Source organism: Palaemon carinicauda, chromosome 19 (genome assembly GCF_036898095.1).
Source record: "Palaemon carinicauda isolate YSFRI2023 chromosome 19, ASM3689809v2, whole genome shotgun sequence".
NCBI classification, from domain to species: Eukaryota; Metazoa; Arthropoda; class Malacostraca; order Decapoda; family Palaemonidae; genus Palaemon; species Palaemon carinicauda.
Window position 1 is genome coordinate 129877696 of NC_090743.1, and position 144179 is coordinate 130021874.

The 144179-nt window shown below is 42.5% G+C and overlaps 3 protein-coding genes across 4 annotated transcripts in view; 1 reads left to right on the forward strand and 2 right to left on the reverse strand.

Moving 5' to 3' along the window:
* Nucleotides 1–6170: 6170 nt before the first annotated feature.
* LOC137658874 (gem-associated protein 8-like) lies at nucleotides 6171–58800 on the reverse strand. 2 transcript variants are annotated; one of them, XM_068393999.1, is made up of 4 exons: nucleotides 58719–58800; nucleotides 51371–51544; nucleotides 18051–18452; nucleotides 6171–6418 (listed from the first exon to the last, which is right to left on the reverse strand). In XM_068393999.1, the coding sequence occupies exons 2-4, from the start codon at nucleotides 51542–51544 to the stop codon at nucleotides 6251–6253; spliced, it is 744 nt and encodes a 247-aa protein (XP_068250100.1). In that variant the 5' UTR covers nucleotides 58719–58800; the 3' UTR covers nucleotides 6171–6250. The 2 variants fall into 2 exon arrangements, with proteins under 2 accessions (XP_068250100.1, XP_068250099.1); XM_068393998.1 differs by having other exon boundaries at nucleotides 58638–58785.
* Nucleotides 58801–64257: 5457 nt separating this feature from the next.
* LOC137658875 (uncharacterized) lies at nucleotides 64258–91451 on the forward strand. Its single transcript, XM_068394000.1, has 32 exons — nucleotides 64258–64393; nucleotides 70782–70894; nucleotides 71122–71329; nucleotides 71476–71576; nucleotides 71690–71803; nucleotides 72073–72199; nucleotides 72282–72397; nucleotides 72528–72742; nucleotides 73159–73270; nucleotides 75212–75436; nucleotides 75766–75867; nucleotides 76598–76675; nucleotides 76780–76899; nucleotides 77004–77135; nucleotides 79400–79568; nucleotides 79660–79828; nucleotides 80580–80830; nucleotides 80946–82562; nucleotides 83632–83865; nucleotides 84048–84364; nucleotides 84475–84558; nucleotides 84679–84885; nucleotides 84978–85131; nucleotides 85219–85379; nucleotides 85659–85766; nucleotides 85848–85985; nucleotides 86102–86257; nucleotides 86349–86441; nucleotides 86541–86694; nucleotides 88237–88451; nucleotides 89163–89322; nucleotides 91096–91451. Exons 2-32 carry the CDS (start codon nucleotides 70790–70792, stop codon nucleotides 91335–91337), a joined length of 6384 nt encoding a protein of 2127 aa, XP_068250101.1. The 5' UTR covers nucleotides 64258–64393; nucleotides 70782–70789; the 3' UTR covers nucleotides 91338–91451.
* Nucleotides 91452–96296: 4845 nt separating this feature from the next.
* Nucleotides 96297–144179, reverse strand: part of LOC137658876 (cytosolic iron-sulfur assembly component 3-like) — a 97825-nt gene continuing 49942 nt past the window's right edge. The window contains exons 7-10 of the mRNA XM_068394001.1: nucleotides 133643–133754; nucleotides 128971–129175; nucleotides 112946–113103; nucleotides 96297–96640 (exon numbers count right to left, since the gene is read on the reverse strand). Of these exons, the coding sequence (XP_068250102.1) occupies nucleotides 96399–96640; nucleotides 112946–113103; nucleotides 128971–129175; nucleotides 133643–133754 (717 nt within the window). The 3' untranslated portion in view covers nucleotides 96297–96398. The remainder of the gene's footprint in view (nucleotides 96641–112945; nucleotides 113104–128970; nucleotides 129176–133642; nucleotides 133755–144179) is intronic.

Consider the following 144179-nt stretch of genomic DNA (forward strand, 5'->3'; position numbering starts at 1 on the left):
CTTTTCTTGCCAAGAACGAGCGACTCGCTAAAAGATGGGGTCCCTGGAGAATCTGCCCTCTGAAGGAAGATGTCTCTCTATGTCCAGTAGAGTGTCTAAAGGTCTATCTTTGTAGAACTTCAGACTTCAGGGGAGGACAGCTCTTCAAAGGAGAAACCTCAGGATCATACTTATCCCTAAAACAACTGAGGGCGAAGCTCACCTACTTCATTCGCAGAGCGTATCCTGACAGTACACCCGCAGGTCATGATCCGAGAAAAATTGCTTCATCACTGAACTTCTTTCAGTATATGGACTTTGAGCGTCTTCGCTTATATACTGGATGGAAATCATCCAGAGTGTTCTACAAACACTACGCTAAGCAAGTCCATGAACTGAAGCATTATGTGGTGGCGGCAGGTAATGTTTTAAAACCTGTTGTCTAGTGCTGCGATGAACAGTTAATTGATTGGGACTATCAATTAGGGTGAAAAGGTGTTGACACTTCCAGTGCGATACCTTTTAAGTGAGTGTCACCATAGTCTGTTCAAAGTCTCAGGTGTGGAATTATACAGATAACACTTGTGCTGTGTGTACATAGTACACAATGTTGATAGTATACAACATTTACAGAAATTATATTGGGAAAATTTAAAAAAATTTTCAGTTTTAGAGTGGCACTCATCATTTCTTCCCTTTCAGGGAGAAAAATATCTAATGTATACATTGCACGTATAATTCCTTTAACACGTTACAGTACATTCGTTACACTTTTTATTCCATTTAGTCATTTATTCTAAATAAATGTCTATTAGAGTGTAATTGCGACCCATTCGCCCTGCAATTAGCACATTAAATATGCCAAAGTTCTCTTATTTATTTAAGTAACCTCATATCATTGTATGCTTACAAGCAATGGATATAGTTGACACTTATATTGTTCCGACAATATATACAAACCATGAGACCGTGGATACTTAGGTTTGTTCATACAATATATGCTAACCTTGAGGCCCCTTTTCTACTGTCTAGTATGACTCTTCCCTGCAGGGGGCAGAAAGCACTAACATTGTCTATGATTAGTGGTAATGACGGATAACGGTAACATTATTTGTCTCAATGGTCTAGATGACCATAAAAAAATTGTCCCAAGGTTAAGGCACCTTTGAAAATCCACAGATACAGTACTTTCTAGTAATGCTCTGGTAAACTTACATCAGGAAAACATGGCTTGAGCCCAAACAACCGATTTTGAGCTAAGTGAAAAATCTATTTTTGGGTGAGCTAGCCATGTCGCCCTGATGGACCCGCCCTCCTTTTTTATAGAAAAGGCCTTGGCAGGATCCCTCCTGAAACTACTATATCTGTAGCACCATGCTCAATGCTACTAGGAATAAGCGCCACCTACATACTCAATAGTAGTATGGGAGGAAGGGTAACCTTGATAACGGCTCCCCTTCTAATTTGCCACTCTTCCCCCTCGTGGCAAAAACGCTATTCGGGGTGAAGATTACTGTGTCTCGTATCAAGATATATGTCCCCTGATTTTGCGATATCCTTAAGAGAAATTTTAAGGTTATTCGCACCAGGAGTTAGAATTCTGGAGACCTAAAGCTAAATTCTCTGGGAATATCACTGTAGTTCAAATATCCCTTGGAAGCTACTTATAGGAACCTTCCATCAGGACGACATAGCTATCTCACCCAAAAATAGATTTTTCGCTACGCTCAAAATCCGTTTTCTGACCTGGGAAGCCCTAGAAATCGACATGCTAGTCTAAGGCAGGGAAATCCTCAGGTTGATTCATCCAACCTATTCTCGTCAGAGGAAGTATTATCTCTCCCAGGAGGCTTCCTTACCTCAACCCTATTTTCCTCTCTTGACTCCAGGTGTCACAGCAGACCGTCTGCAAGTACAGAATGTTACCTTTGATGTGACTGAGGCCATGAATATGAATATGGAAAGGCCAAATCATGAATTGACCACTGGTCCAGTGTGGTGGGCCTCTTTGGCTGACATAGAGGACTTGTGAGAGCCTGACGAAAGTGCCATTCAAGAACATGACAAACTTATAACAGAGTTTGTATTTTTCCTAACATACAAACCCGAATTCTTTACTATAGGAGATATTCTAGCGCGAGCTGGAAAATACGGCAGAAAAACCTTAACAAGGTCGTTAACGACCGGACAGGTAATTACCCACCTGTCAGTGGTGGGGGACCGCCGGTCGGTAGCTGCTGTTTACCTTCAATCGGATTCTAGTTAGGACTATCGTAGGGGGCGGTGACGGAGGGAAGATTTGTGTAAAGAATTCGGGTTTGTATGTTAGGAAAAATATAAACTCTATTATAAGTTTGTCATTTGTTCCTACACTAAATTCAAACCCTCATTCTTTACTATAGGAGACTTAGTCTTGAGGCCAGGGTGGCCAAGGAGTTCCCTATCTTTAGGGAAGATAGTCCTCAGACTAGACTCTTTTGAAGCAACAATCTTCTGTTATCTTCTTTCTTTGTAGATCCCCAGAATCTCAGTATGACTGAAGGTTAGCAACTTCATGGAAACAAATGTTTCAGGATGAAGTGGGTCAGGAACATTCGACTCGGACCCCTTCAAACTTAGGATTCCCCCGACCTTGCCAAGGGGAAACCTTGTGACCACGAGTATAACCTAAACTCTGTGAGAGGAATCAGATGAGTATCGTACCTTATTTCCATTGGCAAGTCCAGCTGAAACTGGATACAGGCTAGGATCCCCAGAATCCTCAACCAATGGTTACTGTCCCCTGAAAGGGCGTAAGGTAGTAACAGCATCTGTTGACCTGTCACAATAGGCCCTATAAAAAGGGTGTCTAGGGACCTATGTGTCATGTTGCTCAAATAGTGAGCAGTGAATGTAGATTGGCATTTCCAGACCCCAACACTTAAGACTTGGGAGACTGAGAAAAAACTCTTAAACGCCAGAGAGTGCCATTGCGCAGAAGATTGGTGGCGCGCAGGTGAGCGCATGGCACGAGATGGAGCTATACTCTTGTTGGGGCGTATGCGCATGTTGGCGCATACGCTCTTGATGCCCTATGTTAGGGTAAGAAGGAAGCGCTCTTAAGTTTGTCACGAGAGTGCTTAGACTAACAGCGAGACATCTCGTGAAGAGACAGAAGGTGAGGAAGAGCAAGGACAATTATGTCTCCTCCAATGTCGCCTGTGATTCCGGAGAGAACCACTGGGCAATGGAGTGCAATCTCTCCTTTTCCTCTTCTCTATCTCTCCCTCCTAGCCTCTGAAGAGGGGAGGACCATGAAGTGGAGGGGGAGGAGGAGAAGGTAATGTGGAAACCTCTTCTACATACTTGGCAGGGGAACCCATCCTCCGCAGGGTAGCAGAACACCCATGACCTCCGTAACGGGGCATAGGGAAAGAGGATCCACATCCAGCGGTGACATAAAGGCGTCGTGAACACTTCCTCAAATAGAGGACATCATCTACAAAGAAAAAGAAAAAGTAAAAAAAAAAAAAAGAAAGGCTAGTCTGCCAGCAAAAAAGCAGGAGCAGAGGTGTTACCACTGCAACGGCTAGAATTCGATTGAAGGTAAACAGCAGCTACCGACCGGCGATCCCCCACCACTGACAGGTGGGTAATTACCTGTCCGGTCGTTAACGACCTTGTTAAGGTTTTTCTGCCGTATTTTCCAGCTCACGCTAGAATATCTCCTATAGTAAAGAATGAGGGTTTGTATTTAGTGTAAGAACAAATTGTCTTGACAGGGCCAAAGTGGTCAAATTTGTTACCAATCGGTCCACCAACCAGTGGATGACCTGGATATTGAAGAGGCATGAAGCTGTAGGCTCCAAGTTTAATGAGCATATCATCCAGCGAAAGATCCGAATCTCCACAGTGCATCAGTGAAGGGTCCTAATCTGTTCCCTACAGAGAAGGTAGTGGTGAATAGCTAGAAAGGGGAGTTAGGATTCGCTTTTGCAACGAGCAGTGTCCTTTTGGAACTGTTTTCAGCCACTCGAGATCGCGGACCCTTCCTAGACAGGCAAACAAGCCTGCAACTGGGCGAGACCCTCATCCAGCTTGAGGCAGCACCACTTTCAGAACAGACTGGGTCAAGGGTGCAACAGACACAGGAGAGGATAGCGAGCCCAGTGCCTGTGCTGGGGATGGCGATATCACTAGACAGAACAAGAGGACAGTGAACTTTCTTTGGTCTGGGTACTGCCTCCTACTATTCATCAACCACCAACAATTTCATCGTCCTATCACCAGGGATAGGCAAAGGTCTTAGCCATTCAGGCCATGCTGTAGAAGGACGCTCTCCGATCACAGCTACCAAGGCTTAATTCTGTCAACTTTCTTTTAGAGGAGGCTTCTGGAGACCAGTCATAAACCTTTTGACCTTGAATGAGTTTATGCAAACTAAGATTGTGACTCCAAGCACAGTCAGGTAGGTGATCAAGCCATTAGACTTCATGATGACAATCGACCTAAATTATTATTATTATTACTTGCTAAGCTTCAACCCTAGGCCAGACTATTCAGTGTAACTAGAGAGAAGGATCCAATATTGTACTGTCTGGTGCCCTAGCCAACCTCCTTCCAGAAGCCAATGGGACACAACTCCCGAGTGCTTTGCTTTGGTCTCTACAGCTCCAGAACTTTTCACCAGAGTTTTTTCTATGCTTTCTGCATGAGTGCACGCCAACGGTATTCGTCTTCAGCGTTCCCCTAGACAATTGACTGATCTTGACAGACAGTACTTCCTTCCTTCTCCACTGAGACAAGCTTCCGTTCTGTCGAGATCTGAGGATCATGGTGAATCAAGAGAGGTCAATCCTTATTCCCAAACAAAGACTACTCTATCCAGGTATGGACATCAACACAGCTGTAGGTAAAGACTTCCCATCTCAGGACATTGGTACATTTTTGAGAGGTGGCTCTTCTTTTCCTTCAATAGCCCTATCTGGCAACATCTCATTGGCAGAAGTTGCCTGGACACCAGATATTCCAAACAATCTTCTCTACCCGAGGTCTGTTCAACGAGAGATGAAGAGAACGGTCTAAGGTAGCGACTCCTCTATCATTAGTTCTGATAGGGGAGGATTCCAGACTCAATCTGCTATGGTGGATAAATGAGACAACCCATTTAAAGAGCTCACCCTTGCTAGCATCGAGACAATGGACCGACCAGGAATGTCAATGCTATATCAATGTATTGCAACGTAGAGTTGCTCTCCTCACGCTCTAGCACTTTTCCAATCACTGACAGCCCACTTTATTCCAGGGAAAAAGAACATCCTGGCGGACAAACTGAGCAGTTGGATGCAGATTGTTGGGTCACAATGGTCTTTGCATCCTCTGATAGCAAAGTATATCCTGATTTTCTGTAGTTTACTGAAAGACTATTTGCACCCTAAATAGCTTCCAATATACTGCTCACTGGTGCCAGACCCAGAAGCAATGTTAGACAACACATTCCAGCACCACTGGAATGACCTCGATGTCGATGCTTTTCTGCTGTTCTGCCTGAAGATTGTCTGGAACAGAATCTGGTCTATTCTGAACTTTAATATAACTAGTAGCCCGGAAATAGCCCCAAGTAGAATGGTACCCAAACCCTCTAACAAGTCCAATTGATTCCAAGGGAATTGCCTCCCCTCCCTTACCTGTTAGCTAACCACACATCCAGATCTGCCACAGCTTGGTGAAATCACTTTGGCTTCACATGAGGAGGTTATCTAGTATCTTTGAGAACCCTGACTCTACTTAACTTATAAAGGTCCGAGTTATTGGTAGAACGTAATGAGTACCGAGCCAGTTGGAATAAGGATTTCGTCCCACCTACGTAAAGGGCATGGATTTGTATGTTTGCCGGAACAAATGACAAATTTGAAGATGGCTTATATATTTCATAATTATACTAACCTGAGTCCTTTACTCATACATTCCTTCCATAACCTAGACTCTAAATAGGCCCTGGCTGCAATAAAAGTGAGAGATCAGTGCACAAGAAGGGCTTGTTTCCCCACTCCCTGGCCACTTGTTTACATCTTGTTATACAGCAAAGTTTAACTGTTGTCTTCTCTAGCTTCAATTATATTGTATTCTATGTAAAGGACTCATGTTTGTATAGTTAGAAAAATTACAACTCCTCAAATATGTTATTTTAGGGAATCATTGAAATTCAAAACTGTAAATAAATAAATGGATATTTAGTAGTTTGGTACATAATACACAAGGTAAAACTGTAAGAAGAATCATACTTCAAAGACTATTGAAACATTACATGAATTGGTATATTTGGCCAATATTGTGGTCGATGAAGAGTGGAGATTCTATCAAAAGATAGCTGGATAGCAGTTTCCATGGCATGAATTCTAGGCGAGGCAAGACCGTATAACTGTTTCATCTCTCTGTTTCGAGTAACATCAGGGTGCTCCTGTAAAGTTAAGAAACCATATAAATATAACTAGAGAAAAATACTATTATAAAATGTTGAAAATAAAAGAAAAGGTTCAAATATATACTAGCATAGCATTTAAAAAAAAAAAAAAAACAGGCATTTGTGGTGGGTACATAAAAGGGACAAATTGAAACTAAACATAGTACCACTGCTCGTATTTATGTAGTCATCTATAACTTCTTTCGAGGAATAAATTTGTTGAGGCATACAGCATCTGAACCAATTCATCATATGCTTCCATGGATTTGGAATTTGAACTATTATGGACCAGCTTAAGGGCTGAAAGGCTATTCAGCAGAAGATCCAACTTGGTGGAAATCAAGCAATTGTACCAAGTATGAAAGGGTGGTCAAAAAGATGAAAGAAAATCAATATACAGCAGAAAAGCTGAAGACCCTTTGCTAAATAAAACCTTGTGCCATGTTCCCTGACAAACCTGTTTTGGACTTTAAAGATCTATTTCTTTATAGATATGTTACTGCCAGAAATTTGAATATATGTGGCATTGTAACGAACAAGTTATTGTGCATAAATTGCACTATTATAATGTTTACCAGTCAGATGCAAGTACCGGTGCTTGATTGCTTATTATTCCTCTTAACTCGCTGACACTAATGAAGAAAATCATGACCAAGAACATAGTACATTTTTGAGAAACAAGGGAACACATGCAAACCCCTTCCTTGACCTCCTCGCAAGATATGGAAAAAGTTTTATAGGGTGCCTCGCAAAAGGAGTTCCACTGGACTAGTTACATGCCATAACTCCCTCATATGAAGTGGCCATTGCGCCCTTCAACTGGTGCCATGAGTTGGCATTGCTTATCTCTGGCACTGCCGTTCAATTAGTTCGTTCTGCATATTGCCCAAGATTTTTCATAATTCTGATCATCCTTTACATTTATATCTTCCTGAACAGTTCCATCCTCTTTGTACAACTAGGCATGTAGTTAATTCAAATAATCATGCCTTCACCATGAGACTTAATACTACATAATATTCTATAAGTTTTATTCCAGCTGTGACCAAGTGGTGGAATGATCTTTCTTATCGGGTAGTTAAATCAGTAAAAGTTCATATTTGCAGCAAATTTTTTAATGTTGAACAGGCTGACATGAGTCTTTATATAGTTTATATATGAAGTCTGTTTGGATGTTATTGTTTTTTAAATATTTTAATTGTTTATTATTTCTCATATCGTTTATTTATTTCCTTTCCTCACTAGGCTATCTTTCCCTGTTGGAGCCCTTGGGCTTATAGCATCTTGGTCTTCCAACTAGGGTTGTAGCTTAGCTAGCAATAATAATAAGGAACATGGCAAGAGTGGGAAGCCTAACCTTGGGTAGTGAATATTCTTCAGGAGGGATACTTCCCTTCAACAAAGGACATTTGGCCTCCCTTCACTTGCACTCCAATTCATTTTGACTCTGCCATGCCAGCAGAGATAACTACGATGATAGAGAAAATGCATTAGATGATGTCAGTGACACAGCATCATCTACAATCTTCATCAGACTTACATTATTATTATTATTATTATTATTACTATCCAAGCTACAACCCTAGTTGGAAAAGCAAGATGCTATAAGCCCAGGGGCTCCAACAGGGAAAAATAGCTCAGTGAGGAAAGGAAATAAGGAAATAAATAAATGAAGAGAACACATTAACAATAAATCATTCTAAAATAAGAAACAACGTCAAAACAGACATGTCATATAATAAACTATCAACAACATCAAAAACAAATATGTCATAAATAAACTATAAAAAGACTATGTCTGCCTGGTCAACAAAAAAGCATTTGCTCCAACTTTGAACTTTTGAAGTTCTACTGATTCAACCACCCGATTAGGAAGATCATTCCACAACTTGGTCACAGCTGGAATAAAACTTCTAGAGTACTGCGTAGTATTGAGCCTCGTGATGGAGAAGGCCTGGCTATTAGAATTAACTGCCTGCCTAGTATTACGAACAGGATAGAATTGTCCAGGGAGATCTGAATGTAAAGGATGGTCAGAGTTGTGAAAAATCTTATGCAACATACATAATGAACTAATTGAACGAAGGTGCCAGAGATTAATATCTAGATCAGGAATAAGAAATTTAATAGACCGTAAGTTTCTGTCCAACAAATTAAGATGAGAATCAGCAGCTGAAGACCAGACAGGAGAACAATACTCAAAACAAGGTAGAATGAAAGAATTAAAACACTTCTTCAGAATAGATTGATCGCCGAAAATCTTGAAAGACTTTCTCAATAAGCCTATTTTTTGTGAAATTGAAGAAGACACAGACCTTATATGTTTCTCAAAAGTAAATTTACTGTCGAGAATCACACCTAAAATTTTGAAAGAGTCATACATATTTAAAGAAACATTATCAATACTGAGATCCGGATGTTGAGGAACCACCGTCCTTGACCTACTTACAATCATACTTTGAGTTTTGTTAGGATTCAACTTCATACCCCATAATTTGCACCATGCACTAATTCTAGCTAAATCTCTATTAAGGGATTCACCAACCCTAGATCTACATTCAGGGGATGGAATTGATGCAAAGAGAGTAGCATCATCTGCATATGCAACAAGCTTGTTTTCTAGGCCAAACCACATGTCATGTGTATATAGTATGAAAAGTAATGGGCCAAGAACACTACCCTGTGGAACACCAGATATCACATTCCTATAATCACTATGGTGCCCATCAACAACAACTCTTTGAGATCTATTACTTAAAAAATCAATAATAATGCTAAGAAACGACCCACCCACTCCCAACTGTTTCAGTTTGAAAACAAGGGCCTCATGATTAACACGGTCAAAGGCAGCACTAAAATCAAGGCCAATCATACGAACTTCCCGACCACTATCAAGGGATTTCTGTACAGCATTGGAGATTGTAAGAAGGGCATCACATGCTCCAAGGCCTTTACGAAAACCAAATTGCAAACTAGGGAGTAGATGATTACCTTCAGCAAACCTATTAAGACGTTTTGCCAGAAGACGTTCAAAAACTTTAGATAATATGGGAGTTATGGAAATTGGGCGGTAATCAGTGGGACTTGAGCTACCACAAACACATTTACATAGAGGAGTAACATTACCAATTCTCCAACTAGTGCTAAAAGCTCCTCTTCTTGCTAACTTGCGCAAAATAACAGATAACTTTGGAGCTAAGAAATCTGCTGTCTTTATAAAAAACAAAGGAAAAATACCATTTGGGTCTACACCTCCATAAGCATCAAGGTCCATCAACAGAGATTTAATCTCATGAGATCGAAAAGCTAAACTAGTTAGTTTAGCCTCAGGAAAACAGGAATGAGGAAGTTCAACAGTTTCAAGTTGAGCAATTGTTCCTTAGTGTACAAGACCAAGCTACTTGGCAACAGCAAGTTCTCATTGGATACCTTATGTCCCTAGATTAGCTTATTCCACACAGATTGCTTTGGTTACATTGTTAAGCTGCCATGGATTCTCCCTCCCTTCAAGTCACACTGATTCAAGTAGTGCGAGACAATCTTACTTGGTGGCTGGATAACAGGACTCACAATTTCAAAATAATTAAGTTTTGTCATTATTTTGGAAATATCCTTAGGATAAACTCAAGTGTGACAATGTGCGAGTCCTGAATGGGGATAATTCTGACTTTCTGTATATCCCCCTTAAGAAAAGCAAGAATGGTTGACTTGCTAAGAAAATATACGAGAAAACATGATATCTGTTCCACTATCAAAATACTGAAGTTTGATCTGCAATGATACAAATTTAGTCATTGGTAAGAGTGTGCCCAAGACCAGTGTCTCTGGAGGCAAGGGATCTAAGAGAATCAAACCAACCATTCTTTTACATATACTGCAAAATTGTTCACATAATTCATAATTGGATGTGCAAGTTGATTTAAAAGGAATTAGTGTTTTACCAGCCACTGAGGGGGGGGGGGGGGGGGGGGAGCCTCAGCTTGGTGCCAGTCACAAGCCCAGGTAAATGGGAAGGGTTGGCGGCAGGAAAGGCATCCGGCCATGAAAAATTAGCCAAAACCAATATGGCCAGTGGAGATTGTGAGATTAGAATTAATGCTAGGGCATTCCCCGTGGGTGATGCGTTGGGACCTCGCCTGATCACTCCGAAAAATCGGCAAGGGCTACCCAGTCATGGGCAGGCTGGGTTAAAGTGGCAAGCTCAGAGGATAATATCTGAGGAGAGGATGAGAGTAACTACTCTGAATGTGGGGACAATGACTGGAAATGGGCGAGAGCTGGTTGACCTCATGGAGAGAAGGAAGATTGGAGAGCTGTGTATGCAGGAGACCAGGTGGAAGGGAAATAAGGCAAGAGAACTAGGCAAAGGTTGTAAATTTTACAGTGGAGCAAATATGGAAGGGAGAAATGGTGTAGGAAAATTATTATCAAAAGATTTGAAGGAACTTTGATTGGAGTGAATAGGAAAAATTAATGTATCGAGGATGACCTTCGATCAAAAGGATTAACTGGTGATGAAGTGTGGGACAGAGGTAGATGGAGAATGTTGGCCAGAACCGGTGATGAAGTGTGGGACAGAGGTAGATGGAGAACGCTGGCCAGAAACATCGACCCCACATAGAAGTGGGAAGATGCAGACAAAGAAGAAGAAGAAGAATGTTTTACCAGTAAATCAATAAAGTTCAAACAAGCTCCTTTGGTACATTTAGGCTTGATAAAACTCTAGTGAATTACAAGTAATGCTAAGAAGTTTTCAGTTGCATCCATCATTACTTGGAAAACGGTACTCAAATCCAGAGAAAATGAAAATTTTGTTTGAAATTTGTATTTTTCTTAACTATACAAACCTGTATTTATTTATAGGGGATATTACTTTCGGCGAAGCTGAAAGACGAGCCATTAGATTTTTAGCGAGAGTTAACCATCCTGCTGTTGGTTAACGGGGGAGGGGGGGTTGTATATATGTGTGTGTGTTAGTAGCTACTCCGCTCACTCACACATCTGGGTCGAGAACCCACTTTGCTTGGAGGTTGGTCTTCAAGGGGGACTGGTGCTGGTGGGCCAATCTGTATAAATAACTACAAGTTTGTATCATTAGGAAAAAAAAGAAAATTAAATAGCTTTCAGAAGACCTGCTTCTGAAATGAATCTATAAATGCCGCTAGCATTTTACGACACATCATGTCCAATAATCTTAGCAAGGATAAACCTGCCATCCTCACCTCGTCTCAAACAGATATCTATTTCTATCCGTGCTACAAGTGGGGGCATTCAGTCAACAAATGCCTCACTGTCAAGGGTATCAAATATTCGTCCCAATATGGTTGGTGTTGGTCAGTTAGCAGAAACTCGTGTGTCATTCGAGTGTGACCAATGTGGAGACGACAGAGTTGTGTCTCACTTTCAGGGCGTAACGTTATACTTCCAAGGGGATATAACATTCGTTATTTCTATCACCTTATTTTCAACTAAACTATCCTGATGCTGTTGCCAATTATACAATAATACCTGCACTGCAGAGTAGTTTCGTTTGAATGCTAGGGACATTATAACACTCCTGACATCATGCTCTGAGTCGACGTGTCCGAGGAAGACCGGAATTCACTGCAAGGTCAATGACCTTGCGAATTCAAGCAGAGGAGTTCTTCGTGATCTTACTCTTGACCTTCCCTGCGTTGACGAAGAGTGCTGGCACATGGGGGTGAGCTGCAGATGTACTTTTGAGGTAGTACCTTAAACTCTTTACTGGGCATAGTAACAGTTAATCTGGGTCATCAGTTACAGAATGGAGACTATCCGGAACAAATCGAATCTACGATCCGCTAACCCCTTGATTTTGAGTCTTTTGCAATAAACTCGGAGATGAAGCTGAGGCTTACCTCTCCTCATCAATGTCATAAGAGAGATCATAAAGTTCACTAACTCTTTTGGCCGAAGCCAAAACAATTAGGAATACCATCTTTCGAGAGAGGTGACGATCTATTGCCTGGCTTATTGGTTTGTATGGGGGGATCCTTCAAAGACTCAAGGACCCGAACCACGTTACACGTAGGAGGTCTCTTTTCCGACTGGGGGAAAGGTGAGACTCAAAGCTGAGCAGTAACCTTTTACTGCCAAAACCGAGAGACGCATTTCATCCTTTAGGTGCACAAGGAACACCGCTATTGCTGGGATAGTGTCATCGAGTGGAGATCCCTCCTGGCCAGAGCCTCTAACGAGTGGTCGAGAGGCAGTGCTGTCCGGAGGGAGTTGTTGGAGCCGCCAATCTGAGAGAATGCCTTCTGACGAGCAATCGTCAGACCCTTAGACCAGGGCAAGGCTTCTAGGTGCCGTAGACATGGTCCAAGACCATCTCTTTGCCCTCTTGAACAGCCCCTGCTGGGTCAGATAACCCATTGATGGTCCTATGCAGGCCAAGATCTGCCAGAAGGCGTCCTCCGACTTCTGCTCTGCCTCTGATAGCTTCAAACTAGCAGCTCTAAGATGATGGTCATTATCACTATCATCAAAGTTATCCACCTAAAAGACAGTATCTCAGGGTGAATCGAGGTCGTCTCTTGCACGACGGGTGTAGCTTACTGACACCCCTGCAAGGTTTGGAGATGGTCGTTTAGGACCTTCCGGGGAAGGTCTTGATACCCTTGTCGAAGAATTGGTTAGTCTTGGCGTCATTAAACTCCTTCCGAGGGGGGGGAAGGAATTCCTCCAAGAGTGAAGGTCCTTGACGATAATCCGTTCATGTATTTCCTGCTGATGGAGAGATGTTCTCTCATACGGGTTTGGAGACTGGTCACTGTTTGGGTGGAACCACCTCGATAGGTGAGGGTCAGAAAGCGCTCACCAAAGACTCTTCTTTAGGAGGGAGAGACTCTTGACTTGAGAGACAAGAGTGAGAGCCTACTCGTGGAGGAGTGGGGACGACAATGTTGAGACACCACTTCGAAGTGCGTACCGGTGTCACCTTGTTCTGGGAAGAGTCCAGCTGTTCAGCTACTCCTCGTTTCCTCTTCAGGGAAGAGATGGAAGGTACCAGGGGCTTTTGGAGGGACCGTGGATTTACGCCTATGGTCAGCTGGAGGAGAGGATGACTTTTCAAGCGGAATCCTAGGAGTATTGGGTGGTTGAAGAGGTGGAACACCTCCCACAAAAGCCTGGAGGACTGCTCTAACCGGGGAGTTGAATCATGGTTCTTTGACCAATACAGCACTGGCTGAAAGGTCCCCTGAGAGGATTGAAGCTAAGGGTTTCTGAAAACGTGGGACATTCCTACCGGATCTATTGAAGACTGGACAGACCAATGCAGCGCTGACTTGAAGGTCCCCTGAGAGGATTGAAGCTAAGGGTTTCTGAAAATGAGAGACATTCCTACCAGATCAACTGAAGACTGCACAGAAGAAGAAGCGGACAGCTGTGGGTTTGAAGGTTCCATCTTACAGGGAAACGCAACAGGGTGCAGTGGCTTGCCTATTTGGCGATCTCCTTGGTTCCCTAAAGGTAGGTTCTTCCCGAAAAGGAGATCGTAGGGGGTTGTCCTTCCGGAGAGATGTTCATGGCGAGCGGTGACGTGGGTAGATCTGTGGGACACAGACTTACGCTCTACAGACGAATGGCAATCTGACTCTGATGGTCGGCGCTTGCGGGCTGGAGAACGAGAGGAAGAACCTCTACGAGGTGCTGGTGACCAGCGGGTCAGTGAGTGCCGATGCCCGACAAGCGACGAGAAGCATGAGAATGAGAAGGCCTAGAAGACTGTCTCCGATCCAAAGGAGATGGCTTGAAGTCTGGCGAAAGACGATATTCTGGTGAACGACGGCTGGTTGGCGAACGTCTAAGAACTGGCGAATGGCGAGTCATAAGAGAACTAGGCGAGGCTGGAGAGCGGCGAGCAGCTGGTGATTGTTGTATAGCTGGCAAACCCCGAGAGGCTGGTGAACAGAGATCAACAGGAGAATGCCGGGTAACAACCTAACGCTTAGCAGGAGGAGATCGGCAAGTTGTTAGGGAACGACAAGCTGTCGGAGAATGAAGAACAGCTGGCGATAGACGGGAGGTTGCTGATCGGTGAGAAGCCAAGGAACAATGGACAGCTGGCAGTTGACAAAGCACAGGTGAGTGATGAGAAGCTAGAGGACTGCAAACAATCGGCGAACCACGAGCTGTGGGAGCTCGATGATCAGTCTTAGAATCTGGAGATTTTATGGCAGCTGGTGAACCATGAACACCTGTCAGGTGGAGAGAGGTCGGAGAGTGACGGTGGACAGGCGAACGCTGCAAGTTGGTGAACGTCGAATCCGATAAGGCAGGCGAGGGTCGGGAGCAAGAAGGCTGTCAGCGAGACTGTCGAGATTCATCATGAAGACTATCTCTATGAGAGAGCTGCGCCCAAGGTGTGGGCAAGGATCGTCCGATGGGCAAAGGAATAAAAAATAAGTCTCTTTGCCGGAGATGAAGGAGAGCGTCTAAAGTGATGAGGAGGATCATGCACTCTGCAAGCTCAATGAAGACGGTGAAGATCTTCCGAAGGGAAGGGCTGCTAAGCACGAAGATTTGTGGAAGACCTACGGATTGGGGTCTCTCACTCTAGGACGAGAGAGATGCCCATCTGCAGGAGAGACCTGCCTCAGACTTTGCTCCGCCCCCAAAAGTACAAGTCGGCATAGCAAGGGGGAAGCGCAGTCTTTGGCAACGGCGACAGTGGCGGTGGAAGAGGCAAGGCGGGAATCGTCAGCTGACGACACCTCAGGATTACGTACTCCCACACTTAGCAACGATAAGGGATCCACCTCCGAGGAAGTCAGTGTCCGCTTCCTCCTTGCACCGAGCTGAAGGAGCTCGAAAAGCACCTTCTTCGATGGGAGGGAGCCGGTCAAACCACGTAACGGCCACGCTTGAAACACATCAGAAAGGGAATAAGTCTCACTTGGGGGGGGAGGGGGCGGGGCTTCGCTAGGGGAAGCAGCACTGTCCCTCGAGAACCGAGGTTGACCTAGAGTTAAATGGGCTACGTTCCTATTCGACAGTTCCTTGAGGGAAACCGGCCGAACAGGAACTTTGGGGGAAGGTTGGGGGGGGTGGAAGAAGCAGCCTTGGTTTTCTTCGACTTCGAGGAAGACCTTGTAGGCGGAGAATCCCTTAGGGACTTCTTACGGTGTCACCCAAACTTCTCCCACTGGGAGGCAGATCACTCCCGGCATTCAGGGTAGGTTTTGTCCTGGTCACAATGCCGCCACGGCATGCAGGACACAACAGATGCGGGTCCGTATCAACTGACTACATGAAAGTCCCGCAAAAACGGCTTGCAGGTTCTGGCCAGGTCCTCACGTAGGTGGCCAAGAAGAGAGCACACACACTGGAAAGAAAAAGCAGTAGTTAGTAAATGGCTAGTCAACAATTGGTGAGGAGGAAAAGCGGTAACGTCCGTTCTCCACCGGAGCCAAAAGCAAAGTGGGTTCTTAACCCAGGTGTATGAGTGAGCAGGGTAGCTACTACTCCACCCACCCCACTAACTAGCAATTGGGTGGTTAACCCTCCCTAAAAATCCAATGGCTTGTCTTTCAGCTTCACTTAAAATAATATCCCCTACAATAACATTGGTTTGTATTTAGTGACAGAACAATTATAATTTACAAGAAGGCAAAACCTCTAAAGGAAAGACCTTCCATTTTCCTAGTAACTGACAAAAGAACCATACTGTTCTAAAGGTGCAATAATATATGACAAATGCAAGTGCAAAATAATTGAACATGATGCAATTCCCACCAGTGGAGTTTTATTTTTAATATAATTTACAATATTTCCTTTCCTCAATGGACTATTTTTTCCAGTTGGAGTCCTTGGGCTTAAACCCTCTGCTTTTCCAACTAGGGTTGTAGCTTAGCTAGTAAAAATAATAATACAAGGAGAGAGACTGCAAATAGTAGCCAGTTTAGGAACAGACAAGCGCATGCCAACAAAAGTGTGTGCAAACAGTAAGGCAAAAGCAAACAGGTGAGTGAGGGCAAACAGTTGAGAGATCAAGATCCAAGGGTGTACAGGTGAGCCCTCATAACATATAACTACGTGCTTACTGGAGACGGCAATCATGTACAGGTGAGTGCGTACCCGAACAAATTAGTGTAGTAACGTCCAGACGAGTACACATACGAACAGTAGAGGTGCAGGCAGGCATTCACAATGTCTCTCATAGTGTCCTGAAGATCTCTCGTTCTATGATGACGTGAGGGTACGCCTTCTTGTAGATGGAGGTTGATCCCCTGGGGTAACTGGAGGTACCATTGTCATGCCTCTGTGAAGGGGGGTGGGAAGGATGAAGGCACCTCCCCTTCGCCTTCTGAAAGTGGGCAGTACCAGGAGATTCCATCAAAGAAGAAGAGGTCGAAGGAATCAGGCTGCGAGGAGGTGGTCAGAGGTGTTTCCTTCCCTTACTAAAAGACATTGAGGATGTGTTAGTTGGTGGCAATGGCGCAACCTAAGGTGAGGGCTGTTGATCAACTGCACCTTCAGGAGTCCAGGGCTGGATGGAGGGGGTCACGTCAGTGGTTTCCTCTGCAGTAGTGGAAGAAGATGTAACAGTAGAAGACGACTTTGTTGCGAGGGATTCCAAAAGCTACTCTGCCGACAGGATACCTTCAAGACCCTAGGGAGGCCACAGTGTCCTTAAGCCATTTTCCCTTGCAGCTTCGTTGTCTGAAAATACATTGTAGGGCTCACCCCGAGGAGAAGGATAGGAACAATCTGCTTCTCTGGAGGAAAGCAGGCATGGCTGCTTCAGTCAGAGCTTGCCCTAAGGGTAGGCTGGATTAGTCATCCTTCTTTACAATCCCACCGGCGAAGCGGGATCGAGACGGAGAGGGTTCAGAAGCTCAAATACCAGAGAAAGAAAATGATTTTTTCAACTTCGAGTTAAACCCCGAAGGTAGAGAATCTCGACTCGACTTATTCCTCCTCTTGCTGTACTCTAGTTAAAGTTTTTAACAGTTTATATAAGAAATACTTATTTTAATGTTACTGTTCTTAAAATATTTTATTTTTCCTTGTTTCCTTTCCTCACTGGGCTATTTTCCCTGTTGGGGCCCCTAGGCTTATATCAAACTGCTTTTCCAACTATGGCTGTAGCTTAGCAAGTAATAATAATACTACTAGGACAGCCATTCCCTACACTACTCACACGGTGATGATTCCACAAAGTCATGACCTCTGCAGGTCAGGCACAAAGAATGCAGATCCACATGGATCCTGCTCCCGAAAGTGTCAGAATTGTGACCCGCAGCCCCTTGGCTGGACTGCAAAGCCACATGTGGTTTCTCCATAACAGCAATCAAACAGACAATATGAAAAGAGAAAGAAAAAGAATGAATACAGCCAAGTTTGATCACACTGAGTACATCCATTTTGGGGCTGCAGTCACGTGGCTACTCAATGGGCTGGCAGGGGACGGGGCTTCCCCTCTACCTATCAATAACTACCGACACCTCGTTATAAATTTTAACAGTTGAGTTTACAGCCTCACTGAAATCAGACTATTTTAAGACAAGTTTTTATATTAGTGTTATAACAAAGTTTATCTACAGAAGGGAGGGAGCCTCCTAATACTGTACAGTACAAGATATATTTAGATATTTAACTATACCTGAGCAATGGTATCCTGCATAGACACTGGAGTTAGAAACATTCCAGTCCCTCCATTTTTAATAGATGCTTTACGGACTCTCCACTCCATCCGATGCTTCTGGCTTTTCTCCAAGAATTCCAGCATGTCTTCACCAACATCAAGATCTTCACCTTCATCTTCTGTGTCATTGATTTTCATGCCAGTTTTCATCTGGGAGTAAAGACATTCCGTATCACTAGCACCTTCCTGATTATTCTGCTGCTTAGCTAACTCTCTCATTCTGCGGTTGCGCTTCTTTCTCTTTCTTTTCTTTTTGTTTCGTTTGGCCCTTGCAATTTCAGATGGTGTTCTACTTGGAAGAGATGATTTGTTTCCATTTAGTGTTCTTGATTCCACTGACGTGCCCTTCAATGCTGCTAGCTACAAAAATTTAAAGAAATTCTATCAAACACAAGAAGTTACAAGTATTGTACAATTTATATATCTTGAGGAATAGAATAAATAATTACAAAATATAACATAAGCCAAACCTAACATTTGAAGTATAAGAGGTAGTGGTTTTCACAAAGAATTTTCAAAGGTTCACTTATATGTCAAATATGGGAGATAGATTCTCTCAATGAAAAACACTGGTAATTCCTGAATATGACATTCGGAGATCATTTGTATTTTTCCTAATGATACAAACCTTAGCTATTTATTAGGGGTTATTAAATTTAGGGAAGCTGAACTGACGAGCTATTAAGATTTAGCGAGGAATAACTACCCATTCCGCTAGTTAGCGGGGCAAGGGGGGTAGCTTGCTACCGCTCCTGCTCACACACCGGTGATTTAGCTCACTTTGCTTGGAGATAGGACTTTAAGGGAGATAGGGCTGGTGAGTAAGTTTGCATAAATAGTTAAAGGTTTGTATCGTTAGGAAAAATAAAAATTATCTACGAATTTGTAATCTGCTCCGTAACTGGAATAAAAACCTACGCTGTTTATTGGGGGTGACTCACCCATTAGGAGAGTGAATGTTCCTGCCCAACTGGTTTTTGGCTTTATCCGGGGAGGCTTTTTATCTTGAATAGGTTTGTACCAAAAATAAGGAGTCCCTGCACCTCGCTAAACCTGGCTATACAAGCTCCGCAGCCTACGCAAGCTGTCTGTTGAGATGTTTAGAAGTGTGACTCTCCAGGTAAAAGTTATTCCGAGTCTTTGTAGGAAAAGTGTTGCAACCACAACTTTCCCAATACCACCTCTACAGGGTATGGGGACGCAACAATATTAGCTTAATACTAGGAACACAAGGGAGCATGGTTTACCTGCAGTGGATTGAGGTCAGCTTATGCAGAGAACCCAGGATACTGCTTTCCCCAAGAGAGGGGAGAATGAAGAAAAGAATAAGGGCCAGTCAAACCTTTTCATTCACGCAGACTAAAACCGGGTGACAGCGCCCTCAACCTTCTGCTACTTGTCCAATAAGGAGCTTGAGGTATTATATCAGCTGTTGTGCAGCCACCACAGGGCCAATAGAGAACATATCGAGCCTCCAGTGGGTCACGCCTTGCAGGTAGTGGGCTATGAATGTATTTTGACGTTTCCACACCCCAGCCTGTAGAGCCTGCATCACAGAGAAGTTTCTATTTGAAAGCCAGGGACGTGGCCGTAGCTACGCCCCTGACATCGTGGTCTCTGGGGCGACATGAAGGAAGAGGGTCCGGTTTCAGGCCATGGTCTATGACCTTGCAAATCCAAGCAGAGATGGTATTCTTAGTGACCCTCCTCTTGTTCTCCATCTTCTGACAAAAAGTGCAGACACACAGTGATGGGCTGCAGCTGTTCTCTTAAGGTACAGCCTCAAACTCCTCACCGGGCAGAGTAAGAGATGATCAGGGTCATCACTTACAGAGCGGAGACTCGAAATCCGGAAGGAGTCTAATCGGGGATCCGCTAGTCCCGTATTCTGAGTCTAGGCTACAAATTCAGGGACGAAGCCGAACATTACCTCTCCCAATCCCCTTGAATGGGCAATATCATACGAGATACCATGAAGTTCACCAACTCGCTTGGCTGAAGCTAAAGCTCGTATAAAACACTGTCTTCCAAGTGAGGTAGCAATCTGTTGTCTAGCATAATGGTTCATAGGGAGGTCTCTTTAGAGACCTGAGAACTCGAACCACGTTCCATGGGGGAGGTCTCACTTCAGACTGAGTACAGGAAAGTTCATAACTCTGTACGAGTAAGGAAAGTTCTAGCGATGAGGAAATATCCATTCTGTCGAGTCAAAGGGCTAGGCTTAAGGCTGAGCAATAGCCTTTAACTGCCGAGACTAAAAGGCGTGTTTCCTCACGCAAATAAGCGAGGAACTCCGATATTGCTGGAATATTGGCATTGAGAGGAGAGATACCCCTTCCACGACACCAACCACAGAAGACCTTCCACTTTGCCTGGTAGACTGCTGCTGATGATTTCCTCAGGTATCCAGACATCCTGATCGCAACTTTTTGTGAAAATCCTCTCTGAGTGAGGAGATGCTGGATAGTCTCTAGGGGAAAAGTTGTAGCGAAGCTATGGCTTTGTGGAAGATGTTGGCATGAGGTTGTTTAAGTAGACTGTGTCGTGGAGGGAGTTCTATTGGAGACTTCATCAGGAGGTAAAGAAGGTCCGGAAACCATTCCACATGATGGCATGGCGGAGCTATGAGAGTTATTTAGGAGTTGACCGATGTTATGGCCTTGTTGAGTACCCTCCTCATCAGACAGAACGGGGGAAAGGCGTAAACGTCGATGTTGTCCCACCGTTCTTGGAATGCATCTTGCCAGAGAGCCTTGGGGTCTGGGACTGGGGAGCAGTACAATGGGAGCCTGAAGTTCAGGGCCGTTGCGAAGAGATCCACCGTCAGAGAACCCCACAGAGTCAGGACTGTTGGCTACTAGATGATCCGAAGACCACTCGGTACTCACTATCCGAGATGCTCTGCTCAGGTTGTTGGCAAGCACATTCCGCTTGCCCGGAATGAAGCGTGCCGATGGTGGTATCGAGTAAATGTCAGCCCATCTCAGTATCTCTACTGTTATATGGAATAGGGGCTGCAAAAAGGTACCTCCTTATTTGTTGATGTAAGCCACTACTGTGGTGTTGTCGCTCATCATCACCACCACTGAGTGGAACTGGTAGAACTGTTGAAGGGCCAGAAAGACGTCCTTCATCTATAAGAGATTTATGTGGAGTACTCATCTGACTCTGACCAGAGGCCTCAGATCATGTGGTGCTGCACATGGGCCCCCATCCTTTTGTTTGAGGAGTCTGAGAACAGCATCAAATCTAGGGGGAGGACGAGAAAATCCACTCCCTTTCGTAGGTTCTCATCTGACACTCACCATGCGAAGTCCGTTTGTTTCACTGATCCCATGGGGATCAAGAAGTCCAGAGAGTCAATGGCCTGATTCCACCAGGACTTGAGTAGCCACTGGAGAGATCGAAACCTGAGGCGACCATTGGGAACTAGACAGGCCAGAGATGAAAGGTGTCCGAAAAGACGTAGCCCTGTCTGGGTTGGAAGTTCCTCTCGTCTGAGAAAAGGTCTTGCGCCCTTCCTCAGCCACATTATCCTGTAGTCTGATGGGAAGAGTTTGTGGAGATTGGTGTCTATTATCATGCCTAGGTATACCAGTCTCTGCGTAGGAAGCAGGGCGGACTTCTCGAGGTTTACCATCATCCCCAGATCTTGGCAAAGCCTCAGAAGTTTGTCTCGGTGTTGAAGAAGGGTAGCCACCGAGTCCGCTAGGATTAGCCAGTCGTCCAGATAACGAAGGAGATGGATGCCAATCCTGTGTTCCCAAGATGATACTAGGGTGAACACTCTGGTTAAGACTTGAGGCGCTGTGGAAAGACCGAAGCACAGCACCTTGAACTGGTATTTCCTGTTGTCTAGGCTGAATTTTTAGTACTTCCTTGAAGACGGATGGACTGGGATCTGGAAGTACGCATCCTTTAAGTCACGGATACGAAAACTCTTTACACTACCATAGAGCTGGAGCTACTTGCCGTTTATACTTGTCTGGATTTCAGCATTTCACCTTGATAACGGACCATCGTCCTTTGATACCGATTCTCAACCACCACACTTTGGATGCTATTGAGAATCCACGTCTACAATGCCTCAAGATGAAAGTGGCTCCCTATATCTTCACTGCAGTTTGACACGCATGGAAACAGCTCTGCATACCAGACGCCCTGTCTCGCTCCCCAACCAGTCGCCCCTCACCTGAAGATGAAGAAGAGTACACCATTTTGATTGCACAAGTCCGGCGCATCGTTGCCAGCAATGCCACTTCTACTGATGACCAAGCAACAGGACCCATCATCAAAGAAGATGAGGCTCTACAAGAAATCTGTACAGCTGCATCTCAGGATCAAGACTGCAGTCATCTTATCCACTACATCTCCAATGGTTTTCCCACCAACCACTACGACCTCCACCCTTCTGCCCTCCCATACTGGAAGCTGCAGGACAGCCTTTGCACGGTAGGAGAGTTAGTATTGTACGGACTCCGTATCATCATCCCTGCAGCCCTCCGAAAACGCACATTGGATCGACACCGAGGGATTGAAGCTACTTGATGTCGTGCAAGGCAGGCAGTATTCTTGCCAGGCATCAATACAGATATAAGGAGTAAAATAGAAAGCAGTGATGCCTGCCAACAGCTTCTTCCCAAACAGCAAAAAGAACCTTACATGTGTGAAGACCACCCATCACAGTCCTTCAAAAGTGTCAGCTGACTTCTTCCATGTAGCAGGGAAATACTTCCTTGTTATCGCTGACCGACTTTCAGGCTGGCATGTAGTTGTTCCTTGTTGATGTGACGCAACTGCAGCCAGAGATACAGGAATGTTCTGTGTCTTCTTCCGCGAGGTTGGTGTCCCACTCCGCTTACGAACCGATGGAGGACCCCCATTTTCCAGCAACGACTTCAAGCAATTCACCAATTGCAGGGGAGTTCATCACACCATCACTTCTCATGACCAGCCTAATGGTCATGCAGAAGCTGCAGTGAAAGCTGTAAAACACATCATCAAGACCACTCCATCTGGGAACATAGATTGTGAAGCCTTTGATAGAGGACTGTTGGAGCTTCGGAATACACCTACCCCTTCTGGACACTCCCCTGCGCAGATTCTCTATGGTCATCCTCTCCGCACTTGTGGTCCAGCCCACCCCAGGTCATTCACAGATGAGTGGCAAACTAAAACTGAAGATTACGACTGTCGCACTGCTGCTAACACCGACCAGGCCATGAGCGTTTACAATGCACATGGCTGTCCTCTACCCAAGCTCACCATCGGCCAACGAGTTAGGATATGGGATGCCACGATGCTTTGATGGGACAAGATTGGCATTGTGATGGGTCGCGGAAGGTCAAGACTATACAAAGTGCACCTTCCTATTGGTCATGCATGGTTTCGAAACCGAAGAAATTTACGCCCAGGGGCTGATATGAGTGATGACACCTCTCCCCAAGTCTCTGTGTTCCCTTGCTCTGGCCAAAAACAGAGCCACCATTTCAACCCTCCAATACCCCTCATCGTTCTCCTTGACTAGCTCGAAGGAGTTCATGATCCGCTCGAGACAGTGCTACGAGCGTAAAGGGGGAGGGAGGTGTATAGATAAGTAATAATATGCTGTACAAAACTTAAAAGCATTTATGTAATTTCATTTTATTATTTTGTAGAAGAACAATATTTTGTTTCCATTTATTTTTTTACCCTTTAAGACCACTATTTCATTGCATCGTGGAAACAACATACTGTAATCACATGTGTCAACCCTGTTTTTCTCTCCACAACAAGCATGGTCGTCATTGTCCAGTGGCCACTGTAGTGACAATCCCACTGCTTTAACGTTGATGTCCGTATATCTTCAATATACAAGATTTTAAAGAACCTACAAGTTTCATTTGTCACCTCTCATTCCATTTACTGCATGTACATATGTGGCAGCATCACACACATCCATCGAAACCAAAATATCCTTAAGGAGAGAGAGCGAGGTGTACCTTGATCGTCCACTGGAAAGAGGGGGTAAAGAGCGGCGCTCCTTCATCCAAATCAACAGTGTGTGTGCTTGATTTGGCATAAGACTGAACACTGACAGCAGGAGCGTAAGACCCCATATCATGTACTGAGACATATTTCCAGTCAAGATTGGTTCTTGGTACTGAAACTCACTGCTCCTATCTCTCTCTTATAAGAGAGAGAGATTGGTACAGCGTCCAAAAAAAGGGGAAAAGAAGGGATGTGCCCTTCATCTCAAACGACAATTAATGTACTCGGTTCAGTATGAAACCAAGTTGCGATAGCGGAAGAGTAAGCCCTTGTATCACTTACCGAGATGTCACACTAAGCAGAGAACATGGGGTCGTGATCCCAGCCACCCAAGGGGCACGAGTACGGAGTCAAAGTCAAGAGCAGCGCAGAGGTCAGCATGAGGCAAGCAACCCTGCCCAGCCTGGCTACCAGGGTAGTCAAGCAAGCGACCAGGTACTCAGATCTGTAGGGATGCAGTAAGGGGCTGAGGAACCACCCCCATCAGGAACCATCCAACTCCCCCTAAGAGGTGGTTGTCATCAAGAACCCTATTCTTGTGACTATGACTAGCCTTTCTGGACTTCTATGACTTCTTCTTGGAAGAGGGTTAAGAATCAGAAGGGGAAGAGGTGGAGAGAACTATCTTTGTTCCGTAACCGAAATACAAACCACGCTATTTACATTGGTTTACCTTTAAGCGCAGCTGAAATGGCGAGCCATTAGAATTTAACGAGGGTGTATTACCCCCGCGCTAGTTAGCGGGGGGGTAGGGGAGTGGTAGCTAGCTACCCCTCCCCTCTCACACACAGATGAATGCTCACTTTCACTTTTGGCTCGGACTGTGACAGACGTCTCTGTCTTGGTCCTCTCTTGGCAGCCATTGTTTGTTTTGTCTTTACTTGATCGCTTACTTTTCTTTTACTCATTATATATGTAAACATGTTTTCATGTTTGTATATATATTTGAGTATAGAAACCAGCAAGTTTCCTTTTCAGATTTGTGTGTGTAGTGTACGATTTCTACGTGGTGTCCTCGGCAGTTAGGCCACCACGGCGTAATTTTATGGGTGGCAATCGAGTTTGACTTCTGTCTTTCTCTCTCTCTCTCTCTCTCTTGAGGTCGTTCACCCTTTTTTACTACGTGTTACTACGCCCTTGTAGCTTCCTTTCCGTGTGGGGGGGTTGCTATGCCGTACGTTTGTCTCAACTAGTTTATGAATCTAATTGAAGTTGTTTTTTTTCAGCTTGTAGAAAGATTCCTTTCGGGGTTTTCGTTCTTTCTTTAGTGTTCATTCATTTTTAAATTACATAATTACATAGTTTCATAATTATAATTGTTATAATTCTGTTTTGGTTACAGCTCTCCTTCCGTGAGTGTAAGTGGTTGTGAGGGCACGTGCCTGTTGTGTAATTCTCTTTTCCTTTCCCTCGGGATTCCTCTTCGGAGCCTTCCCGGGGGAATGAATGTGTACTAATGATTTTTGTTTTATTTTTTTACAGTTACCGATCTAGTTCGTTTCTGTAATATGGCAACGGTGTGAGCTGTCTTGTTGAGGCCTGGGGATTCGGCTGTTGCTGCCTCCCCCCTTGTATTTTCGTCAGGGGCGTGTCTCCTTCTACTGGAAGTACTCCCGTGATGACGGACAGCTCTCCAGTTCATTTTAGAACTCTCAGGAGGCTTGCCTCCTTGGGCGGGTAACTTTCCTTCCGAGGGAAGTTTTTCCTGCCCAGGCTTGAGTTTTTCCCCTTTTGGGGGGTTCTTCTCTTGCCTTTTTTTTCGTGCGACTATGCTCTTGGTGCTGAGCGGTCACACCTGCAGTTTCGCTCAAGGGGCTGGGCAACTGCAGGAGCCCCTCTTCGGAGGATTGCTCCTTTTAGGTCACTGGCTGACCAGTCTCTTCTACGAAGTTTTTCTCTTTCGTTCGCGAGAGAATACACTCATAGAGACTCCTCTTCGGAGGATTCTTCTGCTGCTGTTGCTGTTGGCCTCCCTCGCCGAAAGGCCCACCATCCGCCTCGTCGTAAGGGCCTCTCATCTCCCTATAAGGGTGCTAAGAGGCGCCTTTTTGAATCTCAGTTTACAGCCTACAACTCCTTTTTCTTGATCTACCGCCTTGGTGCAGATGGACAGCAGTCTGATCTCGTCTTCCGACGGGCAACGGTCTTCCCGACGGACAACGGTCTTCCAACGGACATCAGTCTCCCGGCGGACAGGCTACGGTCTTCCGATGGACATCTGTCTCCCGACAGACAACGTTCCCTTCGGGGCAAAGGGTTGCCTCCCACGGGGGTTCTTCCCTTGCGTGTCAGGGTTCCCCTGCGCACCCTTCTGCTGTGTTCTCTCCTGCTCCTGCTCAGTATTAGCGCACAGGCGCTCTCCTGCTCATCAGCGCTTCCTGATCGCTAGCGCTCTCCTTTCGCCAGCGCTCTCCTGTTCGTCAGCGCTCTCATGAGGATCATCCCTGCTGTTCCTGTTGGTTCCTGTTACGCGCCCTGTGCGCCCACGTTCGCCCTCGCGATCTAGAACTTCGGTTCAGGTCTGGGTCAAGGACTCCTCTCCTATGCGCAGGCTTCCACGTGTTGCCTTCTGCTCGTCAGCGATCATCAGCTCGCCAGCGATCACCTGCTCGCCAGCGATCACCTGCTCGCCAGCGATCACCTGCTCGCCAGCGTTCACCTGCTCGCCAGCGTTCACCTGCTCGCCAGCGCGCACAGGCGATTTTAGTATCGCCTATTCAACAGCGTTCTACACGTCAGCGATCACCTGTCTCTAGGCGATCCGGAGATCGCCCGCGTGTGTTACAGCCGGCACGCCAACGTTCTCCAACACTTCTGAAGGAACATGGTTCGCCAGCTACTAGCTCGCCATCGCCCACCTGCGCATGCTGCTCGCCATCGCGCGATCGCCCACCTGCGGATGCTGCTCGCCATCGCGCGATCGCCCACCTGCGGATGCTGCTCGCCATCGCGCGATCGCCCACCTGCGCATGCTGCTCGCCATCACGCGATGGCTCACCTGCGCATGCTGCTCGCCATCGCTCGCCAACGCGTCGACATGCCACAACGCGCCATCGCCAACCTGCGCGTTAGCGCTCACCAGCTCACCACCGATCGCCTGTTGATCCATATCGCCAGCGGTCTTCCTCGCCATCGCGCTAACGCTTGCGTTCGCCGCCTCGGACTCGCGCTCGTTCACCTGCCCACCCTCGCGACCGTTGGCCTGCGCGACCGTTCGCCTGCGCACCCGCGCGACCGCTCGCCTGCGCGCCCGCGCGACTGCTTGCCTGCGCTCCCGCGCAATCATTCGCCTGCGCGACCACACGCCCACGTGCCTGCACGTCTACGCTCATGTGAGTCCGGGCACATGGTCTCCAATGTTCGCCCGCGCGCGAACCGACGGTATTCCATCGCGCGGACGGATGGTGTTCCGGCGCGCGGACGGACGGTGTTCCGGCGCGCGGACGGACGGTGTTCCGGCGCGCGGACGGACGGTGTTCCGGCGCGCGGACGGACGGTGTTCCGGCGCGCGGACGGACGGTGTTCCGGCGCGCGGACGGACGGTGTTCCGGCGCGCGAACCGACGGTGTTCCGGCGCGCGAACCGACGGTGTTCTGGCGCGCGAACCGACGGTGTTCCATCGCTCGAACCTACAGTGTTTCTTCGCACGAACGTCGGCTTAATTCTAGCAGTATCCATTGCTCGTCTATGGGTTATCGCTCGCCCTTCCTACCACGCTCATCCTCCTTCTGCGCTCCTTCGCTCACCTTCGTTTGCGTGACCGCGCATGGGCGCTTCCACGTTTGCCCACGTGCAAATCTTTGAATTACCATCGCGCGAGCTCCAGGGCGATTGCGACCACGATTCCCATTGGGGTTTTCACAGCATGGCCAGCCTGGCGAGTTCTTCTGGAGCGTATTTCCAGAACACGGCCTCACCCCGTAAACGCAGAGCATGGCACTTGCAAGAATAGGAAGAAACTTCAGGGAGGTCTGAGCAACACTCATCTTTCCAGAACCTGGGTTAGCCCTTCCCCGTCATTCCCTGGAAGCATTTTTGGCGGGGGGCTTTCCGTTCGAGATTTCGCCATCGGCCAAGGGGTGACTGCTTACCCCTTCCTCTGGGGGCTTACCAGGTCCTTTCCCTCCTCGGTTACGGCCCGAGGTTTGGTTCAAGGAAGCTACAGGAAGATCATGGGTACTTTCCTCCTCTCGAGCTCAGGCACCTTGGCCTTTCGTCGTTATCTAACTTGCGGACAAGCTCGATGTTGTACCATCTGGACACGCTGACTGAGGGCTTCCTTCGGGTGTCTCATCTGTGGAGGTCGACAACCTCAGACACCCTTCCATCCTTGAGAAGAGTTTGTTTGTGCCCAAGGACAGAGACTTAGACAGCGGCTGTGCGGAGGAAATCGACTTCCGTTTTCACTCCTCCAAGGCGCTTTCTTCCAGACTCTGCAGGGCTCCAGCGCCCTTTTCTTTCAACCACGTCAGCCTAAGTTATCGGCTACGACAACTGGGACAGGGTGTCCAATTGCAGTTTCCTCCCGTCAGGAACAGATGGCACGGGAGGCTCCCCCGGGGGGGCATAGTCCTAAAAGGAGCGGCAGAGTTCACGAACTCTAGGATTGCAGGTTTCTTGCTGGGAGGATGCTTAAGGTTACTCATCCGAATGACAGCTTCCCGATGCCCATTCCCGCACAATCTCTGTGATCAGCCAAGGATATCGCGCCTGCCGTCTCTGTCAGCGAATTCAGTGTCTCTGAACCTCTATGCCATAGCGTCGGCAAGAGTTGCCCGGTTGGGCAGAATGATCCATACCTTAGGCGAAGGTCCTCCATAGGATCATCGACGGCTTCACCCCCGGCCTCTTCAGTTGATCCTTTCTTGTAAGGAAGGATCTGAGAGGGGAGTTCCGTAGTCGACCTCTCAGCCCTGATCAAGTTTGTCGAACAAACTTCGGCCAGCGTAGAACAGCAGAATCGATCAGACTGGTAACGAGGCGACAGGACTCCTTAAACCCTGGATCGGAAGGACGGGTACTTTCAGTTTCCATTTCATCCATCTTCCAGGGAGCTCGTCGAATTCAGCCTAGACTGCAAGTATTCCTGCTTATGATGCAGTGTGGCTATCCCGTCGTGGCATAGCAGGTTTTTTTCCCCAGAGAACTCTCCCTGCTTTCCTCATGGCCGCTCAGGTGCAGGCTTCCGCCTCCTCTGCTTTTTGGAGGGCTGGTCAACTCCGGTAGGCTCGGGTTCGACCTTCTTCAGCGCCGGGACAAGCTTCCGGATGCTTACCATGAATGTGGGTTCATGGTATTTTGCTTGGAGCCTTCTCTTCTTCTGCCTCAACATCTGGAGTATCTGGCCATGATATTGAGTCAACGGCCTTACCACGTTGGAAACCCCGCTTCTCGTCCATCCAGCGAGGTTAAGCAACGTCAGTTCTGGTCGGTACTTGGATGGGTGACCACCTGGGGATGCCAGATTCTGTTACCACATCCTCCGAGCCTTCCTTTCGGTTGACTGTGGCAAGACTGAGGAGAGTCGCAGTACCTGTTCTCAGTCAAGCAGAGCTTTCAGCCCTACCTTGGAACGTTTCCTAGTTCTCCTTTCCTCATTGACCCGTCTATAGTCCGAACGGTCGCCTCAGGATAAGTTTCAAGGGGGCGGTCCAAGTTCCGGTGGTTTCAGGCAACGTTTTACCGGACTTCCTGGCCCCTATGGGACCAGCGGAACTATTAGACCTGCAATGGGTGTTGACCTATGGAACCTCTTGATGGTAGTGGATATTCTCGTCCTTTCCCCACATTCTTGATGCTGTTCTCAGACTCGTCAAAGGAAAGGGGGGGGGGGGGGGGGGGGGGGCAGGTTCCGGTCCAGGCCTATGGTCAAGACCTGAAGGATACCTCTCCATCATTCAGGCAGGATTAGGGGCCGTAGTCTGGCCCCTCTACAGATCCTACAGCTCCTGCCGAGTCGCCCCGTGCGCGTCGACTTCATGATTCTGGCGTGTTCTAACCAGCAGGGGACGCATTTTCACACCTTCACATCTTGCAGTAGAGATACCGGGATGATTGAGATTCTCTCAATACCACCATCGGCTCTCTCATTCCAGGCAGAGGAATGTTCTCTCCGACTATCCGAGCAGAGCCTCATAGAGAGAGTGTACCTGGGGGTCTTTGACCTTGAGTAACCAGCAAGTCCTGGTCTGGGGGACCTGATCGCGACAGCTTGGAACCTCAAGCTTCCGCGGTTCTTCCCCCCAGTCTCAGACCCCGAGACTCTGGCAAGATGCATTCCGGTGCTGGTGGGACAACTTCGACGCCTGCGTCTTCCCTCCTTTTTGCCTGTGGACAATGGGTCTCAACAAGACCAGGTTGTCTTTCAACCTTTCAATGGGAGAGCTCCACTGGGACTATGCGCAGAACGGTTTCTGGACCCTCTGCTTCCCCTGACGGAACTCCCGGGAGAGCTTCTCCCACGGCGCAGACTACTCAAACAACCGCACTGCGACATCTCTCCCGAACCGGGGCGTCGCTTCGGCTTCATGCCTGGAGACACTACGCCTCCTCCTCAAGAAGAGACAACCCGCTACAGTCGCGGTACGGAGGTCGCGTCATCTGCGATAGTCATCCGCGGGGGTCTTCCAGGCAAAGTGAAGAGTCTTCGGTGGTTGGTGCCGTGGGAGATATACCTCTTCCCTTGAGGCCTCTTCTCCAGCAATAACGGTCTTATTGCCTTTCGGCGGGGGGAAACTCCTTTCCGCTCTCGGCAATGAAGCCTGTCGCTCAGCCTTTCCCTGACCTTCAGGCTTAAAGGAATAACTTTTTCCTGCCCGCTGGATCTTTCCTCGCTCATGCAAAGCTACGATCGTCCCTGCCCTAGTCGGAGGAAGACCTCCAACTTGGAGCATGGCTCGGACTTTTAGTCCTTTAAAAGATCTTCTCAAGACCCTTTACGACAGGCCTCGGATTGTATTCCGCCTTGGGTCTCCTGCTCACTCTGGCCACGGCCAGTGTGTAAGCAATCTTCTTGGTCTCATACGACTCCGCCCTTTCTAAGGAAGAGGGGAAGGCAACATTCAGGTTCGCTCCTGAGTTGTTTGCTAGACTCAGAATCTGGTGGTCCCGGCCCTTCGGTCCAATTCCTTCAAGATTTCGAGTCTCCATTCTGTATCTGATGTCCCAAGACCTTCTCTTTCTTGCCAGTAAAGGAATCGAGAGGTGAGCTTTGGGAACAGCTGCAGTTTGTCCTCAGTTGCAGCTGATTTGGGAGCACAAGGAGGACACGGGGAGAGTCACCAGTATACCTCTTCAGCCCGGACTCGAGGACATTCATCTCGACCTGTCTCCAGACCCTCCCCCGTCACGTCGCCCTACAGCACGATGTTGGATACATCGCAACGTCCCTCGCCTTCGAGTAATACTACTCTGATGCAGGTGCTACAAGCTGGAGTCTGGAAGCGTCTAATGACCTTCGCAGCCTGCTTCCTGCAGGGCGTGACCCACAGGAGTCTCGATACATTTTCTATCGCTCTGTGGTGGCTACACAACAGCTGGTCTAACCTCAGGCTCCTTTTTGGACAGGTAGCAGAAGGTTGAGGGCATTGTTATCAGGTTTTAGTCTGCATGAACGAAAGAAGTAGGTCTGGCCCTTATTTCTTTCTTCATCATCCCCTCTACGGGGAAGCAGCAGCCTGGTCTCTGCATAGCTGACCTCGAACCTCTGCAGGTAAACCATGCTTCCTTGTGTTCCGAGTATTGAGTCAATACTGTCGCGTCCCCCATACCCTGACGAGGTGGTATTGGGAACGTCCTAACCCAGAGTTCCTTCTGGAACTCCAGGTCAACTGCCTAGGACGGGTCACACTTCTTCCTTCACACACAAGCTTATGTAGGCCACACGGTTCCTTGCGGAGCAAGGAACTTGTGAGGTGCAGGGACTCCTTTTCTCGAGTGCGACTCACTCGGATTCTGAGTCCCCGGGTAAAGCCAAAGCCAGTATGGCTGGGGACTTTCCACCCTACCTAATGGGTAAGTCACCCAATGTAAATAGCGTGGTTTGTATTTCGGTTACGGAATAAATGACAAATTCGAAGATAATTTGTATTTTTCCTAACCATACAAACCTTAGCTATTTACACATATTTGCCCGCCAGCCCTGTCCCGCAAGACAAGTCCTACCTCTAAGTGAAAGTGAGCATTCATCTGTGTGTGAGGGGGGGAGGGGTAGCTAGCTACCACTCCCCTACCCCCCCGTTAACTAGCGCGGGGGTAATACACCCTCGTTAAATTCTAATGGCTCGCCATTTCAGCTGCGCTAAAAGGTAAACCAATGTAAATAGCTAAGGTTTGTATGGTTAGGAAAAATACAAATTATCTTCGAATTTGTCATTTTACCTGTACCTACCAACTTTCTCCTCAAATTCTCCCAGCTAAGTTGTCTGAGCGACCATCATTAACAAATTTCCCCTAAGGAGAGAACCACAGGGGTTGCTCCGACAAGAACCAAAAAACTGGGAATCACTGTCACAGCAAAAGCAGTAGGCATTCTTACTAGCACCCATAACACAGACACACGAGCTAGGGTTACTGGTACAGGGAGTGTGGGAGATACGGGCCCCGGAGTCACAGGCACAATGGAATAACACTATAAAGCCAATCACAAGTGACATGCACTGGTTTACTAGACCCAGTTTGGCACTTCACCTTCCACATGAGTGGAAACCTTCATAGCCACTTAGGACATACTGCTGGGATAAGTGACACTGCTGTCACTGATGATCAATGGTGTAACCGCTGGAGAGACTGCATGCTCAAAAATACATCGAGGGCCTATCTGGAAGACAACAGGAAAGCCAAGCCTTCCTGAGGTCATTCGTCATCGGCGGTCTGCAAGGAAGAGCTTCCAGTACAATCACCTCACACTCCAACCATAAAAAAAATTTCCAGATGCAGATCCCAGCTCTCTATGCTCATGAAGCATTCATCCCGGGAATAAGCCAGGGGTGTACTGTATACCACAAAAGATTCAGCAAGGAGTGAAATCTATGAGAAGCACAGAGTGATAAACAGTCACTCCAGTACTTTCATGGTGGTTGCCAAAAAATAACACAAGAGAAGACTTGGTCTTCCTGCTACTCAAAGAATACACGCACCTTTATGGGAGGCCACAATCTAAACTTGGTAAAAGGAGATAATTACTAATAATCATGCCCCTTATCAGAATAAGAGGATCTATTACCAGTTTAACCATAAACCAATGCAATGTCCAAACTACACTCACATTCCTGCTTGGTTTCATTGATAACTTGAAACCACTCAGCCTTTGAAACTAAAATGCACGAAAAAAAAAGATTAAGGGGCCCGGCTGGTATGCCAATGTATGGGGGTATAGGACGAAAAACACAAAATCTTGAAAAAAATCACTGAGCAATGGAGAATGCGTACAGTATATGAAATATTTTGTCAAAATTCCTCTTACTTTCATAGTTACAGGATAATTAGTAAAAGTAACTTAATAAACCAAAAACACTGATCCCTACAAGAAAATACTGTATTTCTTATCGTAAATTTTGATGATTATTACATTCTAATATACAGTAAAAAAAATTGTGAGGAATGGCATCTGTATAAATTCCAAGAGTCATAAGATGAATTATTACATAGTAATTACACCCTTCTGCCTTCAGTGCTAGCACAAACCTCAGAGAGAGCGCATGTTTGAGTTTGACCTCTGACATTCACTTCCTTTTACGTCTGTTTTTCTTGGCTTCGGTAAGAATTCCATCATTCCTAAGAGGAAAAGACAATTTCAGCATTTCGCTAACATAAAGAAGAAGAAAATTAACTCTTAATAAGAGTTCAGAAGTGGGTAATATCGGTGATATTAGCAGAGTTAGCAAAGGAGAGAGATGATGAAGGAGCAACCGTCTCGCCTAAAGAAGCAAGATCTTGAGCAAAGGGATCTTCATTTATGATTAAATTATGATAAATAATAATGTTTTGGTTTATTAATATCGAAAAAGGAACATAAAATTCATAACAATGATTTATTAGTATTGTCTTTGTAAAATTACAAAAGAAAAACTTTGAATGCCCGTATCTCAAAACTGTTACTTATGACCTTCAAATTCTATCTTCTCCCTTAGTTTTAAAGATATAGCATTGGAATTTGGTATATGACTTAGAAAGACATTATGCACCAAAAAAGAGATTTTGACAAAGGAAAAATCTATTTCTGGGCGAGGAACCTGTGTCGCCCAGTGAAATGCTCCTTATAGCATCATTTCTAAGGCATAAATACTGCTAAACATACCAGAGAAAAAAGATGCATGGAATGCCAGGAATAAACCCAGCTCGCTCACTCTAATGAGTGTCGGTATAGTAACTGGGGCGTGTTAAAACCACGACCATAGGTCCCTCACCAGTTAGACCTCTCCTTCTTCAATATCCCCCGGAACTACGAGGTGCCGTTCTACATCCGACTACTGCCTTCTACTACAACTACCTCACCCCACCCCTACCCTTCCCCACACTCCCTCCCTCATTCCTTCCTAGCACCAGCGAGGTTCAGACGTGTTGTTTTCATAGCTCTGTGTTTTAGTGTTTTTGAAGATGTCAGACATCAGGTCTATATAGGGTAGTAATCCCAGGTTTTAATATTAAGTATCAAGAAAGAAGATAGAATTTGAAAAACACTAATTTTCAGGATAAATCGCCCTGGTGTCACAAAACCGAAGGTCAGAGGCAAAAATCCTCTGCAGTTTGGAAATGTCCTAAGTCACCTTATTAAGAGGCAGGAATGTCAAAGTCCTGTCCTTAAAAATGACAAATTCGTAGATAATTATGATATTTTGATTATAAAATAAATTTTTGAATATACTTACCCGGTGAATATATAATAGCTGACGTCTCCGACGGCTCGACAGATTCCAAAAACTCGCGAGCGATCGCCGTGAAGGTTGCGGGTGTGACAACCAGCGCCGACTATCGGCCAGATACCGCATATACTTGTCAATTTCTCCAGTTCTTCTCAGTCCGCTGGGTCTCTATCGGGGAGGAAGGGAGGGCCTTTAATTTACAGTATATATTCACCGGGTAAGTATATTCAAAAATTTATTTTATAATCAAAATATCATTTTTAAATATTAAACTTAGCCGGTGAATATATAATAGCTGATTCACACCCATGGTGGTGGGTAGAGACCAGTATTAATACAATAAAGGCGTATATGCTCAAGAGTTTTTTGATAATTATTTCATAAAAAACCAACTTAAGTATAGGTACCTGGTAAGGAAGCTGACTCTGATGATTACTTTGCCTCATTAGTCTGTTTTCCTCACGAAGCCCAGCCATCCTCTCAGGATGCTGAAAGACTCCCAAGAGCTGTTATATCCAGGGCGAACACCCCTATAACAGGACCTCATCAATACCCTTAATCTGGGCGCTCTCAAGAAACAACATTTTGACCACCCGCCAAATCAAAAAGATTGCGAAAGACTTCTTAGTCTCCCGTACAACCCAATATAAGATTAAAAATTTCAAGAGTAGATTAAAAGGATATTGGGATTAAGGGAATGTAGTGGTAGAGCCTTCACCCACTACTGCACTCGCTGCTACGAATGGTCCCGTGTGTAGCAGTCCTCATAAAGAGTCTGGACATCTTTCAAGTAATATGAAGCGAATACCGACTTGCCTCTCCAAAAGGTCGCGTCCATAATACTTTTAATGGATCTATTTTGCTTAAACGCTACTGAAGTTGCTATCGCTCTGACTTCATGAGCCTTGACTTTAAGTAAATTACGATCCTTCTCACTTAAATGAGTGTGTGCCTCCCGAATCAAAAGTCTAATAAAATAAGACCACGCTTTCTTAGACATGGGCAAAGAGGGCTCTTTAACGGAGCACCATAAAGCCTCTGAACAACCTCATAGCGGTTTAGCTCTGGATAAATAAAATTTAAGAGCTCTAACGGGGCACAGCACTCTTTCAACTTCATTCCCCACAATCTCAGAAAGACTGGGGATATCAAATGATTTAGGCCAAGGACGAGACGGAAGTCCATTCTTGGCCAAAAAACCAAGTTGAAGAGCCCATACTGCTTTAGTGGAGACGCCGATGTTCTTGCTAAAAGCATGTATCTCACTAACCCTTTTAGCCGAAGCCAAGCACACCAAAAAAACGTGTCTTGAGGGTAAGATCCTTCAGGGAGGCTGAATTTAATGGTTCAAACCTGTTTGACATAAGGAACCGTAGGGCCACGTCCAAGTTCCAAGCAGGAGTCGAAATATGACGCTCCTTGGAAGTCTCGAAAGACTTAAGCAGGTCTTGGAGATCTTTGTTATTAGAAAGATCCAAACCCCTATGCCTGAAAACAGAAGCTAACATGCTTCTGTAGCCTTTAATGGTGGATGCAGAGAGGGAGCAACCGTTTCTCAGATAAAGCAGAAAATCCGCAATCTGCGCTACAGAGGCACTTGGAAGAGGAAATAGAGGAGGACTTGCACCAGTCTCTAAATACCTCCCATTTCGACTGATAGATCCTGATGGTAGAGGATCTTCTAGCCCTCGCGATCGCTCTAGCTGCCTCCTTCGAAAACCCTCGAGCTCAAGAGTGTCTTTCGATAGTCTGAAGGCAGTTAGACGAAGCGTGAGGAGGCTTTGATGAAATCTCTTTACGTGAGGCTGTCGCAAGAGATCCATCCGCAACGGCACACTTCTTGGAACGTCTACCAGCCATAGAAGTACCTCTGTGAAACACTCTCTCGCGGGCCAGCGTGGAGCAACCAACATCAACCTGGTCCCTTCATGAGAGGTGAACTTCTGCAGCACCTTGTTTAGGATCTTGAAAGGTGGAAAGGCATAAACGTCCAGGTGACACCAGTCCAGCAGGAAAGCGTCTATGTGGGCTGCCTCTGGATCTGGAACTGGAAAGCAGTAAGTCGAGAGCCTCTTTGTCAGTGAAGTCGCAAAAAGATCTATGGTGGGTTGACCCCATGTCATCCATAGCTTCTCGCACACAGTCTTGTGCAACGTCCACTCCATGGAGATGACTTGTCCTCTTCTGCAGAGGCAGTCCGCCAAGACATTCATTTTTCCTTGCACAAATCTCGCCAAAGGAGGGATGTTACTTGCCTTAAATGGAGTTCCTTCTGATCCGTGGACCAAAGACCCGAGCATTCCAGACTGTCCAGTGGAGCTCCCTAACCCAAATCCGATGCATCTGAATACAACACATGGTTTGGGTTCTTGATCGCAAGAGAAAGACCTTCTCGAAGTCTGATGTTGCTGTCCCACCAAGTCAGACATGTCTAGACTAAGTTGGAGATTGGGAAAGAGAAACTCTCTAAGCCCTTCTCCTTGTTCCAATGGTTTAGGTGAAATTGGAGAGGGCAAAGGTTGAGTCTCCCCAGAGAGATAAACTACTCCAGCGATGAAAGAGTTCCCACGAGGCTAGTTCAAACTCTACAGAGCAACTGTTTTTCTCTTGCAAGTGAAGGACTTTTAACAGAGCTTGTTCCATTCTTGTGGGAGACGAAAAGGCCCGAAAAATCAGACACTGTATCTCCATTCCCAAATAAAGAATAGTCTGGGATGGGGTACTGTAAGGTTACGACTCTCTCTACGTTCACTATGAGACCTAGCTCCTTGGTTAGGTCTAATGTCCATTAGAGGCTCTCCAGACAGCGATTTAATGACGACGCCCTGATTAGCCAGTCGTCAAAATAAAGGGAGGCTCTGAATCCTCAAAAAATGTAGAAAGCTTTGCTATATTTTGCAAGGGCCTTGTAAAAACAAGAGGAGCAGGAATGAGGCCGAAGTACAGTGCTCGAAATTGGTACATTACTTTCCCGTCCACAAACCTCAGATGTTGTTGAAAGTTTGGATGAATCGGGATGTAGAAGTATGCATCCTGAAGGTCGAAGAGACCATCCAGTCGCCTTCCCTTACTGCTGCCAAGACAGATTTGGTAGTCTTCATCGTGAAGTTTGTCTTGACAAAGAACACATTGAGCGCACTTACATCTTAAGTACTCCTGCAGTGAACGTGGCTGCCAGATCATTGGAGCCATCCCTGATAGCCTTGTTTCCTGCAGTGAACGTGGCTGCCAGATCATTGGAGCCATCCCTGATAGCCTTGTTCATGCATGACATAATTGTACAGCAATACATTGACAGCAGGAGAGACCTTCTTACTTAAGGCTCCCAGGGACCAATCCCAACAAATAAAAACTTCAAACGCTCGAAAAAACTCCTAACAGGAGATGGTCTAGCTCTGAAGCCGACCATAAAATCTTGGAGCGTCTCATGGCTAGACGACGAGGAGAGTCCACAAGGCTTAAGAAGTCTCCCTGGGCAGAGGCATGGTACTCCCAAGCCGAGAACTAGAACTTCTCCTCGAGCTTCTCCTGTGTCACACCAGATGCCCGAGCGAGAAGCTAATTAAGAAGGAGGAAAAGCAAAAGCAGACTTTCCTAAACTTCTCCTGGATTCCAACCAGTCTCCCAGTAAGAGCATGGCCCTCTTGGAAGAACAAGAGAGAACTGACTTCGTAAAAGTAGGAGTCGAAGAAAGTCATGCCAAGAGTAAACTCAGACGGCGGAGCAGCCGTTACAAAACGAGTAGGACAAAATTTCACTAAAGAAATTCATGATTAAAATACAAGGGATTGTTGGACCACCCTAGGTTACTCCTCTTCTGAATGACTCCCCAAAGGTACATTAGTTGAAAGGGGGTCATCAACTTCTTCAGAAGGCACATCATCTGATAAATCTAAAGTCTTGCGAGAAGAAGATTTATATTCAGAATGACGTGAAGGAAAAGCCTGACAGGCTACATCAACTTGTATATGAAGAGAAGTTAAAGTTGGAGGGTCGATGTCACGTTGTGACTGCAGAGAATGTTATTCTACTACACGTCGTGACAGAAGTAACTGACGTTCAAACGTCCCGTAGTAACAGCAGTGACTGCTGTTCGATGCTATATCGTGACTACGATGACTGACCCTCGACGTCACGTCATGTCTACGGTGTCTACCGCTCAACGTCACGTCGTGTCTGCGGTGTCTGCAGCTCAACGTCAAGCTGTGACTGCGGTGGCTGACGTTCAAAGCGATCAAAGTTACATCGAGATTTATGCTCCGCATCTCGTTAAACAGCAAAGCTGTCACTAGGGATAACGTCAGCGTGGCGTAACAAAGCTCGTCTAGAAGGTTGAAGACCCGAATCACGTATCCCAGAACCGTGACGTACAAAAAGCAAAAGATCCTTTCGCACAGGAACAGGATCGAAAGCTTCTATTAAAGAAGAAAGCTTTAACAGCATATCTTGCAAAACACTTAACTTCGGATCAACCTGTGACTGCGGTGGCTGACGTCCAAACGTCACGTAGTAAACAGCAGTGACTGCAGATCGATGCTATATCGAGACTACGGTGACTGACACTCGATGTCACGTTGTGTCTATGGTGTCTACCGCTCAACGTCACGTCGAGTCTGTGGCAGAAACGTCTGTACATGAACGTCATCGCTATGAACGGGACTCTTTATTATGACTACAGCTAGGACGTTGAACTTGTTCTGAAGGAACTAATAAACGTTTCAACCGTCTCGAAACTTTACGCCCAGGCTTTTAAAGAGACGAATCATCGGAAGACGAGGAGAAACTTCGTCTCTCCTGTCTTATGGCAAGGACGTGCTTGCCGAGCAACGTCTGATACCTTTGAAGGAACGTCTGTTCGTTGGTTTACACTTCTCACTCCCTTAGGTCCTACGACATTCCTTCTCCCTGGTGCAGGGGAGCCTGAAAGAGGTCTCGGACTAGGCAAGTGACAAGCACGAACAAACGAACCCTCCGCAACACAGAACATGTTTTTTGCACTTACTTCACTGATATCGCATTTTTTAATAATTTCACATTAGACATGAATAAAACTGATTTCTACCTGAAGCACGCAATTCTCCCTTACATCAAAAGGTTAGAATTGCGAAATGAGTCGTATAATGTAAGCACATTAGTACAAAATGAAACACACATGCAAAAATCAATAAACATATACATATATATCGAATAAAACGGAAATATATAAAGTTAAAAAGATCAGTGACTGGGGAGGAGACTAAACACTAGTTCACTAAGGACTACGTTTTCAATCTCTCACCGTACAGTGCCTTGGGACGAGAATAAAAACTAAAACGTTTTATCCTCTCTCCCCGTACAGAGACTTGGAACGAGAGTAAAAAACTGAATCGAGAACAACGTTACTCGCTCCCAAACTCCTTGTACAGAGACTTGGGACGAGAATAAAGATCGGATCGTTCTCTCTTTCTCTCTCTCTCTCTCTCTCTTGTCACACACAAGAGAATGGCCCACTCACCCTTCGTCAATAACAGGTTATTTGACTGAAGGAAAAAACTGAAAGGACTAAGAAATTGAAAATTAACAAGTTCCTTTAAATTAGTATCTAAAACACTTCAGTTTGAAAGAAGAATGAACAAAACGTCAAAATCGATTTACTCTTTCTGCAAAGTGAAACCGTGATTCTCTCTTTCTCTATCGTAACGATAGAGCGCAAACTGCGTAGCATAAATAAACCAAACGTTAGTTCATCTTTGAAAAAATAGCACGAAGACTATTCAAAGAATATATTTCTGAAAATATTTTCTAAAAAATATTCATCTCATCACTCTTACAGAGCAACTGATTTAAACTTAACAAAAATAAAAGTTGAATGGGCTCAACGTTCTTCGTTTTCCAAGTTAGGACCGCCTACAAGGAATAGGTAAAGGCCGCATATAAACAATACATAAAATTTATCTTGATGTTTAGTATAAATGGAAAGCTAATCGAAGAGGCCTAATAAAGGCGGGTGAGATATAAAATATATAGAGGTAAATCTATAAATATCAACAATAATTTATAAAGTGATAAAATAATTACTAAAAGCCTTAAACACACTTCCGTACACTGAGGGAAGGGTCGGCCATCTTTTCTCTATGGAAAAACCAGAGATTAAAAAAAAAGCAAGGGCAAAACACTTTTCCTCTCCTTTCAAAAGCATTTCTTTTGAAGATAGAATTGAATAATCCAACACGGCGAAAGCAATAAAACCAAAACCAAGTACTTCACCAATTCGGTAGAAAACTCGAGGTCATAAAGCGAGCGGAACAAACTTGTCAATAAGACCGACAGAGAAGAACTGGAGAAATTGACAAGTATATGCGGTATCTGGCCGATAGTCGGCGCTGGTGGTCACACCCGCAACCTTCACGGCGATCGCTCGCGAGTTTTTGGAATCTGTCGAGCCGTCAGCTATTATATATTCACCGGCTAAGTTTAATATTTAAAATGTATTTTTTCTAACGATACAAACCTTAGCTATTTATTAGGGGTATTACTTTCGGCGTAGCTGAAATGACGAGCCATTAATGTTTGGCGAGGGTTAACTACCCACACCGCTAGTTAGCGGGGGGTAGCTTGCTACCGCTCCCACTCATACACCTGTGATTTAGCTCACTTTGCTTGGAGGTAGGACTTCAAGGGGGATAGGGCTGGCGGGTCAGTTTGTATAAAAAGCTAAGGTTTGTATCGTTAGGAAAAATACAAATTATTTACGAATTTGTCATTTGTTCCGTAACTGGAATACAAACCACGCTATTTATTAGGGGTGACTCACCCATTAGGAAGGGTGGATATCCCTGCCAATCTGGTTTTGGCTTTACCCAGGGGCTCCTTATCTGAGTATGTCAGTACTCAAAAATAAAGAGTCCCTGCACCTCGCTAAAACCTTGGTACGCAAGGTCCGCGGCCTATGCAAGCTGTGTGTTGAGATATATAGAAGTGTGACCGTTCAGGTAAAATTATTCCGAGTCTTTAGAAGGAAAAACTGTTGTATTCAAGACTTTCCCAATACCACTTCACTAAGGTATGAGGACGCAACACTATTAGTTTTAATACTAGGTACACAAGGGAGCATGATTTACCTGCAGTGGTTTGAGGTCAGCTTGTCCAGAGAATCCAGGATGCTGCTTTCCCCAAGAGAGGGGAGGATAAAGAAAAGAATAAGAGCCAGTCAAAACTTTTCATTCACGCAGACTAAAACCGGGTAACAATGCCCTTAACCTTCTGCTACTTGTTCAATAAGGAGCTTGAGGTCTTAAACCAGCTGTTGAGCAGCCACCACAGGACTGATAGAAAATGTATCGAGTCTCCTGTGGGTCCCGTCTTGCAGGTAGTGGGATGCGAACGTAGTTTGATGTTTCCACACCCCAGCTTGAAGAACCTGCGTCACTGAGAAATTTCTCTTGAATGCCAGGAACGTAGCTACGCCCCTGACATCATGAGCTCTGGGGCGACGTGAAGGAAGAGGGTCTGGATTCAGTGCATTGTCTATGACCTTGCGAATCCATACTGATATTGTGTTCTTGGTGACCCTCCTCTTGGTCCTTCCTGTGCTGACGAACAGTGCAGCCACACGATGACGGGCTACAGCTGTTCTCTTAAGGTACAGCCTCAAACTCCTCACTGGGCAGAGTAAGAGATGATTCGGGTCATCTGTTACAGAACGAAGACTCAAAATCTGGAAGGAATCGAATCGTGGATCAGCTACTCCTAGGTTCTGAGCCTTAGCAATAAAGTCAGGGACGAAGCTGAACGTTACCACTCGACATCTCCTTGAACGAGCGATGTTGTATGAGAGACCATGAAGTTCACTGACTTGCTTGGCCGAAGCCAAAGCTAGCAGGAACACTGTTTTCCAAGTAAGGTGGCAATCTGTTGCCTGGCGTAATGGTTCATAGGGAGGTCTCTTAAGAGACCTGAGAACTAGAACCACGTTCCATGGGGGAGGTCTCACTTCAGACTGAGGACAGGTAAGTTCATAAACGCAGTATGAGTAAGGAAAGTTCTAGCGTTGAAGAAATGTCTATTCCATTCAGTCTAAAGGCGAGGCTTAAGGCTGAGCGATAGCCTTTTACTGTCGAGACTGACAGGTGCATTTCTTCACGCAAATATAAGAGGAGCTCCGCTATTGCTGGAATAGTGGCATCGAGAGGAGAGATACCCCTTCCACGACACCAACCACAGAAGACTTTCCACTTTGCTTGGTAGACTACTGCTGATGACTTTCGCAGGTGTCCAGACATCCTAATCGCAACTTGTTGCGAAAATCCTCTCTGAGAGAGGAGATGCTGGATAGTCTCCAGGCGTGAAGTCGTAGCGAAGCTACGGCTTTGTGGAATATGTTGGCATGTGGTTGTTTGAATAGATAGTGTCGTGGAGGGAGTTGTTTTGGGGGCTCCGTTAGGAGTTGCAAAAGGTCCGGAAACCACTCTGCGTGATGCCATAGCGGAGCTATGAGGGTCATTGAAAGGTTGACCGATGTTCTGGCCTTGTTGAGTACCCTCCTCATCAGACATAACGGGGCAAAGGCGTAAACGTCGAAGTTGTCCTACCGTTGTTTGAATGCATCTTGCCAGACAGCCTTGGGGTCTGGGACTGGGGAACAATACAACGGGAGCCTGAAGTTCAGGGACGTTGCGAAGAGGTCCACTGTCGGAGAACCCCACAAAGTCAGGACTTTGTTGGCTACTAGTTGATCCAAAGACCACTCGGTACTCACTATCTGAGATGGTCTGCTCAGGTTGTCAGCGAGCACATTCCTTTTGCCGGGATGAAGCGTGCCAATAGTGGTATCGAGTGGATCTCGGCCCATCTCAGCATCTCTACTGCTAGATAGGATAGGTGCTGCGAAAGAATACCTCCTTACTTGTTGATGTAAGCCACTACTATGGTGTTGTCGCTCATCACCACCACTGCGTGGCCCGCCAGGAACTGTTGGAACTGTTGAAGGGCCAGAAAGACGGCCTTCATCTCAAGGAGATTTATGTGGAGGTACTCTTCTGACTCTGACCAGAGGCCTAAGGTCGTGTGGTGCAGCACGTGGCGCCCACCCACCCCCCCTTTTTATTTTTTTGAAGCGTCTGAGAACAGCATCAAATCCGGGGGGAGGACGAGATGATCCACTCCCTTTCGTAGATTCTCGTCTGCCACCCACCACTCCAGGTCCGTCAGCTCCGCTGATCCCATGGGAATACAGATGTCCGGGGAATCGAGAGTCTGATTCCACCAGGACTTAGAGTCGCCACTGGAGAGATCTCATCCTGAGGCGACCATTGGGAACTAGACGGGCCAGTGATGAAAGGTGAAAGAGGAGACGTAACCACGTCTGGGCTGGGAGTTCGTCTCGTCTGAGGAAGGGTCTTGTGACCTTCCTCATCCTTGCTATTCTGTCGTCTGATGGGAAGGCTTTGGGGAGCTTGGTGTCTATTATCATGCCTAGGTATACCAGTCTCTGTGTAGGAAGCAGAGACGACTTCTCGAGATTTACCATGATCCCCAGATCTTGGCAAAGTCTCAGAAGTTTGTCTCAGTGTTGAAGGGTTGACACCGAGTCTGCTAGGATTAGCCAGTCATCCAGATAGCGGAGGAGATTGATGTCAATCCTGTGTGCCCAAGATGACACTAGGACAAATACTCTGGTGAAAACTTGAGGTGCTGTGGAAAGACCGAAGCACAGAACCTTGAACTGGTATTTCCTGTTGTCTAGGCTGAATCTTAAGTACTTCCTTGAAGACAAACGGACTGGGATCTGGAAGTACGCATCCTTTAGGTCCAGTGTACACATGAAGTTCTGTGGTCTTACCGCTAGTCTGACCGTGTCTGCCGTCTCCATGCTGAACGGAGTTTGCTTGACAAACTTGTTCAGGGCTGAGAGGTCGATGACTGGTCTTCAGCCTCCACACACCTTTCTTACAAGAAAGAGTCGACTGAAGAAGCCTGGGGACCCATCGAGGACCTCCTGGAGAGCGCCCTTCTTCAACAAGGTCTGGACTTCTGCCCGAAGGCCGGCCCCTTTGCTGATCCCATGGCAAAGAAGTCTATTGATACTGGATTTCTGGTCAAGGGAGAGAGAGATGTTATGAACGGGACCCGATATCCTACACGAATCAAAGAGATTGTCCAGGGTTCGGCCCCGAGTTGCTTCCATCTGTATGAGCAACTTTGTAGGCATCCCCCCACTGGTGGACGAGTGCCTATCCTAGCGTTTGCGGCCTCGGCTGCTCCCGATGGGAGGAGGCCTACTCGGAGAACTGTAGGGCGATCTCAGCCCTGGCACCCTTCAACCCTTGAGACCAAGGCAGGGCTGCACTGGTCTTTGAGGGCTTCTGGGTGCCCTTGCCCTCCCGAGGGGGTATCTCTGGGTCGGTAAACCCGTTGAGAACCCTTATAAGAGTCAAGACCTGCCAGAATGCATGTTCTGACTCTTTTTGCTCTCCTTCCGACGTCGGACTTGCAGCGAAATCTCCATCTTCCAACCACGAGAGCTCTTCTCGGGGTGAGTCACAGACATCCCTTGAGTGGCTGGCTGTCTCCGTCTTGGTAGTCCTTGTGGAGGACTTTGGCAAAGTTTTGGAGTTTTTGGGCTCCTTCCGAGGAAAGCAGTAGGACTCCAACATCAAAGGCCTGGATGTCATGTCCTTCCTGATCTCCGATAGGGAACTCTCGGCGTGAGGGGAGGCTTCCTCCGACGGTGGAATGGAGGAGGTTCTTCCCCCACGCGACTCCCTTGGCAAAGGTGAGGTGGGAGAGTATCCTGGGGAAGATACAGGAGGGACTATCCTTGATGGCCTGACCAGAGTCAGTTTTACCCTCGAGGGAGTGACCACGTCAGAGACTCTTCTTTTCCTCTTCGGGGGGTGGAAGAAGCCATGGTTCTGTGTCGAGAGTCTGGAGCTACAAGCTGCTCCGATGAGCGGCCAGACATGGCAGGATTGAAGGCCTGTGCTACAGCTCTGACTAAGGCACTGAACCATGGATGCTGACTGACCGATACACTGTCAGACAGATCCCCTGAAGCGAAAGGGACCAAAGGTTCCCTGCGAGGAGTTTCCTTTATAGGTGGGTCTGCCTTAGAAGAAGGTAGTTTTGGGATCCGGAACCCCTCTGCAGAAGCCTGCTCCCCTTTTCCTGATGGGCGCGCTGAAAGGCGTTTGCGGGGAGGGGAGTGAGGTGACCTGACCGAGTGCAGTTCCTTTCCTCATGTTGGTGAGAGCTGGCGCGGGAGAGTGCTGGCACTCAGGTTAGAGCTGGCGCGCGGGCGAGAAGCTGGCTTGCGTGCACAAATGAGTGGTGGCGCGGGCGAGAGCTGGCGAGTGTTGGTCCGCACACGCGGGGAAATGTTGACGTGCGCGTGGGCGAGTGTCGGGTGCGTGTGACCTGGTGCGTGCGCGTGGGAGAGATCTGGCAAGCAGGAGAGCGCTGGCGTGTAGGAGAGAGATGGCGAGCGGACGCAGGAGAGTGCTGGCGTGTGGGCGAGCGTGCAGGCGAGATCTGGTGCGTACGCGCGGGCGAGTGATGGCGCATGCGAGCAGGGGAGTGATGGCACTTAGGAGAGCGCTGGCGCACAGGAGAATGCTGGCGCGCAAGAGCTCGACGCGCAGGCGAGTGCTGGCGTTGCGGGAGAGTGTTGGCATGCAGGAGAGCGCTGGCGCGCAGGAGAATGCTGGCACGCAGGAGAGCGCTGGTGCGCAGAAGAGTGCTGGAGCGTAGGAGAGCGCTGGCGCGTAGGCACATGTTGCAGCTGCCGTCTATGAGGGCGATCAAGTGAAGGGGCGTGCCAAAGTGTTGTAGAGCGCTGGCGAGCAAGCTGGTGCTGACGGACTGCTGGTGAGCACTGGTGCACTGAAGGAGGTTGGCGAGCTGAAGGACGATGGCGCGCAACTGAGTACTTCAGTAGGGCCTCAAGAGGCTTTACCAGGAACAGGAACGGCGATGGAAGGTCGGCAGGTCGGTTGGATGGTAGATCAGGCACCGGGATGTGCCCTTTGGAAGGGCGAACATCCACCGATGGAGATCGCGAACGATCTGCAGAGAGGTCCAGGACCGAAGTCGGAGGACTAGTAGCAGGTCCAGGCATGGTGAAGGTCGAGGGCCAAAAGATGACTGCAGCGAAGGCTCCTCTGCGGGTGCCGGCTGCGACGACGAAGCAAAAGAGCCGAAGAGGCGCCTTTTCACCGATGGTGAAGTGAGACCTCTAAGGTGAAATGGAGGGCGAGCTTTACGACGAAGACGCCCTCTAGGGGCCGTTGGATCAGCAAGCTGACCGTGAGCCGCAGTAGTCCTTCGAAGAGGAGTCTCTATGAGTGAACTCCCCCGAGGGAGAGTAACAATCGCAGGAGAGACAGACGCTGGACTTAGTTTCCCCCGTTCCTGATTGGACTTAGTTTCCCCCTTGAATGATGATCACGAACAGGGGAAACTAAGTCGGCAGCAACAGCTGGAGAGTCTGGAGGAGCAGAGGAGTCGGACGAGATCATAGGCGACACCTCTGACACCACAACGTCGACAAGGGCCAGAGGATCTGCCTCCGATGGCGACGATGACTGCTGCACAATAGCACCCCGGCAGATGATTTGCAGCAATGCGTCCTTGGAGGGCGGACCCGAGAGCCCCAAGGACGACCAAACCTGTAACAAGGCCTCACCCAGGGGGATAGGGGGGGCCACTTCGCTAGGGGAAGCAACACCATCTCTCGAGGACCGGGTTGGCCGATATTAAATTGGTCTACGCTTCGGAGGAGGGTCGGGAGACCAAAGAAGAGGCCTTGGATTTTTCCCCCTTCGAAGGAACCTTCGAAGGTGAAATATCCCGCTTAGATTTCTTCTTCCGCCGTCACCCAAACCTCTCCCACTGGGAGGCAGACCACTCCCTACACTCATTGTTACAACCACACCATTGACCTCTGCAGGTGGGACAAAGGGTGTGGGGATCGGTCTCCACCGCCAACATAAAAGTTCCACAGGGCCGGCCGGTGAGTCTAGGGCAGGTGCGCATGCTTGCAGAAGTCAACACACAAACACATACTGTAATCGAAAAAAGAAAAAGCAATAACAGATTAATGGCAGTCCAATAAAGGCGAAGGATGAAGAGCGGCAACGTTCGTTCACCATCCGAGCCAAAAGTAAAGTGACCTAAATCACAGGTATGTGAGTGGCAGCGATAGCAAGCTAACCCCCCTAACCCCCGCTAACTAGCGGTGTGGGTAGTTAACCCTCGCTAAACTTTAATGGCTCGTCATTTCAGCTACACTGAAAGTAATACCCTTAACCCTGGATAGGTACGGTCCTCGGACACCCCTTTAAGGGTATACTCGGACGCGAACGACCCCGACGCCAAAAAAAATTCTTGAAAAATCAGTTTTTGCAGTAACCTCCTTTTTTCTTTTGCCAAAAAAAACTTCAATGAATGCTTAAAACAACTGTAAAGATAAATACTACTCATCTGCAGAAAAACTATTTATTATAAATATTTTAAAAAATTAAGTAGAAAAAAAAAAAGACCTGACATAAAAATTCATAAAAAAAAAGTTTATACATATATACACAAATCCTTTTAGGAATTGATTCTTGAATGTTTAGGACACAACTTGATGTATTTTGGATGAAGTCAGACCCATGGAGGTGAAGATCTGAAATGAGAAAAAAAGGGTAACTTTTTTTGGCCAAAAAAAATTGTCCAAATTTCATGAATTTTTTTGGGTACCCAAATGAAATAGGAAGTGGCTAATTTTTTTAGGGAATAAACATATGTTATCCTAAAATAGAAATATGTAAAAAAATCTTCATTATTTTGTAAATTACATTTATATCAGGGGCCATATCTAAAGGTAATTTTTTGAGTACTTGGAAATTTCGTAAAAAAATACATATATTTAATATATAATATGATATTTATGCAGGTAAAAATATACCAAAATATCACAAATTCTATAGGGAACAAGAATATATATAGATAGGGCAGCTTACGCTTCGGATATGTCCACAAAATGGCCGCCAACCACACTGACTCAGACTCCCTAATCTGCCACTTGAAATGTAGGAAGGGTATGTCAATTTCAAGGTGTTATTTACTAATCTAATTATTATTGGATATGCATAAAAATTGTATGGTGGGTTGCTGGATAATTGTCGATTATTTTACGACTATAAAATTAAAATTCTGACCCAAAAATTTTTTTTTGAAGGGAAATAAAATCGAAAAAAAAATGTAAAACAATATTTTAGCTAAAAAAATTTGATGATATTCAATCAAAAAAAAAGTAAACAAAATTTTCCGACAAATAAACATCTAGAGGAATCATTACTCTGTGATAGTTCCTTAGTACGTAGTAATTTTGAAAGAATTGGGAAAAAACGAAAAAATGGCAATCACCGGAAAATCGAACACATACCTATATATACGCCATATCTGGCTAAAAAAAAGATAGGCATGGGTAGCCAGATCATCTAGAAACACTTTCCAACACTATAAAAATATAAGTTTTGCGACACTACTTGCCAATTCCTTACGGTAACATGACTAAGCAAAAAAATGCAAAACAAATAAAAAGGGGCACTCGTGGAAAAATGGCCATTCTAATATACGGCATTTCAGAAAAAAAAAATTTCAGCCACGTGCTAGGCAAACCATCAAGGCATATTTTCCGACAAATAAACATATAAATGAAATATTACTCTGTGATAGTTTCTTAGTACGTAGTAATTTTGAAAGAAATGGGAAAAAACGAAAAAATGGCAATCACAGGAAAATCGAACACATACTTATATATACGCCATATCTGGCTAAAAAAAAAATAGGCATGGGTAGCCAGATCATCTAGAAACACTTTCCAACACTATAAAAATATAAGTTTTGCGACACTACTTGCCAATTCCTTACGGTAACATGACTAAGCAAAAAAAATGCAAAACAAATAAAAAGGGGCACTCGCGGAAAAATGCCCAACATTCTAATATACGGCATCTCAGATAAAAAAAAAAGACATGCACGTGTTAGCCCAACCATCAAGGCACACTTTCTAACACATAAACATGAAAAAAAAATCAATAATATACGGCAATTCCTTACTACGTAGTAAATTTTTACAAATATTGAAAAAAAAACAGAAATTGGCAACCGCAGTTAAATACCCAATATACCAATAACTACGTCGTATCTGACAAAAACAAAATCACGCATGGGTAGCCAGATCATCTAGACACACTTTCCAACATTAAAAAAGCAAAAGTTTTACGACACTATTTCGCAATATCTTACGGAAAAATGACTTGGCCAAAAAATTAAAAAAAATTAAAAAGGGACACTCGCGGTAAAATGCCCGACATTCTAATATACGACATCTCAGATAAAAAAAAAGACATGCACGTGTTAGCCCAACCATCAAGGCACACTTTCTAACACATAAACATGGAAAAAAAATGAATAATATACGGCAATTCCTTACTACGTAGTAATTTTTACAAATATTGAAAAAAAAACAGAAATTGGTAACCGCAGTTAAATACCCAATATACCAATAACTACGTCGTATCTGACAAAAACAAAGTCATGCATGGGTAGCCAGATCATCTAGACACACTTTCCAACACTAAACAAGCAAAAGTTTTACGACACTATTTGGCAATATCTTACGGAAAAATGACTTGGCAAAAAAATGAAAAAAAATGAAAAAGGGGCACTCGCGGTAAAATGGTCCTCGTGGTGATGAACGACATTTTAACTAAAAAAAAAAACATGCACATGGTAGCCAAACAATCCACCAAGACTTTCCACAACTGATAACCTATACAAGTTGCACCATTCTACGACAATTTCATAATACGTAATAACTTTGATAATTATGCAAACTACCTCAGAAGGGTAAACTCGGACGCGAACGACCCCGACGCGTCTCAGAAATCGGGGAAGGAGTACAGCTACAGCAATGCACATCTGGACACTACTAGAGCGTGTAGGGGAGACACCTCCTGCAGGTCGATCACCCACAAATTCAGTCACAGGGGTGAGTCACGTGAGAAAAACCTGTTTTTTTTTTACGCTCGGGGTCGCAAACGACCCACCGTACCTATCCAGGGTTAATAAATAGCGTAGTTTACATTCCTGTTACGGAACAAAACTGCATTAGCTGGCCAGCCCCCTTAAACAGCCTTAGACAGGATGCGACAGTACAACTGTAATCATTGCAGTCGAAGACAAAAGTAAAGTGTCTTTGACAGGAGAGTGGGCAGAGCCAGGGGCTATCTCAACCACTCTCACCAGCTGTCATTAACTACCCTGTTATCGATTTCAGCTCCAATGAAACAATTCCTTATTTTAAAAGTATTCAAAGCCTGTTTTCAAGTAAAATGAATATAGATAAATAAAGCTTACCATTCTAATTAAACTGGCTTTTTTATGTGCAGCACGGTATTTTGCCTTTAGTATTGCATCCCGATGAGCGGCCATCATCATTGTGTTGTAATGGTACCAGAATCTGGCAAATTTACTATTCATAAACCATGGATCTGGTACAGTCTTATCCTCTTCCACACTGTCTTCATCCATCTGAAATAAATGAATCAAATTAAAACTATAAACTTCACAAGCAAAGTACAGTACAGTAATATGTTTCAAGTTATATCTGTAATGTCTTCATCAAGATTAGGTAATATATGTGCCATACATGTATAAATAAATCATATCTATATTCTTTTCACTGTCAAAAATTTAAATACAGCAAAATGAATTCAAATGTGCAAACATTTTATTCCTCACATACCAATAGTATAACACACAAAACAGGAGTTTAAATATAATAAAAAGCATTAAAATGTCACAAATATTACAAGTCCTTTATATTTTTCCTAACTATACAAAACTTGAATCCTTTAATATGAGAATGATTCGAGCACAGCTGGAACAAAGCAGGTAAAACTTATAACATGGTATCGGCAATAGCCAGTAGTTGGCGGCCAGTAGTGAGGAAGCAGAAAGTTAAAGGACTCGGGTGTGCATAATAAGAAAAATTACAAATTTGAGAGTAATTTGTATTTTCCCTGATGATACAAACCTGTAGCTATTTACACGGATTATCTTTCGGCGAAGCTGGATGACTAGCCATAACACTTTTAAGCAAGGTGGCATCTACCAAACCCGCTAGTTAGCGAGGGGTAGGGGGGATTGCCAGCTACCCCATTCACTCACATACCAGTGTGTCTAAACCACTTAAGATTGCAGGCAGGACTTTCTAGGAGGACAAGTGATGACGGGCCAATTTGTATAAATAGCTACGGGTTTGTATAGTTAGGAAAAATATAACTTCCAAATTTGTCACTTGTTCTGACGCTAAAGAGTGATGGGGGGAAAAGGATGAGTCCAATTCCCCTTGGAGGAATCTCCTGAAGGGGAGAAAAGACCAACAGGTGAAGGAAGTCTTTCCCGCAGATGCGAAGAGACCAACGTCTTTTGCCGTTGAAGGCGATTCTTCCTGCTAGCAGGAAGTATTGCTGAACAGAGGCTGGAGGGGGGAGCGGAAAAATCCAATTCCCGACAGAGGAATCGCCCAAAGGGGAAACCAAACAGAAGTCTTTCCCGTAGACAGGAAAAGCGACCAACATCTGCTGCCGCTGTAGGCGATTCTTCACGAAAGAAAGAAGATTGCATTTCAAGGAGATTTAAATGATGGTACCATTTGGGCTCTGGTCCTGAAGATGAGTGGTACAGCAGGTGGCTGCCCCCCCCCCCCCCCCCCCCCTTTCTTTGAGACCTCTGAAGGGAGCGTCAATTCTGGGGAGGAGAAACAAGGAGATCGATTCTTCAGATGAGATTCTTGTCTGTCAACCTTCTTCTCAGGCCTGTCTCCTGCCCAAGTCTCACAGAGAACCAGAGAAAAGGAAGATCCCTTGTGCTGAAACACCTGGGATCTGCATGCCCCTGAAGAGGTTGGATTCGACGGAGACCGATTCGACCTTGATGAACCAGAGTGAAACGGTGACATATGAGACGTAACCACTGCTGGGTGAAAGTACGTCTTGAAGAGGGAATAGCTATTGTCATCCTACGCATTGGACCCCGCCATTCTGCGAAAAATTTCTGCAAGCCGATACCGATGAACATGTCTATGGATACCGGTCTCTGACAAGGAAGTCGGGATTTACTCGAGATTTACTACAATCCTCAGATCATGGTAAACTCGAGGAGTTGCCTCGGTATGTTACCGAGACTGTTAGGATCAGCCAGTCCCCTCGAAGTCTTTGAAGAACGAGGCAGATTCTGTAGGGCTAAGTTGACACTAGGGTAAATCCCTCATGAAAACCTGAGGTGCTAACGACACCAAAGCACCGTACCTTGACATGGAAAGCCTGTATGAACAAAGAAAGCGTCCTTGATAACGGATATCCAGGAAAACTAGGAGTACCAGTCCTAGTGGTTAAACGTGCACAGGAAGTCGTGGACTAACTATTTGTTTGACTGTAAGCCTTCTCCTTGCCAGACATAGTTGATGATCAAAGTTGTTCCCAGAGGAGAAAACAAAATTGGAGACGTCTATAGGAAGATCTGATTGTAGAAGCTCGGGAATATCTTGATGAACAAAGTCGTCTTGTCTGACCGGATGTTCAGATCATGAAGATTAAAGAGAGAACTACCCTCACACCTCAACAGGTGGGTGGAAGAGACAGAAGTGTATGCTCTTGTAGCTAGGCTGCAGATTCTCTGTCCTTGGTGAAAAGAGATGAGTACTCCGAGCTCGTAGGAGGGGGTTATCCACTACTGGAAAAGACTCAGCCGAGGATGAGAGAGGGAGTTATCCCTAGAAAAGAACATTGACCGATGGGAGAACTCCGGCTGCGGAAGAGAGTCATTGTCCAAGGGTTAACAAACAAGACTTGAGCTAAGCTAAGAGTTGGTTGTATATGCCTCTCCGTGGAAGAAATACGCGGATGGAGGCTGTAGATGCTCATACAAAGATCCGAGGGAGCATAGGCCGACGGAGACAGAGCAAGATGAGATGCCGATAAACTCTAGTGTTCTCAGGAGCGTCAGTCATCCAAGGGCTGACTGAATCCCTTGTTGCATAACTTCGTTGGCCGGAAGAATCCTAGCCCCCTAAGTTGCTATAGCCATAGTATAAGAGGATCCAATTCAATCCCTTACAACTGAGGGACCGAAAGAAGGAATAACCCCATAGGGTTATGTCTCCCAAAGTTGGTATGAAGGGCTGAGGAGCAGATCCAAGGAATTGTGCCCCAAGAACCGCATCCGAGATCTGACAAACTCTCAAACTTGTGGAGAGAAGAGAAGCCAATAACCCTAAAATATTATGCTCACAAGATTCGTTCTGACCCACCGGAAGGAGGCTGAGTCGAGTGGTCGGAAGTTTTCGCTGCGGGAACCGCTGTGTAGAACTGTGCAGTAACATCCTAAGTGATGTTACTGCATCTGAGACTCCTCTTTTTCTCTTCAAGGGAGAAGCAGCCAAGGTTCTCTGCAAATCTGTTGGTGCCGTCGGATGTTGCGAGGTCTCCGAAGAGTGAGATAATAAAGCAGGCCCGAAGGCTTACACAAATGCTCTGACAATGGCACTGAACCAAGGCTGTCCGCTAATGGTGGCACTGTCAGAAAGAGCTCCTGAAGAGAAAGGGATCAATGGATCCTTGTGAGGAGTCTTGACCGATGGTTGATACGGTGGGTCCGCCTTCAAAGATGGAATCTTCGGAATCTTGAACCCTTCTGTGGAGCCTCTTCCCCCTTTTCCCAGCTGGCGCGCTGTAATGTGTTTGAGGGAGGGGAATGAGGTGATGGTGACCTGTCAAAATGTTTGCCCTTTTGTTTTTTTTTACTCTTATGTGAAGAGTGCTGGCACGTTGGCTAGCGCTGGAACACAGGAAAGTGCTGCGCGGGAGAGCGATGGAAAACCGTAGAGCACTGGTGAGCAGGCGAATGCTGGTGAGCAGATGAGCGCTGTAGCACAAGTGAGTGCTGGCGAGCCGTAGAACACTGGTGCGCAGGGGAGCGCAGGTGAGCTGGAGAGTGCTGATGAGCTGGAGAGCACTGACACACAGGAGAGCGTTGCTGCAAAAGAGAGCGCTGGTGCGCAGGAGAGCATGAGTGCAGGTGCGCTAGTGAACATAAATGAGCTGGCGAGCACTGGCAAGCCAGCAAACGCTGGTGCTTCGAACGGCGAGAACGCGCTGGAGATCGCTAGGACATTGGAGAGCGCTGAGGAGCGATGACGCGCTGGAAAGTGATGCCGAGATGTTGGCTAGCAATAATGCACTGATGAGCACTGGTGAGTTGGAGAGAGCTGGCGCCCCGCCAAAGGTCTGGAATGCTGCGAAAGAAGGTGTGTTCTCGAGGGTGAGTGATGTTTGGAAGCATCACGAGACAGGAACGGAGAAGGCAGGTCAGAAAGTCGGCACAATGCAGGAACAGGGATGTGCCCTTTGGAAGGGCGAACATCCGCCGAGGGGGATCGCGAACAATCCACAAAAGAGTCCAAGGTTGAAGTCCAAGGAATAACAGCAGCATCGTCTGGAGAAGGTCCTGGACCGGGCGAAGGTCAAGGGCCAGAAGACGACGGAAGAGGAGGCTCCTCTGCGGGGAAAGGCTGCGAAGACGAGGCTGAAGACCCGAAGAGGTGCCTTTTCACCGATGGTGAAGGGCAACCTCTAAGGTAAAGCGGAGGCAAGCTCTGCCAGATCGAAGACGCCCTATTGGGCCCGTGGATTAGCAAGCTGACCTTTAGGAGCAGCAGTCCTCCGCAGAGGAGTCTCCATGAGTGAACTCCTCTAAGGAGGAGAAACACTCGCAAGAGAAACAGATGAAAGACTTTGCTTCCCCCTTGAAGGATGATCAGGAACGGGGGAAGCGCAGTCGGCAGCAACAGCTTAAGAGTCTGAAGGGGCAGGGGTGTCGGCAGCAGCAGCAGAAAACGCTTCAGACATCACTACGTCGACACAAGACAGATGATCCACCTCCGAAGTCAACGAACGCTGCGCCCCAGCAGCCAGATGATGAGCTGCAGCAAAGTCTCCTTGGAGGGCAGACCCGAAAGCCCCAAGGTCGACCACACCTGAATAAAAGGAGAAACACACAAGGCCTCACCTGGGGGGAGAGGTGAGGCTGCTTCACTAGGGAAAACAACACCATTTCTTGAGGACCGGGGTTGACCAATAATTAAAGGGCCTACGTACTACTCGATGGTCTCTCAGAAGAGGCTGATCGAGTAGGAGCTTCAGAGGAAGGTCGAAAAGCGGAAGAAGCCTTGGGTTTTTTCCCTTGCAAAGAAATCTTCGAAGGAGAATTATCCAGCTCTGACTTCTTCTTTTGCTGGCGCCCAAAACTTTCCCACTGAGAGGCAGACAAATCCCTACACTTTCTACTGCACACTTATTTTCAAGTTCACACCGTTGATCTCTGCAGGTGGGACAAAGGATGTGACGATCAGTGTCCACGGCCGACATGAAGGTACTGCAGGGCCGGCCTTCAAGTCCAGGGCAGGTACGCATGGTCGGCAGAAGTCAACACACACGCTAATAAAGAGAATGCACAAACAAAAAGCATGGCAGTCCTAAATAACGAGGACAAAGAACGGCAACGACCATTCACCATCCGAGCCAAAAGCAAAAGTGTGTGAATGGGAGCGGTAGCAAGCTAACCCCCCTACTCCCACTAACTAGCCTCTCTAAAATTTTAATGGCTTGTCCTTTCAGCTTCGCCAAAAGAAATACCCCTAATAAATATTATAGGTTTGTATTAGTGGTAAATGTGTAGGAGAGCTCCGCGCTCGATTTAAAAGTTTCTAAAAGTAGAAAACGAAAGAAAACAGTAAATTAGAGCTACAGTTACCTTGAAACTGTGAGATAATCCTCCTACAACCACCTAACTCTTACACAGAAAATGTAAGCATAAACCTACTACTACAATTATGGGGGACCCCAGTGGGAAGCGGGGTTTTTGGGTGGGGGGAGGAGGAGAAAAGTGATTTTTCGGGGCACTACCGAACCTAATACAACTACCTACCCTACCCTGGGGGCCATGTACCCCTACCTAGGCCTACCGGGGGGTGGGCTCTGCCCCCCTGCGACCCCCCCTTAAGGCTACAGTAATTTTCAGGGCACCACCGAACCTAAGACACCCACCTAACCTAGCCTATGGGGCCCTGTACCCCTACCTAGGCCTACCGGGGGGGGGGGGGGGGGGCCTCCGCCCCCCCTGCGACCCCCCCTTAAGGCCACATTGAGTTTCAGTTCAAACGAAACAAATTCAAATGAAAACGCCTTTTGCAAAAAAAGGAACACAAACTTCAAATTAGTCTCAATATCTAACTTACCTTTGAAACAAGACACGAAAAAATTGCACCTCCTCTTCCTTTTCCCACGAGTAACCACACTACGATCACACCGGAATGCTAATTTGTTGTAATCTATACGGCACACGTTTTCACAATTAGGGCACTTTTTCTCTGCCAAAATCAAACCATGACGTTGAGCAAATGCAATTAGCAAATCAACTTTCCCTGAATAATGTACACAAAAATCCCCATAAGAAATAAAGCAATTGTCACAAGTGACAGTCGGAACGGTATGAAGGTCCTGCTAATTGCTCCATACTTCACGGCAAAATGAGCTTTTCAGTTTGAAGGGAGATCCGAGACGTGCAAAAATATTCCTCCACGGAACTTCACGTAAACTGTGGTAACTGGTGGAAAAATAGCAGGGATAAGTGAAGTAATAAGTGTCAGCATTGGCTAGATTTGTAAAAACCGCCATGATTGGTTTTCAAACAGTGTGACGTCAAGAAAACACCTGTTATTGGTTAGAATAGCATTGAGAACTAGTTTGCCATAAGCAGTAAGGCGGTGAAACAGCTCATTTTAGCCAAGACATCACACAGTAAACAAAAACAAACACTTAGAAAAAATCCAGGTGAAACATAACTATAAACACGAATATCTTCGTTAAATAGAAGCTGCTCATATATTGACTATTATATAAGTGTTCTATATGATATAATAGTGAATTGTAGGTGTTTAAATTCTTCAAGATCTTCCGCGGAGCTCTCCTACACATTTACCGTATTAGTTATGGAACAAAATATAAATTTACATTTTTCGGGGTGTATGTATGATGATGGCCAACCCTATCGCAAACCTGCCCAAAAATATATTTGCCTCAGAATTACCAAGTCGAATTAGACAGCCATGGGTACAAATATCTAGAAAATGGGAAAGAAACTTCCATTTTTAAGTCCGCACGAGGCATTATTCGTTGATATACAAAGCCTTCCATTTAAAAGAAAAAAAATTAGGGTCGTTTCTAATATTACCATATACTATTTATACCATAATTGAGACCTTCGGACTGTAGAGAACGTCCTTGGACTAACACTTCCAAACACTAAGGTAAAACACTAAAGTAACGTTACCTTTTCAGAACAAAAAGTTACAGATGTCAAAAAAACTAATTATCTTACACTGGTGTAAATTGTAAGAGCACTTAAATTACATTAATTGTTTAATGTCATGTTTCACCAGTTTCCTAAATTACAAACGCAGATCGTAGCATGTCTACTAACTTGGGTAAGCAAATCAAATTTATGGGTAAAGTAAAGAACAGGTGACATGATCCGTAAATTACAGGAAATATATATTACTTACCTTTGATGCCATAGTAGGCTAAAACAAAAGCTATCTAAAATATTTCTAGTTATTTAAATAAACAAGTGAGAACAAACTAACACTTCTCGTACGGACATTAGTCAACGGCGTTTTGTTTACATTTCTTCTTCTTCCATTTTAGTAGGAGATCTGGCCTTGTTTTACATTTTTATCAAGCTATCGTACTGGGGTTTCAAAATTATCGTTTTGCTACCAAAATTATCGTAAAATATTTCGAATGCATATAAAATAATATCGTATTTTTACCATTACACTATGCTATGCAGTAATGTGATTTATGCATAAAGAAAATGAAAAAAAAAGTTGTTCCGTTCCCGGTATGAAAAAAATGTGATATTTTACTTGTTTTACTTACTTGTTACTTGTTTTGGTTTTAGATCCAACCCTCCACTGAAGTCGAGTGAACAGCTTATTATTATTATTATTATTATTATTATTATTATTATTATTATTATTATTATTATTATTATTATTATTATTATTATTATTATTATAGGAAACGGCATTTAACAATATAAAATAGACATACTCATGTTTATATATATATATATATATATATATATATATATATATATATATATATATATATATATATATATATATATATATATATATATATATACTCTATCAGTTCCTAAAGGCAGAGGCAAAGGAAAGAGACCAGCTAGTCAGGCTAGGACCAGAGAAGGCCAGACAATGGCTGCAGATGACTCAGCATTTGTATCTATATAAGTCACATACATGGGTTATAGATAATCAACACCCAAGCTAAAACCAGGGAGGGCCAGGTGATGGCTTTTGATTAGCAGATAGACCTATACAATTGATGATTGTCTTCTAAAGGCATAAAGGTCGCTCACAAGTAGCAGAGGCAAGGGACAAGAATGTATTCAAGGGACTAACTATCCATCTAAGACCAGGGAAGGCCTATTTATGTTCACAAAAAAAGTGGTTTTGAATCCTTTCCAGTAAATTTTCAGGTCACTATTATAACACTTTCTTTTTAGAAAGTGTTATAATAGTGACCTGAAAACTATTAAGCCTGAATACAAATGCTAGCGAAATAACGATACAGAGCAAAATATTAACTGGAAAGAAATTATTTTTTTTCACACACCAAGGCCCGCTTGAACAGACCTTTAGTGTTTGATGGAGGGCGAGAAATAAACCCGTAAAAAAAAAAAAAAAAAAAAAAAAAAAAAAAAAAAAAAAAAAAAAAAAAAATTATACGAAAGATAATACTGTATACGGAAAATTATATTCGACGGATATAGCTACATGTTCTGTTGTGAATGATCTGCTGGAAATAATGGATGAGAACAAATGTGGTATATTGATTTTACTTAATCTTATAATTCTGCCTTTGACACAATAGTTGCTACTTAAAGTTTATGATCCATTGTCACTGAAGAGGAAGCTTTTGAGTATCGAAAATCATCATCTTCATCATCATCATCATCATTATTATTATTATTATTATTATTATTATTATTATTATTATTATTATTATTATTATTATTATTATTAGCTAAGCTATAGCCCTGGCTGGAAAAGCATGATGCTATAAGCCCATGGGCTCCAACAGGGAAAAATAGCCCAGTGAGGAAAGGAAACAAGGAACTAAATAAACTTAAAGAGAAGTGATAACAATCAAAATTAAACATTTTAAGATAATTAACAACATTAAATTAGATCTCTCATATATAAACTATAAAGAATTCATAAAAACGAGAGGGAGAGAAACATGATGGAAAGAGTGTCAGAGTGTACCCTCAAGCAAGAGAACTCTAACCCAAGACAGTGGAAGACCATGGTACAGAGGCTATAGCACTACCCAAGACTTAGGAACAATGGTTCGATTTTGGAGTGTCCTCCTAGAAGAGCTGCTTACCACAGCTAAAGAATCTCTCCTACTCTTACCAAGAGGAAAGTAGCCACTGAACAATTGCATTGCAGTAGTTAACCCCTTGAGTGAAGAAGTACTGTTTAATAATCTTAGTGTTGCCAGATGTATGAGGACAGAGGAGAATGTAAAAAGAATAGGCCAGACTATTCGGCGTACTTATATAAAAAAGAGCCGAAACCAGAGAGAGGAATCCAATGCAGTACTGTCTGGCCAGACAAAGGATCCAATAACTCTCTAGCGTTAGTATCTCAACGGGTGCTTGGTGCCCTGGCCAACCTATTACCTATACTATTGGTGGACTAAAAGTACTACAGAGGCATCCAGTAACGTTCAACATATTTGTAGATGATACAAAATTTTACTTCTCCATAAACGATATTGATGATACCTCTGCTCTGGGGAAAAATAATACCCAAAGTACAATATATCATACGACATTTCATTTCCAAAATGTTCAAAATTATTTCATAATAAAAATTACAAAATTATGTAAAAGACGGAATGAACAGGAGATATCGAGAGTAATGTCTTTCTTGCAGAACTGTCACCTACTTACGTGGCAAACTAAACAATGTGTTAATGGTACTCTATTGGGTAGTAGGTTGGCCAGGGCACCAGCCACCCGTTGAGATACTACCACTAGAGAGTTATGGGGTCCTTTTTACTGGTCAGGCAGTACTACATAGGATCCTTCTCTCTGGTTACGGTTCATTTCCCCTTTGCCTACACATACACCGAATATTCTGGACTATTCTTTACATATTCTCCTCTGTCCGCATACACCTGACAACACTGAGATTAACACCTGACAACACTGAGATTACCAAAAAATGCTTATCTCAAGGGGTTAACTACTGCAATGTAATTGTTCAGTGGCTACTTTCCTCTTGGTAAGGGCAGAAGAGACTGTCCAGCTATAGTAAGCAGCTCTTCTAAATCAAACCACTGTTCCCTAGTCTTGGATAGTGCCATAGCCTCTGTATAATGGTCTTCCACTGTCTTGAGGTAGAGTTCTCTTGCTTAAGGGTACACTCGGACACACTATATCTTATTTCTCTTCCTCTTATTTCGTAGAAGTTTTTAGAATATATATTATGAAATATTTATTTTAATTGTTGTTACCGTTCTTAGATATTTTATTTTAATTGTTAATCAATTCGCTTATTTCCATGTTTCCTTTCCTTACTGGGCTATTTTCTTTGTTAGAGCCCCTGAGCTTATAGCATCTTGTTTTTCCAACTAGGGTTGTAGCTTAGCAAGTAATAATCATTCCTACATGTTATATATATCATGAACATTATTATAATAATACACTGTTGTACACATTCATTGCATTTAATTTTACATCATTTATTTTCGCCAATAGTTTCTGAAATATAATATAATAAATTAGGTTATCTGAGGATGGATGGACTTTAAATCTGTAAGGAAATCATTTTCGGAATAACAGTTACATTTCTCAAAAGAATAGTCCCCTCTCTCTCTCTCTCTCTCTCTCTCTCTCTCTCTCTCTCTCTCTCTCTCTCTCTCTCTCTCTCTCTCTCTCTCTCTCTCTCTCTCTCTCTCTCTCTCTCTCTCCTGTTTTTAGAATAATTTATTGTTAATTTGTTCTTATCATTTATTTTTTCCTTATTTCCTTTCCTCACGGGGCTATTTTTTTCCCGTTGGAGCCCTTGGGCTTATGGCATCTTGCTTTTCCAACCAAAGTTGTAGCTTGGCTAATAATAATGATAATAATAATAATATATATTGCAGCCATTTCTGCATTTCTTAGCCTTATTTCTGTAATTTCCTTCACATTCGAACTATCGATAACGATGTCTCTGGCTGTTTAAGTGTGTGCTACCTTTAAGAAGGGCATGAAAGTCGGGTCTAGCGAGGCGACTTATTATTATTATTATTATTATTATTATTATTATTATTATTATTATTATTATTATTATTATTATTATTAGCTAACCCACAACCCTATTTGGAAAAGCAGGATATGCTATAAGCCCAAGGGCTCCATCAAGGAAAAATAGCCCAATGAGGAAAAAACAAAGAAACAAACAAACAATAGAAACAATGAACAACTATAAAATATCTTAAGAACAATAAGAACATTTAAATTTATCTTTCATATCAGCCACTTTTTGAGATACTACCGCAAGAGAGTTATAGGGTCCTTTGACTGGCCAGACAGGACTACATTGGATCCCTCTCTATGGTTACGACTCATTTTCCTTTGCCTTCACGTACACCGAATAGTCTGTCCTATTCTTTACAAATTCATCTCTATCCTCATAGGCCTACACCTGACAGCACTGAGATTACCAAACAATTCTTCTTCGCTCAAGGGGTTATACTTTTTGCACTGTAATTGCTCAGGGGCTACTTTCCTCTTGGTAAGGGTGGAAAAGACTCTTTAGCTATGGCTATGGTAAGCAGCTCTTCTAGGAGAAGGACACTCCAAAATCAAACCATTGTTCTCTAGTCTTGAATAGTGCCATAGCCTCGACGGTACCGTGGTCTTCCAATGTCTTGGGGGTAGAGTTCACTTGCTTGAGGGTAAAATCAGGCACACTATTCTTGCTCATTTCTCTTCTTGTTTTTTAAAGTTTTTTATATTTCATATATGAAAGATTTACTTTAGTATTTTGTTCTTAAAAAATTATCTTACTTGTTTATACTTCTCTTATTTCTCATCTTCTTGTTTTTTGTTTTTTTTTTTATTTTTCGTAGTTTAAATATGAAAGATCGATCTTAATGTTGTTACTGTTCGTAAAATACTTTATTTCAATCGTTCAATGCTTCTCTTGCATCTTATCTATTTCCTTGTTTCCTTTCCTCACTGGACTATTTTTTCCCTGTTGGAGCCCCTGGGCTTATAGCATCATGCTTTTTCAACTAGGGTTGTAGCTTATGCAGATAATAATAATAATAATAATAATAATAATAATAATAATAATAATAATAATAATAATAATAATGTATCACTCGACTTTTTGGGTTTCTGTTTTAATTTTTTTTAAATCCCTTTTATTATTATCATTTCTAATAATAATAATAATAATAATAATAATAATAATAATAATAATAATAATAATAATAATAATAATAATAATAATAATAATAATAATAATAATAATAATAACAGCCACAAATTAAAATTTCGCCGTCAATTTAGTCAATATAGCCTATACATTTTCTGTCTTGCTTCAGACTTAACAACATCTCGATCGGTGGTCCTAATTATTTTTCTATCGCTATCATCAATATGTAGTACATAGTCATTTTTCTATGTGTTGGAATTAAAACTTTATTACGAATATGAATTTTATTTTCCAAATGTTTTAGTGGAAAACAGGGTAACTACTATAACGGTTGTCTAGCTCTTCAATCTTTCGGAATAGTAGTTCTGTCATTTTCTTTTTGGCTGCCACTCTCCAATTACGAGGAAATATATACACCACATACATATATTCTATATATATCATAAAATTGGACCTAACGATGAATATTTTATCATACTGATTATGAAATGAAACAACCAAATTCAAAATGTGTCCCTGAATGAGATAAAATTTCCTACGAGTAAATTCTCAAGAAGAGGGGGTAGGGGCGTCCCCTTACAATCCGCCAATTGCTTTTACGAAGACATATAAGGCGGAAAGGGTGGGGGGGGGGGGGGGTTGCGAGCTACAAAGAAGTTATAGACGAACCCTAAAGAAATGAGTTACTTCAGTTCATTGGCTGTCGAAGAACAGTCTAGTTCTCCTTGTGTGTTGTACTGCTGGTGTTTTTCTTTTGAGAGAAATTGTTTGCCCCTGAACTGTCGCAAAGAAAGGTAGGTTGACTCGTTTGCAAATCTTAGATGTAAAGCGAGATTTAGATGTGCTATTCTGTATTTATTGTCTTGTGAAGTATTGGTTTCGTTCATCTTGAATAAGGTGTATATTACTGATATAATTGCTTTTTAGACCAGTTGCCTGAGAACTTTTCAGTTATACTTGCTTGTGGTATGGTAATTTAGCTATTGAAGAAAATATTCTCTATTTTGTTACCACAAGTAACCCCTTGGTATTAACGGTGTTTTTATGTTTACATTCATGTACTATCATATACTTTATGCCAATTTATCTAAATCTTTGTGGGGTGAACAATTTTAGTACCGCCTTTGTGAGAAAGTTATACGTTGCTTTTAATCTATAAATTTTCACTGGTCGATCTGCTGTTAAATAATCAGGACGTGTGCCCAGGTACTGTATTAAGGTGCATATACTTGAGGCAGCTTCAACGCTTGATAGATTTGTATTGGCTCGGTCATTTGACTGCTCGATTTGGTTAATTTTGCAATTAGATAATTATGGTGTAATTGTAGGCTATTCAATTTTGGCTTTTTTAATGCGGGTTTCTTTAGGTTAACATCGATTCAGTGTTTAAGAAACCCTGAATACTTCGCAATATTTATAACCTAAAGATCATGTAAAGTTGTAAAGTTTTCAGAAGCATGCCGCACTGTATACTATTAAAATTATCGCCTACAAGGAAAGAGAATGTGAAGAGCCATTATAAATAGTAATTATTCGAAAGGTGGAATTAAATGATCTTTTAAGTTTTTACCTACAGTATATCCCCGAAGTTGGGAGAGCCGTTTCCACTCTGACAAGCTTAACTTTAATGAGCCCTTTTCCATACTTGTTTACGCGAACGCTAGTTCAACGAATTACAGATTAATGGCAGATTTGTGATCCAATTATGACGTGTGATGGCGTAATTCAAGGGGGTGGGGGTAATGGGTTTCATAACCAATTTAAACTATTTTAGGATAAGTCTTGCTGGGTATTTTAAGATATGTTCTGATAGGATTTCAGCGGAGTAATAGCTACCTGTCTTGTGTTCGCTAGTATCCTTGTTTGGTTGAATACTTCTTAAAACTTTAAAACAGCCATCTCATCTTATTGTATGGCTAACTAAGTTGATGTGGCTTCTGGCGTTAATTTGACTTATGATTTTCCTCTTTAACATTTTGCATTTCTGTTACAACGAATTTCATAATTAAAAGTGGTATAGAAGCACTAATTGAACATGCTCAGACTTAATTTAAGTAAAAGCATTTCTAGTGTTCTAGGGCAACATGTATGACTTATAAGTACTTCTGCACAAATTTCCGGTTCAAAAACTGGCGGTGTTTCCCCCTACAGTTCCAGTTTGAGTACAATCACATTCTCAAATGGAAGTAAAATCTGTAGAAACTGTGTAAGCCTACTGATGGTTTTCAGTGCAAATTGAGTTGCTACGCATTTCATAATTTGTCTAGTGTAATAGTAGTGATTTAACATGCTCACATAATCTAATTCTTAAGCATAAGCGTCGCCTGTGTTGAGTAGCAAATTGTATGATGGAGCTTCCAAATACTTAGCACAAATTCCCTGTTCTACAAACCTGCCAATTTTCCCTTTCCTTCCGTTCCAGCATGATTAAATCACTCAAAAAAATTACTATAATTATGTAATTTCATGCATTTCGGTGATGTGTAAAATTTAGAATATAGCTAAATTTGCTCGTGTTAATGCAAAATATCCCGAAATCGAAGACACCTGGCCATGGGGCTTTATTTTAAGATTAATTTCGATCGCGTAGCTAACCATAGCTGAGAAAAAATCATTAAGACTTTTGTAAATCTTCCATCCACTTACACGGACCATTTACACGGACCATGTGGGTTTCCAAACTAGAATTCTTGTTATGCATTTGACTTGTTACTTTTGCTACTTCCCCGTTCTAAACTCCCTGAAGTTTCCAGGGTGAAAAGCGGGTTTAATATAAAGTTTCCTCAAGGAATCTAAACGGATTCATTGGAAATATACGGTAAAATGAAAAAATGATTTTAGATTAATTGATGCAGTTTCTGAAGAATTACCGTAAAGGCATGGAAGCTTATTCAACTTGGCTCTAGACCATTTATTACTATACTATAATTTGCACAAATCGGATGGTTTGATAAACTAAATATTTACAAGAGAAAACTTAGCTTACGTTACTTAAGTTTTTTCTGATCTTATCGCACAGTGAAATCCCTTGCAATACAGGAGCTAAAATAGGTTTTAGTTCTTAAAAATATAAGTACCCCTCTCAGCATGTTAAGCTGGTCACCATATGAACTTAGGACCATAGTTTCTGCTTATTTAAGGGGGGGGGGGGGGTGTTAAAAAGCTAGACTTCATATCTGGTGTTCGGAAAGCCAATTTTGATTGACGCTTTTGGAAGTGGCGGCAAGTGTTGACATTCCACTAATCCAACGGTTATTTTTTTCTACAAATTTATTTTAGTGATAGGTTCTAGCAATTCCTTTCAGCGGCGGTTCATTGACTGGTTGAATTCATTGTGATCAAAGTCAAAAGCAGTAGTTTGGAAATAGTAAATCGGCCACTGATTTCATATAAACACAATCTATTATTAAATGTACGACGAAACCCGTACTAAAACTTTGTATTATACATGAGCTAACCATTTGGGCGAAGTATGGGTTAGATATTGACATTAAACACACGTGTACTTCTAGTAGAAAATATTCTTAAACTATGAGCAGATGGTCTCTCAATAAAAGATTAAACTTCAAACAACCTTTCATTTAGGAACTTGGGTATAATTCAGATTTAAATTTTAAGGGCTGCTTATCTCTTATTGTACAGCCGGGGAATAGGTCTCGCTACAGGAACACTACTGTTTTATGTTCATTCAGAATCGTTTAAAATTACACTTGAGGCATTCTTATTGTTAGCTTACAGTTTGATTATCACTGTCAAAACTCTCTCAGAATAGTTTCCTCTTGAAAGCCTCAATTTCTTAAAATATTCGGATGTCTCGTGGGAGCCTATTGTAGAGTATCGGGGCCGCTTTGTCTTGGTTGGTATGCTGGAAACTCTGGTCTAAATATCTATTAATACATCTTGCTAAAAAAGTTAAACCACGTTAGCTTCAAACTTTGTGACTGGTTCTTAAATTTCTGCTTGTTTTGTGTGTTCTAATACTATTATCCCAGTAGCATTCATGTTACACGTACAGGTTCCGAACTTTGAAAAATCTGTGACATCCTGTTATATCTGACAGGGCAATCCTATTATAGTGTTTCGCAAATAGTAATAATTGGTTGATTTTTTTACTTAGTCTTAGAAAGATTTGTTAAAACAAAAGCTACTGAAGATGCCATTAATTTAAGTGTATGAAGCACATTCATTTTAAGACCGCGCAAATTTAAGTGTATGAAGCACATTCATTTTAAGACCGCGCAGAGTTCGTAAAATATTTTGACAAATACCAAAAAGTGCAATTACTAGTCTTTCTGTTGATTTAAAGTCTAAAATTAGAAAAAAAAAAACTGGCATTACAATCAATGTGGCTGAAACTTTCTGAAGGGAATGTAATGTGCTCTCTCGGATAACTTCCAGTAGATAAGATTTTCAAGATTTATTCCGACAAATAAATTATATTGAACTGAACTAAAGCGTAGTAGGCTGGAATAGTTTTAATTTAAATTAAGCGGATATGGCAGCTTGCTATACTTTTTGAGTATAGATTAGGCTCCGATTAACAAGGGTTGTAGTCTATAAATGAACTTTACCGTTTTTGTTACTTTGCTGGTCCCGGCGAAAGATATAAATTTAGCTTATTTTACCAGTCCCGCACACTTATATCATTGTAAAGACACTATCTTGGTTTAAATGCTTATTGGCAATTAATCGCAAAACTAATAAAATCTATTCTAAAAGTTAATATAGCCAGAGCCCGTGCATCTAGTTATTAAGTGCTTGGAAATGTTCAGAACAATTACTAAATCTAATAAGATCTCTTGTAGTTTTAAAGTTGGTTTACAGTCTATAAATCTAAGACTATATTTATGCATTTGAAAGTCATTCTATTTTTTTTTAGAGCAATAGGCCTACCCATGGGTATCGGTGTTAGATACTTCGTGTATATGATTAACTAAAAGAAAAACTGTTACCATTCCTCTAGCTATATGTAATTGTTGAAGAGACAGCCGAACTTTTCCTACAGCTCTGAAGTGCTAAATAGTAATTTAAATGCTGACAATTATTTGACCTATACTACTGCATGCATAGTGGCAGAATACAAAAGTGTACACAAAGGCCAGCGAACTGTTAATCATAGTTTGCCACTAAAGACACAAACTCGGGAGACCCTTCTACATTAATTGTCATTATTAACATAAAGCAAAAGGTAGTATGCTATAAACTAGAGGGGTCAGAGGAAAAAAATAGCCCAGTAAGGAAATAAAACCAGGAAATAAACTTAAGTAAAGAACAATCACAAACTAATATTTATTCGCCGAAATAAATCCTTCATATATAAAATATGAAAAAAAAATTAAAAACAAAAGGGAAAGAGATTAGTTAGTGCCAGTTTACCTTGAAAGAGATCTAGCTCTACCTCAAGACTGTGGAAGACCACAGTACAGTGGCTATGCCACTACCCAAGACTGAAGAAATTATTTGATTTTGGAGTGTCTTCCTGTAAGTTTCATATCATAATACACTATACCATAGCAAGGTCTTCTGCAGTACCGTTAGTACCGTTAATTAGAGGAAGTAGCCACTGATCAATGCCTACCATTGATAAATATGGTGCCGTATATCTTCATTTGTAGCATGATAGAGATTTTCTTGGTCACAAACGCCTCTAGTTTATTTGGCCGCATTTTTACCCACATTTCTAGGCTGCTAAAGATTTGTAAGTATACAGTTCTTGATATACAGCTGATATTCTAGGACTACAGTACTAAATATTTAAATGATCTTATCCATCTAAATTTAGTATTTTAGTACTTGTATCATATTAGTGTTATAATGGTGATTGGCATCTTAAAATAGTGCCTGGCCTGTGGACTGAAACTCTTAATACAAACAATTAAAATCAAACTAAGAAAAATCTTTTAATTTGTAAGTATAGGCTTTAGTTATCCTCTCAGCTTTTTTTTAAAGCTTGCGACAAATGATAGAAAACTTGCTTTAAATGAGAAGCTTAAATATTTAGGGTAGCCTGACTCTTCATATAAAGATTAAATTTTTCAAGTAAAGGAAGCTGAATAGCAAACCTTTCATAGTAAAATGTTTTAATTCTTAAAGGTTATTTAATTTTCATTAACTTTGATAGACTATCTAACATTTCAGTAATTTAAATAATTGCAGTTTTCTTATATTGGGAACTATTGAACCCTATAATGCTTCCTTGAGGGTATTATCCCTGAAAAAAGACTAAACATATCTTTTGATGTAATAACGTGTCCTAAAATTACTTTAATAAAATGAAATAGGTTCCCTTGGGACTTAAAAAAAATAAGAACGGTCCTTTCTCTTCTGTTAAAATGAGTAACTTGGTGTGTGCAAGTGTCGAAAAGATGGGAAACCTGAGACTTGACTCCTGGAGGAAAAGGTTTAAGTTTTCTGTCTTGTTGGGTTTAGCTTTGTTTAACCATAATTTCTACCATAAATTAACGGGCAGATGACTTTTCGATAAAACATGGAGAGTTCTTGAAAACCTTTATAAAATGTGACTAACTTTATTTTGGAACTTTTAAAGACCTGTTCCTAAACAAATACAAACCATTGTACTTAGAAAGTAGTAATTTAATAAGTGCTCTTTAACAGTGTGCTGTGATGATTGAAGGTAATTTATGAATAAATCTATCATACTTGTAAATTTTAGTAAATTTGACTAATAGTCCCAGTGCTTGACCGCTTTGGCCTTAAACATATCTAATCCAATCGTTGGTTGAGCTCTGGAAGGGAGCACTCACTCGTTGGCGCACCTCGGGGCATTCCTTTGGCCCCAATGCCAAGCTTTGTCCATATTGCATTAATAGTTCCCCTCCCTCTTGACCTAATAGACCTGTTCAAATTTCCTTGCCTCTTTCATTCTGACCTTTCACATTCTGAGCTATTGCATTGCTACTGCAGGATTTTACCCTCTGTTGCACTTTCAATCTGCTGCCTCAAATTCTTAAATCAAATTCTTTTCTGCTGTAAATTTGACAAATTAAATATTTTTAAATTTAATGTTTAATGTTTTAATCTTAAACTTAATTCAAACCTTTAGTATGGTTGAATTACTCTGCTGTTAGTGCATAAGTTGTGGGTTTCATGTTATTCCCATAAGTTTTTATTCTTTATGTAACTAACCTGTGTTGGTAGTAATTAACTTTCTGCTACCTCCAGGCACAGCCATGAAGTGGCTCTTACCTTTAGTAGCTGCTATACAACTGCAATTTATGCAAGCCACAGGTAGCACCGATGGATTTAATGAACTTTATCGCATGGATCCCCAAAAGGTACGTGTTGAGTGCCCCCCCCCCCAAAAAAAAAATGGTGAATGGAAATGTTTGAGACTATCTATATATAGGTACTCTTCTAAAGAGATTTTTAGGGATTTTCATGTTTTAAACTGTACTTTTAAGTTGAATATGCTTTGTCAATAGAATAGATTTATGAAAGTCTTGGCATAGTAACATTCTATTAAGGAATGAGTATTGGAGAAATTAATTTTAATTGTTTGCAGTTGGATCTCCTACTTGACGAGAGACTAGAAGACCTCCAGACAGATGTATTTCGAATGTATAAAGAGCAACTGAGAAATCACCAGGAAAATCTAAACAAAATGGAAAGAATAAAGAGGCAAACCTATGACCCTGTTGCTGTCCTTCCCTCTCATACATCTGGTTTTGGCCATTCATATACTTATGATACAGGAGTTGGGAACAGGGAAGGTTTGTATTAGGATTTTATAGATTAAATAATATTTAATTTATTTCCTGAAAATAATCTTCATGAAGCAGATAAGTAATACAAATTGGCTGAACTAAATTTATGTGAAATGTATAATCGGGATACTGAAGAAGTTTTCTTTTTCTAGTTGTCGTTATAGATAGCATGGAGTTGATCGGGTATGTGGGAAGTCTAACAATAACTGATGTATTTCCCCTACAACTTGCAAATCTGACTGCAATTTACAAGGTTTGTAACTTTTAATGAGATTAAGAAATTTGGAAAGTTTATTGCAAATTAAGTTCTATTTATTTTATTAGTTATTCAACTTGTCTTTTGACTTTGACATTAATTTTTTGCAGGCTCAAGATGGCTTTGGGTATGTACTGGTAGATGGTGCTCTTCAAGTTTTGAAAGTACGCAATGAATGGACGAAGACGACTACTGGATGTCGTTGCGATGGATCTAGTCCTCCGGTAAGATGATCTAACTATGGATCTATAGTCAATTTCTTTTAGCGAGGCATATTTGCACACTCGCAGCAGTGCCCTTTTAGCTCTGGAAAAGTTTCCTGACCAATCGGCAATCGGGAAACTTTTCAGAGCTAAATGGGCACCGTTGCAATTTGGTGCAAATCTACCTCTAAAAGAACTGGACTATAGCCCTCTGGTAAGATTATCTAACTATATATTTTTGTTATACATAAAAGGAATATTATAAGAATACTAATTTATTGACTTATCAGAGTGGTCGAAGCCATGAAAACTGTGCTTGCTGTGTACCGGGTGCTTGTCTCTGCAAGTATGCACTAGGTTTCAACGGAGATTCGTGTGTTCCTTGTGGCACAGAGACACTCAATTGTCCAGAAGCAGGTATGTGTTCTAAAAATCTTTAAACTTCTTTAATATATTAGTGATGAAATAGGTTCAGATAAAATATTTTCTCCCTCTTTAGGTCCCAAGAAACTGGAATTGGATGCTGCAGTGGGCTTTGAATACGTAGTTCCAACAGTTGGCCTTAAACAGATACTAATAACTGCTAAAGCTACAGTGGTATCCTTTTATGAGTTTGTAAGTGAATTTTAAATCTTGGCAGTGATAAATCACACTTCTAGTATTTTCTAATTTGGTTATACTATAAAATGCAAGTGATAAATTGCAATTTAATTTTTAATTTTGGTCTCTCTAACATAAAATGCAGGATCGCCTCGACCTGCAAGTGGTACATTCTGCTACCGGACTTAGCACGCTGACTTCAGTTCATCCAGTGACGCACTTAGGATATGGGGAATCCTATGTTAATCATTATGGCATCTTGAAAAAGAAGAGGTTTTTGATCACTTTTTCAGCAGGTCAACAGATTCACCAACTACATGAACTATCAGTGGGTTCCTCTGATACAGCCATATCAGCTGGGTAAGGTCAATCAAATAGTTTTGAGATATAATTTTACCATGTAAAGTATTCATAATAATGGGTGAAATATATGGAGTTAGTTTTTTCCAAATTGGGAAGAATTTGTAGTTTTTGGGACAAGGTCTCGAAAACTGTTCCTTGTACCTTATATGCACTTGCTCTACATTACTATAGTTTAACTTGAAACTTCTATTCAATCTTGGTTTTAGTAAAGATTTTTACCAAAATGTGTAACCTAAATGTTCCAGTTACACTTGGGTGCTAAATGGCTTCACAGGCTCTGTGCCAAATTATGTATGCCGTATTCCAAAAACCCAATCCAGCTAACAGGGAAGGAAGAGTCTGGCCATTGGGGTTGGGAAGGTGTGGTCTAGCAGTACAATATTGAAAATTTACAAAAAGTTTCGATTTTTTAGGCTGTCTACAATATGGAAAGCAAAAGGTAGTGCTATGAAAGCAAGCCAGAGTGGTGGAAGGCTAATGATAACTGTTCTTGATGGTGACAGACTTCAAGTTTATGAGCTTAAGGTAAGAATTTTTTAACTGATCTAGAATTATTTTCTGGATATCACTTTCTTAATTATTATAATCAATCGGTGTCTTTGCGCTTTTGACAAATTTGGGTTTACTTTTTAATCCCGAGAGATTAATCTTAAACCTGATTAAAGATTCCAAAAATAAATCTTGGAATTTATTATACAGTAAATGAGAATCTTCCTTCTACATGGGGTAAATTTCCTTGTTCATAAGTTAAAAATCTTGTCAGGTTTTCAACCTTCGTCTTCTCCTCCTCTACAGCTATCCTTGCATTAGGGGTCTGTTGCCCGAAGAGTCCTTTTCAATGCCTTTTGATCAAAGCCATCTTCTTCCACCAAACCTCTTCATATAAGCCTTCATTTTCTCTAATTCTGCCTCCCTCTTTATCTTATCCCCCTTACAGGTTCCTCCCTAGCTAATCTCTGTAATCTTTACATCCACCATCCTTCTTATTTAATTATTTTCCTATCAAACTGTGATTATACTCCCATAATCTACCTTGATGTTCTCTCTACCTTTTCTTCAGCTTGTCCTAAGTTTAATTATTCAGCTTTGTCCTAAAGATAGTTTCTGATCCATAAATAAACACTGGTCTTTGCTATAGATCTTTGATTTTACCTTGATTGCCATTTTCTTATCGCATAACTTCCTACTACCTCCCTTCACTTTCCCCATGCTGCTTTTATCAAATTCTCAAAATTGGCCTCAAATCATCCCTCCTGATTTATAGTACAGCCTAAGTATCCTTAGTTGTTCTACCTGTTTTATGACTCCTCCTCAAATAATTGGTAATTTATTTCAATCTTTCACAAAACTGAAGGCCACATCATGAAGTGTTGTTAATTCAGTTAATGAAACTTCAAATAGAGGGATTAGTTTAATGATTATTCATAATAATCTTGTACTCTATATTGATGCAAAGGTGTTATTTTTAGATTTTAATTAAATACTACTCCATTCATAATATCGCACTTCGCACATCTTAGTCCTTGGCCATGTAGGTCTGGGTTTTTCAACTCTTCTAATGCCTTGTGGATCCCAGCTGAAGGTTTGATAAACCACTTTCTTAGAGTGTGAGGAGCATGCCCATATATATCTACCCCGCATCATGATTTCATCCACATGTGGCTCTCTGGTAATCTTGGTTTCATTTCTAATACTGTCCTGCCATTAAACTCTAAATATTCTGAGGGCTTTGTTCTCAAATCTACTATATCTATGGGAGATTTTCATGGTCTTACTACGACACTTGTCCATAGAGTAACGCCGATCTCGCCGAACGGATGTATATTCTGATTTTTATATGCAATTTCAGATTTCCAAATTTTGCTAAACCTAGGCGTTCTGTCGTGTATTTTTCATGACATTATAAATATCTAACAAAAATACACCTGCAAAAATGTCTTCCATAAAGCTTTCAATTTATTTAAGGATACATAGATACTACTATCTAGTTTATTAAATAACTAGAATACTCTCTGCAACAAACTTGGTTGATGGAACACAAATATGGGGAGCAGTTAAATACATGATGCATTAAATTTTACATATAAAAAATACACTATGCATTAATGCGTTATATTCCTTGAACATTTCCATTTTTAATTTCGGGAGAAATACTATAGTACTACTTAAGATTATCTGCATTAACAGATATCCATGATCCTGGATTTTGTTCATTAAGAAATGTACAAAGGTTATGTCAAATGCTTGTCTAAGGTTTTACTACAACTTAAGTTTTCATTATGATTTACTGGACAGTGTTGCTAGTCCTGTCTAGATATGTACTTGACATTCCTACTAGAGTATATGTTAGATAAGTGTCTAGAGTTTTTATATTGGGTTGGGATAAATTTGGTTCTAACTATATTTAGAGCATAGCTTGGTTAAATTTTTACCTGTTAATAGATTTTTCCTTTTTCTTTTCCCCAGGAGGACCTGTGGCGAGAGTTCAAGTTCTTGAGGATTCAGAGATTAAGTTTACTCGGTCCAGTAATAGCCTGGGGTACATTTGCTACTGGATTTGAAAATTACCTCTACTTGGTCTCAAGAACATCCATTAGAATTTATATTCAAAATGGCCTTTATTACAACAGCCTTACTTCTATTAATGTTGACGAGGATATACGGGAATTTAAAAACTTGCTGGCTATAAATGTAAGACCATATATTTTCCTTGTAATAGTGTTTCTATATTGGTTCTCTTGCCAAAGTGCACTTGGCCATGCTATTCCATGGTGTTTCTTTTAACTTTTTGTTTACAGTATATATAATCTGTTATTGTTTTTAAAATTTTGATTTTTAATCTTTTAGTTAATTTCTTTTCCTCCCTTGGCTATTTTTTCCTGTTAGGGCCCTTGGGCTTATAGCCTCTTGCTTGCAAGTAGGGTTTTAGCTTAGCTGGAACTTGTGTATAATTATAATTTGCGAAATTAGTAAGAATACTTTCCATGTCAACCTATTTATTAGAATGTTTTGTTTTCCAGTGGCTTTCATGTCGAAATGAGGTGGTCCTGCTCGCTGGATCTGGTGCTAGATTAGTGATCTATACATTTGACAGGACAGTTGTTCCCAACATCCTCCGTAAGGTAAGTCTTGGTTTCAGAAATACTTTGGTACATTTACGTTCGATCTATAGCTAGGTTGTACAAAAGATCTTGGGTGGGATGTTTTCCTAGTCGATAATCTAGGAAAAACTAGGTGCAGTACTTCTACTGAACTTTTAGAAGCAGGAAAAATAAGAAATTTTCAATCCATAAATTTCCCAAAGGAACTTGGCAGAGTGAAAGCTACAACTTATAATTAACTAATAACTTTTCGCATTTAATGACCTGTAGTTGCACGGTTTGGATTAGTCTGGCTTTCAGAGCCAAAATATAAATTTTCATACCCATGGTGGGTATAAAAGTAAAGTAAACTAGATCAAAAGGAAGAATGCAATACATGAATATCTTTACTTTTAAACTAAAAGGTTGACGCGATAGATCCACGAAAATTCCCTAGTCTCGTAAATTTTATTGGCGTATGTAGGAGTCTTGATTTAGCATTCAAGGAATTTTTGATTTTGTAAGGTGAACCCCCCCCCCCCCTTCCACAAATTCTCATTCTTGCACAAGCTTTTTTTTTTTTATTAATTTTAAAATTTTCTCCCTCTGCAATCTATGATTAACGCAGGTATGTTCTAGTTGGTTTGCAACTCTTAAGTGGGCTAGAATGGAATTTGAATGCAAAATCTTATTGGTGGTAACTCAAGGATTAGAAAGGTGCCAGATTGCTTTTCAGATAATCTTAAAAAACTTTGACCATTTCTTTTTCCAGGTGAAAGTATACAACTTGCAGTTTGAGGATACACTATGGCATTTGAGCTTTGGATACTCTCAAGAAAGTGGAATAAGGGTCTGTATAGTGTACATTTTAGTTTTTGGTATTGATTGAAAATTTGTTTTTCCATGGGCAAATATCATTGAACTTTTCATATTTATATTCATTTTTTATTGCAGTTGCTGCTACCTGGTCAAAGTAGACCCGTTTTATTCAACTTGGTTACCCACCTGGAAGAAGTTGAAGACTTCAGGTGGCAGGAAAATCTGATTGTTGAAAACACTATTAACAAGTTCAATGTAAGTTCATAAGCTGTATAGAAGTGAAGAGTAGATTGTATAGACTTAGAGTATATGACCACTAGGAATCGGTAGTATGATTTTTAATATTTAAAATTTTGCAGGATGAGTACAGACTTCAATCAGCAATTAAGAGTGCTGCTGAGGAAAAGTTGCGGAATAGTGTAGATTTGACCTCTAATCTCCAAAATATAAATGCTAATATAACCATTACACAGTCCCTAATGGTTTCTCAGGTAAGATTTAGTTAGTTGTAACCTTATGCATGCAAGTTATTTTGATATTTTTAGCCAAACTAAAACTTATCAATTTTACTGCTAGGGAAGTGAGAGACCTGAAATTTTCTTCTTACCCTGAGTAAGATTTTTCTGTGGAACATTAGTAGATCTTCTACCCCATTGCAGGGTAACATAATTGCTTGTAGCTACGTAAAGAGCCGTGTGAAATTGGAGTATAGGGTTTGGAGAGGTCAATGGTAAGGGGCAGGAAGGCAGTTGGGAGAGTAGAGACTCAAACCTCTAAAGGGGATATTTAATGCTAAAGAAGGAATCAGCGCTAGTGTGGTGCAATACTAGTAGTTTAGACTGGTAGTGTTGGAAGTAGGCAGAACTATGCAGGATGCTAAATGGTCAGACTAATTTGATTAAGGAATAAGTTTTGCCTTTATAAAGTACCATGAATTGGGTAGTGTTGAAGGGTGCTATGCATTGGATTTGGTACTGCACAGCTTGGCGCTTAAAACACACAGCCACAGTACTCGGCTGAATGGTAATCTGTATCCACTTTGAAAGCATGGAGAATCAGTCAAGGAGTTACTTGAAGCCACGCATCTTGCTTATACCATAGTGTGAAGAATTGTTACTACTAAAAAAAACCTAGAAAATAAAGGATTGACTAGATAATCCTCTCCATGTAATTGAAGAAAGTCGTTCGGTTCTGGTACAGTTTGACGTTTAGGCTTTGATTGTGACGGCATTAAAAGGCATTGGAACCTTGAATTAGTCTCTCCAAAGTCATGTAGAGCATAGCAGATCCACTAACCTGAGTAAATGTCTGGTCGGGGGAGCCAAAGAAGCTTATAGACAAAACAGCTAAGGTGCCGTTTCATTACAGCACCATGTCTATGGGAGATTGATCTTTCACCCCATATAGGGTTAGAGGTCTCTTCCATGCAAGACTAAATACCCTGGCATCACAAGTGAAGATTAGCAGATAAGTTTTCAAAGGCTGTTATGTCTGTCCACCTGTGGAAACAAACTGATGACTGCCATGGGTAATGCATTACAGAAGCAGCTTGTCTCTCTAGAATTGACAGGTGGGAGTAATTTGGAGAGAGCTGCAGTCACACATCTGAAATTACTGTACTGTAACTTTGAACAGACTGCACTTCATCTACTACCTCTCCCTCTGCAGGAACACTTAAATAAACTCTGGTCCAGACTGAACATCTTGTGTGCTAGACGTAAGAAAGGTAGAATATCTGATGGTTCTTAAGGGAGACCTTATGTCATTGAGAATTAAAGTATGTTGCCAAGATTGGGATATGAAGAGTTACTCCTGTTCAGGATATCCAAACCTTGTCAGATGGGCTAGCAACCATCAGAGGAGCAGTAAGAGTGAAACTGCCAGATTCGAAACCCATTGAAGAGATCGTGAGGCAAATTTCACTATCTGTTGGCAGTGTACCACTTCACATCCCAGGCAAGAGGTTTTGTGTACTGGTTAGAGGATGCCAAGAGGCAGCACGAAGAGAACGTAGTGGCATTGTGATGACAACAGGTAGTGACTCCAGCTGTGTAGGGTGGAAAACAGATAAGGACTTTGATGAGCAATGTTGGGTGAAAGTGCTTAGATACAGAGCTGGGATATGATGGTTGTGGGAGTGTTTGTGAGAATGTGAAGTGATCATGAGTTTTGGGGGGGATGTGGACTAAGCCATGAAGAGCAAGTAAGAGTATAAATCAAGGTAAGAGATGGCAAGTGGAAAGAAATAAGTTAATGGATATCTTCCTGACTGAATCTACAACTGGAACCCCATATGCACATGTGTAGAGTTGGTATAGAGAGTAATGTATGAGAATGTGGTTGGAGTGATTTGTCCTTGGTCAAACTATTAGTATCCCCAAAGTGTTGTTTGAAAATTGGTTCAGTAGTATTTGCCCAAGGGTGTTCACAAACGAAATGCATTGCAATAATAATAATAAGTACTACTAGTTCAATGCTGCAACTTAGAAAATGCTTGATTGATACCCAGTAAAAGTCTAGTCAAAATTAATACAATAGTTTGTGTACAGCTGCTTGCAAATAAATGACAAAATTGACTATACATATTCTTCAGAAGGCAAAAATTTAACTTTGGGATATTGTCCCTAGTTAGGTTAAAACATTGGATCCTTAAATTTGCAATTCATAATTAGGATTTACTAGCCATGTAGTGTCATCATTAGCATTTACTAGCCATGTTAAGTAGAAATCTAAGTCGACAAATTTTTTTCCCCAGACACTAGTAACTAACGTGTTGGTTGCGAACACGTTCTCGTTTCCTGGAGTGGACATTGGTGGCTCTAACCTTAATGATTATACCGAATACCTGAACAGGTTCAACAGTTCAAGGAATAGGGTGGATGGTATTATAAATCGCCTGGAGGACTTCGAGAAGAAACTTGGCGGTGAGTAAAAGTTTTTCTTCAGTGATTGGTATAACTTTAAATGATTATAAAATGGTTTCATAACCTGATTATCTACTTTATTTGAATTTAGATGCGATCAATGGTCAAGTCAGTGGTAGTCAGATTGGTGGAACTTTAACGATAATAAACCCGAGGCTGGATCTTCAAACCTTGATTACGAACAACGTGGCGGTTAGTAATCCTTTGGACAGGGATGGGTCTGTCACAGGACTGGATAATAACCTGAGGAACCTTGTAAGGTACGTTGTAATAAAAAACCAAGCTCATAACTTTGCATTTTAAATAATTATTAGTTGGTGCTCGCCTAGATCGTATAAGTCTTCATGCATGGAGAAACGAACCAAAGATAGTTCTTCGAGAAAGACAGTGATTAAGTGCACAATTTGTATGTAATTCTACTTTTAAATTTTATCAATGGTACTCTGGCACCGTGCCAATGAAAAACTAGTTGAGAATATAAGTCCTTTGAAGTTTATTTTTTCCTAGAACACTTTCAAGCCATCCAAAAAATATTATAATCCAAAGTTTACTAATCTGTTGTTGTGTTCTGTATATTGGCTGATTACCTTAGCTTTAGACCTAAAGCTTGTTAGGGGTAGGCTGACGGAGCTGTGGAATTTGGAGAGATGGGGTTTAAAAGGGAGGGAGAGGGGGAAACAATTTGAGGGGTAAGACATTGAAGGTAGTGAAGTATTTTGAGACTTTGAAAGGTTAGGAGGATAATTTAATATCTGTAATGGTGTTAAAAGGGGGGGGGGGATGGTGAGAGGGCTGCCTTTGTCTAATCTGTGAAGAGCAGATATAGATTTTACTTCGCGGAATCAGTTTTCACATTTTTCGGTGTCGAACATTTGTTGTCGTATAAATTTAATTATGGTTTACCTAATAAACATAGGTAGCCTAGCGCATCTATGTAATTAACGAAAGTTGAGCAATTACTTAACTACAAGGAACTTTGCTTTAGTACTCTTATCTTCAAATATATTACAGGTTGAGAAACGACGTGATTGTTAGTGGCTCGAAGAAATTTGTCAATGGAATCGTTGTTGGGGAACTAAACTTGAACTTCTTGGATGATATTCCTGTGGGAGACTTGGTTGTGGAGAGAGGAGATCAGGATATTGAAGGCGCAATTTACTCCTCTATATTCTTTGCCAAGGAAATATTACTAAGGCCCGGGGCTCTAATTGCTGGGATAGATATCACAAAGGCTGTAAAGATTAATGACTTGGCTTCTCTTGGTAAGAAAAATCTCATTCTTTTAGTCTTTTGATTAAATTCTATTATTGAAATAGTTATGCTTTGCATTCTTATAATCTCTTTAATAAATTTTTAATAAGGTTTTACAATTTTCAGGTCACGTAATAATCCAGTCTATTGAGGTTGAAAACCTGTTCCTATCGGATTTGATAAACAGGGTCAATCTTGCATCATTATTCCAAGATGCCTTACTATTAACTGGTGGGGAAGTGACTGGATCTTTAGCCGTTAATAGGGAAATCTTAATTTCTTCATTAGATGTATCGGAGATAATGGGTATTAGAATTAGTAGTTTCCTTAATAATGCAGTTTTTAAAAATAAAGATTCTGTTGTGAAGGGCAGGCTCACTGTTGGAGGAAGAGTAGTGGTAAGAAATGTCAGGCTTGATGGTAAATTAAATGATAGAAGCTTCGACTATCCAGTAAGGAAGAGCAATACTCCTATTGTATTTGGCGGACAAAAACGCTTCAGTAATGTAAAGTTTGATATTTTGAATTTTGGACCTCAAGGTAATGTAGATGGGATAAGTCCAGGGAAGCTGATCACCAAATCCACAAGTCAGATAATCTCTGAAATAGTTTTTGGTCAGGGGGTTGACATTAGACAAAACTTAGAGATCAGATCAAACATATTAGATGGTGTGAATCTTGCAGAAATAAGTAGAGGCCTTTCACAGTTACCTACTTCAAACCCTTGGGTGTTTGATGTAGTTTTTGTCGGGCCTGTCACTGCCCAAAGACTCCTATACAGTGGTTTGGTTAATGGTGTTGATTTCTCTGCTCTTTCTTCTGAACTTCTTTATGACGATTCATCAATAACTGTGTTCGGTAACAAGAGGTTCCTTTCCAGGCTTTCGGGTAGAAATGTTCAAATAAAGGGCTCTTTGAATGGGGAGGACATTGATTCCTTAATCACAACCACCAAGAACCATGTAATAGGTGGCCTTAAAACCTTTGTGCAGTCTGTTTATTTAAACAGTGCTACTTCAGTATTCGTAGATGGTGTTAACATGGCAGATTTCCTAAGCTCTGCGCTGGAACTTAATAAAGATGGTCAAGTGGTGATTGGTAAAAAAGTGTTTACCAACTCTGTTTTCATAAGTGCATTAGGCCTCTCTGGCAAACTTTCTAGCATAGACTTCAGTAATGTAATGACAAAGAACACTGATCAAACCTTCATTGCTGAACAGATCTTTAATTCTGCGGCCTTTGGCGATTTGATGGTAAAAAACATCAAACTGAATGGCTTTTCTCTCAATGGAATTAATTTATCAGACTTGGCTGCTAGAAGGCTCTCTCTGAAAACCAGTGTAGCCCATACTGGAACACTGGTCATTGATGGTCCTGTTAGCGTAGTTGGAAACTTAATGGTTGACAGCATAAATGGGATTAGCATTCAGGAGATAGAGAATAATATAGTTACAGATAGCAGGAACTCTACAATAAGTGGTTCAGTCATTATTAATAATATTGTATCAAGTGGAGCCATTGATACCCTTAATAGAAGAGGTGCAAATGGAATAAGCCTGCATGACCTCTTTTCAAGAGCAGCAAAATTGTCTAAGGATGGACAGTTTGTTGGGGAAATTTATTTTGCGGATATGGAAGTACGGGGAAGTATCAACGTGAATGGGCTTGTGAATGGTGTCAATCTTGCGACTTTGAGGGATGATGCAGTCTACATCAACTTCAATGGCTATCAAGTTGTTGCTGGTAAGCTTTACTCAAGTTTTAGTGAACTTTATATCTAAAAAGGTCAAAACTTAAAACTTTTAGATTATTAAAACTTAGAAGATTCTCATATTTAGAGCTCATTCTCTTGGCCATAAGACTGGCCATCATACATAATATGTATTTTCAAATGTCATTTTTTAGACTTTATTTTTAGTTTTAATTATTTACTTTGAAACTCAATTAAATTATTTGTTTGGGCGAGGGCCCCTGTCTAATCAACATTTGAGCAGATGAGAGAAATTGTCAAGTGGTAAAGATAACCATCTTTTAACCAATCTGAAAGTAGTATAGTTATGCATTCTAAATCTAATTCTTTGAAAGTCTTTCAAAAGTTATTTTTTTATAAAACCTAGATAGATATGGACCAACCACAATCTCTAATCTTAGATTTTTTATTTTAACCAATTAAGTTTAAAGTATTTTAGCTCTTTATTTTAAAAACTATTATTTATCTACAGAGCCAAGTTAATATGGTGATGGGTTAAAGAAATTGGGAAATTTCTCCAAGTGCAATAATTTTTTATTTTACTGTCAGGCAATTAAAATTTCTGTTTTTCTTGGCCTAATTTGAAAATTAGCTGTTTGTCTTAATAAAAATAACTACCTACCAAGGAACTGGAAAGAATTCGTTGATTTATTAAAAACCCTCTTCTGCGGGAGAGACTACTTTTTCTCGGAATTTGAAAATTATAGGAGAGATATGGATGGAGTATTTGTTTTGCCAGGAATTTTGTTGCATGGACCATTTCGTATTTATACTTGGTCTGTAAAATTCATGGGGCAGAAAATCTTAAGAACCAGACATTGAAGCAAGACTGACTTAGTCCATAACGTGAGCTCAGTCTTGCCTTTTTATGATTCTTTCATGGCAAAAAGCACATTATCTACAAAGGGAGTAAATTCTTTGATTTGCTGCTAGAACAAAATTCCTTACTAATCAGAACATTACTAATTGGATAGTGGTTACTTTTAACCTAGTGGTTAAGGAATTTCTATCTTTAAGGCATCCTAATTTCTTGCATTAAACTTAAAATATACAATTTTGCAGGTAATAAACTGTTCCTGAATGGCTTCAATGTGAAGGGTAATATAAATTCAGAAACGACAAATGGTGTAGATCTGTCGCGCAGACTTTTCACCCTGAATACGGACCAACAAACTAGTGCCGATTACCACTTTGAGAACATTGTAGTGAAGAAAAATGTTCATTTGACAGGAAGATTTAGAGATATTGACCTAAGGAATTTGATAAACCTGGTCACGAATACTCAATCGAGATACGGTAATATGGCTGCTCATTGGTGAACTAATAATTGATGATTTGTACTTTTGAGGAATTTGATAAATCTGGTCACGAATAAAAAATAGATACAGTAATATGGCTGCTCAGTACTGAACTAATAGACTAGACTTTTGAGGTCTACTATAGAATTTCACTGTTTAAATTTCCTTATTGATTTTCAGGATCTATCAATTTCAATGGGAACGTCAAAGTGTCGGAGCTAGTAATAAATGGAGAATTTAATGGAAGAAATCTCTTGGCTTTGTTATCCGATGCAGTCAGAGTAAGAGACGGTGCGGTGTTTGTAACTGGAAAGAAATCCTTCACAGCCTCTACACAATTTACTAGTCTGACTGTGTCGAGTCTCAATGATATCAATCTGGGAGAGTTTTTGAACAACGTCATATTGCGTAGTACTGACAAAGTTGTCATCAGACCCATGACAATAAACGGGATCTTGAGTGCTCCTTGGACAACTGCTGAGAATCTCTTGGTAGAAGTAAGTAATAGTAGTTGGTGTGACTGTTTCACTAAGTACTGAAGTTGGTTGTGACTTTAGCTTTAAAGTTTACAGTATATGCATTTAGTAAAATAAATTTTTCTCAACAGGGTGTTATAGACCGTATAGACTACCGTGCATTACTTCGGGATGCAGTTTACATTACTGGCCAAGAGAACTTGCAAAGTGAATTGGTAAGATCTACAGTAATATAAATTTTTTTGAGTGCTTAAAACTTTCTGAATGCTTGAAACTTTCTGAAGTTTAATTCTTAAGACTTTAAACCTTTTTAAGCTCCATTTGTTTTTTAATAGATATTTGAGGAGAGTTTGGTAGTTGAAGGAAATGTGATAGCAGCTTTTTTAAATGGAAGAAGCCTCCTTAGAGACTACTTGACGCTAACAACTGATCAGTCTGTACTTGTGAACTCTCATATAGCAACAGTTTCCTCCTCTTTCGTTGAAGTTGGTGGCTCGGTTAATGGTGTATACTTGCCAGATCTGAAGGAATTAACTATGCAGGTATTTCTTTACTTTAGGTTGTATGGATTTTTTGGTTAATAAGTGTAATCTTCCAAACTGAAGCTTTTAATCTTGCACTTTACTTTTTTAAGGCAATTGATGGTCAGACAATTACTGGAACAACAGTTATAAAAGGGACAACCAAAGTACTTGGAAATATTGAAGTAACTGGAAAAACTGGCAGAGAAGTGAAGATAAAACTGCGCTCTGAAGTACTTAACTTATCTGATGGAGGAGAGTTAAGTGGTAAGTGGGATTTTAAGTCTTGGGTGTAGTTTAGTGGAAGAATTACTGTAATCTATTGTGCAATGAACTAAACATTAAATTTTTCAGGTTTTGTGAGACTTAACTCTGCTGTGACTTCATCATTAAGTTCTTCGTCGTACTTGATAAATGGCCTTAATTTAGCAGCGCTGTACAACAATGCTATGTTCAAGGATAGTTCCTCAATAGTTATTGGTAGACTATCATTTACACAACTTGTTACGTTTGAGGTAGGTACTGTATGTCAATATTCTTGAAGCTTTACAGTGTATCAATGGTGCAATTACATAGGTCAAGAAGTCTATTAAGAGTTCTGTTAAATCAATGACTACTAAGGATTGACATTGAATTAATTTTTGACATTTTAGAATTTTACACTATATGGTATACAATGTACACTATATGGTAGTTGTAAGATTAATCTATTAAGATATGAATTTTCCAAAGTAAAGTGACTAATTGGAACTGGAAAGTTGATAAATTGAAAGTGGAAATATTTACTGTTGCAGCTCGGTTTGGTCGTTTCTGGAAGGGTAGATGGACTGGAAATTGGAAGTTTATACAACTTCACAGCCCTAACACTGTCAGGATTTGGTAGTTCTACAGCAGAGATTAAAGTAGGTTGACCCCTAAGTTTTCTATTCTGATATGACATAATTTCTTTGATAATCCATTAATGTTCTGTGTTCTGATTTCAGGAGGATTATACTAGTATGTGTAATTCTATTGTGAGTTTGTATGACCAACTGGAAGACTCTCTTTATGAAGGAGACTGCTTTGATTTTGTTTACTCAGAATTTTTCCCGGAGATAAGGCACTCTTCCATCTCGTTTAATGTAAGTTTAAATTTTTACTTTTGAGGGTGGCTGAGAATGTCATTTGTATGTTTGTGCTAGTAATGTTAGATATTTGGTGGAAATTAATCTTTAGTGATTGCTGTTTATATTTGCAGGCATATGGGCAGACATTCCTTGTTTTAAGCTATGAGAACCAGTGTTATGCAGAAGTGTACCTCTGGAACAATGTTACACACACACTAAACTTCTACCAGTCTCTGTCCGAAACTGGCTACGTACACGATTGGGTGCATATAGTAACCGAAGACGCGGTAAGTCCAGAGAGATTTAAATTTAAGTCTTGTAGATTTCTCTTAACAGGTTGACAGACTTTTTTCTTAATTTTTTTTTTTTTTTTTACAGAGGATATTCATAGCAGCTGCCGGTTCTCCCACGAACAACCAATGTAGCGACCAAACCTCATCATTGTGGGAAGTCTTTGAAAACAGTATCCAGGTGAGAAAAAAATCTATCCAAGAATGTAGGTGTATCTAAAACTTAATATTTAGCATACATGCACATTCTTATTCCAATATTATTGTCCCCTATTTTCAGAGAGTGCAGATTCTGTCCCCTGCAGAGACTGTTTCAAAAGAAATTGTTGCTGGCAAGCGGAGTTTAAGTTTGCATTCTGCATCTTATACAATAACATACGTGTACGATTTGACCCAATCCTACTGGAGGGAAGCTTCTCGTTCTGGAGCATTTGGTTAGTGAAAACTTTTTTATCAGTTTTGTTTAAAATCACTACTTTGTAGGTGTAAGCTTAAGGTACTAGAAGTCTTAACGTAAGCTCAAGAAACTCAATCTTTTAAGTTGCAGTACTTGGTGTGTAGTGGCTTTTAGTAAGGGTTTGTGAAAGCATTGTAAACTATATAGCAACTTTATTTCAATCTAAGAATTAAGTTTTAGGTACTTTAACTTTTCTGAATGATCTGGGCAAGTTAGTTTGAATAAAAATTAACTAAAAGAAAAAAGCACTACAGTAGGGCAGTTGTAAGGTAGGTGGCAAATGCCGTATGTAGTATCTGGAGCTACACAGTAATAATAGCTATACAGTATTGCTTATAGATATACAATATTAGTTACCTACTAATTGGTTAATGTTCTGCAATGTTAAAGTTTTAATTACCATGTTTGTTTAATGCCTTAATTTAAATTAAGATTTAAAATATATCCACTTAATCTTGCCACCTTTGAATGACATAATTGCTCCAGTTGGGTAAATTCCATAAATAATCAGTGTACGTAATTCGTGCTTTTTAGAGCGTTTGATACTAGAGCTACTCAATTGTTCTTGGGCCTGCTCGACATAATTGCTCCAGTTGGGTAAATTCCATAAATAATCAGTGTACGTAATTCGTGCTTTTTAGAGCGTTTGATACTAGAGCTACTCAATTGTTCTTGGGCCTGCTCATGTTAATAGACCATAGTAGACCACATCTTGGATCCTTCACAGCAGTAACTTTCATTAAATGTCTAACTATAGACCCATCCAGCACAACACTACCGTTCCATTTTATACCCACATTCGCTAGATACTAAAACCTTAACATTAACAAGAATTAACTCCAATTCCTCGCTTCTATAATTTTGTATTAGTTATGTTATTGAACTATTCTTTTTCATATAACTTAATGTACTTTTCATTCATGCAGAAGTTGCCTTCTTCCATCCTATTCATCAACCCATCTCAAAGGTTCTGTAGCGAGTCTACAGTCCATTTCTCCAATGGAATGGATTTAATTTATAATAAACTGCAATTAAACTTATATATTTCAGACTGGCGATATATTGCATACAGTACTGAAGCTTATGGGTAATTTTAAGTTTCACTAAATGTAATGTGTCTAACTACATTGACCTTGTGCGTAAACTTTAAACAAATTTATAAAAACTCTTTCTAATCTTTTTAAGTGAGAATGTCTTTAAGGCCATGTATGTTAATCCTTATTAGATATAAATCTGACAATATCCTCACTGACCTAGGGATCAACCATTCAAAGTTGAAATTTCATGGTATAATTCTTTTCCTTGCATTCATAGTAACTACAATATTACCATGAGTGTTGTCAATGCTTTGCCATGAGTTTTTCTATTTGTGTATAGACAAAGTTTCTGGTTGAACCAGTGAAGGGATTAATCACTTCCTGAGGTTAGATAATGTTAAGGGGCAATGGAATTTACTGTACACAGCAGTATGCAGTGCTATTTGAAGTTGCTTTAAGTTTTTACCATTTCTTTTTTACAGAAATTTCTGTGCAAGCCCTGGACAAGAAAGGATATTCTGTAATTTTCCGAAGTAATGGAGGAATTGGTGAAGTATGGGTTGGAGGAGTAGTAAGGCAAACTCTTAGACTGGGGATTGCCATAGATGATGCAGTATTGCTGAAAATCCACAGCCAAGTGGTCTTATTTATAATTGTGACTGTAGAAAATCCTCTTGGTCCTATCTACGAGTTGAGAGTAAGTTTTTTTTTAACTTTGATATTTTATTTTATTAGTCAGTTCCAGTCTCTATTTTATTAGTCAGTTCCAGTCTCTATTTTATTAGTCAGTTCCAGTCTCTTCATGGATGCCAATATTTGAGGATGATGGGAAGAAACTATGGATTAGAAAATTAAAGTGGAATTTTTAATGAGCAATAGAACAGAAGCCAATGTGCTGTTGGGCTTTTTAGAATATTTGAACATTTGGAAGGGTGGGCCATTTGATCTTAAATGGCAAAAAACTCTTAAACTATGTAGCTAGTGAAGATTTACTAAACTATTGAAAGATTTGGAGATATATTTTTGAAAGTCTTTGATCTTAGTATTATGTAGATTGGAATTGAGAGATATAGATTTGTTTGACCGGCCAATTCTATTACTACTAGAGTGGATGGCCAGTTGGCAAGAAGGAAAGTAGGCTGAAGACAAGAGTATTGTGTAGCTGGAGCAACTGTGAAAATATCATGAGAGATTCTTATACCTAAATAAAGCAAACAAAGGGGGGGGGGAAGAGAAATGCCAAAATTGGTAGTGATATACCTGGGGAGCAGATGACATGATTATAAAGTATGTTGTAGATTGGATTTTAAAGATTTGGTTGCAGAGAATGAGTTTAAAGTTTGGAATTTTTTTTAATTAACTTTTATATCTCTAAAGCACCTTGTTTAATCTTTTCATTTTAAAACAGGCCTATGAAATAGATTATGGAAACTTAGTCTGGCTTGATTCAACAATACTGAATACACCTGGAGAACTGACTGTGTTCTTTGTCGGCAATGAAGCTTGTGAAGCGGTTTACGTAGCGGTTACCCAGGAAGGCCAATTCCCGGTTATATACAACTTCTTTGGTGAGTTAATAAGTTTTTTTGAAACCTAAGCTTCAGAGATATTTATAATTTTTGCGACTTTAAAAGATATGCACCGGTTTGTTAGTGTGATTTTGAGTAGGGGGTCCAGGGTAGCCCTAGGCAATGTCTGTTACCTGGTAAGGGGTCCTGGGGGTTTGGCCCCTGGTAGGTCTGTGACCTGGGAACTACTAGGCTAGGTCAGGTGTTAGGTAATGTTCCCTATTCAATGTATTCGGAAATTTACACTACTTTTAATGGGACCACATTTTCTACTATTTTCCTGAAGTAAATAAAAAAACATGTACACCTTTACCACTTTTATCCTATCCAGGATAAAAGCTGCATCCCGAATACCTTGGTAGGATAAAAGCTACGCTAGCTTAAAGTAGATAATTAAATATTTGAACAATGTCTGGATCCAGTCCAAATGGACTCTGCTGGAAGTTGATGACAGTTGAATTTTCAATGCTGGGAAAGTTTCAATTCCACATTCCATATAACCTGCCAAAAGTAGTAATAATGGTGGATATGACTACCACTTTATCATCTCTTATGCTTAAGACGCGCTTGCATATTCTCTTGTGTGCTGACACTCTTGAGTCTCTTGATTCTCGCACATAATTTAAATTGGTTTTAGGAAATCAGAGTTTATTAGCAGAAAGTTTATCACTTAAGCGGATGACCATGCAGATACTCTTCTGACCGGTGTTTTTACTTAAAAAAGGTTTTCTGGCACCTCCATTAAGCCACCCATGGCAAACAATTCGGAATTTCTGCGACCTGTTACTTAATAAAGTTTTGATGTTAATCCTCCTAGTGGCAGTGGCCTTTCACAACTTAGCAGTTTCACCAGTTCCTCTGGTGCACTTGCTATTAGCCTTGGAGATGGAGACACTGTGCTGGTGTTAATCCTGCACTAATGGTTTTGTAGTTATTTGGTTCGCGGAAGTTTGCTAACTGTTTTTGAATTTGGTGGACATGTCTAAATTAATCTATGCTCTGACCCCTAGTTTGTTGCAAGGGTTTATTAAAGACTGTGCCTTCTTCCAAGAGGAAACTAATCTTATTTTTTACTGGATGGCTGTACCAAACTATCTTGCTGAAGGAGATGGCTATAATTAGGGAAAACTTACTCTTTGATGTGGATTTGCTACGGTACTCCCTTGAATAAATCTCTCCTTACAGTATAAATATTCTCTTGAAACACTAGACGCAGTTAATACTAGAGAAATTCCATTGATGTATATCTAAAGAGCAGGCTCTTTTTAGTTTAGGTTAGGAGAAAATAGCAAAGTTTTTATACGGTGATAGATGGTGCACGGGTAAATTTAAGTGGGTTTTTTTTGTCTATTTAGCTTTTGCTTTAGACTAGAAGATAGTAAATCTGAAACTAATAGCTTTGTAATGGAATCTTCTAATCAAATTCAGGACCATAAGGTCTCCGTGGCTTATTAAACTTTGTAACAGATTATTGCAGTTACAATACCATGAAAAGCAAACTTAATTTTTACTGTTTTTTCAGTGCTTAGTCGTTAAAAATCATAGTATGAATGTTTAGTTTGTGGTTTGGTAGACTTTATTGTAGCATTGGCCTGTTTGATGCAATACAGTATCTAAATTTGTCTAAAATTTTAATTTAGTTTAAATAGCTTTACACATTGACTGCTTATTAATAGTTGTGTATAATTTATTAGTTGCAAGTTTCTTTTGTTAATTAAATTTAAACCTTTATTTCCTTAAAATACGCATATTAAAATATCTTTTTTATTGCAGGCGAAACCTTCTCATTGTGGACGCAAATGGTGGTGCCAGGTACAACATGGATACAGCACTTCAGTTCAGGAAATAGCCGCTTTCCACAAATCTCTGACAATTACTTGATATTTGGTAGACGTGACCGAAGCGCATTGATATATAAACTTAAAATGAGGGGTTCCACTGTTCCTAAGATTGAAAACTCCTGCGTTATTGAGGATTTTAGGAGACCAGTGTTAAAACCTATAGTTTTAATCTAAAAGCACTATGAAAAAATTTAAAAGCTAGTCAATTTCATTTTTAAGTGTGAAAGCTTGGGTATGATGGTACTGATCAGAGATTATTTATATACATAAATAAAAGACTTAAGCTTTTCTTGTTTCATCAATCTATACCTTTCACATTAGGTCTTGAATAACTATAAAATTTATAGTAAGCTATAAGTGACTCGACTGGTAGCATAAATTCTGATACTTGGTCTCTTAACAGTTTTGTTCCTATAAGAGTACAAATCCTCTATTTAAATGGGATTGCTCAGTTAGTGTAGGTTGCCTGCTATCTCGCTCGGTAGGAATGACTGCATCTGCGTGACTTGTATCAATTTGCTCTTGGTAATAGTTGCAGTAGTTTTGTTCCACAACCACTGCTAAAAGCCTTGTGCTCTCTTCAGGTGTGAGTTGGTGAACAAATCTATCTCAAATTGGTATGAGAACATGGTGTCCTTGAAGGTCACCATTTTGTCACTGACACGAGCAGAGTGGAGGTAGGCCCCTCCTTCTGTCATTGGAAGCAATACTCCTTTTCTTCTATTTGTGATTTTTGCAGGGTTTGGCCATCCTCTCAATGGGAGAAAGACAAAAAGTTTTAAGAAGGCAAAGAGGGATGGTTTCCCTTTTTCTTCCTCTAATGAAAGCCAGAAAAACTTCTATTGAATAATATTTAACTTTCACACTTAAGTTCCCAAGACTGGTATGTGAGGATGATTGCTATGTTTTTTATAATTTTGTATGTCTTCACTCATTGCACCCAGTGGCTTATGCTCTTATCCAGTCAGAACAAAAAAGTATCTACAATTAAGTGAACTTTGACAGGTCAATTTGTGTGCTTGGCTCCTCCCAATATGGCAGATTAGAAGTTTAATCCTTTATAATACAGCTCTCCCAGTGAGAATACTCTTACTTGAAGCAGAGTGAAGACACGTCAGCCTATTAAACAATAATACATAAGCTACTTTATTGCAGGGATCATAGTACTCCATACAGGTAACTGCTAAACTTCTTAATGATTTAAGTTTTTAGTCATATCTTGAAAGCACTAATTTAGCTCTGCATTTGCAGACCATTCTTCCATGCTACTTAACAAAACTGGTAAAGAGAAGCTTGTATGCATATAAACTGAGAATGTGCACCACCTGATCTCTCCTTGTCATATGTCCAGATAAATACTTTGCCATAACATTCTCAAGCAGTGCAAGCGTTAACTTTTGCAGAAGTGTCGAACTAGTTTAATTTCCTCAATTTGATAGATTCTTAACTTTTAAAGCCCATTTGGGAATGGCAATTTTAGTCATCGTAAGAAAGTTAATACAGTGCCAAATTATCTGGAAACTATGCTCCTACCTAGTTCAGTTTAAACTGAAGCCTAAATCTATACAGAATTGAGAAGGGTGGCTAAACTGTATAAGTCTTGGCCCTTTATCACACTAGCTACGAACTACTGGGATCTACCTCATCGTAAGAGAAAAGTCTGCCTTCCCCACCAAATAATGTACAAACATACTGTAGAATCTGTGGGATAAACTAGACTAGTCCTATTCTACTCTAGGATTACAGTTGAAGAGAGACAGAGCCTTATGTCCCTTTAACTTCCTATTATGGTAAAGAGTGACTCATTACCCAAAACTCTTAAACCTTAAGCTTAAGTCTACTGTTTCAGACCATAGGAAAGAGAAAGGTCATTGCTGAGAGCTAACTCTTAAGACTTCTGCAATTCCTGAACAGTACTTGGAGGTAGACTAGTACAGAGACTCCGATTTTGCTCTTTTTACAATGGAACACTACTGGACAGGCAAATGGTGATGGTAGAAAACTGTTGTTCCCCCATATTTCGAGGTGCAAACACCAGGCCCTGGGGAAGTAACCATATTTTTCAAGAAACTAGCATTACAAGACTACCGGGCTTGGTAAGGTGCTTCACAAGCTATATGCTTTTACCAGAATAGAGGAATCGATGCCACAAATTTGATATTCCTTATTCAATAAGGGCTTAGGACTTTGACAAGATCAGATACAGAAAATTCCCTAAGGATGTCTTCTTGAAAATTACATCCACCCACTTACAGGCAAATAATTTTTTGTTGGTGCTCCAAATGAGGTTAGATACACCTTAAGAAATATTCTTATGTTCATGAGAGAACAATTTCATGCTGATTAGACATGAAAGATGCTTATTTTCAGATATATGTTCATTATGGTTCAAGAAAATGCTGAAGATTCCCTTTAAGAGAAGAGACCTACCAATTCTAAGTGTGTTGCTTCTGGCTATCCTCAGCCCCACAGGCGTTTACTTTATTTTCCCGTCTCGGCTTGGGCCATGAGTATAAGGCTCTAGAGATCTGTAGATATTGGCTTCTCCTAGTAGAATTAACATTGCTGCTCATACTCCTGTGAATCCACCTAGATCTAGAATAGTCAAACTTTGTCCCTTGGTGGCACCTTAGTTAACTGGGGATGGATATATACTAGACCTAAGTCAGAACGTGTCCTTGGTTCAAAGGTTTAGGCAAGAGTAATAACTTAAAGGATCCCTCCTAGCAGAGTACAGTATTTTAGGCCATCTTTCTTCTCTTTAAGCTGGTTTCCTTCGGGAGGATGCACATTTATTCACTGCCAGGCTGTCCAAGGGTTGTTAGCCGATGTGGCTTCCACCATTGCAGATGACCACTATAGACATCCTTAGGACTAGAGACTCTTAAACCATATAAGTAGCTATGACAGGGCTTCCCATCTGATATCCTCTGAGAAACCTATAAGTCACTGGGAATTGGGTCAAAGGAAAAGTATCTCACAAGAACTTTGCATCTTTATAACAAGTGATTTGGGAAAGTAGTCTTTGGGCTACATTTCCCCTTGGCTAATGAAAATCTAGGTGATTTTTATTTAGGTATACAACTGTTTTTCTGGCTATGAACATTGGTCTCTGTGTGAGTGGAGTTTCAGTAATATTAATAGTTGGTTGTCAAAGGTTATTTGTATTGTATATTTGATTTCTTTACCTTGCTGGTCACCTAGTGCCAAAAGATAGATTTAATATACTGATTTGAGTAACCCATTTGCTTACATAACCACACTTTCCATTTTCTTTATAAAGTTACGGCAATTCCTCTGGTTACGAACGAGATCTGTAACAATGCGTCTGCAGTCTGATTTATATGCATAACTTACTGTAGTACAAATAAACCTATATAATTATATACTAAAAAAATAAATCCAAATAAACCTATATAATTATATACTAAAAAAATAAATCCCTTAACATAAATAAGTTACTGTACCCTGTATAGTAGTGTACCTACCCTAATACAGTAATATACAGTAAGAAATACTGAACGAACTGTTCCTTACCTATATTCCTGTGGTTGGCCTGCACTCTGGAAGGTGCATTGTAATTGGTAGAGAAAGGGCTTTATAGGAGGAAACAGTGGAAAAGGAGCTGGAGAGTGAGAATAAGATTTAAAAGCGGGAGGTGGTGGTAAGCTATTAAGGTAAAGGGTTGAGGTTCAGGTGCAGGTACACTAACATTTTTAAGTACACATGTTTGTCTGCCAAGACCTTTAAATACCTCAAAATTAATGCCTCAATTTCTACAGTCTGAGGACACCATAAACCTTTCCATGCTTGGATCCTGTTCCTCAAACTTTGCCATCTACTCCCTCTACAAAGCAATCCTTCTCCCATGGCCTTTGATATACTGCAAATTTCTTAGGCTCTTGGATTGGGTTGTTTTCTGCAGTTATCTGGTTCTCCAGCTCAATGAGGTGCTCGGCAGACAACTCGCAGATGCTAGGAGCTCTTATCAAATCGGCATCCACCTTAAGATCCAGCTGCTTCCCAAGGTCAAGAACTTTCTTAGCAACAGCTTTGCTATCTCCTCAAAATCAAGGAAATTGTTTAACTGGGGACAAAGCTTCTTGCAGACATCTTTCATGTTGGGTTGCTTCACCTCATCCCAAGCTTCAGCTTTGTTCTTGATAGCATCTGGGATGTTGTAGGAATTTCGGAACATCTCAAGGGTCACGTGTCTCCTGCTCTGTTGCCACCAAAGCCGAGGTAACTGTCCTACACTGGTAGTAGGCATTGAAGGAAGTAATTACTCCTTGGTCCATAGGCTGCAGTAGGGAAGTAGTGTTAGGTGGCAAGTGAACAACTTTTACATTTGGATGAAAGTCCATTAAGTTGGCTTTTCTTTACAGGCAACCAAGGAAGGTCTAAGACATTTCTAACACTTTTTGTATTGCCTTAACATGGAATTCATCTGGATTGGAGTAGTTTGTTTTGCTTTAACTTGTTCACTAATAGCCTTTCACCCACAAGTAACCTTGCTGATCATTAACAATGCGTACTCCTGCATCCTCAAAGATAGAAAATCTGGTACTGTTGAATTTGCAGGAGTGGGTTCTTTGTAGCAATAACTGTTTCGGTTGTGTCATCTTTCAGTCGGATGTCTCCTCCTTTCCCCTAGACTTTCTTTGTCACATTGTTACATCAATTGCCTACTGGTGAAGATGTGATTTCCTCTCCAGTGTACTTTCAGTCCTTTAGTATCTCAAATACTAAAGGATTGGTCATTTCCCTGAAGTCAAATCTTTCAGGCGTAAGATAAAATGCTCTGTGATAGACACGAATCACACAAAGAATAACTGTCACTAGAAGGTTGGAGGAACTTGGATCCATAGTAGCCCATGAGAAACTAGATAGATTCATCTCCCATAGAGTTCTGGAGGGTTGCATAGAAGCTCAATGAAGCTTTAGTAAAGTAATGGGTTTATGATGAAAGAGACTGGGTTCGGTTGGTACCTAAACAGGTGACAACCATGGGCAGTCACTGGACTAATCTACACCACACACTAAAATATTACAAACCTTAGGAAATTGATATAAGTGGCTGTGGCTCTCCACAACTATCAAATAGTTATATAATCGCCATGTAGCATTAAGGACTTGTGTACTATATAAAATATTTTTTTAATTCAACGCTATTTACAGACATACATATATAAATGATATTCAAATAAAAAAAAACTAATCCAGTAAGAAATACAGCTACCACTTAATACCTAGGGCATTTGTAGACATCTCCACAGCTTTATATTTGGTATGCAATAGCTTGACTGCTTTTTCTGAGTCAGCTCCTCCCAACCACTCTGAATAACACATGTTTATTCTTGAATCACTGTCAATACTAGTAGTAGGGAGCAAAGAATATGTGGTTTCAAGTTGGGATATCAATTCCTTTGTTGACGAGGTACTCTCTGGTCGAACCTGAGCTCCTCCATTCAAACAACCTGGAAATATAAGTAATATTTTAATGTATAAAAGTAGTAATACTAATAAAATCCAAAATATTACTTCAATAACTTTAATACAGATATAAATTTGTATATAAATATATAACTAGGAAAAATAAAAATCTTTAAATTTGTGATTCATTCCTGTGTGATTACAAACCTTTGTCCTTTTAATAGGGAGTCATCCTTAGGAGGAAGGAAATCCGGATTACCCGAATGACTGTCTAGCAACCCGGGATCGTGATGCTCAGACTAGTAAGGAGAGCAGAGAAAAGAATCCTTACATCCCGAGACCCATAGTTGAATGACATGATCATAGCCAAGGAGTTTTTCATACATGAACAATGTTCCTGTTAAGGACTAATAAAATATTGGGTTTGTCTTAACTGACACAGTCCCCTTTGAAAGGAGTATGGGCATTCTACGATTTTACTATAATAAAATAATCGCCCGTTAAGTGTGCTTACTTGCATCATTGTCTGTGGCAACTCCATAACATTTCACCAGTTGGTTCTAAGAAAGGGAAGGAGAGTGAAGAAGAGCAATCATTCCCCCTCGTAAACTTTAGAATTATGATGTAAACACTATCTCTGACACGCAATTTCTATGTCCTGAAAGGAGCGAGGCTTGTTACACCACATGTTGGCCAGCTACCACAGGTCCTGTGGAGAATGTATCTAGGGACCTTTGAGTGGAATCCTGAAGAAAGGGTGCTGTGAAGGTGGTCCATTTCTTTCAAACACCTGCCTTCAACACTTGGGCAACTGAATAGTTATTTCTGAAGGCTAAAGTGGTACCATTCTCTATTGACTTCATGAGCTCTAAGAGGGACTGAGGCTGATGGATAGGACCCTTGTTCCCTATAGGCTCTACTGATAACTTCACAAAGCCTGAAGATGGTATTTCTGGAGATTTTCTTTTTTTCCTGCCTAAGTGGGGCCAACTTACAGCACACAGAAACAAATTGTCAGGATTATTGGTCATCTCCTTCAGCGATGGTACTTTAAAGGTGTGTGTGTGTTTTTTCTTTTTTTTTTGGGGGGGGGGGCCACAAATTTGGGAATCAATGAGAAAGAGGTCTGTCTCCACCCCAGGAATGGGACCCTAAGTACAATAGACCAAACAGCTCTCCCACTATTTTGGTCAAAGCTAAGGTTTACAGAAACACCATCTCAATAGTGAGATCCTTGTCTGAAGCTTTCGTCAAGGATTTGTAAGGAGCCTTCCAGAGTGAACGAAGGACTCTCGTCATATTCCAGGCTGGGCTTTTGATCTCCAGACGGGAACTAGATTGTTCAAAACTCAGTCAGAAGCTGATAATTCCCACAAGGCTGAGTTATAGCCTTTAACTGCTGAAACTGAGGAGTTTGTCACCTCGCAGTATATAAGACAATCCAAAGCTAGTGGAGCAGAGGCTTCGAGTGGAGAAGTGTTCCTTCCTTATGAGACAAAACTGTGGGAAGGCATAGATGTCAAGGCCATCCCATGGGTGTTGAAATGCATTCTTCAATGCCACTGCTTGGTCCAGTTATGGTTGAGCTATACACTGTTTGTTTGTTGTTGAGGTAAGTGCCAAACATGTCTTTTGTTGGGGAACCCCACAAAGCCATGAGATCCCTCTCCACTACAGGATTCTGAGACCATTCTGAGCCTGAAACTTGATTGCCACAACAATGTTACTCTGTTGTTCTCTGCCCATGAGGGCATGCCCACCACCAACTGGCAAAGGGTTGAGAAACTGAACTCCCCTGCTTGTTAATATAAGCCACTACTGTAGTATTGTCACTCATCAACACTACTGAGTGACCTTTTACTATCTCCTGAAAATGAATCAGAGCTAGGTATGCTGCTTTCAGTTCCAAGATGTTTATGTGGAACCTCTAGTCTATGTCCTCTGTCCACAGACCTGACGTGGAGCGAGTCAGAATGTGTGCTCCCTCCCCTCTCTGACCTTACCTGGGAAAGAAGTTTTGGGGAAGAACCTATGGTGGGGATCCCTCCATCAGGTTCCTCTCTTGCAGCCACCAGGATAGATCCTCTCTGACTTCCTATGTCCCCTTGACTAGTACATCTAGAGAGTTGGACCTCTGTTTCTGACTGAACTTCAGAGACCACTGCATGGAACAAAGGTGTAACCTCCCGTGTGAGACCTGATGTTCCCGGGAAGGCAGATGCCCAAGCAGTCTCTGTCAGTTCTTTGCTGTGATGGATTCCTGTGTAAGGAAGAATGTTGTAACCTTAGTAACTTATCCTGTGATGGGAACAATCTTCCTTGAACCATGTCAATACTCATCTCCAAGTAGACAAAGTTTTCTCTAGATTTATCCGGAACTCGAAAAAACTTGAGAAGGGCCATGTGAAGTAGAATCTGGGACTAACTCCACCATCAACAGCTTAGCATTATTCACAACACACTCATGAACACTTGAGGGGCTCTGGAAAGTACAAAGGAGAGAACTCGAAACAAACCTCCTTGTTCCCAGGACAAACTGAAGGTATTTCCTTGAGTTCCAGTACACTGGATTTTGAAAGTATGCCTCCTTCAGGTAGGGTAAATGGACAGTAAGATGTTGTTCCGTCTTATTACTTAAAGGACACTGCTGGGGGTCTCCATCTTTAACTTTGCAGAGCAAAGTTGTTTAGAAGAGACAGGTCGATGACTGGTCTCTAACTTCCTGACAGCTTCTGAACCAAGAACAGGTTGCATTAAAATCCTGGAGACGAGTTGTTAACCTACTCAACTGCTTTTTCGTCTAACATCTGCTTGACCTCCTCCCAAAGGAGTAGGTTTTTGATGGATCCTCTAGAATATAATGAGTGGCTCATTGGCACTGGAGTGAGAGGAGGGAGAGAGCTGATAAATGGGAAGCGGCATACAACGAGCAGAACCTTCGCTGTCCAAGGCTCTGCTCTGTGGTATTACCACATTGTCCATCAACTCGACACGCATCCCCCCCACATGTGATGATGTGGGGGAATTGCCAACCATAACGAGATCCTTACCTACCTCGCCCTAGTCTCCCGTGATGCCTCAGGTGAAAGCTGGTTCTGGTTAGTTGATATCTTAAGGTTAAAATTGTGGTTTGTTTTCCTCTCTCTTATAGGTGGCTGCCTGTGGGGGCAAGGTCTTACATTTAGTAGGCATTGTAGGAGGTTGTCTGAAGGTGGCGACTCTCCTGAAAATGGAAGTATAACTTATCTTTTTCCACTTTGTCACTACTGCGTCCCTTTGTTTCAGTACCAAGTTGCTCCACTGGTATGCAGCCTGGTGTACCAAAAACTCTATTACCTTTGCACCTGAAAAGGAGAGTTCCTCATACTGCTTTCCTATCATAAAATCTCCCCTACTCCACACCAAATTGAGGCCTTTCAGCCCTGTTCCCTCACACCAAATCTATCCATGCAAACTGAAGGTCTATAATCTCCAGTTGCTGCCTGGAAGAGAAGTAGCTCAAAACAAAGGAACCGACACTGCTTAGAATTCTGTGCCGAGATACTTTTGTAAGGCTTTGTGTGGCATTTGCCATATTCCATTGGAGACCTAACCAATGAAACAGAAGTATCCTTCTTGGAATTAGCCTTGCCTATGCAAAGCTGATCAGGAAATCTAGGCTTTAAAGAACTGGCAAAGCCTGATTTGTGTATTTGAGACAAATCTTTTGGCTCCACCAAATCAGAGAGGTGAATGCTTGAGTGCTTGGATTGAAACTGGTAGGCGAAAATGATCATGAATGGGAGGTAAATCAGTTGTTGTTTGCAGATGATACTGTACTGGTTGCAGACACAGAAGAGAAGCTTGGTCGATTAGTGACAGAATTTGGAAGGGTATGTGAGAGAAGGAACTTGAGTTAATGTGGGTAAGAGTAAGGTTATGAGATGTACAAGAAGGGAAGGTGGTGCGAGGTTGAATGTCATGTTGAATGGAGAGTTACTTGAGGAGGTAGATCAGTTTAAGTACTTTGGGTCTGTTGTTGCAGCAAATGGTGGAGTGGAAGCAGATGTACGTCAGGGAGTGAATGAAGGATGCAAAGTGTTGGGGGCTGTGAAGGGAGTGGTAAAGAATAGAGGGTTGAGCATGAATGTAAAGAGAGTTCTGTATAAGAAAGTGATTGTACCAACTGTGATGTATGGATCGGAGTTGTGGGGAATGAAAGTGACGGAGAGACAGAAATTGAATGTGTTTGAGATGAAGTGTCTGATGAGTATAGCTGGTGTATCTCGAGTAGATAGGGTTAGGAACTAGGTAGTGAGGGTTAGAACAGGTGTAAAAAATGAGTTAGCAGCTAGACTGGATATGAATGTGTTGAGGTAGTTTGGCCATGTTGAGAGAATCGAAAATGGCTGTCCACAATAGAAGGTGATGAATGCAAGAGTTGATGGGAGAAGTACAAGAGGAAGGCAAAGGTTTGGATGGATGGATGGAGTGATGAAAGCTCTGGGTGATAGGAGGATAGATGTGAGCGCGCCAAGAGAGCATGCTAGAAATAGGAATGAATGGCGAGCAATTGTGACGCAGTTCCCGTAGGCCCTGCTGCTTCCTTCGATCGCCTTGGATGACAGTGGAGGTAGCAGCAGTAGGGGATTCAGCATTATGAAGCTTCATCTGTGGTGGATAATGGGGGAGGGTGGGCTGTGGCACCCCAGCAGTACCAGCTGAACTCAGTTGAGTCCCTTGTCAGGCTGGGAGGATCGTAGAGAGGAACGGTCCCCTTTTTTACATTTGTTTGATGTCGGCTACCCCCCCAAAATTGGGTGAAGTGCCTGGGTATATGTATGTGTGATCTAAATAAGCTATGAAATGAACTCCCTGCAACTGCAGGAGTTATATCACTACCTTTATTAGCACTGTAAACACACCTGAGGCCAAATGACATTTCTTTGAAATCCTACTAAGTATCTTTTAGCTGTATAGTACAGGTCCAAACTCTTCGCTGTAGAAATTGGCAGACATGGCGGACAATCGTCATTTTGTATGGATCGCACCTGGGAGTGGCCAAGAATCAATCTTCTCTGTGGGAAGTCTTTTTGGAACACTAAATTGTTGACCCTGGAATTTTAGAAACCTGCACCTTTCCTCAACATCTTCTTTATGAAGGATTGGAGTTCCAGGGTCCTGGCCTGATGAAACTTGCAGCATGGAGAGTATTTTGTTATCCACTATCAAAGATCCAACGTTCCTGAAAAAGATGGCATCACCCACCAACCTGAAGCTCCTCATTGACAAGATCCTCTGCTTCTAATTGGTTTTCTGCCTCCTATGTTAAACCTTGCATGATTTCCAATGGCCTCTTCTTGCTCTAAAGCCAAAGTTAGACTGGCACTGAAACAGGGCCTCACCTTGGAAGGGGTAGCTTTGCTGTCCTCGTTCCTCTTGATGAAACTTTGGTTTAGATCAAGGCTTGGGATGGGAAACAAGAACTGGTCTCTTCCTGGGATGTTCTTAAAATTGCCACTGGATTTTACAAGCTGCAGAATTATGAAAGGAAGCTTTCTTCTTTTTAAGGATGGACCATTGTCTCTGCATTGGCTTTAGCTCTGTCCACAAGGGCTAGGGGAAGACCAATTTGTACAAAGGATCATTGTACAAAAATTCCTCTACCGCCACTTCCTCCAAATCAAAGGCAGCTTTACCTTGAACTTTGAACTAATAAAGTTCTGTAAGGCTTCGTAGACATGTTTGCATAATAACTAGACTATCGCTGAAGTGTCAATCTGTCTATAGGCCCAGCTTCCAAGGAAGCCAAGGCAAACACCAAGATACACAAAGTCTGTAGGGCATTAAATTCTGCAGTCCGAAGGTGCTCTGGGACTAAATTGAAATAGTCCCCCCCCTCCAACTGATTGGTCCTAACCCCAGCATCCCACTTCTCAAGTATGATGACTTCATGAAACCCTTTTAGTTCTCTCAAGCCTTCAAACTCTTTATGGTATATTATTATTATTATTATTATTACTTGCTAAGCTACAACCCTAGTTGGAAAAGCAGGATGCTGTAAGTCTAGGGGCTCCAACAGGGAAAATAGTCCAGTGAGGAAAGGAAACCAGGAAAATCAAAATTTTTAAGAACAGTAACATTAAAATAAATATCTCCTAAATAAACTATAAAAATTTTAACAAAACCTGAGGAAGAGAAACAAGACAGAAAAGCGTGCCTGAGTGTACCCTCAAGCAAAAGAACTCTAACCCAAGATAGTGGAAGACCATGGTAAAGAGGCTATGGCACTACCCAAGACAAGAGAACAATGGTTTGATTTTGGAGTGTTCCTCTCCTAGAAGAGCTGCTGATCATAGCTAAAGAGTCTCTTCTACACTTAACAAGAGGAAAGAGGTCACTGAACAATTACAGTGCAGTAACCCCTTGGGTGAAGAAGAATTGTTTGGTGATCTCAGTGTTGTCAGGTGTATGAAGACAGAGGAGAATGTGTAAAGAATAGACCAGACTATACGCTGTGTGTCTGTAAGCAAAGGGAAAATGAACCGTAACCAGAGAGAAGGATCCAATGTAGTACTCTCCGCCCCGTTGAAAGACCCCATAACTCTCTAGCGGTAGTATCTCAGTGGGTGGCTGGTGCCCTGGCCAAAATGGGCTACACTCTTTCGGCAAGGTAAAATCACCTTTAAGCAGCATCTCCCTCCTTGACTTAGAAGCTAATTTGGCCATTTTGCCCAAGAATAGAGTTTTCTGGCCAGGCACTGTTATTCCTACTACAGAAGCATTGAGCAAAACTGTGGTCGAGAAGAAAACCCACAGCACCTAATATTAATGCTACATTATTGGGAGCATTCTTAAATGGCATCAGAACAACCTCCTTCAAGGTTAGCTGGGGACATGCTGTGAGACATAGATCTTTGAATCTCCACCTCAAGTCTGGAAATGCTTCCAGGTTTTCAAATCTGATGTCATCGAATGGCAAATCCGTTTATGCCGAAAAACTTTTGACTCAGGCCAAAATGCTCATCTAACATAGGATCCCCAAAAGTTATCTATAAAATTCTCCTCCTCTTAAGTCCATGGTAGAAGACCCCTCTGCTGCACCCTCCCAATAAAACCTAGAACCGGAAGGAAAAGACCCCCATTGGAGCCTCTCTAGGAAATTGGTAACCCAAAGGCCCAGCCACAGCTGAATCCCCATATTGAAGTGGAAAGCAGGTCAACAGTACCTGATGAGCTACACCTTGTGTGGGCTGACCATAAAGGGAACAGATCGATGCCTCTACTATTCTAGCTGTCAGTGACACGTACACAGGGGATGCTAGCATGCTGAATCCGGGTAGACCAGTAAACTTCTTAGTGAAACCCTGACTTAGATCCAACCTACGCAACAAAGTGGTGGTCGTGATGTCCTGGAAGATTCTCCTTCAAACAACCAAAAGGCTACTCTGAGGATCACAGCAGTAAACCTTCCTCTTTTGCAGTCTAGGTTATCCTCAGATCCAAAATCAACAATACGGAACTGGACCTGTTCCACATGGACCCCAATTTTGAAACCCATAATTGTCATCATTATTAGCTAGGCTACAAGCCGAGTTGGAAAAGCAGGATGCTATAAGCTGAAATTGGGACAACACTGTTAATGAGATCTTGGAGATCCTTGCTGGGTAAATATTCAGCTGGTCCAGGGGTCTTAGAAAATCTTTTCACCCCCATAGAAATGAAGAAAACAACCTTGGCTCATAAGTCTTCAACCTCACGATCCGAATTGATCCACTCCAAACAATTGGAACATTTTTCAGAGTCACAAGCTTTGCTCCAATCAGCTCAACAATCTCAATGCATCTGGCAACACTCACGATCCCTTTTCGGGTTAGGTCACTCATCTGTAATAGGTTATTTTAAATGAAAACATCATAATGAAATTCACTTTGGAGAGGGGATGGAAATCTCCCATCCCTTCCATGTAATGACCACCAAACTAAGAGATATGGTCACACCAAAACTACCGACTTATCAAAGATATTCACTCCAGTTAGAAAGGTGACAGTATATCCTAGACCCAATTTCAAATAACCTCATGGTTCACCAAGTCAAAGGCCCTGTCTTAAAATAAGAAGAGATTCAGTTAACAACATATAATTCTATAATAAATCTCTTATCACCCTCCAAACCCCATCAGATGAATATGGAAGAACTACAGGTAAGAAGGGCTGGCTAACCAGCCAACCCTCTCATTTATGGTCATATAGCCAATTAGAGGAGGGCGGGAACATCTCTTCCCTAAAATTTTAGTATTCCAATACATTTATGTAAGAATATAAAAAATTTTAAGTAATTTTTATTTTTCCTAACATACTTACCGAGAACTACTTTCTTAGGAGTTACCTGTAATCTCCTCTCTACCGACCAGAGTTTTGTGTAGTATACCCTATACCCTTTTTCTATGGAGGGCTAACCCGGGAGTGAGAGAACGTGCCCCGAGGGTAGCCTTTGAGCTAGGTCGAGGTCTGCTTGGGTTTCGTGAGTCAGTAAGTTCCTCGGATGTTGCAAAAAGTCCATGCAAGGGCAGAAAGGCACTCGGGGAAGGTAGGGAGGGCCATTACCCGAAAGTAGTTCTCGGTAAGTATGTTAGGAAAAATAAAAATTACTTAAAATTTTTGATTTGTTCCAACACGAATACTTACCTCGAACTACTTTCTTAGGAGACTTACACTTTAGGAGGTGGGAGTGACTTCCTGACCTTCAGACCCAGCAAGCGGACGCCAAGAAGCCTAGATATGAACTAGGTTTTAAAACAAAAACAAACTGGGAAAACGGACGGTAGGGTAACTACACAAAGAGCTCACGTTAGTGTCTATGTACTCACCCTTTGAAAAATTCTTCTGATGCTGAGTCCAGTAATGCAGTTGCAGAGACGTGTTCTTCAATGGTTACATAAGTGTGGTTATCTCCGATAGGGATAGGAAACGGGGATTAGGGTGAAAAGGAACGAACCTGTGTCTCCTGGTTTTGCTATCCACGATTGAGCCTGGGGCTTTACCGTTAAATCACTTGGAGCGCGGAGATGACTGTCCCAATGGAGAACCCGTCTAAGGACCTTCTTGAGTAGTCCTTGAGGTAATGGGCAGTAAAGGTTGACTGGTTCGACCAGGTGCCCGCTCGAAGGATCTGGCCCACTGCCATGTTCTTCTCAAAGGCTAAGGAAGTGCTCAGACCTCTGATGTCATGGGGCTTGGGAGTGCCTGGCAAGGCCAGTCCCTCCTCCTTGTAGGCCCTGGCAATAACTTGTCTCAACCAAAAGGAAATGGTATTCTTCGATACCCGCTTCTTTGTAACACCTGTGGAGACGAAAAGGCTCTTGATGACTGGCCGGAGATGTGCAGTCCTCTCAAGGTATTTTCTAATGGCACGGACAGGGCATAACCTCAAATCCTCAGGATTCCCAGTCCTAGGAATAGCTGGCAGAGAGAACCCCTCGAATTTAGGATCCCAGACTGCTGGGTTCTGGGTTTTCGCCACGAACGAAGGGACGAACTTGAAAGAGATCTCTTTCCACCCCTTCGAATGAGAGACGTCATAAGAAAGCCCATGGATCTCACCTACCCTTTTCGCAGAGGCCAAGGCCAACAAAAAGACTGTCAAGAGAGTGAGATCCCTGTCTACAATATCCTTCATTGGTTCGAAGGGGGGGCTACTTAACATCTTCAGGACCCTAGCTAAGTCCCACTGAGGCACCCTAACAGTTTGCAGGGGGCAGGACTGTTCAAAACTCCTGACCAGCATAGAGATGTGTCTAGAGGAACCCAGGTCGATGCCCTTCAGAAGGAAGACTTGACCCAAGGCTGCTCGTACTCCTTTTATAGCTGGGATTGACATCCCTATCTCGTCCCTGAGATATACTAGAAAGTCTGCGATGTCTGGGACCGAGGCTTTGAGGGGTTTTATGCGCTTCGAAGCGCACCACTTCGTGAAAGAGGCCCACTTCGCTTGGTAGACCGCTGCCGACGACCTTCTCAGGTATCGCGACATCCTCTTAGCTGTTCCTGCCGAATATCCTTCCTTCTTCAGGAGTCGCTCGATAGTCTCCAGGAGTGAAGGCATAGAGACTGTGGGTTGTCGTGGAACCTGAGAAAGTGCGACTGTTGTAGAAGATCTGACCTGTCGGGGAGTGGCCACGGAGGATGGCTCGTCAGGTCTTTTAGGTCTGCGAACCACTCTCTCTCCGGCCACCAGGGCGCTACCAAAGTCATCCTTAAGTTCCGGGCAGCCCTTACTGTGTTGAGTACTTGCCTGATCAACGTGAAGGGGGGAAAAGCGTACACGTCTAGGTTGTCCCACTTGTGCTGAAAGGCATCCTCCAAGGCTGCCTTTGGGTCTGGGACAGGAGAACAATACACGGGAAGTTGCGCGTTCAGCTTGGTTGTAAAGAGGTCCATCACCGGGGAACCCCAACGTTGAATGATGAGCCTGGGTATTTCTGGGAGGAGGGACCATTCTGTTCCTACTATCTGACCCATCCTGCTGAGACCGTCGGCTAGAACGTTCTTTTTCCCGGGGATGAACCTTGCCAATAACACTACCTGGTTCGCTTCTGCCCAATCTAGGATCTCTAGGGCGAGATCGCACAACTCCCTTGATTTCAAGCCTTCCTGCTTCTTTATGTACGCTACCACTGTGGCGTTGTCGCACATCAACGCCACAGTGTTTCCCCTTAGTAGATCGATGAAGTGCAGGCAAGCTTTCTGGACTGCCTTCAACTCTAGGACATTGATGTGTAGGCCTTTCTCCCCGTCCATCCAGGTTCCTCTCGCCGTCCTGTTGAGATGGGCTCCCCATCCCTGGGTGGAGGTGTCTGTGAATAGAAGCAACTCGGGAGGGTCGGTCGCGAAGGGCATCCCCTTGAGCGAGTTCGACCGGCAATGCCACCATTCCAGGGAGGATATTGTGTTTGGTAGGACTGGGATTAATTTCTGGGGGGAGTCCAGCTGGTTCCAGAAGCTCTTCAGGTTCCATTGGACGGCTCTGAGTCTGAGTCTCCCCTGGGGAACTAGTTTCTCCAACGACACCAGATGACCTATTAGCCTTTGCCAGTCCTTCGCCCTCCTGGGTTGCCCCGACAGGAAAGGAAGAAGGATCTTCATCAGATTGCTTATCCTCTCCTCCGACGGGAAAGCTTTCATTAGAAGGGAATCCAGTGTCATCCCCAAATAGGTCATTCTGGTGGAGGGAGATAGGTTCGATTTTTCTGGGTTGATCATGATACCCAGACCCGTGCAAAACTGGAGAAGTTTTATACCCTGCTCCTTCAAAACGTCCTCCGAGGAGGAAAGAAGCAACCAGTCGTCCAGGTACCGGATGAGGCGAATGCCTCGCTCGTGAGCCCACACCGAGACTGTCGTGAAGACTCTCGTGAATACCTGGGGAGCTGCCGACAAGCCGAAGCAGAGGGTCTTGAATTGCAGGATCTGGGTACCCCATTTCACCCGGAGAAACTTCCGACTTGAGGGGTGGACCGGGATTTGGAAGTATGCGTCCTTGAGGTCTATGGTCATCATGTAGTCTTTCTCCCTCAAGGACAGCAAGACTGAATTCGGAGTGTCCATTTTGAAATCTGTCTTTCGCACAAACTTGTTGAGAGCTGACAGGTCTATCAACGGTCTCACCCCCCCCCCCCCCCCCGGTCGCCTTTTCTACCAGGAACAGGCGGCTGTAGAAACCTGGCCCTGGGTGCAGGATCTCCTCCATGGCGCCCTTTTCCAACATCGTGGACACCTCTTCTTGAAGGGCAGCCCTCTTCAACGGGTCCTTGGGTGCCAACCACTCTGACAGGCTGGCCGGAATTAAAGGGGGGGGGGGGGGTTCTGTCAAGAACGGTAACCTGTAACCCTCCTTCAGTACGGACACTGTCCAGGGCTCTGCTCCGAGAGCCTTCCATGCTTGCCAATGTAGTCTGAGGCATCCCCCAACCTGATGCTTGGGCAGGAGTAGGGGGCCTCCCACTCTACCTCCTCCTGGAGGAGCAGCCTGAACGGCCTCTCCTGGAGGCAGAATAACCTGTCCTAAACGAGGCCGACGCTGCTGGAGCTCCTCTACGGGGGGGCTGAGGCCCACGAGGAAGAAGGGGCTTCTCTCCCCGTCAGGTTAGGCGGGGCCTGAGAAGTAGAGGGACCGTCTGAGGCTGACCTCTTTTAGGGGGGCCTCCTTACCGGTGGAGACCTTGGAGCGTTCACTTCTTTTCTCTTAGCCACCTTTTCCAGGAAGGCTCCTCATGGCCCTCGCCTCTCTGTCTGGGACCTTCCGGGAAAGCTTCGCCAGAATGGTGTCCCTTTTGCGAAGAACCCAATTCGCTGACAGGGCGAGGGACTGGTACGTGAGGAACTTCAGGGTCTTGCCCCCGGAGATGATAAGCTCCCTCAGGAGGCTTTGCTGTTCTGGGTCCGTCAGGTCATATGTGGCTTGCACACCTACCAGTGTGGAAGCCCACCAGTCCAACCAAGAGAAGACGTGAACTAGGTCTTTCGACATCTCCTCCATCATCGCAGCCTCCGACTGTGAAAAACAAATCGGGGCTGAAGAGGCTCTGTCCTCCGAGGCACCCTGTCCCAGAACGTCGAGGGCAGGCTCCACCTTGCAGGCTCCCGGTCGTTGTCCACCTGGCACATAAACCCTGCTCTGTGTCTTGAGCCCTTGGAGCAACTTCGAAGAGCTCTGCGTTTTGGGAGCTTCGGCATTGCCTGCCACAACTCTATCGACGTGAGCCCGTCCCAGGACGAGATCTCGGGCCACCGGTAGGGCCAGGGAGGTTTTCTGTTGGACGGGTGCCTGCATCAAGCGGGTAAGGCTGGACCTCCAGTAGTCCTCATCGGTTGTAACCGGCTCTTCAATTCTATGATGCCTTCGGATCAGGCCTATAACTTTCCGATAGGCCGAGTCCTCGGTCGGGGAACCTTCCCTACCGTCAGCAGAACCTTCGGCCTGATCCCGAGGAGCCGGGTCACCGAGCACTCCCACCGGGCGCTTTGGTTCTGGCACAACAGCCACTCCCCTGCAGAGGTACTGGTCTTCCCCGGCGGAAACCTCCGCACCAGGTTCGGGGGTCAGAACTGGCATCGCCGTGCCGGCGAGGACTACCGTTCATGCATTCTCTCTGGGGGACGAGGACGCGGATCCCGTGGGCTGACCCGACGGAGGGAACCGTTCCTTAAAGTCCGAGGGCCGAACCAGCTGGGCTGATTCGGCCAGGCTGCCCGTATGGAAGCACGGTTCCCCCCGCTGGGCGGGGTGAACCAGAAGCTTCGCGGCCTTATGCCTGCCTGAAGAGGCCTTCTCGCATTTCTCCCTGCGAGGGTCATATCTACGCCTGGAGGATGGCCTCCGTGGCGAGAAATCCCTGGATTGCCGGTCCGGGGAACACTGTAACTCAGACTTACGGGAAACGAAGACCCAATCACCATCGGGGGACCTACTCCTCCTGTGTTTACTCCGTGGAAAGCGGGACCGTCTCCTGACGAACCTCGAACGGGATCTTGAGCGGGAACGCCTTCTCCTGGACCGCTCCCTCCGGCGCCGATGTCTCCTCCTGGTTTCTTCTTCTGAAGAGAATGAAGCCCCACCATCCGAAGAGCCCGACGAAACTGTACCACCCGCACGACGGGCAGAAGCAGGGGCTACGGAGGGCTTCGCGACTCGCTGCGTACCCGAGGTAGAGGGTTGCAGGAAGGTTTCTGGGACCGTCATCAGAGGAGCTGGAAAAGAGGGTTGACGCCCTACACTAGGGAACCAGGCATCCAGGCCCTCTTCCATCCGCATAGGGGACCTACTTGGCGTTTAAGGGAGCTTCCACCCGAAGGAATCACTTACTGTGGAGTCTAACTTACCCTGGGTGTCGCCACCTGCCGAAGAACCTGAAACACAGGCCCACGAAGGGGGCGAAGAAACAGGTACAACATTACTACACCATAAGGGGTCGTCGGAGGAAACGTGCCCCCCAAGCACAAGGGCAGAGTCTCCAGAACCCCCCGACACAGCACTAACAGGCTCCCCACTAGCCTGAGAAGTCCCCGCAACCACCACTTCACACACACTAGACTCCTGGGGAAGAACCCTCGGCTCTTTCCCCGCAACGGACTTACCTCGTCCCCTACTCTGGGTAGGGGAAGGCGAGCCAGAAGCCCCGTCGGAACGTCCACTGAGTGACGGTAGCGGCGAAGAGACGCTAGATTTTCTGGGCGAACGTTTCGACGACTTCTTTTTCTTCGTGCCGTATCGCACCCACTGAATCTCACTCCAACCAACACACTCAAAGCACGTATCCGATGGTGAGCACATCCTGCCCCTACAGGAAGAGCAAAGGGAGTGAGGGTCCACTTCGGGCTTGGAGAGGAACGCTCCACACGACTTTCCGGCTCTAGGCCCAGGACAACGGCGAATTTGCTCCATAGCACACAACCACAAGACACAGGAACGAAGGGAATCAAAGGGATACACTTGGGAAGCACAAGGAAGGGTAGTGAACACACAAGAACACAAGGGATAAGCACAAAGCTACCACGCGGTAACCACGCGGGACACACGAGGCGGACACAAAGGGTTGAGAGAGACGAGAGCGACGTGAGGGTATGGTATCACGTCGCGACCAGAGAACTTACTGGCTCCCGAGACCCAAGCGGACCTCGACCTAGCTCAAAGGCTACCCTCGGGGCACGTTCTCTCACTCCCGGGTTAGCCCTCCATAGAAAACGGGTATAGGGTATACTACACAAAACTCTGGTCGGTAGAGAGGAGATTACAGGTAACTCCTAAGAAAGTAGTTCGAAGTAAGTATTCGTGTTGGAACAAACAGTCTATTTAGTGGGCTATAACAACAACCAATTAACATGGTTATCTAGGTTATAAAACAGCTGTGTTACAAATAAATACCTAGACTTATCCTGCCTCCATATTAACCTTCACCTATAATGATAGGCTACGATTAAGTAATACCTGGTGTGGATTCAATTAATATTGAGCCTGAAAACTAAATTTGGTTACAAAGACCCTACTTGAAAGGGGAAAACATGCATGAAAACTACCAACACTGACTGAGCCAGTGACCAGTGACCAACCAAAAACAGGCACATACTACTCAACTGCCCATGCTTTAACTTACCGCCTGTTTTATATACATTACTTAAGCCATGAAAAGAAAAACCTTAATTTGGGTATTCAACTTCATACGGTTATTGAGGTGTTCTTGAAGACACTATTTTGCTACAATTGTTTTTACCCCAGAAGACAGATTATGAATGGAGGTTGAGGGTTTGTTGTAGCATAGGGATGCAGGGATAACTGGATGGTTGCTCTCTGGGACGCCATACATGACGTCAATCCTAGTAGGTGATTTTCAGTTACTGAGGTGCTGTGGCAAGTTCTAATGAGCCTGAACTAGCAGGTCTTCCTTATACACACTGAGTGAAACAATATTTCTTTAGTAATTATGACGTACAGTATTGGATTCCATTCCAGCCTTTGACAAGAAAGCCCTAGGAGACCACATAGCACTTTAACCCCGAAAATACTTGAAATTTGAAATATAGGACTCGAAATTTTTTTTCTAACAACATTTGAAATATCAAAAAAAGAAATATGACATTCGGAGATAATTTGTAATTTTCCATAACTAATACAAACCTGGAGTTATTTGTGGATATTCTTTCAGCGGCAGCTGGAAGTAGCCATTAGACTTTAATTGCGAGGTGGCAACCCTGCCTAATTGATTAGCAAGTACGCAGGGGGTGGCTGGGGGGTACCCAACCGCCTCTATATATACTCTTACAGCGGTGAGTGACATCACTTTTTATTGCAGGCCGGACTTCTGGGGGACAGGTGATGGCGGGCTAATTTATATAAATAACTCCAAGTTTGTATTAGTCTGGGAAAAATACAAATTATCTCCAAATTTGTCATTTGTTCCCTTACTAACAACCCTTCTGTTACTTATGTGGATGACTCACTCTTAGGTAGGTGGAAGTCAGAGATGTAGCATGGAATTTTTGGCTTGAGAAATTTCACACAACACAACAACAAATGCAGCTGTTTCTAGCCCACAGCAGGATAAAGGCCTCAGACATGTCTTCATCTATGTCTGGGATTTGGCCACTTTTCATCATCACATTGGCCAGTGCAGATTGGTGATGGTGGGAGACTTTAGACTGATTGCTCATAATAAACCAACTTAGTATGGGTTGTCACCTGACTAGTACAGCTTTGCTGATCCAGGCAATACACAAACTGTCACAACATTGCCAGGATCAGCAGAGGTAGAAATAAATCAGATATGTGTGACATTAAAAAAAAAATTTCAAAATCTAAAAGCAAATAATAATCACCTGATGGACACGCCATAACCTCCACATAATGGTAAGGACTTTTGCCCCTCTTCAACTTCTGAACCAAGTTTTGGATGTTGCGAAATCCGTAGGCAAGTGCAAACCTCAGGACCACTTCTCCAGCAACCTCTAGGGTAACTTCACGGAAGTCTGCATTTCTGTAAGATTTTATGCAAGAAATAAATTGGCAATAGAGAAAATAAATAATGAATAATTAACAATAGTTCATCAACAACAATAAAAAAACTATGGTATACTACTAGCACATGAGCGGATTCATTAATCCACAGATTTGAAAATTAAGATAAAACTAAATAGGAATCTATGATTATATCTTCAATACCATACATTTTTCCCCGTAAAACAATGTTGACTGTCAGCTAGCTGAGCAGAAAAATGTTATTTTTATTAATAAAATAAATTTTTGAATATACTTACCCGGTGATCATATAAGCTGCAACTTTGTTGCTCGACAGAAAAACCTACGGTCAAAATACGCCAGCGATCGCTATGCAGGTGGGGGTGTACATCAACAGCGCCATCTGTCGAGCAGGTACTTAGTACTCCAAGTAAACAAGAACCAATTTTCTCCTCGGTCCACTGGGTCTCTATTGGGGAGGAAGGGAGGGTCCTTTAATATATGATCACCGGGTAAGTATATTCAAAAATTTATTTTATTAATAAAAATAACATTTTTCAATATTAAACTTAGCCGGTGATCATATAAGCTGATTCACACCCAGGGGGCTGGGTAGAGACCAGCATTACATGTTTACATTATTATGAGCTAAGTATTTTGTATTTCATTTTAGCAGTTATTCAAAATAACAAACATAAAATAAATAAGTACCTGGTAAGGAAGTCGACTTGAACAATTACTCTGCCTTTTTAAGTACGTCTTCCTTACGGAGCCTCGCGATCCTCTTAGGATGCTGAGCGACCCCTAGGATCTGAAGTATCAAGGGTTGCAACCCATACAACAGGACCTCATCAAAACCTCTAATCTAGGCGCTTCTCAAGAAATGACTTTGACCACCCGCCAAATCAAGTAGGATGCGAAAGGCTTCTTAGCCTTCCGGACAACCCAAAAACAATAATAAAACATTTCAAGAGAAAGATTAAAAAGGTTATGGAATTAGGGAATTGTAGTGGTTGAGCCCTCACCCACTACTGCACTCGTTGCTACGAATGGTCCCAGAGTGTAGCAGTTCTCGTAAAGAGACTGGACATTCTTAAGATAAAAAGACGCGAACACTGATTTGCTTTTCCAATAGGTTGCGTAGATTATACTTTGCAGAGATCTATTTTGTTTAAAGGCCACGGAAGTTGCGACAGCTCTAACTTCGTGTGTCCTTACCTTCAGCAAAGCTTGGTCTTCCTCATTCAGATGGGAATGAGCTTCTCGTATTAACAGTCTGATAAAATAGGATAAAGCATTCTTTGACATAGGCAAAGATGGATTCTTAACTGAACACCATAAAGCTTCAGACGGGCCTCGTAAAGGTTTTTAAATAGAACTTAAGAGCTCTTACAGGACATAAGACTCTTTCTAGTTCATTTCCAACCATACGATAAGTTTGGAATATCGAACGATATTGGTCAAGGCCGAGAAGGCAGCTCGTGTTTGGCTAGAAAACCAAGTTGTAGAACATGTAGCCGTTTCGGATGAGAATCCGATGTTCTTGCTGAAGGCATGAATCTCACTGACTCTTTTAGCTGTGGCTAAGCATATCAGGAAAAGAGTCTTAAAGGTGAGATCTTTCAGGGAGGCTGATTGTAGCGGTTCGAACCTGTCTGACATAAGGAATCTTAGTACCACGTCTAAATTCCAACCAGGTGTAACCAAACGACGCTCCTTCGTGGTCTCAAAAGACTTAAGGAGGTCCTGTAGATCTTTATTGTTGGAAAGATCTAAGCCTCTGTGACGGAAGACTGATGCCAACATGCTTCTGTAACCCTTGATAGTGGGAGCTGAAAGAGATCGTTCTTTCTTCAGATATAAGAGAAAGTCAGCTATTTGAGTTACAGAGGTACTGGTCGAGGATACGGATACTGACTTGCACCAGTTTCGGAAGATTTCCCACTTCGATTGGTAGACTCTAAGGGTGGATGTTCTCCTTGCTCTAGCAATCGCTCTGGTTGCCTCCTTCGAAAAGCCTCTAGCTCTCGAGAGTCTTTCGATAGTCTGAAGGCAGTCAGACGAAGAGCGTGGAGGCCTTGGTGTACCTTCTTTACGCGTGGCTGACGTAGAAGGTCCACCCTTAGGGGAAGTGTTCTGGGAACGTCTACTAGCCATCGAAGTACCTCGGTGAGCCATTCTCTCGCGGGCCAGAGGGAAGCAACTAGCGTCAACCTTGTCCCTTCGTGAGAGGCGAACTTCTGCAGTACCTTGTTGACAATCTTGAACGGAGGGAATGCATATAGATCTAGATGTGACCAATCTAGTAGAAAGGCATCTATATGAACTGCTGCTGGGTCCGGGATTGGTGAGCAAAATATTGGGAGCCTCTTGGTCATCGAGGTTGCGAAGAGATCTATGGTTGGCTGGCCCCAGGTGGCCCAAAGTCTCTTGCATACATCCTTGTGGAGGGTCCATTCTGTTGGAATTATTTGTCCCTTCCGAATGAGACAATCTGCCATGACATTCAAGTTGCCTTGGATGAACCTCGTTACTAGTGATATGTCTAGACCTTTTGACCAAGTGAGGAGGTCCCTTGCGATCTCGTACAATGTCAGAGAGTAGGTCCCTCCTTGCTTGGAGATGTACGCCAAAGCCGTGGTGTTGTCCGAGTTCACCTCCACCACTTTGCCTTGAAGGAGAGACCTGAAGCTTTTCCAGGTCAGACGTACTGCCAGTAGCTCCTTGCAGTTGAAATGCATTGTCCTTTGACTCGAGTTCCATAATCCCGAGCATTCCCTACCGTCTAATGTCGCACCCCAGCCTACGTCCGATGCGTCCGAGAAGAGAACGTGGTTGGGAGTCTGAACAGTCAGGGGAAGACCCTCTCTAAGGTTGATATAGTCCTTTCACCAAGTCAGACAAGACTTTATCTTTCCGGAAACCGGGATCGAGACCGCTTCTAGCGCCTTGTCCTTTTTCCAGTGAAAAGCTAGATGGTATAGAAGAGGACGGAGGAGTAGTCTTCCTAGTGACACAAATTGATCCACGGATGACAGTGTCCCTACCAGACTCATCCACAGCCTGACTGGGCAGCGTTCCTTCTTCAGCATCTTCTGGATGGATAGCAGGGCTGGGGGCTGATCGTCTTGTTCAGCAACGTCCTCATCAGAGGGTTCCTCATCCGAAACTGATGGGGAAACGGCAACGGAGTGGGCAACGTCTGACTCGCTGAATCCGGTCGCACTGGTGGATGCGTGACGGAGCCGGACGCAATATCATGTCACTGCTGCACAGTCTGTGAACTGTCAACAACCATGGGTGCGCGAGGAAGTACAGCGTCAACCCGAAACTGTCTAGACTGTCTGGGTTGTGCAGTCAACACCCTACCGGGTTGCTGAGGTTGACGCACTGCGTCACAACAAGTCACCTCTGCTGGTTGTTGAACGTCCTGAACGTCAACAACCACCTCCGAGCGTCGCTTAACGTCAACGTGCGACTGGCAACCCACACTGGGTCGCATCGGTGGAGGAACCACCTCAACTGGCAGACGCGAGTAGGTTACCTCAGCGTCAACAGGGCGCACAACCGACCGGTTGGAAGGTTGTTGGCCAGAAGGAGGAACCACCTCAACTGGCAGACGCGAGTAGGTTACCTCAGCGTCAACAGGGCGCACAACCAACCGGTTGGAAGGTTGTTGGCCAGAAGGTTCTTCTCCGCATTTAAGTCCTCTATCAAGGACGCAAGCTTGGACTGCATGTCTTGCAGCAAAGCCCATTTAGGGTCTACGGGAGCAGGTGTGGCAACAGACGGGGTTAGCGACTGAGGCGGAACCATTTACCATCCCTGAAAGCCTTGTTATGTGTGACATAATAGTACAGCAAAACTTCAAAGGCTCGACAAAAGTTGAGAAGTTGACCCGTAAACAACTTGGAGCGTCTCCTGGCTAGGCGCCAGGGCGAGTCTACCAGAATTGAGAAGTCTATCTGGGCAGAGGCATGAACTCCTAAGCCGAGAACTTCTCTCGTGTCCTATCAGACTCTCGCTCTAAAAGCCAGTTTAAAAGAAGGGAAATCAAAGGCTGTATCCCTAAAACTCCTCCTGGTGCAAAAACCAGTCGCCTAGCCAACGTAACGCTCTCTAGGAGAGCGAGAGAGCACTAGCTTAAAAACAACGGCTTCGAAGTAGCTAGGCCTAGTGTAAGTTCTGACGTTTAGGCGAACGAGGAGCAGCAGTTACAAGATCCGGACGAAGATCCTTAAAAAATCATCATGATTTAATTAAAGTCCATAGGAGGCTAAGCAGCTTAAGGCTCCTCTCCAAATGACAGAGTCCTCAAGGGAATATCAGTAGGAGGGAGAACAGCACTTTCTCATCTACAGGAACCTTGTCCGATAAAAGCTAGGTTATCTGAGTGAGTCTCTCACTGGTGCATTAGTAGCAGACCAGAAGGCAACGTCATGTAACTGCTTGACAGTCTGTGAACTGTCAACAACTGAACTGTCAACCACAACAGGTGCGTGAGGACATACAGTGTTCACTCGAGACTGCTTTGACTGTCTATACTGAGCAGTCAAAACAACTCTAGAATGCGGAGGTTGACGCACCGCGTCAAAACAAAACAACTTAGACTGTTGTTGTACCTCGCGAACGTCAACGGAAGGTTCCGTGCGTTACTGAACGTCAACATGCGGCTGGCAGGGTACACTGGAACGCATGGGTGGCGGGACTCTCTCAGCTGGAGTGCGGCAGAAGGTCGCCTCAGCGTCCACAGGACGCACAACCGTGTTGGTTGTAGGCTAGAGGTTGGTGCAGTGTCAACCTTCTCAACACGAAAGTCCCGCATTAATGACGTTAACTGAGACTGCATGGTCTGCAGCAAAGACCACTTAGGGTCTACAGGAGCAGGTGCGGCAACAGACGGTGTGACTGCCTGATGCGGTACCGCTTTGTCTCTCTTAGGAGGTGAGCAGTCGTCGGAAGACTGCAGCGAGTCCGAACTGACCCAGTGGCTACAACTGGGCCGTTGGACTTGCGCGGAAGGGACCGACTTGCGCTTAATAAGCTGCGAGACCTTGGTCCAAGGTTTCTTACGAGAAACCTCTTCCGCAGACGAGAAATAAATGGGCTCTCTCGTCTTTGTGTGGGTGGGGCGATCTTGGGTAGATACGCCCGAAACCACGGAGGGAAACGTCTGTTCGTTGATCAAGGCCTGACGAACCCATAAGTCGTTCGACATTACTTCTCCCCTGGGCTTGGGAGCTTGCAAGAGGTCCCGGACTAGGTGAACGACAGGCACGAACAGACGAACCCTCGGACGCAACACTAACACTTTGCGCATATCACTTTATCACTTCGTTTTCTGTTTTGCACTTATTTCACTGAAATCGAAACTTTTACTGATTTCTACCTGAAACACGCAATTCTACCCTTCATTAAAAGGTAGTAATTGCGAAAACAGTCGTATTATGCAGCTCATTAATACTAGCAAAAAACAGAAAACATATATAAAGATAAAGAATTCAGTGGCTGGGAAAGAGACTAAACACTAGTTCAAATAAACTACGTTTACAATCTCTCACCGCACATAGCCTGGGGACAAGAATAAAACCCTAGAAACGTTTTACCTTCTTCCCCGTACAGCGACTAGGGAGGAGAGTAGGCCTAACACGAGAACAACGTTACCCGCTTGAACGGAACGTTTTTTCTCCTCTCTCTCCCTCCGTCTCTATCTCTCTCTCTCTTTCTCTCTTGATTTCGCACCTAAGAGAAGAGCCCAATTATATATCGTCAAAAAAACATGTTATTTGACTAAAGGAAAAAACTGAAAGGTTTTCCAAATAAAAAGTTCCTTTAATTTAGAATTTAAAACATTTAAGCTAAGAAAGAATGAACGAAACGTCAGAATCGATTTACTCTTACTGCAAAGTGAAACCGTGATACACTCTCTCTCTATCGTAACGATAGAGCGCATGTTGAACGTCCTGAACGTCAACAACTGCGTAGTCTAAACGTTAGTTCATCTTTGAAAACAGTACGAAGACTATCAAAGAAATTCTTTCATAAAACATTAAATTTAAAAAGTTTTAAAATCTTTAAAGGCTAAATACGATATAACGGGCTCAACGTTGATTAACTTCGGTTCCAAGTTAGGACCGCCTACTATCAGGAAAGGTCGCATATAAACAAAACATAAAAATTTATTTTTATATGTTTATAATAAATGGAAAGTTAATCGAAGAGGCCTAATAAAGGCGGAGAGATATAAAATATATAGATCTATACCGTGTTAAGCAAAATTACTAAAAACCTAAACACACTTCCGTCTAAGGGAAGTGTCGGCCATTTAAAAGTGAAAGAGAGTCCATACTCTCTTTGTCACCATAATTAAATCTATCCAAAACGAGTTCAAGTTTTGAGATGAAGATAAAACCCCTGCATAGCGAAAGCTCAAAACTAGAATAGTGTACTTCACCAAATAGTTGTGAAAACAAATCCAGTTAGTAACAGCGTATTAGTAGGTCTTGCCGGTAGCCCGACAGAGAGAAAATTGGTTCTTGTTTACTTGGAGTACTAAGTACCTGCTCGACAGATGGCGCTGTTGATGTACACCCCCACCTGCATAGCGATCGCTGGCGTATTTTGACCGTAGGTTTTTCTGTCGAGCAACAGAGTTGCAGCTTATATGATCACCGGCTAAGTTTAATATTGAAAAAGTGTAATTACTAAAATATGGCTAGTTATAACAGGGATAAAGAACAGCACACAGGGTATCAACCTTACCCACAATACCTTTTCATTTATTACCATTTGATTAAAAAAATCCAGTACCTACCGTACTTCTTCTATAATAATTACATACATACATATACTAAGGCACTTCCACTAATTTTGGGGGGTAGCCGATATCAAACAAATGAAACAAAAAAGGGGACCTCTCCTCTCTATGTTCCTCCCAGCCTGGCAAGGGACTCAACCGAGTTCGGCTGGTACTGCTAGGGTGGCACAGCCCACCCTCCCACATTATCCGCCACAGATGAAGCTTCATAACGCTGAATCCCCTACTGCTGCTACCTTCGCGGTCATCCAAGGCACCGAAGGAAGCAGCAGGGCCTACCGGAACTGCATCACAATTGCTCACCTATTCCTATTTCTAGCACGCTCTCTTGCCTCTCTCACATCTATCCTCCTATCATCCACAGCTTTCTTCACTCCACTTCACTTCCTTACTCTACATTAATTCATGATGTACTTATCCCTTGTGGAGTCATTCAAAAAAGAAGCAGGATATCTTGGCAAAAAACATGGCTTTGAAAGAAAATATGTTTGTTTTTAATGTCAACAGAAAAAAATCTGATTTCAAACTTTCAAGTAAAAATGTTATTTTCATTAGTAAAATAAATTTTTGAATATACTTACCCGATAATCATGTAGCTGTCAACTCCGTTGCCCGACAGAATTCTACGGAAGGGATACGCCAGCGATCGCTATACAAGAGGGGGGGTGTACTCACAAGCGCCACCTGTGGCCAGGTACTGCAGTACTTCTTGTTGACACCACCTCAATTTTTCCTCGGTCCACTGGTTCTATGGGGAGGAAGGGTGGGTCAATTAAATCATGATTATCGGGTAAGTATATTCAAAAATTTATTTTACTAATGAAAATAACATTTTTCAATATTAATCTTACCCGATAATCATGTAGCTGATTCACACCCAGGGAGGTGGGTGAAAACCAGTGTACATGTATATCAAGAAGCTAAGTATCCCGTATTTCATATTATCAGTTATTCAAAATAACAATGAAATTATAAGTACCTGGTAAGGAAGTCGACTTGAGCCATTACTCTGCCTTAAATAAGTTCGTCTTCCTTACTGAGCGCAGCGTTCCTCTTAGGAGGCTGAACAACTCTAAGGTGCTGAAGTATCAAGGGCTGCAACCCATACTAAAGGACCTCATCACAACCTTTAACCTCGGCGCTTCTCAAGAAAGAATTGACCACCCGCCAAATCAACAAGGATGTGGAAGGCTTCTTAGCCGACCGTACAACCCATAAAAAGTATTCAAGAGAAAGGTTAAAAGGTTATGGGATTATGGGAATGTAGTGGCTGAGCCCCCGCCTACTACTGCATTCGTTGCTACGAATGGTCCCAGGGTGTAGCAGTACTCGTAAAGAGACTGGACATCTTTGAGATAGAATGATGCGAACACTGACTTGCTTCTCCAATAGGTTGCATCCATAACACTCTGCAGAGAACGGTTCTGTTTGAAGGCCACTGAAGTAGCCACAGCTCTCACTTCATGTGTCCTTACCTTCAGCAAAGCAAGGTCTTCTTCCTTCAGATGAGAATGTGCTTCCCTAATCAGAAGCCTGAATAGTAAGAAACTGAGTTCTTAGACCTTGGAAAAGAAGGCTTCTTGATAGCACACCATAAGGCTTCTGATTGTCCTCGTAAAGGTTAAGACCTTTTTAGATAGTACCTAAGAGCTCTAACTGGGCAAAGTACTCTCTCCAGTTCATTCCCCACCAAGTTGGACAGGCTTGGGATCTCGAACGACTTAGGCCAAGGACGTGAAGGAAGCTCGTTTAGCAAAAACCGAGCTGCAAGGAACATGTAGCCGTTTCAGATGTGAAAACAATGATCCTGCTGAAGGCGTGGATCTCACTTACTCTTTTAGCTGTTGTCAAGCACACGAGGAAAAGAGTTTTTAATGTGAGGTCCTAAAAAGAGGCTGATTGGAGAGGTTCAAATCTTGATGACATAAGGAACCTTAGGACCGTCTAGATTCCAGCCTGGAGTGGACAACCGACGTTCCTTTGAGGTCTCAAAAGACCTAGGGAGGTCCTGTAGATCTTTGTTGGCGGAAAGATCCAAGCCTCTGTGGCGGAAAACCGCTGCCAACATACTTCTGTAACCCTTGATCGTAGGAGCTGAAAGGGATCTTACTTTCCTTAGATGTAACAGGAAGTCAGCAATCTGGGTTACAGTGGTACTGGTTGAGGAAACTGCATTGGTCTTGTACCAGCTACGGAAGACTTCCCCTTGAGACTGATAGATTCTGAGAGTGGATGTTCTCCTTGCTCTGGCAATCGCTCTGGCTGCCTCCTTCGAAAAGCCCCTAGCTCTTGAGAGTCTTTCGAAAGTCTGAAGGCAGTCAGACGAAGAGCGTGGAGGTTTGGGTGTACCTTCTTTACGTGAGGTTGACGTAGAAGGTTCACTCCTAGAGGAAGAGTTCTGGGAATGTCGACCAGCCATTGCAGTACCTCTATGAACCATTCTCTCGCGGGCCAGAGCGGAGCCAACCAACGTCAGCCGTGTCCCTTTGCGAGAGGAGAACTTCTGAAGTACCCTGTTGACAATCTTGAACGGCGGGAATGCATACAGGTCGAGATGGGACCAATCCAGCAGAAAAGCATCCACGTGAACTGCTGCTGGGTCTGGAATCGGAGAACAATACAACAGGAGTCTCTAGGTTATCGAGGTAGCGAACAGATCTATGGTTGGCTGACCCCACAGGGCCCAAAGTCTGCTGCAAACATTCTTGTGAAGGGTCCACTCTGTGGGGATGACCTGACCCTTCCGGCTGAGGCGATCTGCCATGACATTCATACCGCCCTGAATGAACCTCGTTACCAGCGTGAGCTTTCGATCTTTTGACCAGATGAGGAGGTCCCTTGCGATCTAGAACAACTTCCACGAAAGAGTCCCTCCCTGCTTGGAGATGTAAGCCAGGGCTGTGGTGTTGTCAGAGTCCACCTCCACCACCTTGTTAAGCTGGAGGGACTTGAAGTTTATCAAGGCCAGAAGAACCGCCAACAACTCCTTGCAATTGATGTGAAGTGTCCTTTGCTCCTGATTCCATGTTCCCGAGCATTCCTGTCCGTCCAAAGTCGCACCCCAGCCCGTGTCTGATGCGTCCGAGAGGAGACGGCGGTCGGGTTTCTGAACAGCCAAAGGTAGACTTCCTTGAGAAGAAAGCTGTTCTTACACCACGCGAGAGAAGACCTCCTCTCTTCGGAAACAGGAACTGAGACCGTCTCTAGCGTCATGTCCTTTATCCAGTGAGCAGCTAGATGATACTGAAGGGGGGGGGAGGTGGAGTCTCCCTAACACGATGAACAGGGCCAGCGATGAAAGTGTCCCTGTTAGACTCATCCACTACCTGACTGAGCATCGGTTCCTTCTCAGCATGCTCTGGATGCATTCTAGGGCTTGGAAGATCCTTGGGGCCGACGGAAAAGCCCGAAAAGCTCGACTCTGAAGATCCATACCCAGGTAGACAATGGTCTGGGATGGGACGAGCTGGGACTCCTCAAAATTGACCAGGAGGCCCAGTTCCTTGGTCAGATCCATAGTCCATCTGAGAATCTCCAGACAGCGACGACTTGTGGGAGCTCTTAAAAGCCAGTCGTCTGACGGAGCCGGACACAAGATCATGGTACTGCTGCACAGTCTGTGAACTGTCAACCATGGGGAAGCGAAGAAGTACAGTGACAACCCGAAGCTGTCTAGACTGTCTGGGTCGTACAGACAACTCTTTATCGGGTTGCTGAGGTTGCCGCACTGCGTCACAACAAGTCACTTCTGCTGGTTGTTGATCGTCTTCCCAGTGACACACTGACTCCGTAAACAAAAAATCCTCTAACAAGGACTAAGCTTGGACTGCATGTCTTGCAACACAGCTCAAGGTCTATGGGAGCAGGTGTGGTAACAGACGGGGTTAGCGACTGAAGTGGAACCATTACCTTCCCTGGAAGCATGTTATGCTTAAATAAAAGTCCATAGGAGGCTACGCAGCTAAAGGCTCCTCTCCAAATGACAGAGTCCTCAAGGGAATATCAGAAGGAGGGAGAAAAGCACTTTCTCATCTACAGGGACCATATCCGAGAAAAGCTAAGTTCTCTCAGTGAGGGTTTCACTGGTGCAAAAGCAGCAGACTAGAAGGCAACGTTATGAAACTGCTTGACAGTCTAGTGAGTTGGCAACAACCAAAGATGTGTGACTGAGAAGCATGCGGTAAGGTATGCAGAGCATGCTGTATGTAGAGCATGCTGTAAGGTAAGCAGAGCAAGTTGCATGGCGAGTAACATTTCTCAGAAATTCCATGACCAGTGCTAGATTGAGTAATATCGCATTACTGTCCATTGAAAGTGCACGTGCCGAGGGAATTGATTTAGACTGTTTTGTTGATGAATTTGATAGCCGGCATGATAATCGTAGAATTAAGCTGCACTAAATATACGTACTATAATCTACTTCACCTCAGGAAAGGGAAACTCGCCCTGTTGGCAACACTGCATTACTTCATGCATGCTTGCATGGGGTTTTAATATCAACATAATATTTACATTACATTCATAACTCATGATTCATTTTTGTTTTGAAGATATTTTTGCCATATTTTTGCGATTTTGTTAAAAATATATTGCAAGGAATACATATATATATATATTTTTTTTTTTTTTTTTTTTTTTTTTTTTTTAAGTAATACGAATAACCTCCATTATCATAATGTTTGTGTAGGCATACATGTATATGTTTTACAAATGCAAGTTATGAAAGTAATGAGGTGTTATTATTGTCATTTGTTATTTCAAAGTTGAATGGGAAGAGGCTCAAGTTGAGGAGAAAGTGGCAGATGCATGCGTTGAGGTGGCTGACTCATAGCATGAGGTTCCTGCCTCAAGAGTTGCGCTTGCCTCAAGGGTTGAGGTGGCTGCGCAGAGAGAGGCTCTTGACTCACGAGTTGAGGTTCTTGAGGTGTGAGCTGCGAGAGTTGAGGTAGCGGCTGCGCAGAACGCAGTTCCTGTCTCACGAGTTGAGGTTCTTGAGGTGCTAGCCTCAAGAGTTGAGGCTCTCGCCTTGAGGAAAGTTGAGGTAGCAGCTGCGAGAGCTGAGGTGGCTGCCTCAAGGATGGTAGAGGTTGTCGTACCTCAAGAGGTTGTTGCCTCGAAGATGGTCTAACTGCAAGAAACTCTTGCCTCAAAGGAAGAGGAGGATGTAAGGCATAAGACTCCTGTTCCCATTGTTGAGGTTGCCTTAAGGAAGGTGGAGGTTGCTGCACAACGCTGGTAACTGGCAACTCCCAACGCGGTAGCTCACGCATGGAGGTAGCTTGAGGAACCTCAACTTCGTACGTCTGGCAGACTGGACTGCGGTGAGGAGGAGCGCTCGCAGGAGGAGGTGTATTAACCTTCTCTGCCTGAAACTCCTGCATCAACACCGCAAGCTGAGACTGCATTGTCTGCAGTATAGACCACTAGAGTTTAAGAAAGACAACAACAAACGGAGCTACTGTCCGTTGAGACTGAGGGTCTAAAACAGCTGGTGCGGCAACAGACGGAGCTACTGCCTGTTGCGATACCACCTTGCCTCTCTGGGAGGTGTGCAGTTGTCGTACTGCAGCAAGTCCGAACTGACCCAGGGCTAATGGCTACACCTAGGAGTTGGACTTGTGCGGAAGGGACCGACTTGCACTTAAAAGCTGGAAGATTTGGTCCATGGTTTCTGCGAGAAACCTCTTCCGCAGACGAGGAATAAAAGGGCTCTCTCGTCTTTGTGTGGGTGGGGTGATCACGTCGGCAACGTGTGTAGATACACCCGAAACCACGGAGGGAAAAACGTCTGTTCGTCGATCAAGGCCTGCTGAACCCATAAGTCCTTCGACATTACTTCTCCCCTGGGCTTGGGAGCTTGTAAGAGGTCCCAGACTAGGCGAACAACTGGCACGAACAGACGAACCCTCGACCGCAACACTGTAACACTTTGCGCTAATCACTTATCACTTTTGATTTTCTGTTTGCACTTATTTCACTGAACTCGAAACTTTAAGTGGTTTGTACCTGAAACACGCAATTCTATCCTTCCTTAAAAGTTAGTAATTGCGAAAACAGAATTACAATGTAACAGAAAAATCTAATGAAAGATTAATAATTCAGTGGATGGAAAGAGACTAAACACTAGATCAAATAAACTACGTTTAAAATCTCTCACCGCATAAAGCTTGAGAACAAGAATAAAACTCTAGAAACGTTTACCTTCTTCCCCTAAAGAGACTAGGGAGAAGAGCAAAAACGATAACAACGTTACTCGCTTGAACGAAACGTTTATCCTCCTCTCTCTCTCTCTCTTGACTTAGAACCTGAGAGAAGAGCCCAATCATATATATCGTTAAAACATATTATTGTTAAAGGAAAAAAACTGAAAGATTTCCCAAATAAAAAGTTCCTTTATTAGAATTAAAACCATTAAGCTAAGAAAGAATGAACAAAACGCTAGAAACGGTTACTCTTACTGCAACGTGACACCGTGAAAATTCTCTCTCTATCGTAACGATAGAGCGCAAGTTGAACGTTCTGAACGTCAACAACTGCAGAGACAAAACAAAACGTTAGTTCAACTTTGAAAACAGTACGAGACTATCAAAGAAATTCTTTCAAAAACATTAAAATAGCATAATATGTTAACAGGTAAAACCGAAATGACGGGCTCAATGTTAATTAACTTCGGTACCAAGAAAAGACCGCCTACTATTAGGAAAGGTCGAATATAAACAAATATAAAAATTAATTTTAATAAGTTTATAATAAAAGGAAGTTAATCGAAGAGGCCTATAAAAGGCGGAGAGATATAAAATAAATCTATAACTTTTGTTAAGCAAAATTAAGAAAGAGAGTCTATACTCTCTTAGACACCAACACTTCCGTCTAAGGGAAGGGTCGGCCATTTAAAAGTGAAAGAGAGTTCATACTCTCTTCGTCACCATAATTAATCCAATTAATTCCAAAAGCTAGCTAAGCTAATGATAAAACTTCCTGAATAGCGAAAGCTAAACTCTAGAGCAAATACATCACCAAATCGTGAGCAAAAAACTCCAGAATCAACAGCGTATCCATGTAGGTCTAGCCGGAGGCACGACAGAGGAAAATTGAGGTGGTGTCAACAAGAAGTACTGCAGTACCTGGCCACAGGTGGCGCTTGTGAGTACACCCCCCCTCTTGTATAGCGATCGCTGGCGTATCCCTTCCGTAGAATTCTGTCGGGCAACGGAGTTGACAGCTACATGATTATCGGGTAAGATTAATATTGAAAAAAATTTATTTAGTTTGTGAGAAAAGTCTAGGCTAATAAAATTGATTGAACTAAGAGCATAATTAGCAGTTTGAATAGACTGACTATCGGGTGATGTATTATGTTAGTGTGTTTCAGTTATATTGAGCTGCTGCATTGCTGTCTAAGACTGGTAACAGTGTTATACCTGTACATGACACAGCTGATATCATTATCTTATAAAACAAAGCATTATATCTTAACTCGGTACAGCATTATTTCCTGGTTCAGTTAACTTTGATATTGCTTTTATCTCCTTTCAGAGATAAGAATGATTCTATGACAAAAGGTAATATAACACCAATTTTCTCAATTCCTTCTCTAGAAAATGAAATTACGATTGCATCAGAGAATAGATTTCTTTGCTTGGTGAGGGCCTTCAAGTAATACTTGGCCAAACTGCACACATTAAGGGTAATGTTCCTAACAATCATCCTTGGACCAAAAATGCTATGTTTTTTTCTGGATATAAGATTGTGACCAGAGACTCATAAGGAGTGACATCCAAGTCAGATGAAAGATGAAAGACTTGAAAGTTAGAGTGCATGATATTATAAGTGTGGCTATATCTCTAAATTTCTCGAGGAATCTTTCCTTGGAAAGTTTTCACATTAGTATTTGCTAAATAATATCTTAAAGAATTCTGGTTCCCTTATCAAGATTGCTAGACTTCAAATGTAATAATAGCTGCTGGGAATGTTGTTTAATATAACTTTTTTTTTTAGTTTTAATAATTGATGATTTTAATTAGTCTTAAAGTTTTTGTTCCCTATTTTGGAATACAAGCTGCCGTAAAAGTATATAGATGACAAAAAGGCAAGTCGGGTATATAAATGAGAATTATCATCGGACCATAAATCTTAATAATAAATAGTTTTATTCTTATAAATCTGATTTTTTCTATGCATGCTCACCATCCTCCCCACTGAGTGTTGATGTCAAGAGTATAAGATATTAGTTTCGAATTTGAAAACAAATTAATTACTGTGTGGCTAACCATAATGTGCATTACCATTAGTCACCAAATGGAGTCTTGCTTGGCAAGAGGTGTGGCCTCCTGAAGGGGAAAACATAGGAAATTTTTGGCTTTGGGGTAACTTCGATATAAGTCAAGCTTCGAAAACAAAGCAATATGAATATTGAATAAGAATAGAAATAACAAATCTTAGCAACATTTCATTTTTGTTAAGAGGTCAGGAAGTCAGTGGCTTCAATAGTCTGGCCTATCCTTTACAGATTCTCCTCTGTACTTTTACACCTGACAACACTGTGATTACTAGACAATTCTTCTTCACCCAAGGGGTTAACTACTTTCCTCTTGGTAAGGGTAGAAGAGACTCTTTAGCCATGGTAAGGACACTCCAAAATCAAACCATTGTTCTCTATTCTTGGGTAGTGCCATAGCCTCTGTACCATGGTCTTACACTGCCTTGGGATAGAGTTCTCTTGCTTGAGGGTACACTCTGGCACACTTTTCTATCTATTTTCTCTTCCTCTTGTTCTGTTACAGTTTTCATAATTTAAATAGGAAATATTTATTTTAATATTGTTATTATTCCTAAAATATTTTATTTTTCCTTATTTCCTTTCCTCACTGAACAATTTTCCCTGTTGAGGCCCATACTAATAATAATAATAATAATAATAATAATAAAGGATGATGCCTACCAGGTAAGAATATTTAATTGAAAACCAAGCACAGAACCTAATGATTCATAAATTGAACAACACTTGCATACTTGAACAATGCTTTAAACCCTTACTTAGAAAAACTATCAGATACTGTATCACGATACCTTAACGTCTTCCACTGTAATTCCATAACGTCTTGTTGAAAAAGTTCTTTAGCCGCATTTACAAATACGTGATGCGCGTATCCACCGGATCCTGAACCTGGATGAGAGAGTAGTCTTGGTCCTGAGCTAAGACTTTCATCTAGAGGAGCTTCGGTCATTTGCGATAGGTCAACCTTATCCCGAATCAGCATCTGCTCTAATTCAACTGCAAAAGTTAAAATGTATATGAAATATAAAATAAAATTGTGCAAAATACGCTAAGCTAAAGATGATGAATTAGATCTAAATTATTCAAGCAATGTGGCCTTTTATGGGGCTAGGGAGACCATTAAGTTCCAGGGTGTAACCGAGTAAGAAATTGGGCAGTTGCATTACTAAGTGAACGTTAAGAGGGTGGTGGATAGCAACATAAAGAAAAAAATGTATGCAACATACAAGTGAAAAGTGGGTGCAGAATGTTGAGGAATGTTACAAAGTCTTTGGAATTCCATATGCAATAGTGCAATGTATGAATTATAATGAACTCCTATGGAAAAAGGCTTAAATAGATAAACTAATTAATTAGGTTAAGCAAAATCACAACCCTTTTCACTGTAATACTTAACCTGATGAAAATTCCTAAATATTTATCATTTAATGTGTGTAAATACCGGTACCTTGTTATCATAAATGCCAAAATATCTATCCTTTAAGTACATACATACATACATACATATACCAAAGGCACTTCCCCCAATTTCGGGGGGTAGCCGACATCAACAATGAAACAAAACAAAAAAGGGGATCTCTACTCTATACGTTCCTCCCAGCCTAACAAGGGACTCAACCGAGTTCAGCTGGTACTGCTAGGGTGCCACAGCCCAGCCTCCCACATTATCCACCACAGATGAAGCTTCATAATGCTGAATCCCCTACTGCTGTTACCTCCGCGGTCATCTAAGGCACCGGAGGAAGCAGCAGGGCCTACCAGAACTGCGTCACAATCGCTCGCCATTCATTCCTATTTCTAGAACGCTCTCTTGCCTCTCTCACATCTATCCTCCTATCACCCAGAGCTTCCTTCACTCCATCCATCCACCCAAACCTTGGCCTTCCTCTTGTACTTCTCCCATCAACTCTTGCATTCATCACCTTCTTTAGCAGACAGCCATTTTCCATTCTCTCAACATGGCCAAACCACCTCAACACATTCATATCCACTCTAGCCGCTAACTCATTTCTTACACCCCTTCTCACCCTCACCACTTCGTTCCTAACCCTATCTACTCGAGATACACCAGCCATACTCCTTAGACACTTCATCTCAAACACATTCAATTTCTGTCTCTCCATCACTTTCATTCCCCACAACTCAGATCCATACATCACAGTTGGTACAATCACTTTCTCATATAGAACTCTCTTTACATTCATGCCCAACCCTCTATTTTTTACTACTCCCTTAACTGCCCCCAACACTTTGCAACCTTCATTCACTCTCTGATGTACATCTGCTTCCACTCCACCATTTGCTGCAACAACAGACCCCAAGTACTTAAACTGATCCACCTCCTCAAGTAACTCTCCATTCAACATGACATTCAACCTTGCACCACCTTCCCTTCTCGTACATCTCATAACCTTACTCTTACCCACATCAACTCTCAACTTCCTTCTCTCACACACCCTTCCAAATTCTGTCACTAGTCGGTCAAGCTTCTCTTCTGTGTCTGCTACCAGTACAGTATCATCCGCAAACAACAACTGATTTATCTCCCATTCATGGTCATTCTCGCCTACTAGTTTTAATCCTCGTCCAAGCACTCGAGCATTCACCTCTCTCACCACTCCATCAACATACAAGTTAAACAACCACGGCAACATCACACATCCCTGTCTCAGCCCCACTCTCACTGGAAACCAATCACTCACTTCATTTCCTATTCTAACACATGCTTTACTACCTTTGTAGAAACTTTTCACTGCTTGCAACAACCTTCCACCAACTCCATATAACCTCATCACATTCCACATTGCTTCCCTATCAACTCTATCATATGCTTTCTCCAGATCCATAAACGCAACATACACCTCCTTACCTTTTGCTAAATATTTCTCGCATATCTGCCTAACTGTAAAAATCTGATTCATACAACCCCTACCTCTTCTAAAACCACCCTGTACTTCCAAGATTGCATTCTCTGTTTTATCCTTAATCCTATTAATCATTACTCTACCATACACTTTTCCAACTACACTCAACAAACTAATACCTCTTGAATTACAACACTCATGCACATCTCCCTTACCCTTATACAGTGGTACAATACATGCACAAACCCAATCTACTGGTACCATTGACAACACAAAATACCAGTACTTTGTTATTATAAATGCCAAAATATTTATCATTCAAGTAATGTGTGTAAATACCGGTACCTTGTTATTATAAATGCCAAAATATTTATCATTTAATGTGTGTAAATACCAGTACCTTGTTATTATAAATGCCAAAATATTTATCATTTAATGTGTGTAAATACCAGTACCTTGTTATTATAAATGCCAAAATATTTATCATTTAATGTGTGTAAATACCAGTACCTTGTTATTATAAATGCCAAAATATTTATCATTCAAGTAATGTGTGTAAATACCGGTACCTTGTTATTATAAATGCCAAAATATTTATCATTTAATGTGTGTAAATACCAGTACCTTGTTATTATAAATGCCAAAATATTTATCATTTAATGTGTGTAAATACCAGTACCTTGTTATTATAAATGCCAAAATATTTATCATTTAATGTGTGTAAATACCAGTACCTTGTTATTATAAATGCCAAAATATTTATCATTCAAGTAATGTGTGTAAATACCGGTACCTTGTTATTATAAATATAAACAGATAAATTGAAAAATAAAGTGAGATTTAGTTGTTGGTGTAAGTTTCATGGAATCATATAGTTCCTGGTTTCTTTCTTCCAATTTGCTGTCACGCCTATACTTTTACTTTATTGCATGACTGCAGTTTTTCCCAGTAGCATTTGGGAGTTGAATGGCTTCACAGTGCCAGGCCAAGTGGCCTACACCTATGAATACAACCTACAGAAAAATTTTACCAAAAGTTTACGCGACATTAGAGACATCAATCAAGCAGAATCTAGATAAAAAAAAAATAAATATAACAAATTTGGAAGTAATTTTTATTTTTCCTAGCATACAAACCTGAAGCTAATTATAGGGGCATTACTTTTGGCATGCTGAAAGACGAGCCGTGATGATCGGCGATGAAACTTAAACAAAACTTTTTCTGTTTTAGGCGGTGTTTTTAAGAAAAACATGGCATAAAATCACTCTCATTTCATTCAGGTCAAATTTCTAACCTATACACAGATGTGTAAATACGTTCGTTTGTTCGTTATTATCGGCTATGGAACGTAAACTAAGCAATAGTTTCGGGTTTAGGTGGCGTGTTTAGCAAAAGTATGATATAATCATCTTTATTTCTTTCAATCTGGATTTCTAAGTATACAGCAAAAGCATTTCAACCAATTTAGACAAAACGGAGGACGATGAAAGTGCTACTGTGCTAGTAGTGCAAACAACAGCAACGAAGATTATCCCCAAGACGATGGTCTCCTAATGAATTTTTTAAACACTTTTTAATAGTTTGAATGGAAAACAATGATGCAGACAAGTTTAAAAAAAAGAAAAAAACAATGATGCAAACAAGTTTGAAAAAAAAAGAAAAAAAAAGAATAATTCAATAAACTTGAAATTAAGAACCATCAAAATCAACACTGCCATTCAAACTATTAAAAAGTGTTTAAAAAATTCATCAGGAGACCATCGTCCTCCGTTTTGTCTAAATTACTTGAATAACTCCGCTGCATAAAATGAACTATTCGGGGAATAAGTCAACCTCCCTTGTAAGAGAATTCCTCGAAAGGGAGCGGACAAATTAATTAAGCACTCACTCCGCCAGATGAGGAAGTGCGTTGGCCCATCGCTGGCACGGGGAGCGGAACTAGAGTTGAAAACTTTAAATTATAAACAGTTATAAACTTTAGCTCAAGTACTGAAAGGACAAACAAACGGGAGACACACCAGGAACAAAGCAAGTCTTTGCGGGAGAGAAAGGCTGCATGTCCGTCCTCTACCGAGCTATAAAGTAAAGTGGTTACTCAACCGAGAGGTGTGAGTGAGCGGGGTAGACAGTCTACCCAACCCCCACCCACTAATTAGCGGATGGGGTAGTTATCCCTCACTAAAAATTATCATGGCTCGTCTTTCAGCTACGTCAAAAGTAATATCCCTGTAAATAGGGGAGGGTTTGTATTTGCGCTGGAACAAATCTAAAATCAGGGTAAGTTTTCAGTTAGAGTAGTTTATTGTCAAGGTATGAGTTCGTCCTGCAGAGCTTCATTGCATCAGTATAACTATTACATGAATTTGTATCCCTATCATAATCATTAACAAATGCTGCAACATAATCTTCATGAACAAAAAGGGAGAATATGATAATACAGTATGTTGTCTTAAAAATGCTTTACAAATTAAAAGGTTTAAAGTAACGGATCATTATGGCAATGAAACTTTTGAGAGAGAGAGAGAGAGAGAGAGAGAGAGAGAGAGAGAGAGAGAGAGAGAGAGAGAGAGAGAGAGAGAGAGAGAGAGATATTACTTACCTGGTGTAAGGACGCAGTCTACTTCACGAGATGAACACAATTCATTGACAAAATCGTCCCTAGAAGCTTCCAATTTCTTATCAAAGCATGGCATGAGCGTTACATGATATATCTGAAATAAAAATCTTATGATAGAAACAAGGCATCACAAAATTCTTTTTTTTAAATTCATTCACCACAGATTTTCCATCCAGATGAATTCTGGTGACTTAGTACAAAGCTAAACAATAATCATCATTAGTAAAAAAGCTAAGATAAAAAAAAAAAAAAATATATAAAAAAAATAAAATGCAATGAATTCTAACATAATGGATATAAGAAAAGACAATCTATGAAATATAATTTGGATAATTAAATATCAAATGTTCACATATTCTTTTACCATTACTACAAATAGTCACACCAGAAAATGGTAAAATTTCTATAGAGTGATCCCTCGCTACTTCGCGGTTCGACTATCGCGGATTTTTTTCATAACGCATGTATATACATATATCGCGGATTTTCCGGAAATTTCGAAAATACTGCGATGTGACCGATGGTGCGAGATTGGAGAAAGTAAGGAAAATTGAATCATGATTGATTTTCAATATAAATGAAACTTTGAGGAGCAACAAAGATATCATTTGTTAGAGAGATAGAGAGAGGTAAGGAATGGGAGGTAGTGAAAAGTAGCCCACAGAGAGAGAGAGAGAGAGAGAGAGAGAGAGAGAGAGAGAGAGAGAGAGAGAGAGAGAGAGAGTGTGTGTTGTTTTAAATGTAATAAACAAAAAAATTTGATAGGTTATAACATATTGGTGCTTATGTAATATCAACTGTATAGACGGTTTGAATAAGTTAAGAAATGGTATAAACGATACTTTGTTAGTGTATTCGTACGCTCTCAAGAGCGGCAGCTAGACGTCAGCTGATCTGATCACAGCCAAAAGTAAAACAAAAAGAAGTCAACAATACTCGATTTTTAAAACACACCCGAAATTTAAAAACAAAAGTACACGCTTTCTTAATGTGCAATTTATTATTTAAAGAGTAGCAATTTTCTAGAATAAAATGATGTTTCCCAAAAAATAGTGGTTTGCTGATGAAATCGGATGCCGTATTTTTAGCAACGATTGAAATGGATGTAAACTCGGCATAATTTTTTCGTTTCGTATTTAATTGACACTAAGAAAACTAATTTTAGTTTCTTCATCTATATGTAAGTATTGTATAACACAGAGAGAGAGAGAGAGAGAGAGAGAGAGAGAGAGAGAGAGAGAGAGAGAGAGAGAGAGAGAGAGAGAGAGAGAGAGAGAGAGAGAGAGAGAGAGAGAGAGAGAGTGAGAGAATGAATCAGCTGTTGTAATTGAATGCCGTGTTTTTGTTTCGTGAGAATTTCATCGCCACGACTAACAACAACATACTGTACTGAACTTTACAGTATTATACAGACTACTGTAATATGATAAAGTAAAATATTTGTAATAACCTATTTTATATGAAATGGGGCTATTTTTTGTTTAAAATTTACATTTACGTACGTAAAACAACTCTATCTCTATCTCTCTCTCTCTCTCTCTCTCTCTCTCTCTCTCGTAAATTGTTTTCCTGCTTTGCTACGTATGTATGATTTTATATAGATACGGTAAATAATATTTGTAATAACATATTTTCTAAAAGCTTTTACTGTAATATCATTATTTATCACTTTCATCATGCGCGTTAAATGCCTTCATTTGTTTATTACAATCGAAGATGGAGCGTACTTTATGACACCGCCGTTTCAGGCGGCGTCATAAAGAAAAACATTTCATTTGGAAGTCCTAAGAAAAATTATGTAAAACATTGGTAATAACAAAATCAACATACTGTATAATCAATATAATCGATGCAAAAACTAACCTATACACAGATGTGTACACTAAATGCGTTTGTTTCTTCATTATGATCAGAGATAAACGTAAACAAAACATTGGTTGCCATTTTTTATTGTGCTTTTTGGCGTGTTTAGGAAACGCATGATATAAAATCGCCTTTAATATTTGTTCCTGTTTTAGTTTAGGGTACTGTAGTACATGCATTAAGTGTTCTGTACATTAAAGGGTAGTTTGTTAACAGTACTACATACAAGGGAAGGTTTTAGAAGTCTGAATATACATGTTAAATAAATACGTAAATATGGTGTCACTACTTCGCGGATTTTCACCTATCGCGGTCGGGTCTGGAACCTATCTACCGCGATAAACGAGGGATCACTGTAGTTAAAAAAATGGCTGGCCGGAAGGCATTACTCTTATTGATGGGAAAATAGGACATATATATTTGTTGTAGGACATCTAAACAGATAAAAGCAAACAGAAAGATCAACTGCTGATAAGGAATGACGATGATAGAATGTTACAGAAAGCAAAAATTATTGGAAAAGCTATCCGATACAGTGAATGACGTGCAGCAAACATGGGTTGTATTAGACAGAATAAATTCTAAAGATGTGCTGGGAGGTCATAGCAAAATGGCAAAACACAGTGATGACAGATGTTGAAAACTGTTCAGTAATCACAAAGTTGAGACTGAAAATCAAAAGAACATAATCTAGCGGGAAGAATGAACAATATCCAATAAATGAATTGATGTAGCCGAAAGACATAGTCAACATTGCTGAGATGATAGGGAGGAACTATCATATACAGTAGTATATCCCCTACTTGAGAGTGGGTTCTCAAGTTGAAGAGTCACCAAATAATACACAACCTTCTACTCTTTGCTCTCCGTTGAAAAGTCAGGTGATCTTCCCAACATGAGTGAGTTAGCCTACTTTTTAAATCAATAGTTCCTACAGCCATTTATAAATGATAAACTACCCTTAAAAGGAGCTAATTCATTTGTACAGGAATACCTATCCCTACATCGGTAATTGGTTTCAGGAGAGGCGGCCTAAGTCAAAAAGAGACCTACGTCAAATTTATTTGTCTGAATTTACTTGTCGCTAAGCTAAACAACAGATAATAATTACCAGTTCTGTACTTTATTTATAAATGTAATTTGAATAACAAATAGAAAAAAAATCTATTTTAAGCTTACAAGCAAATAAATTTTAGTTTTCAACGTAGTATAGATAAAAAGGATCTAAATTTACAAATAAATGTACATATAAATGTAGATGTTTACAATTTGGTATTTTTACTGCTAGAGTTATTGGGTCCTTTGGCTGGCCACACAGTACCACATTGGATCCCTCTCTCTGGTTATGACTCATTTTTCCTTTGCCTACATATACATTGAATAGTCTAGACTATTTTTTCCCCATTCTCCTCTGTCCTCATACTCTTGACAACACTGAGATTACCAAACAATTCTTCTTTGCTCAAGGGGTTAACTACTGTACTGTAATTATTCAGTGGCTGCTTTCCTCTTAGTAAGGTTAGAAGAGGCTCTTTTGCAGCTCTTCGAGGAGAAGGACACTCCAAAATCAAACCATTGTCCTCTAATCTTGGGTAGTGCCATAGCCTCTGTACCATGGTCTTCCGCTGACTTGGGTTAGAGTTCTCTTGCTTAAGGGTACTGTTATGTATTATTGTAATAATGTACTGTACTGTATTGTTTCAAGTGTTACATGTATTGCGCAACATTGCATGGATAAAACATGTTATGCTTTGTATATAAGTGAAATGATTTATTTTGGCATTAGAATTCGAGCATTTATTGATAACCTCAAAGATAGGATGTTACTTTTTATAGTTTTGTACTGGAGTAGGATTTAAGTCTTTTGAGAGCGATGCTCTTTTGTTGTTTAGCAAGGTTTTGGGTTTGTCAGATTGTTTATGACGCTCCACACGCACTAGGGAGTTGGCTGTCACAGAGCAATGTAGTCACAAGAAATCATTAAAATGTATTCTTTTAAGAAGTCTGTCTCTGATTATAACCCATCCAACTCAGAAGACAAGTCGACTACGAGGCTGGGATTTAATATCATCATCTAACTACTGTATTATTATTTTCCAGGTGAGTGAGTAGTATGCTGAACTCATTAGATATCCTACAATCAAATAGTACAATTGGCGACGCCCAGAAGGACGAACACACGCAGAAGAAACATTTAGGCTTTTGTAGATTGATGGCCATCAGAAGAAAAGGAGTTTTTGTAGATCCACACACAAGAGGAGAAAAAGCCCAATGAAGATTTTCCAAGCAGCAGAACGGAGGAATTTCATCAAACAAACAAAAGAAAAATGTTATTTTCCTTAGTAAAATAAATTTTTGAATATACTTACCCGGTGATCATGTAGCTGCAACTCTGTTGCCCGACAGAAAAAACCTACGGGCGGGATACGCCAGCGATCACTATACAGGTGGGGGTGTACAACAACAGCGCCATCTGTCGAGTAGGTACTCAGGTACTTCTTGTCAACAAGAACCAATTTTCTCCTCGGTCCACTGGGTCTCTATGGGGAGGAAGGGAGGGTCCTTTAATTCATGATCACCGGGTAAGTATATTCAAAAATTTATTTTACTAAGGAAAATAACATTTTTCAATATTAATCTTACCCGGTGATCATGTAGCTGATTCACACCCAGGGGGGTGGGTGGAGACCAGCATACATGTTAACAATAGAAGCTAAGTATCCCGTATTTCATTTTAGCAGTTATTCAAAATAACAAACATAAAATAAATAAGTACCTGGTAAGGAAGTCGACTTGAACAAATACTCTGCCTTTTTAAGTACGTCTTCCTTACTGAGCCTAGCGATCCTCTTAGGATGCTGAGCGACTCCTAGGTGCTGAAGTATGAAGGGCTGCAACCCATACTAAAGGACCTCATCACAACCTCTAATCTCGGCGCTTCTCAAGAAAGAATTTGACCACCCGCCAAATCAACCAGGATGCGAAAGGCTTCTTAGCCTTCCGTACAACCCAAAAACAACAATAAAAAGCATTTCAAGAGAAAGATTAAAAAAGGTTATGGGATTATGGGAATGTAGTGGGTGAGCCCTCACCTACTACTGCACTCGCTGCTACGAATGGTCCCAGGGTGTAGCAGTTCTCGTAAAGAGACTGGACATCTTTAAGGTAAAATGATGCGAACACTGACTTGCTTCTCCAATAGGTTGCATCCATTACACTCTGCAGAGATCTGTTTTGTTTGAAGGCCACTGAAGTAGGGACAGCTCTAACTTCATGTGTCCTTACCTTCAGCAAAGCGAGGTCTTCCTCATTCAGATGAGAATGGGCTTCTCTAATCAAAAGTCTAATGTAATAAGAGACTGCGTTCTTCGACATCGGTAAAGCAGGTTTCTTAATAGAACACCATAAAGCTTCTGATTGTCCTCGTAATGGCTTTGTACGTCTTAAATAGTACTTAAGAGCTCTTACTGGGCATAGTACTCTCTCTTGTTCGTTTCCAACCAAACTGGACAGGCTTGGAATCTCGAACGATTTGGGCCAAGGACGAGAAGGGAGCTCGTTTTTAGCTAAAAAAACCAAGCTGTAAGGAACATGTAGCCGTTTCAGATGTAAAACCTATGTTCCTGCTGAAGGCGTGTATCTCACTGACTCTTTTAGCTGTTGCTAAGCAAACGAGGAAAAGAGTCTTCAAAGTGAGATCTTTAAAAGAGGCTGATTGAAGTGGTTCAAACCTTGCTGACATCAGGAACCTTAAAACCACGTCTAAGTTCCAACCTGGTGTGGCTAACCGACGCTCCTTTGAGGTCTCAAAAGACTTAAGGAGGTCCTGTAGATCTTTGTTGGTGGAAAGATCTAAGCCTCTGTGGCGGAAGACTGCTGCCAACATGCTTCTGTAACCTTTGATCGTAGGAGCTGATAGGGATCTTACATTCCTTAGGTGTAAAAGGAAGTCAGCTATCTGCGTTACAGAGGTACTGGTTGAGGATACTGAATTCGCCTTGCACCAGCTACGGAAGACTTCCCATTTTGACTGGTAGACCTTGAGAGTGGATGTCCTCCTTGCTCTGGCAATCGCTCTGGCTGCCTCCTTCGAAAAGCCTCTAGCTCTTGAGAGTCTTTTGATAGTCTGAAGGCAGTCAGACGAAGAGCGTGGAGGCTTGGGTGTACCTTCTTTACGTGCGGCTGACGCAGAAGGTCCACTCTTAGAGGAAGAGTCCTGGGAACGTCTACTAGCCATTGCAGTACCTCGGTGAACCATTCTCTCGCGGGCCAGAGGGGAGCAACCAACGTCAACCGTGTCCCTTCGTGAGAGGCGAACTTCTGCAGTACCTTGTTGACAATCTTGAACGGGGGGAACGCATAAAGGTCTAGATGGGACCAATCCAGAAGAAAGGCATCTACGTGAACTGCTGCTGGGTCCGGAATCGGTGAGCAATAATTTGGGAGCCTCTTGGTCATCGAGGTAGCGAACAGATCTATGGTGGGCTGACCCCACAGGGCCCATAGTCTGTTGCAAACATTCTTGTGAAGGGTCCATTCTGTAGGGATGATCTGACCCTTCCGGCTGAGGCGGTCTGCCATGACGTTCATGTCGCCTTGAATGAACCTCGTTACAAGCGATATCTTTCGATCTCTTGACCAGGTGAGGAGGTCCCTTGCGATCTCGAACAACGTCCTCGAATGAGTCCCTCCTTGCTTGGAGATGTACGCCAAGGCTGTAGTGTTGTCGGAGTTCACCTCCACCACCTTGCCTAGAAGGAGGGACTTGAAGCTTCTCAAGGCCAGATGAACTGCCAGTAGCTCCTTGCAGTTGATGTGTAGTGCTCTTTGATCCGGATTCCACGTGCCCGAGCATTGCCGACCGTCCAGTGTCGCACCCCAGCCCGTGTCCGATGCGTCCGAGAAGAGAAGGTGGTCGGGGGTCTGAACAGCCAGTGGTAGACCTTCCTTGAGAAGAATGCTGTTCTTCCACCAAGTCAGTGCAGACTTCATCTCTTCGGATATAGGAACTGAGACCGCTTCTAGCGTCATGTCCTTTCTCCAGTGAGCAGCTAGGTGATACTGAAGGGGTCGGAGGTGGTCTCCCTAACGCGATGAACTGGTCCAGCGATGAAAGTGTCCCTATTAGACTCATCCACTGTCTGACTGAACATCAGTTCTTTTTCAGCATGCTCTGGATGCATTCTTGGGCTTGACTGATTCTGGGGGCCGACGGAAAAGCCCGAAAAGCTCGACTCTGAATCTCCATACCTAGATAGACTATAGTTTGGGATGGGACGAGTTGGGACTTTTCTATATTGACCAGGAGACCCAATTCCTTGGTCAGATCCATAGTCCATTTGAGATTCTCCAGACAGCGACGACTTGACGGAGCTCTTAAAAGCCAGTCGTCCAAATAGAGGGAGGCTCTGATGTCTGCCAAATGCAGGAATTTGGCAATATTCCTCATCAGTTTGGTAAACACTAGAGGTGCCGTGCTTAGGCCAAAGCACAGGGCTTGGAACTGGTAAACCACCTTCCCAAAGACGAACCTTAGGAAAGGTTGGGAGTCTGGGTGGACGGGGACGTGAAAGTACGCGTCCTTTAGGTCTAACGAGACCATCCAGTCTTCCTTCCTGACCGATGCTAGCACCGACTTCGTCGTCTCCATGGTGAACGTCTGCTTGGTGACAAAGACATTTAGAGCACTGACGTCCAGCACCGGTCTCCACCCTCCTGTCTTCTTCGCTACTAAGAAGAGACGGTTGTAGAAGCCCGGGGATTGATGGTCCCGGACTATGACTACCGCTCCCTTTTGTAGCAAGAGAGACACCTCTTGCTGTAAAGCTAGCCTCTTGTCCTCCTCTCTGTACCTGGGAGAGAGGTCGATGGGAGTAGTTGCTAGAGGGGGCTTGTGCAAGAATGGAATCCTGTACCCCTCTCTGAGCAACTTCACAGACTGTGCGTCTGCACCCCTGTTCTCCCAGGCCTGCCAGTAGTTCTTGAGCCTGGCTCCCACTGCTGTCTGGAGAAGATGGCAGTCAGACTCTGCCTTTTCAGGACTTGGAACCCTTCTTCTTTTTGCCACATTGACTATCGGCACGGGTACCTCCTCTGCTGGAGGTTCTGCCACGAAAGGGCGGAATGAACCTAGACGCTGGTGTGTCCATCCTAGGTCTAGGCACGGAAGGTAAAGCTGTGACTTTACGTGCGGATGACGCCACCAGGTCATGGGTGTCTTTCTGGATCTGGGCTCACTCGTCTGTTTGTGGGTGGGACGATCTCTGCAAGATACGTCCGCAACCACTGAGGGTACATCTGTACGCTGATCAAGGCCTGTTGAACCCTTTGGTCCTTCGACATTGCTTCTCCCCTGGGCTTGGGAGCTTGCAAGAGGTCCCGGACTGGGAGGACGACTGGCACGAACAGATGCACCCTCATGCGTAACACTGACACTTTTCACAGCACTTGCACTCACTACACTTCCCACTGCACTTTTCTCCTTCAACTCTTTGACGTCGGCTAAGAGTTGATTGCGGTCATTCGCTAATGACTCAACTCGGTCACCAAGAGCCTGAATGGCACGCATCATGTCCGCCATCGAGGGTTGCTGAGAGCTAGTAGAAGGGTCGGGTGTAACCACTACAGGGGAAGGAATAGGATGAGGGGCATGGGGAGAGGAAAAATCAAAAGAGCGAGAAGAATTCCTCCTGATCCTATCCTTCTCTAGCCTACGTGCATTCTTAAGGAATTCTTGAAAATCGAATTCCGAAAGCCCAGCGCATTCCTCACATCGATCTTCCAATTGACAGGCTTTACCCCTACAATTGGAACAAACGGTGTGAGGATCGATAGAGGCCTTCGGAAGACGCCTAGAACAGTCCCTAGCGCTACACTGCCTGTACTTGGGGACTTGAGTAGGGTCAGACATCTTGAATTAGTCAAAGGGGGAAATCCAAAATCTATCCAAGTCGTCAACAAATAATCCAAAATCTAATCAATAAAGCTTGATAAGGTATTGATAATAACTCCTGTAAAGCGAAAGCTAATATCTAGAGAGAATACATCACCAAATAGCGTGAAAATCAACTCCAGAAACAACAACGTATCAAGTAGGTCTTGCCGGTGGCACGACAGAGAGAAAATTGGTTCTTGTTGACAAGAAGTACCTGAGTACCTACTCGACAGATGGCGCTGTTGTTGTACACCCCCACCTGTATAGTGATCGCTGGCGTATCCCGCCCGTAGGTTTTTTCTGTCGGGCAACAGAGTTGCAGCTACAGTAGGGTCCCGAATTACACGTGTTCTAATTACGCGATTCCTCAATTACGCGATCGATAGTTTTTAAAAATTAATTTTCCTGTATTTGCGAGGAGCATTCTAAATCCGCGAGTCAAGCACCGCGAAGCGTAGGAAATCTATTGTTTTCTTAATTGTATTGGGGGGGGGGGGTGATGGTTCCCCGATGTCTGAGAAGGGGGGGGGGGGAGAATGTGAGAGAAAGATTTCTGTTCAAACATTTTAAGACTAGTTTTGGATGAAAAATGTTAAGGTTTGCCCATCTGTTGTGTGAACTTGTCGCTAGGCCTAGCCTAACTGTCCAACACCTATATGTACAATATTCCATATTTGTACTAATTAATTTTTATACTTACGTTGTAATTATGGTGAAAAATCCTTATTCATTAAACTTTAAATTAAAAACCATCAAAATAAAGACTATTTTATATCATGCTACTGCCAAACATGTCACCACAACCAAACCCATTACTTTGTTTAGTACGTTCCATCGCCGATCATAACGAACTCGCTAACCAATTTTAACATCTGTCTATAGTTAACTTTTGCGGCAAAAGATATCTTACCAGGTACTATGTAATAATAATGTTATAATTAATGTTTTATTTATCCTTAGAAAATCAAAATATATGAAATATGAGCAATTTTGTTTCGTGTTGTTTTTTTTTTCCTAAAAAAACGCCTTCTTAAAAGGAAAACGTTTTTTTTTTTACGTTTCATCGTCGATCATAAACGCATTTACTCCTGAAAGTGATATTGAAGAGCTTTTACTAAAGATGTTATTATAAATAAAGATTATAAATAGGTGGTAAAATATCTATAATTAAGTGTAGCAGCATCAAGAAATGTTGGGGTTTGCCCTTTACATAAGAATGTACTGTACATTGGATTAGACAGAACGTAGAAAAAATCAATTAGGGAAAAATCGGTATTCGATATCCTCTTCATCAGCATCGTCAATCGGGCTTTTTATTTTTTTTTTATTCTCAGTCGCTAACTAGTTATCGCACTGCCAAGATCTGCACACATTCCGATAATTCACATTTGAAGGTTTTCTGGGAGAGGATGGATAGAGAAAATACCGAACTATATAAAATGTTTTTTTAACCTGTTAAGCGTCACCCACGTGATAAACCGTTCACCACGATCTACTCGGTACCGCCTTCAACTGTATATTCCGTTCATGACTTTAATTGCCTTTTACAAGCCGTCAGTCTCGTGATGTTACTTTACTCGTATAGTAAGTATAGGATCACCACTTGGCAACACTCTCAGCATATGGGGACTGTGAATAGAAACTTATATGATGTCTGGCAACTATTTTTCTGAAGGTAGCTTGATGTTACAAAACTCTGGTTTGAACTGGTTTCCTATCAGT

Bases quoted from the DNA above. Each gene is read 5' to 3' on its own strand.
- LOC137658875 (XM_068394000.1), top strand. From the start codon at position 70,790: ATGAAGTGGCTCTTACCTTTAGTAGCTGCTATACAACTGCAATTTATG. The intron at 72,398-72,527 runs GTAAGTGAATTT...CATAAAATGCAG, and splicing joins TGGTATCCTTTTATGAGTTT to GATCGCCTCGACCTGCAAGT. The intron at 84,886-84,977 runs GTATTTCTTTAC...TACTTTTTTAAG, and splicing joins TGAAGGAATTAACTATGCAG to GCAATTGATGGTCAGACAAT.
- LOC137658874 (XM_068393998.1), bottom strand. The intron at 18,453-51,370 runs GTAAGCTTTATT...AAATTTTTGTAG, and splicing joins AAGCCAGTTTAATTAGAATG to CTAGCAGCATTGAAGGGCAC. The intron at 6,419-18,050 runs GTATAGTTAAAT...TTAACTTTACAG, and splicing joins TGCAGGATACCATTGCTCAG to GAGCACCCTGATGTTACTCG.